The following is a 139,688-nucleotide window of genomic DNA, read 5'->3' on the forward strand; positions in this document are numbered from 1 at the left end:
GTACAGGGCTGCCATTAATACGGTTGCAGTGTTTATTAGGTCTGCAAAGTAAAAGTTTCAAAAAGCCCTGTCTTGCGAGGCCAGTGGTGCTGGTGTAACCAGAGTAATGAAACTACTGAGGAAGTGAACACATAAGGGAAGGGCTGTCATCACTTCAGAAAGCTTTATGATTAAAATGGCTCACACGTCGCTTTGCTTTCCAGATGGATGTTTTGTTTTAATATGCCTCAGACATATAGACTAAATAAATGTAGATCACCTGTGTGAATTGAAATGTATTTATATGAGAAGATGTGTTAGCACCATTAGCAGAGCAGCTCCATGGTGCACTGTATCGCCTACAGCATCCAGGAGCAGTCCCAGCAAAGCTAACATTGGTCTGGGATGTTAGAGCTAAAGACATTCCATGTCTTTAAACTTCCATTTCATTCTTTTTTCTGACATGCAGCTTTGACATACAAATGTTTTCACCAACAACCTCACCATACAAATCATACGACTGCTCTGCATTAAAGCACAAAATTACTTTTGAGGTTCAAATCTAGCAGCTACATTTTTATTCTCAGGGATTAGTGCAGACCAAGTTTCAGCCAGAAGGAGAGGCTGTATATGTGTCCTCATGTAGACACAAACAAGCTGAGAGCAGAAAGGATGCAGAGTGTAGGCTCTCTCTGTATGGGGCCAGGGCCTTGATTCTAACCATTTCATTTGAAAGGAAATAAAATAAATCATATGGCCGTTTGTGTCAATTTACATATGCAGCTGCTGAAAAAAAGTGACGGCTAAGTTAGTCACGTTTTCCCTGTGGGTGCAGGCTGACTGCTCAACCAGTCTGACAGCACTGCTTTTGTTTGTGGAGCATGACCTCAGCGTAGCTGCACTGGATCCTGTGGTTTCTGGCCACAGTTCTCTCACGTTGTTGCAGTCAGTTGCTGCTTTGTTTTGGTCAATTCAAATTTAAAAAACATGTTTTCATTGTTGGCTGCAAAATACTGCATGTTTACTATATTTTCACAGACTTGGCCTAAAGTCACAACCATAATGTAAAACCAGCAAATTAGCTGCTTATTTGCAAAGATTTTTTTAAATGCTGACGCTTCTTTCTTGAGAATTTTTGTATCATGTTCTTTGAAATCACATTTAGCTCTTGCAAAACTTAAAGCTGAACTTTGGAAAGCCCACATTACGTCATCAAGAGGTAAGACTATAAAAACCTTGGCCTGGCTGTTTGTCCCAGACAAGACAACACCTACAGAGGGGTGGGACAACTAGCAAAAACTCCACTGAAAACAGACACCATGGTGGACCAGCTGACTTCTGCTCAGGAAAACCGTGAGCGGATCCAAGCTGTTGAGAGCTCATTTGGACCATCAGGGAAGCCTCTTATCCAGCCAGGACGGGTTCTGATCGGAGAGGGAAGGCTGATGAAGCAGGGCCGCCGGGGACCACAGCCCAAAGCTTTTTTTCTCTTCAATGATTTGTTGGTGTATGGCAGCATCATTCTGAACGGCAAGTGGCACAAAAAGCAGCAGATCATTCCTTTAGGTGAGTCATTGTTTTTTCTTTATACTAAAAAGCAGCATTAACAGACTTTAAAAGTAAACTCTGGAATGTGCATACTTTGCTCATACCTTTGTTTGATGCACTATGTTTTCAAATCATTTTAGAGGACATCCAGGTGGAGGACCTGGAGGATGGTCTTAGAATGAGGAACCAGTGGTTGATCCGCACACCACGCAAGTCCTTCTACGTGGCGGCTGCTTCAAATGAGGAGAAGCGAGCCTGGATTGAGCACTTGGAGGACTGCCAGTCTAAACTGCTGCAGAGTGGCAGCCGCAGACCCAGCTCAACCTTTGCTGTTACCTGGATCCCCGACCAGGCCTCCGCCGTCTGCATGCGCTGCACCAACAGGTTCACTGTAGCACACCGTCGACACCACTGCCGAAAATGTGGCTTTGTAGTCTGTGGTGCATGCTCCAAGAAGAGAGCAGTGATTGGACACATACACCCGACTAAGCGGCTGAGGGTCTGCACCATGTGTCACTCAAGCCTTGTGAGCACAGAGGCAGAGCCCCAGGAGACAAGTCGTACAAGGGGAGACAGCACTGAGAAGATGGGTTCTGATGAAGATGAAGTGGAAGGGTCCAGTGAAGAAGAAGATGACGAGGATACAGAGGATCATAACCCCAGCAGGTGGATGAATTCCCAAATGGACTCTTGGTCCCCATATGTCTACCTCAAGCCAGAGCACATCAGGCCCCAGATATAGAGACCCTTTCCTCAGACACAGCAGAAAGACTCAGTGCAGCTATATGCCCATTCAAAGGCATAATCACTCATCACTTGTTGTGACTGTGACAAGACAATGATGCATGACGTTTTGTAAAAACTGTATTTATTTATTAATTTGTACTTATTGCTCTTTGTATGTTATAAACACTACTGCTCGTTTTCTCTCATGTCCTCTATTTGTCCCTTAGAGGATTTTGAACACTTCAGTCTTTTTTAACTCAGATTTCTATCCAATACAGCATTTACATTCTTTAAGGTTGTATTACTGCCTAATTAGATTCATTTACTGAAGTTTTATTGTGTGTAGCTTTGGTTTGGTCAGTCAATTACCACAGTTGGATTCTCTACCATCTGTAGGTGTTGCTCATTTATAGAGCATCAAAGGACACTTATAAAAACAGACTATGGTGATGAGTTAGTCTTAATAACAAGCAGACCACTGAAGCAGGAAACTAAGTAGTTATATATAATACAATATATGAAAGTATCAACATGGGATCATATGCAGAGATGACTATAGCTATAAGTAACATAAGATGATTCTGCCTCTATATCACAAAGCTGTGTGCTGGCCATGAGCCTGTCTCTTTTGCAGTTTGTAAACAATGTGATGCTTTCAAAGTCAAACTCGGTCATTGTCACCGGCTTGTAGGCCTACTTCCTGTTATCTCTCATCCATGTTAAGACGTAATAAAAAATTCCAGGTGTGTACACATTATAGACCCTTCAGCATTCCTTTCCAGAGCAGATGTCATTGTTCTACATGGGTGCCCGGCTGAAAAAAACCCGTTGTTTAACCAGTTTTTTCTACAAGTGGAAAAAGCCATGATCCATCGCTCTGACTGAGGTGTGAAACCTGTTTGACAACCCATCAAGGCGGCTACACGGAACTGACACATGATAATATGTTTCACAAAGATGACACCTCTTCCTGACTTTTCTTGTTAGGAAAACCCCACAGGAAAAACTCCACCAGGCTGCTTACCTTAAATTTTAGTGTAGGTCAAATGCAGGGTACGGAAGGGTAAAGGAGCCAATGAGCTGAATCCGTTTTATAACAGATTAGACACAGTGACCCTAATTCACCCTGCTAACGACTCTTCTTCAGCTGTCCAGCAACACACGGATGGCCTCACACACACCCTGTCCCCCAGACCCCCCGGCTGACTGCTATTACCTGGGAATTACCTATACCGCTCCCCCACCTGTCACCTGATCACTGACCTTCACCACAGAGCAGGTGAGTAGAAAGCTGCAGGTTTGCCTGCAGGTTTCCATGTTGTCCAAAATAAAGACCATACTGGACTGCCCCTCTCACCCGCTCCACACTGAGCTAACCAGCTACAGGAGTTCATTCAGCAACAGACTCCGTCTCCCACGATGCACCACTGAGAGACACAGGAAATCATAGATATTTATTATTTATTATCATTTAATTCTAAACACTGTTTTTGAGTGTGAAACATAAACATAAAAACTATTGTATGGACACAGTGTACATCTGCCTAAATGTAGCCTTTAATGTCTAGACAGTAAAACAATGCAATAGCAAGGTACATTATAGGCTACTATATATAAATATATAAACATATATATACTTGGAACATCATTTTAGTAAAGGCCTGTAAATTCCCCACTACAGACTGTAACAAAATGATCAACAACTGTCCAATCTGCTGCCTGTGAGAACTCCAGCGCTCTTTAATCAGTTACATTTCAGTGGAAACAAGAAGGAAGTGAAGGTTGTGCTGCTCTCTACAAACAGCAGCTTTTCTCAGCTAAAGCGGCTTCTCCTTTTTTCAGGTTTTCAGAGGAAATTAGGTCAGGCGCGTTCCAGCGAAATAATAGACATTTGTTTATGTTCCTTGCTTCTGCCTTGTGTTTGCTTTGTGTGTACTAAATAGCAGCAGTTTCAGAGGAATTAAACTTTAATGTAAGTGTTAAAATAAATTTGTGCCACTGATGTGTAGCAGATTTCAATAATCCCAAATCCCATAAAGCATTAAAAATAAGTGTAATGTTTTTGAGCCGTGAAAACTTTTCATTGCATTGATGAAGAGGTTTTCTCAAGTTTCTTAACTTTTCTGGGTGCTATATTTAATATTTAATATTCATATTCAACAGATGTAAAGAATTATAAATAGACACACTGTTTCTTTTCACAAACATCAATCACAGCTTAAAGCTTAAACATTCTTTGTTTCATAAACTTAAATCTTCATGGCATAAGAATATACTATCACAAATGCTATAAGCTTTTAAACATGCTTTCCATATACAGTGTGTTCATTTCTCTCTGTGACTCTAAACTACTGTATGCACATGTCACAGCTGCAGCATGTGGAATTGCTCCCCCTCCTGAGCTCGGTATGCAAGAGCACAGACACTTCACATTTAACTTGGTTATGTCAGCACACAAACCTGTCAGCAGGATCTCTGATATTGGCACCAGTCCATCACACAGGATCACAGTTTGTCTGTGGGTGCTTCCAGGAAAGAAGAACTTTTCATTTTATTAATGAGTTGTTGTCATGAAACCTCTCTGAGATGTATATTAACACCACTAAGATTAGAGGTTTTAGGCGCTTCGTTTAAATTAATTATAGTACATAGAACTATGTTTATTTGTAATGTGTGCAGTGAATTCACAACATTTGGTGTGAAGGTTGCCTTTAAAATAGCACCCAGTCCAAACGTGCACTATATGAGCCCTTACTTTATTATGCTGTATATCTCCCTATGCATGACATGGTGTGGGGAGATCTGTCAGTTCAGCTGACAGGGGAGAGAGGAGAAAAGAAAACAGGGTAATACATGCCTTTAGTCACTAGTGCCCGACTTTTTGGATCTGCACACATCACTTTTATGCTCTGTTCTGCATTTGTAATAGAAACTCTCTACTCTTCATACATACAGTAAGTGAACACCACTAAATGACTGAATATAGACACCAGTTCTGTACATGGGCAGTTTTGTCTAATCTCTTAGACATGACAGATGATGTGCCTTGTGGTTTTAGAACTGTGCTTTGTGAATTTTCTCCTCACTCTTTGTGTTACAAAAACAAAGGAATGCCTGTCGATTATTTAGTTTATTTATTATAAGCTGAAGAAAATACAATACAAATGAACAAACCAGTTCAAACACCGTTTGGTGAGTGTGGATGATAAGACACTGATGTAAATGCTCAAGACACAATATACGTACACATTCTGCATACTGCAGATTATACTGTAGAACATCACTCGTACAAATCACAAATGTTACATTCTTTAGCTGGTGTGGGGCCTCTCTAGTCCCCATTGATGAATGTGTGCTTGGCTTCTCATCCATTCATCAGACAGGTACGGCAGCAGAACTGACTGTAAAACGTCCTCTCACAGAGACGATTGGACTTCACCATCTCACAGAACACCTCATCAGCTGACAGAGAGCAGAGAATTAGCATGCATGAATTATAAATTATAAAATATTACTTCTTCTTTTTATTTTTCTAAAAGATAGAGAGCACATACATATATCTGTACATCACCTGAATACATTCATTCTTCTTGCTATGCTATGGTGACTAGTCAGAACCAGTGTTTGGTTTGCATATATTATTGATCAGCACACACAGAAAGTCACAATACATCATACCGGACACCTGAAAGAAGCTGATGTGTTAGAAGTGGTTAGAACTTACCATTATTGCAGGATGCATTCACTATACATGTCCTGCTGATCAGACTGTAACCTGCTTTGCATTTGGTGCATGTTGGTCCAGGACCACTGCAGCAAAGACAGTTGTCTTCACACCTGAAGACACAGCGCAAAAACAGGCATGTTAAAAGTTAGTACCCACTCTTTTAAGTCTTTGTTTTTTGTATAAAAACATAATAAAAATCTTTTGACAGAAAAAAGTTACACTTTTTCAACGTCACTTTTTTCATTGCACCATTATTACCAATTATTTATTTAGCAAAAATGAAGCCTGTGTAACCTGAGCGGAAATCTTTTATTGGCACAAGGAAATGGCAGTAGTCAGGATGTGTTTTTAGATTTTACAGTGCTGAAACACATGTTTTGAAGCAGTCACCTGTGACATATCTTATGAGGGAGTCCTGCAGCCTCCCCTGCGTAATATCCAGAAGCACAGGTCTGCACACACCTCCACTCCTGCTGCAGATATCCCTTAGCACACTGGATGCAGTCCTCCTTACCTAAACCTCCAGACCATTGCACAGAACATGCACAAAAATGGAATGTTCTTTATTGATGGAGGCACTGCATGGCCTGCACATACCTGACAAACAAACTGACCTGTACATGTTCTACAAGAGGAATGGCATGGGCTGCATGTCATCTCCTCCAGATGGAAAAAGGTTCCATTGGTACATTCAGGTACACAGGTCATCCCTGCCAGACTGAAAATCCCCACTACATTACAATGTGTAGCTTTAACCAAAAATCACATTTAAATGGTAATACACACCTGTAGCCTTCACTGCAAGAAGTGCATCTGTCTGCATACCTCAAACACATGGTACAAGTTTCGTGACACTTCAAACACTGCCTCTGATCTGGCATACACAGTATAGACAGGAATTCAAGTGAAAACAATAACTTTAGATTATCCACATGTCTGATTTTATTACAACATTCAGCATCTGACAATGTGCCTCACTTGTGGCACATCATTCAGGCAGTACTGACTCCCTGATCAATTCTATAACTGGATGCTGAGAAAGCATTTGATGGGTTAGAATGAGATTATTGTTGAGCTGTTTAAGAACATTTTGGGTTAGGAACACAATTTTACATAGTTACACAAAGTTACACTCTGTAATGGTCTGCACAGGCATATATGATCGAGACAGTTTTCTTATGTAGGGGAACCTGGACAGGTTTTCAGTTTTACGCTGCCTCACAATAGAATTTCCTTCATCACTCTTTATAACACATCAATGGATAGTATTAAATACTGATAATATACATATCATCTTATGTAGATGAGTTTCCTCTACCTTCAAGTTGTTTGTGAAGAATGTTACTGTGTTATCTGTCTCTACATTTTGTAGTTATTTCATGTTGTTGTCTAAGGATTTAAATCTAAAAACATACATAAAAGACCAAGTGAATCTGGTCTACCCTGTGGATATGTTGACTTACCCTCATCAGCAAAGTGACCTAGGGGGCAGGTGTTGATGCAGCTGGAGTTGAGTGTGTTAAGGTATAAACCTCTTTGACAAGAGAGACAATCACCAGCTGACCGACCAACACATTGGTCACAACCTTTGTAGCAGCGCTTGCAACGATGAGATACTATGTCCCCATAGTGTCCAGGAGGACAGTGGCTGACACAGGTTCTGCAGACATACAGGAAAACACATTTCCAGCAGAATATAGACCTTATTTGTCAGAGATGCATACAACCTCTTCTAAACTTTAGATGCACTGAACCATAATATTTTGAGCTCATGGCTAACAGACTTAAGAGCAGCAAATCTACATCCTACATATGATCAAGGCATTAGTACACAACGTGCAGTTTAAAACATGCAAAACATTCTGCATTCTAATGATGGCTACCTGCCACTTTTTAGGCTGCCCAGGCTGAAGTGGGCACAGTTGAGGCAGTGGTCAGCATCTGGTCCATCACAGCCCTGGTCTCCACACTCACTGTGGCAGAGTCCTGAATAAACACCACAGTGATTTATACCCACCACCACTACCATACTTTTCTATATCTTTCTGAACAACTTTACATATTTTTCATGTAATAATGAAAAAATCCATCTCTACAAAAATACTGTGAATAATGTGATATTGCCTCAGTGGAGTGGTGATTCTCTAACCAGTGTACTCTTCCTCCTCCTTCTCCTCCTCTTCCTCCTCCTGGACCTCTGGTTCCTCCAGGATCAACTCTGGGCTAGGCACTACTAACATTCTTGACTGGGATTGCTGGGCACTGTAATGCTGCTGAGGGTTCTGAGATGTGCCATAAAGGATGATAGTCCATTCTTTTAGGTTAGCTGTACAAAGTATAAATAAAAACAGACATATGTACATAAACAAAGTTATAAAGTGCTGTGCTGTTGGACCTTACCTAGCACCTCCGGGTTGCGTAGCTTTGACGGTGAGTCAATAATCTCCAGAGTCCACATGCCTTCTGGTCTCTCACCCCAAAAATGAACTGTCATGAACTCCCAGTTCCTGAAGCCTTCATTAGAGCTATCATACACTCTGTAAAGTTAACATAAGTTGGACTGATATGTGAAACAGTTCAAGTTAAAATCTTTCATCTTTGATAGACCCATTCTTTGTATACAATATAATCCTTTCTATATTAATGATAGACGCTGCTCTTTTCACTGGGAGCACCTTGTGGTACACTGTGGTCACTGAACAATCAGATCTGTCAGACACAATCACGTATGAAGGCATTTACAGGCAGCAATTTGTAGAAAACACATTCAATGTGGAGGTGGTGTACAGAACGTTTTGGTATGTAGGAACATGACTGTATGAAGTGAAGAGAGGAGCATGTATTTGTTTATGCTACACAATAAATACATTTTCTACTGTTTGGTGAAATAATACAGGTCTTCTAAGAAGCAAGAAAAATGAATAATCTCCACATTAAAATTGCAATGAATACAGTGACAGAACCAAACAGAGGACTGTCCAACCCTCTGCAGCTGAACCAAACCCCTGACACTGGCCGAAGTGGACCCTTTAATAAAAGCCAACTGTACTGCTAGACCTGACCTAACTCTGCTGTGTACCGCACAGCTCTCACCTCTTGGCCAGTAGCTGTGACCTTGTTCCAGATGGAGAGATGAGGTTCATTTCCAGGTCTCCTCTTCGTGGGTGGACAATCAGGACTTTGGCCACCACATGTTCCAGGTAACCTACATGCTGTTCAGTGTCTCCTGAACATCCGGAAGTGGTCAGGCTGCTGTTCAGGCTCTGCCCTGCAAAGATATGCCTGGGTAGCCATAAGCATAAGCATTATGTTTTTTTACTGTAAAAGAAATGTTTGCATAAGCATACACATACACATGCAGCCAAACATCTTTTCACTGACAAAATATTTTCCACCTGTCAGCTGAAGCACAACTTTGCTCCCAGGGAATGCAATGTGAGGCTGTGTGTCTGCAGTCTGCAGTACACAGTCATGTAAGAAAGAACTCTCTCTTCTGCACAAACCATAGAACATTACAGGTTCACCTCACCTGGTGTGTAGCTCAGCGATCTGACTGCAGGTGTGCTGAGGAGGAACAGTTCTCCATTTTGTAGCCTCCAACACCATGGCATCTGCATCCACCAGGCCGAAGCCATAATGGTGGCTAACTAAAAAAAGACATAAAGCAAGGTATGAACATACATTCTGCTTCTAAATTTGGGCCAGCACTTGTTTAGTAAAAACACAGCAGTTGCATGGTTCTTTATATATAAAGCATTAAATATATTTGAATAGTATTAGAAGCAGAATGCCTCTGTGCCCTGCAGCGTTGGTCTTCCAGTCCTCAGCTTTTAGGTGGACTGGTCTTGATGTCTTCACCACAAGGTGTTGCACGTCCCTCCAGGTCAGTAAACGGCTGAAACAGAAAACAGACACACTCAGCCCATCTCGTTTGGACATTCTCACTCATGACCTTCTGCCAAGCTGTGCCCAAAATGTTATTACTAACATACTTAATCTAATGTTGAAGAGGTGCACAACACTCAAAGAGTCATTACTCATTCACACCACATTCACACAGTGGCAGTGGGAAGCTACAGATGGAGACTGACAGAGACGCCTATGGCCTCTCCGACCACTGCCGATTCATTCATACACATTCATGCACCAGTAAGTGCACTGAAGGTAAAGTGCCTGGCCGAAGGACACACAACAATGACTAGGGAGGAGGTCAAACCGCCAACCTTCTGCTCTACCACTGAGCCACTGCTGCGTGTGGCCTAAACTGGGCTAAGGCAGCCCACAGATTAACTTTATAGTGCCCACACTGCAACACAAAAGAGACAGGCAGCATACATTGACTGAGAAACATCATTCATCATTCAGAAAAGAGAAAAAATGCAGGATAGTTAATACCTAACTCTTAAGAATTGAGGAACTTAACAAGATTTGTGCAAGTATGCATGACCTTAAATGTCAGTAAAGTTATGACATTCGTAAGGAAACAGACAGTTACAGAAAAGCAATAGTAATAGTAATAGTAGGATTGCACAATAAACATTGAGTCACAGAAAAGTGGACTGACTTGGCCTCCAGGGCGAGGGCTATGATTCCAGCCACAATGGGAGCAGAGACTGATGTGCCAGTATGAGCATCAGTGCAGCGCTGCCTAGCATCTGTGGTTACCTGCCGGGGAGCAGTTAACATCACAGAACATGGAAGTTACACAGAATATAAATGATCTTCTTTGTATTGATGCTCTAACCCTAATTACGCTTCACATGATATAATAATATTTGTTTATGATTTGTCTTCCATCCATACCCTGGGTCTTAATGAAGATAAGGATGAATTCTCTAAAATAAATCATTACAAGCCAACCACAAGCTATATTAAGCGAACACCCACACGTTTCACTTTTGCACACTTGGTCTTTCTGCTTTTAGGTTTCACCTCATGGTTTACCACCATGTGAGTTGTAAAAGAACAGTTACTGTGTACAAAAATGTTTCTTACAGCCCGGTTTTTGGGAAAGGATAGCTTAACTAACTTGTGGACTGCTTTTTGCATACAATGAAGGAAGGCATGATGTAAGATGTAAAGACCAAACTATAAAAACAATATTTCTTTTACGTACAATCCTCCTCTCGTTATACTCTCCACTGCTGTAGGTCGTGGCCATGATGGAGCTGCAGACCTCCAGATACCAGGGCTTGTTTCCATTTTCTGTGGTGCTGGAGATGGAGATGGTGTAGATACTGCTGGTATAACCATCACATGAACAGTGATCACCCTGCCGACCTCCGTTACCTGATGCCCAGACAAAAATGGACCCCAGGCCTTTGCGGCCCTGTATGACATGATTAAACAATGATGTGCTGCTGTGAAATTACTCAGTGATGTAAGTTTATATAACTGTTTACAACCTTCCTGATGCCTTGCTCAAAAGCCTGTTTGGTTAGCAGCCCAGGGCCATCCACAGTCTTGCCATCATCTTTTGGCCCCCAGCTGGCACTGTAGATGTGGATGTAGTCAGGTCGAATTCCAAGGGACTTGGCCTCGACAATATCAGTCACATCACCATCCAGCATCCGTATCCCTGTTTCCAACAAACAGCAGCCTCAGGACAACAAACTTACTTTATAAGCAATGAAATAAGTGTTAACAGGTAATGCAACAATCAAGACCAAACAACTCCACTGGGGTCTCATCTGTCCATAGGACATTGTTCCACAAGTGTTGTTCTTTGTTCAGATGCAGTTTAGTGAACCTCAGTCCTGCTTCCATGTGCTTTTTAGACAGAAGAGTCTATCCCCATGTAGCAAACAAACAAACTGTACTTGTTCAGTCTTCTTCTAATTTTGCTGTCACATTAACACTGAGCATGCTCAGTGAGGTCTGTAGACTCTGAGATCAGCACCTGCTGCACTCGCCAAATTAAATCATATGGAATCTGTAAGGGGGGAGAATTGGGGAGGTTTTCTGGCTTTGTTTTTCAGTTTTTGCTAAATAAATAATGGCACATGTTACACCAAAAACATGGACTAAAAAGAGAGGGTACTGACTTGAGCAAGCCTGTACAATATCAGAAAACCTTAGCTGTGATGTTGCACAAGAAAATGTCCTCTTTTGGGGAGGATAAATGCTGACAGTATGAGAAAATATCTATGTAAAACAATATATGGACAAAAACACAGGACAGAAGTGACAGAAGTGTACCTCCGATGTGAGCGTTGTAGGCAATGCCAACAATGCAATGGGAGTTGTTGGCTGCTGCTGCAACTTCACCTGCACACCGAGTTCCATGTCTGCATGTCAGTAGAACAGTAGAACAGACACAGGAATGACATTTTAATCATCAGCAGGGATCAAAAATAAAGTTCACATCACTTACAGAGCTGTCATCATTAGCATCCTGCTCTTTTCTGGATCAGCACATCATTCAGAAACGTACTTTTTCAGAACGTATCATCCCACTCTTTTCATCACAGCTTATGTTGTGAAGCATCAAGTAAACAAAGTAGGGACTGAATCTATGTTCATATGCCCCCCATAATTCAAGAGAATTGTGTTACCTTTACTCAGCTGTGCTGGAAACACCTCTGCATTTCAAATGTGCAGATCTACAGCGGGAATAGTAAAATGTCTATGAGAAAGGCTGGCACAGGTGTGCACAGAACATTTGGTGCTTGTGTTAAAGGAGCATTACATAATCAATCTGGTTTAATAAGGTTTAAAATGAACTTAGAAGTAACAGCTAACCATTATGCCTTAGATACCTATGTATTGTCGTACAGAGTTTTTTTAATAAAAGTTAGAATGCTAACCAGCTAGCTGCGGTAATACCCTCATGTAATACCACTCTGTATCATAAGATGGTCTAGTGAGCCAACGCAGCATAGCTTGTCTTCAGGCAACGAGATGTAGGGATGTTTTACAGTTACCAGTGTTCAGTATATGTGCAGTATAGAAATCAATTAACAAGCTGTATAACGATCTGGATGGATCTGAGATGGGCAGAAGGAAGGAGAAACTCAGTTTCATTGGTGCAGCAGTGATTCTGTTCCTGTCTATACAGCACTTACTTTAACTGTATTTAATATAATAGCACAGCATTTCATGACGAAAGCATCTGCAGTATCTCAAAACTTTACAGAACTGTGATACCATCTTAAAGACACATGACTACACGTTGTAGCAATGTGTGTTTGGGGAAAGCACAACAAAGGTTGTTGGCAGCTTGGTGGTGCCTGCCACGCTGTACAGCTGGACTGGACTTCAGAATACCAAACATGATATGTTTGATGTTCAGGGGCAAAGTAGGAGGAGAGGTGGACCTTGAATATTAACAGACTGTTAATCCTAACTAAATCCTAACTAAAATCAGGTATAAACCTGGTGACAAACTGAGTTACAGTATTTGTTTATTAATCCTCATGAAGATGGCAACAGCACAAACATCTTCCTCATATGAAAAATCTGACAGGACTGAAAGCTTTGGTGGTTGCTTGCTAAGGTTAAAGTGACACCCACAGCTCAACACTATCTTTATCCAGTATGAACCCTGAACACACAAAGATCTTCCTACTGTATCAATATAGGTGCTCTCATTTGCTTACATGTTGCTTGAAGTGACTTTAGACAACTGTGAACTGTAAACTGGTAACCGAAGAACTCATTCAATGAAGGATGGAATTTATATTTAATTTATATAAAATTAATTTTAGAAAGAAATGGAAGGTTGGATGTAGCTCTATAATTCACTAGGAAGCCTGGTCAAGGAAGGTTTTTAGGAAAAGGTCTGACAGCAATCTTAAGACTTCTGGTACATATCCTGTTACACACGTTACACGTTAATCTGATCTAACACAGTGTTATCAGAGGAGGATGTCCTTGAGCAGCTTGAGATGCAACCAGGGGTAGATCAGGAATAGGAAAAAGGTTCTAAAGCTGGCAATGAACCTGAAATAGTCACTGGTAGAGGCTGTCCCATCACTGTCTACACAGAACCACTTAGTGGATGCTGTTTCTCTTGTTTTTGGCCGAGCCAACTGCATGCAGAATACAAGTGCAGGGAGATGAAGAGCATACTAATATAATATACTGATGATTACTCACTATGACCACAATAACAATTATTGAATAATGTATTTTTATTGTATTGACAACAATATTGTTACCAGAATGCCATAAACATGTCATATATAATAATATTTCAGTATTTTTATATTGGTGCTCTAATATGATTGAAGTACTTTGATTGAAGGATTTGAATAATCTGTCCTCATTGTTATAGAGTACACCAGTTTCTTAGCTGCTTAGTGCTCTTACTGAATGCTAATACAGCCATGACCCGGCTGCACAGGGAGGTGCAGATTTAAGGTGAACGTGTCAGGATCAAAAACCGCACATACAGATGGACAGGACTGTTCTGATTCTGCCATTGTAAAGAAGTGAGGCCAAAATATTTGCTTATGGACACCACAATACTGGAAAAGACATCCCATTTGGAACCAGAGTCTGTACCCAACAGCCCTAATGTTATTTCCTAATTTTTCAGGCAGAATATGTAAATATTTAAACGTTAAATACACTTAAATACAAATATTTGAGAAGTAGGCTACTTCTAGTGTTTTTCCACAAACGTGGTAGTTTATGACCGCTACCGAAGACAGCGACCAGGGGGTATTCCAGATTTTTTGGCCTCACCTTTGGGGAGTTGTCATGGTGTCCATCTCTATGTACAGTCAATGGTCAGGACTGAGACAATGATAGTGTTCTGTCTTACATGTTTTCACTCCGGGTGTCATAACGTGGCGTCGGATCATGATCATTCCCATTAACGTCATAACTTGCAACAGGGTCCTACAGGAACAACAGTGCCAGAAAGGAGATCAGCTAGTACAGTGCCACTCTGTACCTGTGTTGTCTCTAGGTTAGCTTATTGAACTGTATTATTTGGAGATGCATGGATCATACATAGTTCTGAGCCAGATCAGGGTGGTTCCTCTCGATGCCATCATCCAGTATGGTGACCACTACGTTCTTACCGGTATAGCCCCTCTGCCAGGCTGCTAGAATATTCATCTCTGAGCGACAGCGACTGTTTTTATTATTGCAGTGCTGGAGAGAAACAGACCATCTTGTTTCTTATGTCACAAATGCAGCATGAATGATCTTATGATCTATACTTACAATATACCACATGTTGGACCATTTGGGGTCATTGAAGTGAATGGCGTTTGGGTCACTGAATGAAGCATGCCTTTTCACTCTTGTTTTTACTACCTGTTGCTGTGCCCAGTCCACCTGAGGATGGTAACATATCACTTTATTATGCAAGGCTACAACACAATATTTTGTCACTGATTACAAAACCAGCTAGTCTAAACTTATCTATCTATCTATCCATTTTCTCAACCCGCTTTGTCATGTCCTACAGGGTCACCAGGGAGCTGGAGACTATTCTAGCTGTCAAACCCTAGACAGGTCACTAGTTTATAGCAGGGCTCTAACATATCTAATTACTTTTTTTCTATTTTCTATATCTCTACAGAAATATGAGCCAAAACATCTACTTTCACATTCTTCTTCAGTTCTAACAGTGATAAAGAGAACCCAGTTAATCTAAGGAAACACTATTTGTTAAAGATTACAAATGTGTGAGTTGCAATAGTATGTGAACCTTTACTGTCAGTATCATCTGTGACTCCTTGTACAACAGCAACAGCAACCAAATAGGTTTCTGTAGGCTGCTGATCAGTCGTCCAGAAAGGTTTGGGGGAATTTTGGCCCATTCTTCAGGATGGAACAGCTTCAGTTCTGACACATTTTAGTTAGAATAAGGTAAGAACTTTGACTTTGATCATTTTATTTTGGAACATTGACTTTGTTCTTCTTTAAACCATTTAAACATTCTTTGTGGTTGTTACTGTTTTGCTGCATGACCCCATCTTGAGCTTGTTTTGGGTCATATTTATGTAGATATAGAAAATTCTAAACTGTTCAAAAACTTTTAAGCAGCACTGTATGTTTGGGTGAAGAACATACAGATTCAAAGATTGTGGTATATCACAGTGAAGGTGATCTTATTATGTGGAGTTTAGTCATAACGTTTGTGAGATTTCTTGAACTTTAGCCAGAAATCTGTTTTGTGAGGGTGCAGTGAAGAAATTCCCTCGAGGCTTTCCAGACTTCAACTGATCGTCTCCACAAGGACAGGAGAGAGCTGGACTCACAGAGACTGTGACCTTTAACCTTTCACCACCAAAACAGTTCATTTCAGTTCATCCTTGAGTTTAAGTGAATCCACTTCAGTCAGAGCCACTGAACTATCAAAAACTCTCCCAAGTTTTAATATACAGAAAACCACCAAAGTTAAAATTCACTGAAATGAAAATCATGATATGCTGCGTACAATGCCAAACAGAAGATGCAAAAGAAAAAAGGTCAGGGGCAGTATACAGTGCACTATTCTCACCACTGTTAAGTGAAGTCGTAAAAAGTACAGCTATGACAGTGATATATGTGGTATGTGTAGAGGCCACTGACGGGGTCTCACCTTGGGGTCCATATGGATGAAACTGTGAAGGCCCTTTAGAGAAAATGCAGTTCTGCGCACCACTCTGCTATGGTGGAAGTGGTACTGATCTTCCAGACTTCCTATCTAATAAAAACACAGTTAATAAGATGATTACATTAATTAATAAAATATGAAAGCATATGCTTTGATCGGACATTTCCTACAGTATTTACAGATTTTACAAACTAAAACCTGGTTCTGCAGAGTCTGCTACATTCAAAGCACATCTGGCTTACTTATCCAGGGAATATTATGTCACCTAATAAATATGTACATTCTCTTTGGACTGTGAAAGTGTGAGCAGCACATGTGCACAGCTGACACAGTGCACTCCTGTTCTTCAGACCACAGTCTGACTTCATCTGCTTCGTGGCTCCATCATTCCACACAGCTTTGTTATTTTTTTTACAGACTGCAGACATATTTAGCAATTAACAATGACACACATCAACTTTTTTGGGTAACACAGCTTTTATTAACACTTTATAAAGGTTAGGAAGTTGAAGGCTAAATAATAATGTAAGTGTCAGACAATCATCCATAAAGACATGACAGACAGAAATTACACTCTTTGCCATATTTGTCTGGTGATTTCTGATACTGAGAATAAACTAATCTGCAGCAAACTCAACTGGAATTAAAAGATTAGAGAAGTAAGTCATATTGTGCCAACCAACCTCATGATAGGTTGGTTGGCACAAAGCGGTAACCTCAGGGGCTGAAAAATAAAGCTCAGTGTCTTTTTAAGTAATATTTAATTGAGGACATATCTGCTTTGAGTGACAAGTTAGTGTCAGCTTAGATAAGAGGCTCCCAGATCATGTAAAGGCAATGATGGCTGGGACTTTAGGAAATCCATCATGGTCCACATTGTTCATCTTTAAACAACGTGGACCTCTCTGATGACTCCAGCAGATGGCCATGTCAGGTGCAGGCATACATAGTGTTCCATTAATTGGTCTAAGGTTAGGGAAACAGGGGCCAGTCAGTGGTGTCAATGCCCTCATCTTCCAGGAACTGCCTATCAGAGGTGCAAGTTTCTCGACCAAAAAAATGAAAGAATATAAAATATCAAAGTACAATCTACACGCTGGTTGCATGAGGGCCAGGCTTTGCCCTGCTGGTCCACAACACTATAGTGTTAGGTCTGACAATCATTCCCAAGGCCAGTCAGGGTGCCGCTGGCTATGGTTGCAGTCTATGTGAAGCCAAGGACCACCTCTGACCCACACTCATGATGGACAATGTTACAAGTAGCATAACCACCACTACCATGGTGTCTCTGTGTTTCTGGATGTTTGGTCTGAACCATGCATACCACTAGCCTCTTCATTCACACTTTCATTCACCAAAACAGGTGAGAGTGATTCATAGTCAGCTAATGTGTTTTATAGAGCGACCATCCCAGGTCTTTTTTGGCCCATTTCAACTTTAAAAATATCATAAAATCTCCAAATGTAGCTGAATTATAACAAGTAGCACACTTCAAACACGGGCTACTGCCCACAAATCACATCTTTACTTTGATACACTGACTGAAAGCAAACATGTTTTGAACATTTCGGCCTTCATCAGATGAGCGCATGACAGAGAAGACGCTTCACATTTACAAGACATCAGAGAGAAACTCTTACCTGTCCCAGGTTTCTGAATCCATACTTTGCCGCAATTCGGTCTGCCTGTTGCGCACCACCTGCGATCCGCACAGCCCAGTGGTTTGTATAGAGGTCCCCACGTCCTGAGAGCGCAGACTGGCCGCTAACGCCGAGGACAATGCAAAGCAAAAGGAAAATCATTCTAACTTTAAAACCAGGAGGCCCAGAGTAACATACCAAACATCAGCAGCTGAGTCATAAGTTCGTATCGCGGTCGACTTCTGCTCAGTTTCACTGTTGAGAACGAGTCCCCGTTCCGCGGTAGAGCTGAGGGACGAGCGCAGGGAGGCATGGGGCGGCTGCTGCCGCTGCTGCTGCTCTCACCTGGGTTCATTCAGGCCACTGCACATATGTAAACCACGTAATAGACTTTCACATTTTGTTGTAAACTTTGTGTTCTTCTGGTCTGAATCTCCACATTTATCCATTCTGGGGGACGTTGCAGACCTTTCAGGCCACGTATCCACATTAACATGACTTGTTAATGTTAAAGACGTGCGTCTTTATCAAACCAAAATAAGAAGCCGTGCATCATACAGCTGACAAAGGGAGCTCAGTGATGTCTAAACATTTACATCCAAGAATACTTTCCATCACGGCTATGTCCTCTCACCACACCTCCACCTGAAATACATGATGAACGACCAAACACTGACAGTGTCAGTGTTGTCCCATCCCACCCTCTAGTGGCCAAAAACCTAACACAGCTTCAATTTATACGACAAAACAAGTTATATTTTCGGATCTTTAAATATAAACTATTTTAAGTATAGCTCATCTGGCACACTCATCGGGCTCCTCAAGTGTTGACTATTTAGTCATAATTTCTGATCTTGCAAGAGGGGACGCAGTATAAACACGTGGTTTTTGTTTTTGCCTCAGTTTTGCAAAATAAATAATGACATAGTGAAAAGGGTAAATGTTGTCTATGATCAGATGGTTTTTCGTATGTTTTTACACACACACAGACTCAGAGACAGACTCAAAATAGAATTAAAAGAAACTGTAGGCCTACTTGCTTTGGCTGAAAATAAAAAAAAAGTCCAGACTTCAACCCAATAAAAATGCAGTGGTGGGACCTTAGAAAAATCTTTAATGAACTGACATGTGTTGTGAAAACTGTAGGGCTTCTATGCAATGGTGAATAAAGTGAAATGTCATGGGACATCTTTATTATTCCATGACTTGAAGAGAACCCTTTAAAGATTGTGAGCCTTGTGTAACCTATACTCCGGAGCAGAAGGTGGCGGTAATGGGCCGCTCAACTGGATGCCAACCACCGGAAGAAGAGGGCGGAAACAAACTTGTAGCAACATGTAAACACAGCCGTGTGGATGTGTTTGTTATCTGCTGCTGCTGCTAATTATCGATAGTCTCAAACATTAATGGAGCCATAAGGAGGGAATGAATGAATATAAGTGATGTCCGAAGCAGTATTGGAGGAAGTTTCTGTTTTGTCGTCTATTTACTGTGGAGAAGGAGAGTTCCAGCTTATCCAGCCGTCTAGTAAGTTCACTTTGAACGGTCGCTGCTACAACCTCCGTAAACACCGTACCGTTACCAGATAAGCCATGTGAAAATGTGTAAATTATCCTTTATTTTGTCTCATAAATTCTAGCATAAGTTAACCTTCTGAGGTTTTATTCACAGCTACTCATTTGAAGCAGTTTCAACTGATACAACTGGGGATATAAATAAGATAATAATAATGAATACAAGATTTAAAATGATGCAAACCCAACCATACTGTGCATTCAAATACATTTAATTCAGCACCTTTTGCAATCGAAATGGTCTCGGATACCCAGAGCCTGAACCCCCTTAAGAGCAACAGTGGCAAGGAACCTTGAACAGGACCCGACCCATAAGGAGAACCTTCCTGCTGCTGTAGAGGAGGAGAAGAAGAGGTAGACAGGAAAGAGAGGATGAAAGAGAGACACACGGGGAGGAACAAACATCATACATAACAGAGCACAAACATGACGGTTGTTATAATGCTGAGAAACTATTGTGTATGTACACTGCTCAAGAAAATAACACCTCCTAGATCTCATTGAAACAGGTCATGCTGGAGGATGTTGCATGAAGCAGAACGCTCTCCACAGCCTCTCCAGACTCTGTCACGTCTGTCACATGTGAACCTGCTCTCATCCATGAAGAGCACAGAGCGCCAATGGCAAATCTGCTAATCTTGGTGTTCTCTGGCAAATGCCAATCACCCTGTGTTGGGCTGTAAGCACAAGCCCCACTTGTGGACATCGGGACCTCATACCACTCTCATGGAGTCTGTTTCTGACAGTCTGAGCAGAAACATGCATATTAGTGGTGGTGCTGGAGGTCATGTTGCAGGGCTCTGGCAGTGCTCCTCCTGTTCCTCCTTGCACTAAGGAGGAGGTAGCGGTCCTGCTGCTGGGTTGTTGCCCTCCTACGGCCCCCTCCACGTCTCCTGGTGTTCCGGCCTGTCTCCTGGTGTCTCCTCCATGCTCTGGACACTGTGCTGACAGACACAGCAAACCTTCTTGCCACAGCTCACATGGCTCTTTTTTCCTCCACCATTCTGGGTGAACTATAGAGACTGCTGCCATGAGATAAGCTGAGGGAATAACTCCAGGGTGCGCAAGCATTTCTTATGAGGTAATCAGCTGTGTTAAACAGAAGCTGTAGTTTTCACAGTCAGCTGCCCTGATGGTTAGGTAAATTGCACTTTCTTACTCTGGGCTAACATCACTAAACAGATACACACATACAGTAGTGTTAAAGCCTTTGGATTCAGGAATTTCTAAAAACCTCAGTGAACAGGAGCCAAAAGTGTTGCCTAACGTCACATTTTCTCTGCATTGTAGGTCAGGATGGACTTGTGGTCCAAATCAACTGCACTGTTGGAGGAGACAGAGGGCTGGATGTTAGTCTGGTGTTCCATCTGCACCCCCGCTACCCTTCCCGTCCCCCCAACATCTCTGTCTCTTCTAAAGTTCTGTCTAGGACTCAGTGTCACAGCATCAGGCAAAAGCTACTAGATCAAGCTGCAGCCTTACCCCAGGAACCCATGGTTCACCAGTTGGTGGAGAGCTTACAGGTAAAAGGCACACTCCAGTTACCAACTTGCTGATGAGCTCTAATTTGAAAAGAGCAAATCAGCAGTGGCAGCATATTATTGCGATGCGTTACTTTAATGTTCCACTGAAAGAATCGCCTTTGTAGGTGAAATGTGGTTCTGCTGTGTTTGTAGCTAAACTAAAAACGGGTATCTGATTACTAGGGGTGGAACGGTTCACTAAATCCACGGTTCGGTTTGTATCACGTATCACGATGTGTGTACAGACACATGCACAGACACACACACAGAGACACACAGACACACAAACACAGACACGTGTGCGCACATACTCCCACCGCACTGACTGGCTGTGAGTGCGTTGAGGAGAGTAGCTGACTGCAGAATGCTACGTGCTTTCACGTCAGTCTTCAAACGTCACCAGAGTCACTAGTTGCATTAGATTAAAAAAAGTTTGGAAAGCAAAATGTAGCGAGAGAGACGCCAAGTTGCCAACACTCGTCTCTATGTTGTGGTAAAAACGCCTCCCTGTATTACTTGATGCGCATGTCCAGAACCGAACAGAACACGCGTCCCGAACCAAAACACGTGTACCGAACGGTTCAGATTTTTTTCCTGAACCATCCCACCCCTGCTGATTACCATTACAGATGATGTACCTGATATGTGCTTTTTACTACAGCAGTGTGTGGATGTGACACAGTACCAGAGAGGGAATTATGAGGCAGTGAAACAGGAAGTGAAGGAGGAGTGGACCGCTGTCCTGCTGCTGGACCACATCCGATCTCAGAATCGATACATTGGCCTACTGGAACAGTGGAGCCACCAGCTACTGCTTTCTGGGAGATTATTACTGGGACGCAGAATCCTGGTTATTCTGCATGGAGACAGACATGACATCAAGGTACTGCCCTGTGTTTAATGGTGCAAATACCTACACACTAGGTATTTTTCATGTACCAGAGTAAACCAGAGACAAACAAGTTTGTTCTACAGATGCAGCACTGCTAAACGTTCTTTAAAGAATAACAGAAATGAAGAGTCTTTTGACAGTTAAAGCAGATGAAGCTATGGTAATTACTTAAAACTACAGCCTAAACAGAAAGATCAAAGTATAATCTGTCAGAGGCCTGTTTGGGCTTTAGATAAGCTATAATCTATTCAGTGTCTGCTGAGAACAGTTCCTGTGACCTGTCAGTAAAGGGCGTGTTCTTTTAGCCTGATCCAGAGTAACTACCCAGACTGTGTTTCTGTTCTGCCTTCTGTTTGAACAGGAGTTCTGTCGCCGTTTGAAGACGGTAAAGGTGGACGTGGATTCTTCAGGCAAAAAATGCAAAGAGAGGATGATGAAAGTTCTGATTGAAAGCCCTTCATCTACTTCAGGCCAACATGGGTATGGATAACAGACATGCCTAAATTAGTGGCAGGACAGAAATCCAGAGCCTTACCCTAGGACGGGGTCGGCAACCTTTAGCATTAAAGGGCCATGTGGGCCGGTTTCCCACTGAATAGAGCACACACGGAGCCACAAACTTCTAATAATCTACACCTGTTTGACCACTAAATTGAAGGTAATATTAATCTGTATATAATATAGATAGATATATATAGATAATATTTATCTGAACAAAAAATGTCAGTTTATTTTGATTTCAGTGTGCCGTCATTAATTTCAATTCTAAAAATATGTATTTTCAAAATAATTATTGTTCAAATTATTATTGTTTATTATAATTATTTCTTTCACCTGGTTAATGTGAGTTCTGCTCCTGAACTTCACTGCACAGCGTATCGTATCCATTTCAGGGCTGAAAGACAACACTTTGATTTTCACGAAGGATTGCAAGCTCTCATTGCAGGCTCGAGCGATGTTTACTTTTAATGTAGTTCATGATGGAAAACACCAGCTCGCATGAGTACCTGAGTACATAAGTATGAGGATCCAAAGATCAACAGGACTCCAAATGCATTCTTTTCCATGTTCACATAAGTGTCGGGAATGTCATTCCATGCAGGCTATCAAACACGAGTTTGTCCGGTGTCACAGGTGCTGCGTACAGGAAGTGACACATATTTTGACAAAATATTAAAAGTTTGATTTTAATATCACAAGATCTCAATCTCCAAAGAAATAACTATTACTATGAAAAAACTAAATGAATAAAATTTATTCACGTTATTATTATTTTTTTCCAAAAATGAGCCTAGGAGGGATGAAAGAGCCTCGTGCAGCTCGGGAGCCGCAGGTTGCCGACCACTGCCCTAGGATAAAAATTGTTTGTCAATATGTCATTGTAATAATTAGACCTTTAATCTTTTTAATTTGATAACTATTGCCAGCACATGAGCTGAAGATGAATTCAAAACGATGCATGTTATTTCATTCACTGGAAATGAATTACATTTCTCTGTTCTGCTCTTATAAGCATGCAGGTAGCAATGCAATAAACAAAGTTGATCATCCATCCATGTTACCTGATATAACCCACCAGTTCACCTACACTGCAAGCTTGGATTAAAGCAACACATTGGAATTGTTCAAATTCTCTTATCAGATGTAGTAGGAAAATGGACTGAGTTCAGGAGCATAGGACCATTGGAACATGTTTGTGTTGAGCTCAACCCTCTCACACCGCCTCTCTCCATATCTCTGTTTCAGTCTGCAGGGTTTTGTGGTGAAGAACTACCAGTCACATGCAGAGCTGCCAGCAGCCTTCCAGGAACTTAACATGACTGAGCTTTACCAGCTGATACAGCCATCATTAAGTGACTGACAGCCTCCTCTTTACACACAAGCTCTATTGTAAGAGCCAATTAATAACTTTTGATTTGAGTATAGGAATTTGATTGATTTATTTATTTTAACTGTATGTATTTTAACTGTTTTATTGGAGCATTGATGTGACATATTCTGCAGGCAGTAGCCAGAGTGGTGTGAAGTGTGACTGCGTAACAAAAAGGGTAGTGTGGAGCATTATATGTTTTTGACCATGTATTTATTTACTTTGTGAAGCCCTGTTTGGAGGCCAATATGGGGAATAATGTTTATGAACATTAAGATGGATAAGCCATTTTGTGCTCGGTAGTGGATGGAGTTAATGCTCTGGACTGTTGGATCACAGATTAAAACGTTCTTCTCGGACCTGCAGGGCTTTGTTGTCACTTCAGTAGGACATGCGTCAAAGATTCCCACCTACACTAAGTGTCCAGTGTGGTAAAACGGCCACTACATCCATTAGGTCCTGAACAAATACACAGGAACTGTTATCATCACCTCACTTGGACTGTTGGTCTTAGATAATGGATTCCTTTCCCTCTCTTATTTATATATTGTATGCATTGTGCCAGTAAAGCTTATTGGCTCATTCCATCTGAAATCAAACAGGGCTGTTATTCTTTGGGTAAATGCATAGAATCAGTGCCCTCGCACTCCTGGTATGGTTTTGACGTGGCAGATGTAAAAAAAAAATAAGAAAATGTTACCACCACAAAATATGGCTCTGAAGAGAGCACATTTTTGTAAAAACTGTAAAAGACAACATGGGAAAATATTATCCTCTGGCATTTCTTTGCAAGATATAAATATACTGGTGGTATTTCCTGGTAGAGACATTTTACCACTATAATTGTACCAACTATCAACTCTCCATCTTGCATATTTACAGACCAGTGATGCATAATAGTTTTTGCTAGTTTTCTGCCATTTCTAGGCATTTATCATGCCCAAACTATTCAAGAGGAAGGAGAAAGGAAAAAAATTACATTTTCTGATTCTAGGGACATTTTGCCCTATGTAGCAAAAATGCAAATGGTTACACTTACTGACCTAAAACTCTAGATTTCTGCATAATATTAATAGATTTACATCAGAGAAATTTTGGAAAAATATCGGAGGGGGTCATCTGGCTGATGTGACTGGCACTTGATGAGTTCACATGGAATGAGCCTATTTGATTTGTTTCAAACTTGAATTAGTGTAAAGCACGTTGGTAGGCCCTGGCTTAATAAATTGACATTGAATTGTTTCTTCTTCTTTAGTAGCTGGAACCAGAGTGAGATGAACAGCAGTCATCTTTGTAAAACAAGTAAATTCTTTATGATGGCAGTATCACAAATGAAAATAAACTATTTTATAACTAAATTATTTAATCTTACTTTTCAAATGTGATTGCTGACACTGAACATTGTTACCTGATGGCTTTGTTGTCTTTTTGCTTTAAGCTTACCACGACTGAAGATGCATCCCCATGGCCTGTCTTTTCTCCACCCCCTATATTACAACCAACACTGCTATCTTCTCCACTCGCTTTTTTACTTACAACACCACTCCACTAACATACCTACAGCTTCTTGCTCCATCATCTGCAAACGGTGTCCTACCGGTGTCAGCTGGTATCATTTATTATATATATTATGAAAAGTAGTGGACTTAACACTGTTTATTATTTAATAACTCTGATCCAATCCATGTTTTTTTTTAATTTGGAGTTATCCAATTCAAAATTGTTCATACAACCCCCACCTTGTGCTTATTATCCCTCTTTCCACATCATGTCATATTGCTGTTTTTTCTCCTACTGGAGACAAATTTCTGGATGAAACCCACTGTACCAGTCTTATTTGTGCTGTTGCTACTCCTGGGTATGGATGCCACTGCTCCTACTCTGCTTCCCAAAGATGCATTTTCTCTGTGTGCATGATACTGGGTAGTGATCGCCCTGTGCGTTTGCTGACCTGACCTTCCACCTACTAACCCCAGCCAAAGAATGTAATAGTATCATGTATTTGCCGACTCTGTCACTGTTTTGTTAATTCTTATTCAACTAGCATCAAATCCCCCTCATTCTATTACCGGTAAGTCTTCTGTGGCATTCCTATTTGTGTGTATGCATGACCCTTTCTATACTCAGTGGTGGAGGAAGTACTGAAGCTAGGTACTTAAGTAAAAGTACAGTTACCCAGAAAAATATATACTTATGTAACAGCCGAAGTGCTACTTCAACAATCATACTTAAGTGAAAGTTATAGTTACTTTTAAATGAAGGCTACTTAATGTGTTAAAAGTACTCATGCAATATATCTAGGTGGTGCTATTGTGATAAAGAATGCAGATATAGCTCCTGGTAATACTTCTGCCTCTACACATGTCACTACTAGTAAATCCCTTCCCTCCCTTTGTGTTGATCTAGGCAACATTTGGCAAAACTATATTCATAAAATGTAATGAGTAACGACAAACTATGGACTATTACTTTTACTTAAGTAAAGTATAAATATGTAACATTTACAGTAAAGAAGTACAAAGCATACAGCATATGACTTCATGTCTGCTCTGTCCTTGTACCTTTCAGTAAGCTACTTACCGTAGTTCTACTCTTTTATGGGTTATAGTAGTTGATTTGGTTATAGCCTTCCTTCTCTCCCACAATTCCACCACAGTGAACTCTTGACCATCTCCCTTATCAAGGCTTTCATACTCCCTGTGCTCCCTGTTCAGTTAGTATAGCACACCCTCCACACCACAGTCATCTCTTTAATAGTGTTTGAATTACTGGCCAATAAACCTCCATCATTCCATTGTAATAATATGGCTATTACTGATATTAACCAATGGCTGACGTTGATTGATTGGTAAGGTTTTCCCTCACTTCTTCCCATGTTAGTCCTACTAGTCTTAAACAACATACTGCTGCTACCAGCTGATTTATTTTATTAACTTCAGCTCCACTATTATTCACTCCTGCTCATGTAGCCACGTCTTTAGACACGCTCATATCCCCATTGCTTGACCCTTTGTGGCATTGGTCTGCAGCATCTTGGTTAGGCTCCTGCTCCACATGTTCCACACTGTGCTTACCCCTACATCTTGGACATCATCTTTGCATTGTGAGCTGTGTGACAAAACTTTTCCTTTAGCTTTTTACCCAGTTGTCTCTCCTCTTGCATAGCATGTTTCACCAATAGCGTGCCATTATTAAGGTCTTTTGCTCACTGTACCCCTGCTACCTTAGTTGCCAGATCAGACATTATCATACACGTTTAATTCCTTCATATGTCCTGGGCCCTCCTACTGTACTGAATGACACATGTCCATGTTTGTATTTGTTCACAGTGCAGCTGGTTGTTTTGTGGCATTACAGTCATGGTTGACTGAACTGATGCTCGGTAGTTACTAGTGATTGAAATATGTTACAAACATTTGTATGTTCCTAATATGTGCTACTTGATCTCTTTAAAACAGACATCAATCAGTTGATTTTCAGTTATATAATTTATATAATATAGAAAGTGTTTACATTACTTTGACTCTCCAGGACAGGATTCTGTTTGTGGTAACGAGTCAGTCAGACTCAGGAGCAGCCACACCTACAGGAAGCGCAGAGTGCGGCAGTGAGAGGACGCACATCAGTCATGTCCCTCATAAAGTAAAAGCTGAGAGGTAAAAGTCGAACGTGGTCCTGAGAATGCCTCCCTGCTCCTCCTCCTGCTCCCTGTGTCTGCTTCCTGTGCTCTGATGAGACCCTCAGAGACCCTCAGAGATGCAGCAGCTGCTCTCACTGCTTTCTCTTTCTGCTTAAAGGTAGAACGACGACAAACCCCCCCACACACACACACACGGGACAAAAGTGCCACAAAGCCCGTGTGTGTGGGGGTTTTGGGCCGGGATGCCTGGACAGGCGCGCACACAGTCGCGGGGAGTTGTTGTAGTTGCTCCTCCTCGACAGACTCTTCGATTGAAGGGTGTAAAGGACTTCAACCGGAAACCAAACTTTTTTCTTCGAACTTTTTTTCTCTGAGGCAAAAGAGGAAAACGAAGCGACCCTCGCTGTCATACGCTGCACAGTTCCTTATTCCGTTCATTTGCGTGTGCTGCAGGACATGTGTCCGCTCCCGGCCCGTAGGAGACAACTGAAGCGTTTCTGCAGCGAATAAGGGCGACGTCGAGTGATTCTGGGCTAGTCTAGCGCCACATAACGGACCAGGATCCATGATCATGGAAGATGTGAGTAGTCGCTTCATCGGTCTGTTTTCCTGACAGTTGCAGCAGATTTGTGAACAGTGGTCCTTTAGTTTGGGCAGATTTGAAGGGATGCGCTCTGTCATGTTTGAAACATCGAGAGTAAAATGTTAGAAGGACGCGACCAAAGTTTGGGCCCACAGAAGAAGTGACATTGTCAAGTCGAAGCGAGGTTCATGTAGACGTAGGGCGTAGATGAGACGCTCAGGTTCTGGTCTCGTACCGATCCTGGGCTGTGGTCCGCAGTGTGAACACCGTGGAGCTGGAAGCACCTGCCCACCTTTCAATCTGTGGCATCAGCTTTGGGCTCAGATGACACGGGACACTTGAGAGGACTCCATCCAAACAACGTCCATTTTAGTGCAGCGCGGTGTGTGGATGCAAACATTAACACACTCAGATGATGATCTCAGATGATGATCAGTCCCTAATGACCTCAGATCTGATTACATCCCCCATTTAGCACGTGAATTGGATTTCAGCCCTGTGTGTACACACGCTGCTTCATGTTGGCAGGAGAACTGTGTGGGGCAGAGTTACGGAGACGATCTGTTTTTCTTTAGAGTTCATGGTGATAAGCCCAGAGCACACCTAAAAAAGTTCTTAATAACTTTAATCTGTAACATAAACTGCTGTGGTGGTAGGCCACTGATCCAACACGCCTCCAAGAGTGGAGAAAAAAATAACACTTGTGATCCTAAAATCATTACATCGCCTAAATTCAACTGTTACTTCATAGGGAATGCAATACTGAACTGCATGTCTGGTGACTATTTGGCATTTTGAGGAAGCCAATTTACTAAAAGGAAGTGAACAGAGACATGTTATCACATGGCACCCCACCCAAAGACTCATTCACTGATCATAGTCTAATAGCTTTCTATAACATACACCTCTAATTAAATGCAGCGCCATCAGCAACATTTCCCAGAGATCACTGAGAGGCATCAAGCCATGAAGCATCATGCCATAAACAAGTGTGCTGTCAAGGACCAAACGCTGAGATATACATCTGAAACTGAGCTTAGCTGTTGAACGTATCTAATTTAGCATATGAGCAGATCAGGTTTATGCTTACAGCCAGAAGGTTTTTTTCAAAAAGGAACAACAAAAACATCAGCTTGCTGTTGTGTGTGGTGTGTGGTGAAAGAGTCTATGGTTGCACCTCTAATCATTTTTAGCATTCAGCAGTAGTGGGTGAATCATTTGAATTTGAGTTGATGTTGCAGCAGGCTTTGGAAAACTGGTTTGCATTTTTTTTACATTTCTAAAATGTCAGCCCTCAGATCTAATGGCATTTATTATAAAATGTGAACATCATCATAGCACTAAACACCGTAAAACACAATACATGACAAGCACACTGCACACAGAGAAATCCACCCAAAGCGTGGGTATTTGTGACGAAGGTGTTAGATTTAAACTCTGTAATCTGTAATTGGAGGTGGGGATTACCAGAGTGCTTGCTGATGGGTTGGGATCTGAAACTGTAGGACAAGAGGAAGACACAGGATTCAAAAAGAGACAGATGAGTTTGAGATGATGAAGAGATGATGAGTTTGGGTTTGGATGTTGTGTGTAAGGAGATCAATCATTGTGGATGAAGCAGTGTGAGGCTTTTTCATACTTATCACTTAGTGTCATTTTGTCAGGTCTTCTCTTCCTCACTCCTTTACTGCCTTATCTTCTTTATCTTCCCACACAAAGCAACTCGGCTCTTTTCTGATGATCATTTGCCTCAGCTCTGAGTGAGTCTTTTATTTCCATTCCTCTGACCTAGAGTGCATGGTATGACGTGCCTCTGACCCATTCAGCAAAGAGGAAACAGACTTCCACATTATGTATCAGGCAGAAAACAATTAACCCTCTCTCATGATCGCCCAGTTATCAAGGCTTCTGTCACACAATAGGTGTGTGTGTGTGTGTGTGTGTGTGCTTCATTTAACTGGGCCACTATTGGCAGTTTCTGTGAAAGTGCCTTTATGAAAAAGAAAGGGTCCTCATGATAAATGCCTGTGTGTTCCCGCAACAGTGGAAAGACAATCAACATGTTCCTTTAGAAGAAAGCTTTTGTGTGTAAGTGGTCGGAAAGTATAAATAGTATAGCATCGTGTAATAGACTATATTATACTTTATACTATACTAAAGTATAATAAAGTATGTACAACCACTAAGTTATCCTATAATGTATATTTAACTTTACTTTAATCCACTGTATGCTTCATTGGCTCGGCAGATATGATCATTAAAGACAGACAAGTTCGAAAAGCAGGACATCTGAGGGGTCACTCAACAAGCTGGATTACACAAATATAACTTTAAAAAAACATTCCATAAGGGTGTGAGTGAACAACTTGGGGATCAGCATAATACTTTTTACAGTTGTTGTCCTCTTATGTTTTGTACGTTGTGTTTGTTGTACCATGAGTAAGAAACCACCTTTCCATTATATGTCCTCTTTAGCAAAATCCTGGGTGGATAACAGCATATCTCCTCCCCCTCCTCTCCCTCCAAACTCAAAGTGGCGTTTCTGTACAGCCCTTTTACACACACACACACACACACACACACACACACACACACACACACACACACACAGTACTTAAAATTCTGAATCTAATCAATCCAGAGTGTACAAGTTATTGTCATGTAACCCTGAGTTTACAAGACAAATAATCAAACCTGTGTGTTTGTAGACAACGTCTGTGTGTCTGGTGTTGGGGTGTAGCGTGCTTTCGATGTACTGATTGCATGCGTGAGGACATAGGTGGTGAGAAGGCACACTGGTATAGGGTAGTCACAGGAATATATCTGTGGGTACATTTTGGATCCAGGAGGCCACACAGTTTTTCACCTGTGTACATCTGGGCAAGAACTGTCTGTGAACTGTTTAGTTTTGGCTTAATGTTTTATGGTTGTGAGCTGAGCTGCTTTTTTGTTTATTATTGTGATACCACAAACAGAAGAACTCAGAGCACAGTCCTGTTAAAGGAACTATTTATTCAGAGGAAGTGTTGCTGAAGAAGTACAACCATGACCTTAACAAAGGATTAGGGGGAAAGCCATAATAATGAACACTACTGAGGGTACCTTTTGAGTAAGACAATGTTATTTTGTCCAATTTCAGCATGTTGCTAAGCAAAGACATTCTACTGAGAAGGAAATTACTTAACAATGCAACATTTAAGCAGGAGTACATGCAGGTTGCGGTGACCACCCTTAAAAGGGTCCCTTCAGAATGTTATTGGTAAGTTTTTGCTTAGTATTCACAAGTCATAAGCAATGATGGCTGACACGCAGGCAATGTATCACCAAGTCAGTGGCAGAGATATAATTACTGTTCAGAAAGCACTGCAGTGATGTGCACAAACCTACACCTTCAGAGTCAGGATGGTCAACCATGGCAGGTAATCTTGTCTGTTATATGTTCAATGTAGGACCCTGTTGGATTTCTAGCGCCCTGTCTTGTCAAGTTAATGCTACAAATGGTGTATGTTGAGCTATAAATGGGACGATCTTATTTCTTGCCATACTAGCTACAGTAGTTTGAGAAGCCCACATTTGATTCAGTGGGTTTAGATATATTAAGCCCAGAGATTTTAGATGCCCCAACTTAATTATTGTTCAGATGTGAGAGAGGATGTCTCTGGTACAGTATATGAGACTGAAGAATAATAAAGGGATGATTCATTTTGCCTTCATCCTAGGAATCATATCACATGTCAATCATCATCACTGTAATTGATAATTATAATACCAACCAAACAACATGTTGGTCTAACTTCAGTCTTCTATACCACGACTTGTAAAGGGTGAGTGGGGCTTGTGGTGAGTTTAAGCCTGATAGGTCAGAGGGAGAATCCCTGAATGCTGGCCCCTGATAAAAATCAATCAGAAACATCTGTCTGCTAAAGTGTTTCTCTTCTAATACTCCTCTTTTAGTCTGCATGAGATGCTGTGGCTTAGCAATGTCACTGTATAGCTGCCTTATCATTTTCCCTTGCACATCATTTTCTCTGCAGTGGGACAGCTTTACAGCTTATCGCAGCACCACAGATAGAAGTCTAAAAATGACACACATCTGTGGGCAGTTTTAGGTAAAAGGATTGGTTAGACCTGTGTATGAGTGTAGCACAAACTTCCTGTGTGAGTCCGAAATTGGAGGCCCATAACCTACCATGTGATATCATAGTAGTCAGCTGAGGCTTGAGTAATGGAAACCTCTCACTGCAGCTACAGCATGTTGCAAGGGTTTGGTCAGCAGTGCAGTAAAGTGTTCCACCTAGCACCATTAAATCCAATGTTCAGCCATGTGGGGGTCATACTAAGGTTTTTCTGGACTGCATATAAGGCAGATTTGTCTTTCTGTGGAGGAATTAGTTACACTCTCATTCTATTTAGACAGGGCTTGTCATACTCTCTTTCCCTTCTGTCTGGCACGCCTTTCCTCACTGCTTGGTGTCCTCTCTTTGCAGCTGCACAGTGAAAGTGGAAAAACAGTTAGATGACCTCCCACCTAATCCCAAAACAGAAAAAAGATATCCTGCAGAAGTTCCTCCTGTAGAAACAAAGCCTGGGTTTTTTGTAGACACCTGCACTTGGTGGTGTTTTAGTCACGATGAAAAAGATTAATCTAAAAGTTAGTGTATTGCATGGAGGCCAGAAGCTGTGGGCAGTTTGGATGCACAGCTGTTACATTAGAGCACAGTAGTAGTCTCATACTTTGTCTTTAAATTAAATTAAATTACATTCTATTTATATAGTGCATTTTACAGTAAAACTGTCTCAAAGCTCTTCACAGAGACCCAGAGCCTGAACCCCCTTAAGAGCAACAGTGTCAAAGAAAAACCTTTAACAGGAAGAAACCTTGAACAGGACCCGACTCATAAGGAGAACCTTCCTGCTGACAGTCGGCCGGGGAGAGGAGGAGAAGAAGAGGGAGACAGAACAGAGAGGATGAAGGAGAGAGAGAGAGAGAGAGAGAGAGAGAGAGGACAGAGAGGATGATGGAGAGAGAGAGAGAGAGAGAGGACAGAGAGAATGATGGAGAGAGAGAGAGAGAGGACAGAGAGGATGATGGAGAGAGAGAGAGGAACAAACATGCACAAACATACATTACAGAGAACAAACATGACATATGTTGATGTTGTCAAGCAAGCTGAAACAGTGATTATATTATAGTGAATATTTATATATCGTCAGTCAATAAATAATAATAGTAGTTTAATAGTAATTAAAACAAAGATGAGCAGCAGAGGCTGGTGTAGGCATAAGCATTGGAATATTCAGGGGCCGGACTGCAGCATGCAGGTCTGGAGGCAAAGAGACCTGCAGAGAGAGAGAGAAAGAGAAAGAGAGGAAGACAGCAAACAGTTAATGACATGAACCACTAGTATTTAAAATGTAACGGGTATTAAATGAGTAAATTCAGTATTTATTTATATATATATATATATATATATATATATATATATATATATATATATATATATATATATATATATATATATATATATATATATATATATATATATATATATATATTTATAGACCATCTTTGATTGGCTGGTTTGTAGTCATACTCTTGTTGCTGCTCTTACCTTCTCTAACACCACGCCTTCTTTGCAGTAACACCACAGTAGAAGCAGAGCTTTGATTCTGACGCTCAGAGTTAGAAGCAGCAACAACTTCTGCTTGGGGAATTGGGGAACTGGTTGTTTGCACTTCCCTCTGCCAGATTCTCGATACTGTGTCGCTGACACTGTACTCAATCATTCACTGTAACTCTAGTTGTTTACTGCATACACTCCATAAACTCAACTTCCCCGTGTATATTGTACTCTGTGCTCTGATCATGCTATATTCTAGATATATTCTAGATATAAAGGTATATTCCTCTTTGTGGTGTTGATTTGTTTAGTATGCTGGAACCTACTAAATGAATTTTTTGAGTCTTTTTCTCGAACGGATTAAGGTAAGGGTGATTCATATGTGTTGTGCAATGATGAAGTGAAAGTGACCTATCTGCACTCTGCTACTCTATGTACTGGTGTATGTATTGAAGTGCGACTTCCTTCCTTTATGTCATTTTAGGGTGTGAAAGAGGAGCTGGCCCAGCATAAAGAACCAAAGTTCCTGGCTAAAGCTGGCTGGGTGAAGAAGGGCCAAGGGAAACTGTTGGCAAGCTATAAAGACCGCTACATCCATGTAGAGAAGACAGAGTTGGTGGTGTATGAGAATGAGGTACACTTGATACACACACTTCAGTCATGTCAATGTAATAGTTTTTATGTAATTCTTTATTGTAATAAAACCGTGAAAAATATTGTTACATAATCTTCTGCAGGATGATAAAAAGCTACATACATGTCTTTGTATTGAAATAACAGATAGTTTCTATGTACTTTCTATTGCAGGACTTGCAAAACTGCTTGGAGAGAATTGACCTCGAAAACTATGATAAATGTCATGAACTGAAGAGCCCCTTCAAGAAGAAACACAGACTGGTTTTGATCCGATCACCAAAGTCAGTAAATAAGGTGAGCTTGGTGAAAGTGTTAACTGCATCATCACATGTTAAAAGGATCTGATCTGATCCACTAAGCAGGAGATTGGACTGTGACCAAAGCTTTTATTTAGCATTTTAGAGTACTGCTGCAGTAGCATACCTGAAGCATGTGTTTGCAAAATAGTTTGACAGATCTGTGTCAAATGATGGAGTTTTTGGCTAAAAATAGAGATAAGGAGCGTTCTAAGAATGAATTGGTCCCATACTGTGTGTATCATTTCCATCAGCCGCCCTTTGCAGTCATTTCCATACGAGCAAAGGGCCTCCCCCAAGTTAAATACTAAGCAAACTTCCTGTCCAAATTCTAGTAATAATAATGCATACTGCACAGTGAAAGGGGAAGATTTTGTACACTGATCAGTGTTTTCTATAACCATAAAAATGATCTTTTGACAAAGAGTGGTTTGAATTCTTACTGTAGATTCCACCTGTTTTTATTGAAAACCTCTGCTAAACCGTCTGAGTGGTTCACATGCAAAGACTGAATGACTGAAACACCCACGATGGAAACCCATAGTGTGTTTGTCCATTTACTAAACAAAATAATGAAACAGTGTGTGATGACGAGCCTTTCTTTCTGAAGGTGCTCTGTCAGATCCTCTTCAGTTATTTGGTTCCAGCATAACTTGGTGAGGTTTAGTGACAAGTTTGAGCAGTTTTCTATTTTATGTCTGTTTCTGATGGTTTTTGTTACTGCTCCATTGCCTCCTTCCTGGTTTTTTGGCAGCACTGAAGAAGTGAGAGAAAGCCACAGATCAGATCAGCTGACACTGTGTCACACACACACAATGAACCAAGTTAACGATGACTTATTTCCTATTTGCTGTCAGGATGATTAGTTGTATTTTGTGTTGGTGGTGTACTAAACCCGTTGGTATGGGGAAGTGCAGCACAAAGTAATGGTAACTGCATTGCATTCTGGGTGTATCAGCTCTCCTATTAAACTTTAAGAAACATTTCCAGTTGATGGCATCATTGCATTGCAGAGCACATCGAGCATCAACATCTGGCTAACTGATGACATCATTTCCAGTGGGCCAAGTTTCATGTTCCACTTTATGGATTTGTAGGTCATGTCCCACTGTGGCTCTTGGCTGTTCTGAACCCTAAAAAACTTTTGCAGACAACCTGCACCTCTGTCATCACAGAGGTGCAGTGTGAACTATTATTAAGTGTGTGTGGGCTGGGCAGAGACAGGATGAAGCCACTCCGGGGGAGGAGTGAAATGTCTTCAGAAATGGTTATGTTATTTAAAACCTCTTACTGCCCACTCCATGGCTTGCAGAGTGTGCAGATATTCTGTCTGGGTGCACTCGTGTTTTTATTGACATCAGGAGCTGTCAGTTAAGCCTACACATTATGTGTTTTGTATTGTAGCAATGGTACCCTCTAGCAGATGATGTACGTTACCAAGGCAAAGACAGGATTTACATATGTAGACAGTTTAATAAGTGTTCTGGATTCTATGAGCTTCTTTGTTGGTATATAAAGGAAGTAAAAAGATGTATGTATCTGTAAATGATTATTTAATGATAACTCCTCTGTTTGTTAAACTTCGAGACATGAATCTGCGTATGTGTCTGTATGTGGTTGTGTAGTGTAAATGAGGTGAGGGGGGATCTGCCCAGGATATAGGCAGCTACTTGGCTGCCGTCTGCCTTCTCCCGGGTAACCCTGTTCCGGTCTGGCTCAGCATGGCAGAATTGAACCAACAAGACTTTGTGAAAGTCCATCAGCACTGTGCCCTACAACTGTCTGTGTCAGCTCTGCCACCTTCAAACAAAAAAACGTCTTTTGATCATGAAATGTTTTTTCGACAGGCCCATGATGTCAAGTTCCAGGCTCAGAATTCTGAGGAGAAGGAGGCGTGGATTAAAGCCCTCAGTGATGGCATCAGCCGGGCAAAGAACAAAGTCTTTGATGAGGTAAATTTCTTCCTTACTTTAGATTCAGGCTGACAATGTTAGGGCTTCAGTCCAGTTGTGTGCATTCATACTATTGTTTGTGGCAATAGCATATCTGCCACTCCAACATGATTATTTTTCTGCTCTTTAATTATGCTGATGCTGACTGTAAACATCCTGTGTGTGATTGTTTCCTACTCATGCTACACAATACTGATGTTTTCTTAAAGGGTTGATCATATTACAAGCACACAGACAGTTGCTGTATTATCTCCAAAAGTTTTGTCTTCAAACCATTCAAATAGTAACGCTGAATCTACAGTGTTCCTGTTCAGCAGACTAATACACTGATGCTAGATCCTTTGCACAACAACCATTGTTCACCGACAGAGAACAACAACTTTATGTTAGTGTTTTCCAGCCATGTCTCAAAAGCTGTTTCAGGAAAGTATTCAACAGGAAGATGCACTATAATAAATTTACATACATACATTTTTTAATTTTACTGGGATTTCCTATACATGCATCTTTTGAAAGCTGAAATGGCTTCATGTTTTCACAGGTTAAGGTTGAGGACAGCAGTAATTTGGAGCATGTTACTCGAACAAGGCCAAAAGGGAACCGAAACCGACGGCCGCCGACCAGGATACACATGAAAGAGGTTTGTCTGTTTGGCTTTGCATGATGCAGTTCTCACCATTTTCTCAAAGGATACACTAAAGTAAAGAATTCTTGTTATGTTCTGGTATTTTATATCTCACATACAGTTTTATGTATTCAGGTGTTGATATTGTTGTGGATATTGCCCTTACGTGGTCAATGTCTTGATATTAGGAGTAAAGATTATTGTTCAGGAGGCAGGAGAAATATTCTTTTAACACTGAATGATCCCAACCCCTACCCTTATATTGGATAACTAACTGGATTTTTACATTATTATATTTGTATATGTTTTACTAGTTTCTAATAATTAATTTCTAATTATTTTTTAGAACCATTAGAATTTAAAAATAATTAGTTAAAATGAGTAATTTCAGTATTTAGTGTTTTAAGTGTATTTTTGTTTTTATTTTACTATGGAGGCAGCACAGTGGTGCCGGGGTTAGCCTCTCACCCATAGATAGCTGGGATAGGCTCCAGCCCCCGTGACCCTGCACTGCAGGATGAAGCGGGTTTGGATGATGGATGGATTTTAGTATGGGGTTGTTTGTCAGATTTGAGAAGTTCAGAAGTTTTAAACACAACAAACACTCTTTGTGGAGACAGCTCATCAGTCAAATACACACTGTAGCTTCAATACATCTGTCCACTAATAAAAGTGAGATTACAAGAGTTGTTTTGTTATTTTTTCTAAATATTCAGTCTGTACATTCTATAGTTGCCCTAATAATTTGCTTTATTCACTTTTCAACTCAGACTACTAGAATATTTAGGCTAAGATAAAAGCTCTTTTAGAAGATGTTTCACCACTCGGGGGCGTCAGTTCACCATGCTATGAGCTCAGTTTCCCTCGATTTTCGATCTTGGATATAACATGATCTGGATCACTGAGAGTCACATGTGAGCAGTACCTTTGTGAAACAGTGTGTATACCCTGCTCTCTCTGTCTTAATCACACATTTAATCCATCCATCCATTCATAGACCAGAATCGAACCAGGGACTTTCTTGCTGTGAGGCGACGGTGCTATTTCCTGGCTATTTCCTGGCTATTTCCTGTAGCTCTGTGATGACAGAAACCTGCTCATGTAATAAGAAGTACTTTGGTTTCAAAATCGCAAAGAGCCTCAGCTCACAGTTCTATCAAGTGGAACATGGAACTTTGGCCCAATGACTGGAAATAATGTTATCAGTTAGGCAGATGGTGATGCTCCATGTACTCTACAATGCAATAAAAACTATTTTGTAGATTTAAAAAGCATCTACACCAAAATGCAGAACTGATGAAGCCACTCAGGGAAATCTTTACTAAACAATGCGTTTGTTGCCTCAGTCCTAAAACTGTTTTTGCCCTATAGGTAGCCGGTGTGTCATCTGATGGTATCCTACGTTTGGATCTTGATCTCGAGGATGCTGTAATGCCTAATGGGACCTATAATTCGAATGTTGATAGCACTGAGACGCCACAAAAGTCTGTCGCAGTCTCAATGCCTGCATCTAATACCAGCCAAGCAGAAGAGGAGACTCACACTAAGCCAGCAGATAGCCCCCAGAAAAAGATTATCAAACCTCCCATGCCACCTATCAAAGAGGCCAAACCGAGTTCATCACCTGAGGACGAGCCAGACAAGAATAATGGTTCAGAGAAAAAGGTCTGTTTAATGACCACATGTTTTGTGTATGCTTCTTTGTTTAATAACATGGCTTACTGATCTGAATTTCATGTTTTTTAAGATCCTGCAGCCACCCATGCCTCCTGCTAAAGATAGTAAGCCCCATGCTTCACCTGTTGAAGAAGCCACAGAAGAGACAACACCTCAAATGAGTCCTGATTCCAGGAAGAAGACAGGTCCACCACCACCCACTCCTCCCAACAAGCCTAGCTCCAGCAGGGCAGAGGTTTCCCAGTCTAGGCCAAACACCCAGCCTCCTGTTCCTCCATCTAAAGACAAGAAGTCGTCCCATTCTCTTATGGAGACAGACCAACAGGCTGAAGGCACTGATGAGGGTAAGGAGAAGGAAGAAGACGGTAGCAAGGGGAAAAACACAACAGCTGAGGAACCAGATGAGGTGGACCAGTCTGTTTGTGACAATGAAGCCAAGAGTCTCAATGTAGAAGAAGAATCCAAAAATAAGCCACAAATACCCACAGAGCCACTGACAAATAGTCCTTTCCTGACCTCCAAGAATATTCCTGAGGAACCTCTTAACCCTGACACAAACACAGAAAACTCTTCAACTATTAGTGAACCTAACGAGGAGCCAGACTCTACTGTATCAGATACCTCAGCCAGTTCACTTGTAGGTGAAGAGGCAACCTCCAACAGTGAAGTCCTCTCAGTAGATGTCTCCCTGAATGACCCATCTACTGACACCCTCAGCCTTAGCCCACAGCTCTGCCAGAAAAAAAAGAAGGCAGAGGAGAAATCTGTTGACAGCGGTCAGCACTCAGATGATGAGAGTGAAGGCTCTGGGAGTGAAGATGCACTGGCAGCTTCCACTGCTGCACTTAGGGGAAGCCATGCTGGACTGGATGTCCTGGACACCAGTGAGAATGACAGTCAGATCTCTGTTAACCTAAGACCAGCACAGGCAGCTCCCAAGCCTAAGGTGAAACCCAAGATCCTTCCCAGCCACTGTTCACAGCGCACCAGTCCTCTTAAGCCCTCAACCAAGGCCAGGTCTGCCTCTATTGGAGATCTGCTCTCTGCCCCTGAAGTTTCTATTCAAGTGAAAGAGCCTAGCAGAGCTAGGGCCGAGTCTTCTAATGATGATGTCATGAAGCTTGAGACTCAAGTGGCCCTGGAGATTGAAAACACAAGTGAACTTCTAAGCAGAGTGTCCCAGGCCCACGGGAGAGATGCTGGAGAAGGCCTTCCGGAGGATCTGCTTGCTAAAGCCATGGAGAAGCTGAAAAAGGCTGACCATGTCCTCAGGGAAGTCAAAAAACTGAAACTTGCAGACAAGTCAAGGAACAGGAAGAGCTGGTGAATGTCACTTTAAACTGAACATCGATTGAAACAGGCCAGGATGTGGACTGGCTTGAGTACAGTTTAGAATTGATGTCATTTGGTATACAAGGGCTAATGCTCACATTCATATCCACTGTGTACTGGATGCTCTTTTTTTAGCTCAATATGATTCTTTTCAGCTTAGACTGAAAAAAACCTATAAGGGTCGGAGTTTAGCAGTCAATGTTGATGGTTATGCATGTGCAACTGTTTGCTCATTATTAACTATGTGCAATTATTTCTAATTTCTCTGCATCAATTTTAATGCTTATGGTTGTATTGTTTTTAGTTAATTTAAAGCTCATTTGAGAATTAATAATAAACTGTTAATGAATTAGTACTTTTGATATACTGAGAACAAACATAAAAGTGTTAATACAAAATAATAGTTATTATACTTTCTGAACTTGAGAGCCAGACCTTTGTTCTGTGAGGTAAACTGAACTGTTGCTGAAGCTGCTGATGAAGATGCTGTTTATCATTGCCTCTGCACAGTGCAGGCCTTTTATTCCTCCATTTCTCCTAAGAATAAAGGAAAGAGTATTCTGTTTCATGTAGAAGGATTTTTACTGGTGGTATATTTTTGTACATAGCTCAGAACAAAGTGCTTGGAGCAGCCCGCACTTACAATTCCCTTTCTGTCCAGTGTCCAGTGTTTGTTACCTGTAAAGTGTGTACAAACATTTTCTAATGATAGACAGTTTTGTACTAAAACCTTTGAAAAAAATGCTACTGCAAAAATAAACAAAGGGAAACTAGTTTCTGTCTCTTGTGTGTCCCATACATCTGTATCCATAATCCAACCCAAGCTTTGTACAATTCATGAACTTCAGCTATTGTTATGGCTCATTGCTGTCACACACACACATATAAAATATTATATACGTAATATTACATATTAGTAATAATAACAATCCCAATAAAAATAGATGTTTATTTTATCTCTATAACGTTAAAAGGGTAGGGCTTGAGTTTGTTTTTAAAAATGTCCACATTAGTTGCTGCCCTCAGCTCCTCAGGCTTTTTCTTTGACTCTGGGAATATTTAAAAGACCAGTGCCAGGGGACCTGAAGGGTCTAGAGCAGGGGTCACCAAATGGCGGGCCGCGGTCCGGGTCCGAACCCAGAAGCCGTCCGAGCTTCATAACAGATCATAACAGAAGCCATTTAAGAAAACCTTTCCTATAGAACAGGTCTCTTGTCCTTTATTAAACAAACTGAACAGCTCATGTTATTTATCTTATTTGCAGCATGTCATTTCTGTCTGCATGGTTGTGCGTTTACAATTCATCGTGCCTCTGTGCCTCTGTGCGCAGACGGCACGATGCGTGTACACACAGACACATGCACAGACACACACACAGAGACACATGCACAGACACACACAGAGACACATGCACAGACACACACACAGAGACACGTGCGCACATACTCCCACCGTCGGACAGGGAACTTGTGTTGTTTGCCACCGTTGCTGATGACATGCTAGTTGGATAGACTAACTCTATGACTATGCTAAGCTATGTAATGCTAACGGTACTGATGTCTGTGGTTTTTTATTTTATTTTTGCCATTGAAATATATTATTTACATCCCGCTCTGTAACCAGAGCAGAGTGCTGTGGGTCTCTCTGCTCCGCCTGCAGCTGAACCTGCTGCGTGAAGCTACAGAGAGACTGACCGGCTGTGAGTGTTTTGAGGCGGGGGAGGAGCTCACGGCCGCTGCTTGTCGGGCTCCAAACGGCTCCAAACGTCACCAGAGAGTCACTAGTAGCTTTTGATAAAAAAAAGTTTTGAAAAGCCGCCAAATGTAGTGAGAGAGACGCCAAGTTGCCAACACTCGTCATGCTTCCTCTTTGAGCGCTGTTGGTTTTATTTTGAAGGTATTTTAAAGCAGCCTGCAGGAAGTGGTTTCTGGTTATATTGTGTGGCTTAGATCAGACTGTTCATCGCAGCGTCCAGCCTCCGTTCACTTGCAGGAGATAATCAGAGCCGGGGTCCTGTGGGCAGCGCGCTGGGCCTTTGATGCACCGAACATGGAGAGCGAGCCGCTGTCGGAGGATGATGTCTGTGAGTATCCACAGCGTGTTGTCAGCGTGGAGCTCCTGTCCTCCCAGCAGCAGGATGTCCGGGCACAGAGGGAATATCCTCCCTCATAAACTTGCTTTCAGCATGTAGCTGTTTTTTACACAGCTTCCGAGGACGAAGTGAAACTGTTTATATGAATAGGTTGCTGTTTAATTGTTGATTTTGATTCATAAAGAGTGAAGGAGAAAAAAAGCCACACTGTCCCGTGACAAGCAGCCACAGCCTGCAGAGGAAACACTTCAATTAGCTGGCTCTGTCTGTGAGCTCAGCGGGGAGTTTCGCTAGTTTTCAATATCATGAGCATTCATCAGTGGTCTACAGTCTGCCTCTACAGTCACGAACATTACGTTCATGACGTCATCGATTCTTTGTTTCCTGGCAGTGCTGTGGTCTGAAAAGGATCTCCATGATGCTGCAAAGAGGAATGACACGGAAAAAATACAGGAACTAATCAAGAAGGGTGTGGACGTCAAAGCCAAAAGCAAAGTAAGCCTCCTGATAAACAGACAGAGCTCCTGCAGGTAGGGACAGTACAGCAGACAGTCCTCCCACTGTCCAGGAACTGCTCCAGTGTCCCCACAAGCATGCACAAAATGTTTTCATTTTTTGATTTGACACAGTAACAGAGGAAACAGGGCTGACTTGACCTGTGAAAGAGGAGCCAGCTGGGCAGCTGCAGGGTCTCTGATTGCTGAGGTGTCATTAAACAAATGCTGGTATGTGGTAGGCTAATTATGACTCCTGTCTGCACAGATAGACCGTAAAGCCCTGCACTGGGCAGCAGGAGCTGGGAATGAGCAGGCTCTGCGTCTCCTACTGGATCATGACACTGACGTTGACGAGAGTGATAGCGTGAGTACAAGTTTGTAGTTAACTTACACAACAGCACACCTTCTTACACAGGTACAGATGTTATTTCATCTTATGTCTGTCTAATTTTGAAGAGTACCATGTGAGGCATTCAGAGGTACAGTGTGAAACTGATGAGAACCACACTCTCAGGCCTAAACATTTTCTAACATCAGCAAAATATCCTGCAGGTTCATGCTCAACCAGCTCACAGCATTCAAACACTGAGGTCCTAGTGTTTTCTCATAGGATGTTGATTGGTCCATGTAGCTGTTGTTCATCTTCAAGCACACAGCTTAAAACATGGCAACATAGATATTTACCTGCTCAAACCAGAATTGAGCTGTCCTATAAACTGAATTCATCTACAGGAGCAGAGATCTGTCAAAACAGGGACATTCATCCATCTAGTTTCTGAACCTGCTTGTCCTGTACATGGCCATGGGCGGAGGTCCTGTATAGGAGGGAGCCTATCCCAGCTTTCAGTGGGTGAGAGGCCACTTCAGGGTATATTTATTTATTTCATTACTTATTTGGGTGGTTGACGAATAACACAATTCTGATTGTCCGTGTGTCACATACTGATAAAAAATAATATTTTTAAGAATATATTTTTAAATGTTGGTCCTCTGACAAGAAATAGTAAAATACTATCCAGTGTGTTATGGGCGTACTAAGATTTAGACTTAGAGTTTTGATCCAAACATCAAAAATGTCATATGGTGTGACACTATTGTGTATAATTTTGAATGGAATTTGGACATTTTAACGATGAGGAGGACCTCATCCAACCAGGAAGTTACAGTAACATCTTTGGAGTGACTTGCAGTCACAAAGTAAGTTGTGCTTTTTTTATTTTTATTTAAAAAGCTATGAATCTGACATCACCAGTAGTGGTCAAAACTTTTAAGGCCTGATTACAGCTAACTAGTTAGCTACTGTTTGCTATCACAAATCCATCCATTAATGTCTGGTTAACATTAATCATAACCATCTACAGTAGGAACACAGTAAACTGAATGCCTGTTTGTTATCAGCAGCCTCTCTGTTCACTTGATGCCCACAGCCTGCCTCATGACACACAGACCTGTCCATAGCTGCTTCTGGACTGAAAATGTAAATGAACTACACATTTTAATTAAGGATTATTTCTTTAATTATTTTAACCTATTCAGATATCCTTTGCAATGGAAATCAATAATATATATTTGGTGCATGAGTACTTTTACTTTCAATACTTTAAGTACATTTAAAAGTAAGTACTTAAGACTTTTACTTAAGTAGGATTGTTGATGTAGCACTTCTACTTTTACTTGAGTATTTTGCTGGGTATTTGTACTTTTAAGTACCAAGCTTCAGTACTTCCTCCACCACTGAAAATCTATAACTATGGATCATACACCCAATATCGCTGGCTTCTCCTTTTAGTTTAAAATAACGTTATTCCTTGTGTCAGGCAGGTTATACAATATGCCTGTGGTTTTAGGCAGTGTATGCTCCAAACTGGGATAACGACACCTTTTTTCTTCAGTCCCATCACCTCATTTTAGGTGGTGATTTTAATTGAAAATCAGCTCATGTGATCAGATCTTTGATGGAGGAATATGGTGTTAGTGATCCATGGCGGTTTCTATATCCTCAAAACCAAAAAATGTTCGTTCTTCTCCCCAGTACATCACTCTTTGTCACGTATTGATTTCTTTCTGTGGATAAATGATTTCTTTCCAATATACGCTCGGTCTCATATAATCCTGAAGTTATCTCTGACCATGCTCCTGTGTCCCTTGTGCTTTCTTTCCCAGAGAAGCCTCATTTGCGTTCTCCCTGGCGTTTTAACTCGCTCTTGCTTTCAGACTGCTTCCTGCAGTCTTCCTCAGAAGTCACGTGATGTTACCGGTGACATGTCTGCCAGCTGATTTTATGCAGGTTGTGGCACCATTCTCCCACTACTCCAGGTAGCAGGGGAACAGCCTTCTGAGGAAGACTGCAGGAAGCAGTCGAAACATGTAAAGGTAAAAACACAAAAACACTGGTCTGATTGAAAGGAACACTCTTATAGTTAAAAAGGTGAAAAAAATCACAAATCATCAAAAATTGTGCCTCTGCTGTTAGATATGTTCGGTGAATCTTTACCATCTGGTATTCTTCCCCCTTCTTTACGGCAACTCCTATCTCATTGATACTTAAGAAAAACAAAGATCCAAATCTTTGCTCCTCATACGGCCCCATATCATTACTCAAAGCTCAAAGCTCTTTCTCTCAGATTGGACTCTGTCCTCCCTTTCATCATACACCCAGACCAAACAGGTTTTATTAAAAACAGGCACTCTTTTTTTTAATATACGGCATCTTTTCAATGTTATTTATGATAACAGCTCATCTGAATGTCATGAGGTGGTTGTGTCCATGGATGCTGAGAAGGGTTTTGATGAAGTTGAATGGACCTATCTTTTTCATTGCCTTTCTGAATTTAGTATAGGTGAGGGCTTTAAAGCCTGGATACGGCTCCTTTACTCCTTTCCGCTGTCCACAGTACGCACTAATGGCAATCTCTCTGACTACTTCTCTCTCCATAGGGGCACCAGACAGGGCTGTCCCCTGTCCCCTCTTCTTTTTGCAGTGGCAATAGAACTGCTGGCCATCGCGCTCCGTGCTTTGCTGACTTTCGAGGGAATCTCACGCAACGGTATACAACAAAAAGTGTCTCTGTATGCCGACGATCTTCTTCTATTTGTTTCTAAGCCACTTGAGTCTATGCCAAACATCCTTAAGACATTAGATTGTTTTGGTGCAATATCAGGATATAAACTCAATCTTGAAAAGAGCGAAATCTTCCCTGTTAACAATCTGCCAGTATGAATCTACTTTCACATCTTCCATTCAGAATGGCAAATGATGGTTTTAGGTACCTTGGCATTGCAGTTACTCCAAAGTATAAAGATCTTTTTGACTTAAACTTTAATACACTACTTGCTCAGACTAAAGGTGATCTTAATCGTTGGTCGGTCCTCCCTCTATCGTTGGCAGGTAGAATAAATTCAGTCAAAATGAATGTTCTCCCCGAATTCCTCTATTTTTTCCAGTGTATTTCAGTCTTTATTCTAAAATCTTTTCATAGCTTAGATTCGGTAATTTTACAGTTTATCTGGAACAAAAAGGTCCCACAACTACGGAAGACAGTCTTGCAGAAGCCTAAGGGGGATGGGGGGATGGCCTTGCCTAATTTTACTTACTATTTACTTGGCAGCCAACTTGCAGATAGTTATGCACTGGATGCAAGCAAATCCGGATACGTCACCTGCCTGGTGTCGGATGGAGGCCCTGTCATGTGCACCCACCACATTATATGATTCAGTTACATGCTCCCCTATTCTAACTAACTTTAAATTTGGGAAAACATACTTGTAACATCCACTTTACGTATCTGGAAGCAACTCTGCAAGCATTTAGGGGTCAAGACGCCGTCGCTTTGTATGCCAGATAGCTATAAGCCTTTGTTTCCTCCTTCATTGCAAGATGGCACTTTTATGCTGTGGCGCCAGAGGGGCATATGTACTGTCAGGGACTTATTTGTAGAGGGTGTCTTTGCTACCTTTGAACAGCTATCTGACAAGTTTGACCTCCCCCAATCTCACTTTTTCGAGTATTTGCAAGTCAGACATTTTTATAGAAAGACATAGATTTTCCACATATCCCAGCAGATATTCCTGCTGATAGAATTTTTAAGTTACTCCTGATGATGAGGGGTGTTGTTTATAATGTTGTACTATCTCTTTGCTTCCCCTCTGATGAGACTCTTTTAGCTCTCTGGTGCCAGGATTTAGGTAGAGACCTGACGCCTGTCTGGGGGACTAATTCTCTGTCGGGTCCATTCATCGTCAATATGTGCACATTCAGACACACAGTCATTCAGTGTAAGCTACTACATCGTGTATATTGGACGAAATCTAAACTATCCCGTGTGTACCCCAACACTGTCCCACTTTGTGACAGGTGTCGCCGTTATCGTGGTACACTCTTACATATGTTCTGGACATGTCCCTCCTTACATACCTACTGGAATTCTATATTTTCTTCTATTTCAGACGTGCTACAGATAGACCTAGACCCATGCCCTGTTGCCGCCTTATTTGGGGTCCTACCTGACACTATATATTCCTAACTCTAAGTCAGACTTTGCTGCATTTCTTTTTCTTATTGCCCGGCGTTTAATCTTAAAACACTGGAAATCTCAGTACCCACCTTCTTATACTGTCTGCATTAGGGATGATCTAATGTTCTTGAAGCTTGAAAGGTTAAGACACCTGAAGCGAGGTGTGGTGTCCAAATTTGATGCACTTTGGCAGCCCTTCCTTTGCACGTTGACTCACTAATCCTACAACCACCAGAGACTCCCTAAACTAACCTAAAATATTACACATTCCTCCTCACACTGATTGTGTATGGGATTTGAGAGGGACATCCCCCCCTTTTTTTTGTTTTGTTTTGTTTTGTTATTTGTATTTATTTATTTATTTATCCTTTTTTGTTTGGAAACATAAATCTCTGTTAATTAACACAGCTTGGGCTGGGTAAGGTGTGAGAATGTAAGAATCACTTATTGAGATTCTATGTTTGACTGTGCAATAATTCTGAAAGGGTTCTATGTTTTGTACTTCTCAAAAATTCCAATAAAAAAACTATGGGAAAAAAAAACATTATTCCATCCATCCATCTTTTATTAACCCGCTTGTCCTGCAGTGCAGGGTCACGGGGGGCTGGAGCCTATCCCAGCTAGCTTTGAGAGGCGGGGTACACCCTGGACGGGTCAATAACGTTATTCAGACAACAAAAATAATTAATGTCATTTCGGAGCTTAAAGAGAATGCAGTAAATGAGAGCACTTGGGTCAGTCAATTTTTTGAGTGCATCCAGGTCCACGGCAATGTTTTATGTTGCACATGTTCAAATTCTCCCACAGAAAATGATTCAGTGGTGTCACTGAGCTTCAAATGGTGAGACATTGTTTAGCAAAGACTTACATGGGGTGACATCACATCATGACCCGTCGACTACTAAATTTTATTTTATTAATAATTAAACTAATTTTAATTAGTTGACTAATCATTGCAGCCCTATTTGTGTATATAAAACACTTTTTATTGGCATATTGTCCGTCATATGTCTTACAGTTGTTACAAAGTTTTAGAGAATTTATTAAAATATCTTGAAAGATTGAGGAGCGATGTCCTCCCTTTGCATGATGATTTAGAAAAATAACCCAAAATATACCAAATTTTCACAAGGAAATGTTAAATGTCAAATCAGTCATGATTAAAATGTTTGATGAAGTGAGTTAGAAAAAAAACATGTTCTCCATTTTCACTTTATATGAAATAGCTTTACATCACACCATATGACAATTTAAGGCAGTGGTACAGGAAATTGATGAAAAATGCATATTTTCAACATAAAATCGAAAAGAACATATATATTTGGTAAATTAAGAGTCATAACAACACAAAAAAATAATTTCAGGGATGATATATTAAGTTTATAAAAATAATTTCTGGCTTATACTGTATGTCAACCACCCATTTAATCATTTAATTATGTATGGCCCCTGCCCCTCTAACATCTCTATGTTCCTGAGAAAAAGTTATATAAAATGTATAGATAAAAAGAAGATGTGAAGGTGAGACACACAAGTATATCATGGGTAAAACTGAACATATGGACAGAAAAAATCTGATATCACAAATTATATTCTGTTTACTTTTGTAAACTGTGCCCTCACCTCTGCTGTCTTTAATTAAATTGGAACTATTTTCCCACAGTTTGGCATGAACGCTCTGCTTCTGACGTCCTGGTTTGGACACCTAAAACTGCTGCAGACCCTGGTCTCCTGTGGGGCCAAACTGAACTCTGAAAACAAAGTAAGAGCTGCCCCATTTAGCAAACAAGGTCACTGTCTGACTGATACCTCACAGTCTGTGTTGGTGTGTTAGGATGGTCTAAGTATACTGCACTGTGCTGCTCAGCGAGGCCACATCGAAGTACTGAAGTTCATCATGGAGGAACTTGAAGACTTCTGTCTGGACAAAGCAGACAAGGTGACTTTATATAAAGCACAAAAGAACTGATCCTCATGCTTTTTCCTCATTGTGTAATGTAATGTAGCTCTTGTAACCTGCTGATGTCTCTGACCAGTCAGGGAAGACGGCTCTCCACCTAGCAGCTGAACACGGACAGCTAGAAGTGATTGAGTATCTCATTGGAATGGGTTGCACACATGGTTTGAAGGACAAGGTGAGACACACACAGAATAACAAAAACAAAATAAGAATTCAAACATCTAAATAGTACAGTTCAATTTCATATTTGTGTGGCTGTACACATGCCATCATACATGATAGCATAACACATGCATACGCTGTTCATGGGGGGCACTCCTACTATATACAAGTATTTATTATTTACAGCAGTGGTATTGTGCTTCTGTCATAGAGGGAGCCAGAATCTTTACTACTGCTTAGTATCAATTGGACCTTGTGTTTCACATCTTTAGCATATTGAAAAGGAGTTGTCTTAGAATTGGTTTCTTCCTTACAGGAGGAGAACACAGCCATGCATCTTGCAGCAAAGCAAGGGCACACAGACGTCCTGCAGAAGATTGCGGAGACTGGAGTAGATATAGATGAAAGGAATATTGTAAGTATCTGGACTGGCCTGCACGCAAACAGAGGCAGAGGTAGTGTATGTGTCTATTTTTACAGTGTTACCTTTACTTTTAAAAAAATATTGCACCATTCTATATCAGATACTATGTACGTCTGTTTTGACAGATTTACTAACCTCTAACCACTCCCTGTAACTGCTTATATCGTCTGCATAGCATGTTGCTTCACCATAGGGATAGTAGTGTCTGCAGTTCAATAGACAAAGCTTTTTGTATTTTGGCCAAATACCTATGACTCCTCAGCTCCTGCCTCATAAAACTCTTATCCTCTTATCCTTCAAGTCGACTGGCATGTGTCTTCAACTTATCTATCTGTCCAATACAATAAAAAGCTGATTGCTCAGATGTTATGCTTCAAGCAGGTTCCTTGTAGAGGATGCCTAAATCAGGGTCACCTCTGTAACCATGTCCTCTCTTTATCAGCTACTCTAGCTGCATGAACAGCGTCTGTGCTCCTGAGTACACCTTTAGATTTTTTTATACAGTTGCATGATCTCTGCTAACATTTTATCTACAGACAGTTTTGTTTTATCTACACAGTTGCTTGGACTTTTTGCCCTGCAATTGTGGAAACCTACAATAAAGGATTACCCATGCAGGGTGCTGCATACAACATTTTTAGCAACACTATAGAGTTTATGGGCTTGAAAAACATGGAAATGTTTGAAGAACTGAAATTATGAACTTAATTGTGAACTTAAATAAGTGAAATTACTTGTGTTGTAGGATGGGCTCACAGCGTTGCACCTGGCAGCTAATGGAGGTCGTTACGAATGTGTCAAACTCCTGCTGGCATCTGGCTGTAATGTTGATGCACACACTAATGTAAGCTTGTCCTTTTGTAATTAGGACAGGTGTTTGCAGAGCATTATTGTAATACACTGACCCTTTCATCTGCAGAATAATATGACGGCTCTCCATTACGTGGCTCAGCATGGCTTCAACAGAGAGGCCAACTTGCTGCTGGAGGCAGGAGTCAACGTAGACACAGTAAACAATGTTAGTAATATCAGCTCCCATGAACAGTTGGGAAAATGGCTTTTTTTAAAAATATGATCCCTGCAGAAGATGGGATGACAGGTGACTGACAAAAAGTAAAGTCAGAATTCTTTCAAATTAAATTGCTTCTTTGTGACCTGGAAGGCCTGGAAGCATGTCTAATTAGGTCTACATGTATGTGGGTCTTTACTGTCCCTTGTGCAGCAACATAGTGCTGTTGCCTAGCGCAAGGGGCAACTCCAGCTCAGGGGACAGTCAGTAGTGTCTCATCTCACCCAGTAACACCAGTGCCAAGCTCACCTTCACTATTAGCAGCACAATTACCATTTCCATTGCATTAACCATGTGAGACTATGGCCACAGGCAAATCATATCAGAAAAGGTAAAGATAGGTAGGTCTATTTCTGAATTCACACATCACTAAACATAGAGCAAATGAATAAAACTTGACACTCTCACAGCTATCTACAACACCGAAGACTCTATATAGTGGGTGCTTTTATTAGCTGATAATGTTCCTGATGTCGTCTTCTTTGGTGCAGCAACACATCACCCCGCTCCACCTAGCAGTGATCAATCATCATAAAGGGGTAATTAATCTGCTTATAGATGCTGACTGTGATCTGGACATCACTGACAGTGTGAGTACCAGCTTATACTGAACATAAATGCAAAAAAATCGACAAAATTTCCGTTTTAATAAACACACATTTCATGGTGAGTTCTCATTGGTGCACTAACAAGTGTGTGTCATATCGGTCACAGAGGCAGCAGACTGCGATGCACATAGCAGCAGAACATGGCTTGCAGGATCTAGCTGAGATGATGCTGATATCTGGTGTCAACCTCAATCTGGCTGACAAGGTGCAGCACAACTCCACTTTTAAACAGGACATCACTTTCTCTATCTCAATGTATGCAGTTAAATGCAGTTTGTGGTGACTCTATGGTGTATACAGCAGGGGAAAACTTGTCTGGAAGTGGCAGCAAGGGGGAATCATGTGATCCTGGTGGATATGATCATCAAAGCTGACCGTTTCTATAAATGGGAGAAGGTGGGTTTTTTCTCTGTCTGTGAGGATTTTGTTGTCATTGTACATTTTTACATATCCATACTTTTACTGAAACCTGCTATTGCAGGGGTACAGAGAAGCTGTTATGCATGCTCACACTGCATACTGATATGATTGAGAGAGTGTTTTTCCCTCTTCTGGACTTTGTACAGAAAACAGCATACATACATTTTATTTATACCTGCTCCCCTGATGTATTTAGGATCACATATGTGAGGAGGGCTTGTGGGTGGGGAAGACCCTCAGCTTCAAGCAGGACCACCAGCTGGAGACACAGCATCTTCGCTCTGTTCTGTGGAACCTGGCCACCAAGCACCTCTGCCGCGGAGAGTGGAAGATTCTGGCTCAACACTGGGAATTCAGCGATGCTCATATAAGGGCTATAGAACACCAGTGGACAGGTGAGCAGTGGTGACACTCAAACAGTGTTTCAGAGCAGTCAAGTAATTGTATTACTATCAATTCAGAAATGAATGAGATTACAATACTTTTGGTCCATTAATAGAATGAAAATTCAATCAGGCAAAATGTAGTCTGCTCCTCAATAGTAAGAAAAATCATTTCCAGACAGTATAGATTTTCATCTGTATTCAGAAGGTTGAAGCAAGGCGTCTGGACTTGTGGGGTTTTCTTGAAGACGTTTCTCATCCAAGCAGCTTCATCAGTTCTAACTATGGTGAGAAAAAAAATGGTTCATATGTGGTGGAGGACCTCAGTGGGCGGTCTGTGTAAAAGTCACGAACAATAGATCTAACTGTCTCCATACTTACCTGTGTTGGTCTGACACTCTTTTGAGGAGAACAATGTTCACATCTTAGACGGAGAGGACAGGTTTGAAAGAGGAGTCAAGGACCCACCCACTGAGGTCCCACCCACTGAGGTCCCACCCGCTGAGGTCCTCCACCACATATAAACCATGTTTTCCCACCAAACAGTTAGAACTGATGAAGCTGCTTGGATGAGTCCAGACGCCTTGCTTCAGTCATCTCAACGAATATGACCTGGATGACTGAGAATGTTCAAACAAGAAGCAATGCATTTTTAGAAACAAGAAACTGTGAGCAAGGGGTGTGTAGGCAGTAGAACTACAGATCAGCAGCTTCCTAAGAGGTAGAGAAATGAACAGGCTCAGAAGGAGAGAGAAAGTGCACACTAAAAAAATTGGACTTGTAGGTATGAAAAGCTTCAAGGAGCATGGTCATCGCATGTTGTTAATCTGGCTTCATGGAATGTTATTGGCGGGGGAGAACCCCATCAAAGGCCTGTACGAGGGGCTTGTGGAAATCTCACGCACTGACTTGGCAGGTGAGCCCGTCAAAGAGTGAGTACATCACTGTTTGTTCCGCTAGCTGGTTTGCTACCTGTGTGCTTCTGCCTGACTTCTTGTTTCCTTGTTGTTATCCAGAGTGCATCCGGCAGAAGGCAAATGCAGAGACCAGTTCTCCCAAAGTGTGCTCTGCAATGTGATACACTGAGTCAGTGACTGTAACGACCTAACAACTTCAAGTTATCACTTCACAAACTCCATGTGGCTCCAGTAGAAAACACTGTAAATATACAATATACAATGCAGAGTTTATAATATGAATTTTGTTCTCTGCAAATTGTACTGTTAGGGAAAGTAATTCTTTCACACATGCAGTGTTGCTGATATATCTCACACTGTATAGTACACAAAGGGCAACATTTGAACAAATCCCTGCAAATCTTTCATCAGCCACTGTAATATAACACAAAAGATACAAAGACAAGTCAAGACAAAGCACCTGTAATGAGGCAGTGCATCATTTTAAGCCTGTGGACTTTCTTTTAGACAAAGCTTGAAAAAAGGTGGACACCCCAAAGTTCACTTGCTTACTTGCTTACTTTCTGAAGGACAGATTGAAGAGCTGTGGGAGGTTACAACCATTGTCATGTTGGCAGCGCCACAGTCTGCAAACTGTGAGGAGGAGCGAGTGGGCAGGCAGGGCAGGAGCCAACCACCTGTCACTCAAACAGACACAGCCATGAATTTGCAAAATTTCTTCATACAATTAGCACAAATAAGTTATGCACAGTAGTCACAAAAAGGAACTTATTAATAGAGACCAGGCTGTAAACATGGTTATTTCTGCTGTAAAGTCAGGCATATCACCATACGGGTCTACGGGACTCACTTTTTCAAGCTAGCCTGTAGAGGCTGCAGAGGGGAACTGCAATTTTGAACACTTCATCATTACAGCAGCAACATTCTACATGCTGTCCCTTTGATAAAGTTTCTTTATTTCTGTTCTTTGATCTTTTCTGTATGGAGCCCCAGGGGAAGCTCACCTTCCACTTTGAAAAGGTAGAAAGTAGGTGCTGCTGAAAGTCACAGATGAAATAAGCACATTGATATGGTGATAAGGTCTATCTCATTAAAAAACTAAGCTGTATATTAAGTGTGTGTCAGTTGTGCCAGTTGAACAGAGAAGTTTGTTTCTAATCCGTTTGTTGTGATGTTGATGCTCTCACTGTGGCCGACACACTGAGCCATGTTTGGGTTTCCTTTCCTTGCTTTTTTATTTGTTTTATATATTGCGACTGGTGCAAACAGGGTTCATAGTTATAAGATGATTGTGAAACATGAAGTAAATATAATATAGTAAAGATGCCATTTTATAATGATTTGTATGACAGTGATTTTATACACTGAGGAATCTAATGCACTGCTGAATTCGAACATGGATGCTCTTTGAACTGATTTGCATGAGAATTAAAAATATGTGAAGTCACATGGTGTCACTTCATGTGATGATACGATTGTCTAAAGATTTGTTTTTCACAATCAATGTAATAATGTCTGAACTAATGTAAATTCAGTTTGTAAAATGACCTCTAAATAAACCGTTGGTGTATGGCATGTTCTTAGGATCAATAAAACCCATGTTACTGTACACTGATTGAAACAGTGAATCACTATTACACACCAACATGGTCTAAAGCAGGTTCACAGTTTTCGGGGAGGGCCAGATTTGATAAAGTCTCAGAGGGCCAACGGTCACCGATGACATTATTTTGAATTACAGATGTGTATGCTGTTATATAATTTATTTCATTTTACACAGCAAACAAAATAACATCTTAGCATTCAGATGAACACATCAAAACAAGTGATCTGAATTTACAGCATACATTTAAAACATTCAGTTTGTCTTAGGTGTCACCGTTCTTTCTGTTTTTCTGTGCTTACTTTTTAATATATGTTATCTGCTGTTAAAGGTTGTGTTATTATTATGAGACCATAGAGGGGAGTTGTTTGGGGTTGTTTTGAGTCCATCTGTCTGACAGTTGGATGGACAGAGGAATGGATGATGGCTTGTTGGCCTAGGGGTATGATTCTCACTTTGGGTGTGAGAGGTCCTGGGTTCAAATCCTGGACAAACCCTACCTAATATTTCACTTGATTTCCCCAAAGGGATTCATAAAGTAATTCTTAATGTATGAGACAGACAGACAGAGCACAGCATCAGAAAGAATCATGGTTTTACAATGGTCAAAGTCCAGACCTCAAGAACTTAAGAGGTCTGTGCATAAGTGATGAAGTCACTGGAAACCATTACTTTAAATTATTGCTGTTGTTAATAATGGGGGCACTTGGTATTGTCCACATGTTTTTTTTCTATTTTGTATTTTTCTTGGATTCAATGTTGCTAAATCAAAGTGTCAGAGTGTTATTGTTTAGCTGAAGCTGTATTTGCCTACGACCCACAGCAATCAGAAAATAAACGGAATAATAATACTGGTATGTTAGACTGTGGTTACAGTGCACAGGAAGGAAGAGTGATAAGAGTTTGTTTTTTTAATCCACTTGACTGGATAGATACAGTTAACCAACAACAGGTGGCAGTAATGTTACATGCTACGAATGGCAGCTGCCGTAAAACACCAGAGAAGAAGAAGAAGAAGAACAAACAGGAAAGAAGAAGAAGAAGAAGCGGAGGAAGAGGCGTGTTACTGTCCAGTCCGTGTCGATACTCTGCGGCCATCATGTCTTCGGGCAGCAGCATTCTGCAGATGTCCGAAAATGAACCCGGAGGTTTGTATTTAGCCTTAATGTTACACAGCGTGTTGCACATGTCGCTGTTCTTATCTGAAGGTCAGCTCAAGCTCAAGCTGTTTTCTTACGTGATTATATACACACAGTGTTTGCATCACATCAACACTTTTTTCACACCGCCCACTTTTCATTTTCATTTCAGGAAACAAGAGGATTCCGTGTCCCGTGCACTGCTGTAAGCGCGCGTACGCGGACACGGTCGGCCTGGAGAGACACATAAAAGACCATGAGATCCCAGCGCAGTCTCTTCCTGGTGAGTCGGTTTATATCAGACCCATGGCCGGGGTAATGATGGCGGCAGGTCACTTGGTGGAGCTCCTGCTTAAAGCTGCATGCAGAGACAGGCTGCAGGCAGGCGGGACACACATCCTGTTTGATCCTGACGTCATAAAATGTTTTTATTTATAAAAACTAGAGATTTATTATCATCAAGGTAGCGTGCTGTGTATCTTTGTGAGTACTGAGTGGACTTTAATATTCATCTGTGCTTGTGTTTCAAACAATAGTCTAGTGCAGACCCGGCTCCTGGCATAGCAAAACACAGTTGCCTAGGGCGCCACCTGCTGGAGGTGGCGCTGCTGTAGGTAGAGAATCCGCGAGAATTGCGGGTCCCGACGCAATAGGGACCTTGTGGGATAGATTTTGCCTCGAGCGGAAGCGGGTGTGTTTAGCTGTAAATACCGGGCCCCGCGATTAAGCTTGAGCCAGAGCGGCGGAGCAGAGCGCGCAGAAAGTGAGGAGTCGATAAGATGGTCAATGCAAAGTCCAAGCTACTGACATGTCACCGCAGAGGGCTGGATTTTACTTGTTGCAAGAGTTTTAACAGAGTTCTGGTCTATGCTGGTAAACTGGCACATCAGGTGACTATTTTTAAATAAAAAATCTATTAATAAAAGCTTTGTATTCTACTGTCATCTTTTTTATTCTCATAACTCTTTAGAAGAAAGTACCGGTATGTTTATCTTTTATATGATTGTATATAGCTAATGACTCAAGCCTTCTGTTAAACTAGTAATAAGTAATAAAAAAAAATACAATATAAATATATAACATGTGTATATGTAACACTGTTATATCAGTGACCATCTGCCAATATTCACACTGTTGTTACAACAGTCACAACTTCTAGACAACTCCAAGCAGGAGAAACAATAAAGGCACCAAAAGAAGGCTCGACTAAAGAAGACTGGGGTTAATAATGCTTACAATATCTTTATAGACATGTTTGAATCACCATATGATTAAAAAACTGTCCCGTTATAACAAGTACAGCACATGCCCATGGTGAACTATAGGATTACAAGATGCATGTGAAAAAGAAAAGTTACCTTTATCAAAATGTGAGCGAGGGGGAGTAACGTTCTTTGTTCTCTCAGGTAAGATTCTGCGATGCTCCACCCTCGGCTGCAGCAGCTCCTTCCCCAACATGCAGAAGCTGATGGAACACATCAGGCACCATCACAAACCCAACATATTCTTCCAGTGAGTTGGCCTCTTGTTATGTTGACTCTTAGCTGGCGTGTTGTGAATGTATTGGCTCAGATGTTTTGATGTTGCTTTTGTTGCTGAAGGTGTGAGAGCTGTCGCACTAAGTTGCGGTCCTACCGTGGCCTCCTGACTCACTTGCACACCTGTTCCAAAGTACCACGGGGTAAAATGAAGTCTACTGAACCAGCACCTCCCCAGCCTGCTGTTGCAACTAACCCCAACATGCCCCCCCAAGCCATGGACCAGCCACCACAACTGGAATCGGCAAATGCACCCCAGCAACTGCTGTCTAAAATCCCAAATTCAAATGGATCCTTTGCTGGTGGCGTTCCTCAGCCAGACCCTGCTGCCCCACCTTTGCTCAGTCTCTCTGTCTCAGATACTTCCCCTCCCCAGCTCGTTCCTGAAGCAGCTCCCCAGCCTCTGCCTTCCTCTCTAAACTTGGATGCTCCAAAAGCAGCTCCGGATCCTCCTGTACCTCAGGACCATCACCAGACCCAACCCAGTTTTCCTGAGCCCATCCACACCGCTTCAGGATTCGCTCCACACTCTCCTCCTGGGTTGTCAGCAGTGTGGAAGAAGAGTCAAGGTGAACCTCGTCTTATCTACACAAAGATATACCCTAGCTGTGTTTATGGTTTGGAAGTGCCACATTCTGCATGCCTTTTTTCAGATTGATCCGTTGTTATGTAGCCTCATCAGTGCATAGTGTTTGCACTCTGAATACACTGATGAAGACCGTAACACTGTCAGTTTACCTATGGTTGACAAATTAGATTTAAGTCAGTGATGCAACCTGAGTAGGAATACAGAACATGGGTGCTGGTGATTCAATCCGTCAGAATGTATGTCTGCATACAAAGAACAGAAGAGGGCCTAATTCATTCTGCACAACATGAAATGAAATCACTTAAAATATTATTATGAAAAAATAAATCTGATAGTCGCATATATAGTAAATCAGAACAGAATAGCCTTTTTTTGAGGCGCTCTACTGCAGGATCTGACTGAACACATCAGACAGCGAGTGCGCGCTGCTGGATCATGTCTCGTGCGCGTTGCTTTATTCCCACATCAAAAAAAAAAAAATGTTTCGGCCAAAAACCGAAATTGCACTTTTGGGCTATTTTCGGCCGAAAATTCGGTGCATCCCTAATTTATATGTATTCTAGCACTAGCATCAGTACTACATGGAAAACTGGAAAACTGAACATACAGTTAGTACCATGAAATAATGGCTCATACGTCAGCCTGATGAGGGGAGAAGAAGAAAAGGCTCTGAGGCTTTTTAATACTCATGTTTAGTTAAACAGCCTTACCAATACATTGGTCTACAAATATTAAGTCTAGACCTACCTCAGATATCTTTATATGTTTATCATTGTATGTGTGGTATTTTTACAGAACAATTAATAATAAAAAAACCACTGTGAAGCTCCTTAAGCGTTGATGGTATCATCACTTACGTTCACCTGCATTGTTTTATAGTGTAGGCAGCACAGTAGTGTATGCTTCACAACTGAGTGATGTCAAATGGGAAATACGGTGCTGGAAAGAAATGACTCATGGTTTTCCTTTTACAACTGAATTTTAACAATGCCTTAGTTTCCCAAATGAGCAATCCAACTGTAGTTTATTTGTATGTGTTACTCTCAGAAAATGAGAAAATTAGGATTGGTTCAAATATTCTATATCTTACCCCTCTTCTTTTATCAGGGGATGTGCTCTGCCCTGTGGAAGTGGTTCCTCTTGTCAGATTCTGGTTTGTCTTTTCCTGTAGGAATAACCTGCAACAGACGCATCCTTTGGGAGCACACCAGAGGGCGCTACACATGTGTCCAGTGTTACCACACTGTAACCAACCGCAAGGAAATGACTCAACACATCAGCAGTCATCACAGCACTATCAAAGCTTCAGAAGACACAGACGGCTTGACTCCTAACTCCTAAAGCTCCTAAATGTGGAAGCTCTCATCCTGAGAACATGTTATCATTATTGTACAGATGGGTTGGAAACACAAACCTGACTCGACTGCAGATTTTTTCTCTTCTCCGTCTTCTCTTTAAAGTCCATTAATTTTCACTGTGAATGTTAATCACTTTAAAAACTTGATTTAAAAGTTGTTTGGTCGTTATTTCGTTTCAAATATTCTGCCATCTTCAGAAACCTCTTTTAGTCCTAATCAAACTCTGAACAGCTTCCTGCCCCTAGACCTTCCTGAGCTGACCTCCAGCATTAATAAATCTAACCTGACTACATGTCTCTTAGACCCCATCCCAACTAAACTCCTCAGGGGTCTTTCCTCTGATTAGTGCTTCCTTATTAGATCAGATCAACTTGTCTTTAATGGCAGGATATGTACCACAGGCTTTTAAAACTGCTGTGATCATTCCTATACTTAAACAACCTTCACTGGACCCAGACATCTTAGGAAACTACAGACCGATCTCCAGCCTCACCTTTATTTCTAAGATAGGCTACTTGATTGGTTGTAAATCAGCTAAATAAAGTCCAACATTATTCATACCCTGGCCAAATTCTGAGTTAAAATGAATTTCTGCTTAGTTAATTGACCAGTTCTGGCCTAAAATGACACAACAAAGTGGCTGTAAGACATTGTGGTAAAGAAGCTGTTGAAAATGTTTTTCTTCTTTCACAGAAAGAAGACTGGCGTCTTTCACCTCTGTAATACTGCTAAAATAGAGATTAGAGATTACTTCAAGACTGGACTACTGCAACTCTTTATTGTCAGGATGTCCACATTACTCCATCAACAGTCTGCAGCTGATCCAGAACGCAGCAGCTAGAGTTCTGACAGGAAGCAGCCAAAGGGATCACATCTCTCCTGTTCTAGAGTCTCTTCACTGGCTCCCAGTGGACTCAAGAGTACATTTCAAGGCTCTTCGTGGACTAGCTCCATTATATCTGCAGGACCTGATTGTACCATATGTTCCTAATAGGACACTCAGATCTCTGAGTGCAGGTTTACTTGTAGTTCCTAGGATTCATAGAAGTAGAATGGGAGGACGAGCTTTTAGCTATCAGGCACCGCTACTATGGAACCAGTTACCAATCTGGGTCCGAGAGGCAGACACTGCCTCCACCTTTAAGACTAGACTTAAAACCTTTCTGTTTAGTAAGTAGTGTTTAGCCTCAAACAAAGTGTGTAACAACATTACCCTGTTTGCAGTCTTCCTCATTGATTTGTTCAAGGTTTCTTGAACCTCCTCTGAGTCTCTGCAAAGCACCTTGAGAAATTTCCGATTTTAAAAGACACTATATAAATTATTTGAGCTGAACTTGTGCTTTCTGTATCTGCTGTTGCAAAAACACAATTTCCCCATTGTGGGGCAAATAAAGGTTTTCTTAATCTTAAGACAACAATCACTTTTGCAAGGACCAGGTCAAAGTGTTTTTATTTGGGTCAATCAGCATGAGTTGATACAAGCACTGAACTGTTCATTAGCTCCTCTCCAAGCCTCTGCACATGCTCCAAGACAACCACCTCCTCTTTATTAGCATTTCAAACCTGCCCGCAGTGAGCTTTAGCAACAACACATCAATACAATATCACATGACAGGAGGTCCCACTTGAGCATTACATGTGAATTATCAGACATTACCACATGCAGACTGCGGTGCTGTCAACAAATACATCCTATCATGTCCACAAAGAAGTCAGTATCAACAGATCATTCATATAAAAACACGGCTGAAGGGTGCAATTGAGATTATTAATATTAACATTATGCAGGAGCCGTCCTCCCTTCAGGTAGTTTTGTACATGTGAGTTTTTAAAAAAAAGAACTGCTGCTTTACTTCATCTATTATCTCACAGTCCTGCGCTTTGTATCCGTTACTTTCTGTTTATTTAATTAAACCAGTTGGATTCTGGAAACAAATGTTTGTATATTTCAAATGATGACTGGCTGTTAAGAAAAAAAAATTAATAGTAAATAAGTGCATACAAAAAAGATTAGTGCCATCTGTCAATCCCCCTGATCAGGCAAAGTTGATTTGTTTTATTATCATAGCTAGCTTCAGCTCAGTTCTCTCCATGTTTTAAAAAAATCTCTTCTGGTCGACTGCGTAAATCTTTCCTGCTGGAAGCTTCCGGAAAAATAAACTGTTGCCTCTGCTCATGTTGCCCTGGAAAAAAAGACGGGAAAGAAGTGTTAGCAATGACTGATGGCCAACAACTAATCTATAGATCAAGTAAAACAGCTGCTTTATGGTTAACGCTAACACTACAGGAACATTAAGCTTATATCACGTACTTCTCTGCTTAGATCCTTCCAGCAGTCCACCCAGGTGGGATATACTGATGCATAGGGAGGCAGGCCTCCAGCCAGCCTGGTAAGAAAGTGGAAGTCTGTGCATGTTTCATTTAACAGAAAGTTTCACAGCACCAGATCAAAAGCCAACTCACCCGCAGTTATTGACAGCCATGAGGTTTGACACCAACACAAAAGGGTATGTGAGCATACTGGCAAAGAACTGTTACAGCAAAGGGGACAAAAGGAAAGGGATCAGACTAGAGTCCAAAAACAGACTGGTGCATGTCTGATGTCTGTCACTTACCCCCGTCACAGCCTGAGAGCAGTTCTTGATTTCTCCTGTGTGACTCATCTGCACAGAAGAACAGTAAATGCAGTACTTCTGTGAATAAAGGCTGCGACTAATATGTTGTGTAGAAAGAATTATGACGTTGACCTTTGACTTAATGGATCTAAACTCATCTTGTCATAATTTTCATTTGACATATTGGTGGACTTTTGATGTCAGACTGACCTTTGGCCACTAAGCAAAACCATCTAAGCTGTACAAACTCAAGGCATTCCTGAGACAATTTTTGTGACAATGGGATTTTTGGACAGTCCAATCTTCATTCAAAGTTTCTCAAAATAGCACTGATTAATGCTACCAACAACCTTTTCATGGCAACCTTCTAAGTGCTGTCTAACGGCACTAATCGAAGACCTCAGATTGGAACGTGTCTAGATTAAAATGGTATTTATCAGATTCCAAACTGTTGATGGAAATGTCTCATAATGTTCGACAGGATGTCTGTGCTTAGACCAGTTCTGTTCACTTTGTATATGCTTCCCTAGGGAAATGTTATTCAGAACCAAGGCTTTAGATTTCATTGCTACGGCACTGATCTTATTAGTAGTTTTCAACTTTTAACTGTTTTATGTAACTTAAGTTTCTATCAGCTGTAACATATTCTCCTTCTATGTTTCTTAGCTGGCCGTGACCAGGAGGGTGTTGAAATCTAAGTTTTTGTATGCCGGGGTCAGGTCCTGGGGTCTCTGTAAAGCCCCTAGCATAAATTGTAAGAGGCTTTATACAAATGAGATTTAACTGAAATAATCATTCTGACATTAAGATAAAAATGTTTGTGGCAAGAAAAATCTAGCATCTCTACAGAAGGCAGGAGAACCTCGTGTGCTTTTATAAACTATGTGGAGGTAACACTGATACTCCATTGCATTGTACTCAAAAAAATCATTTTCAGAGTGTAATTGTGTCTGTTGCCAAATGAAAGAAAGACACAGTGTGTCACAGTATGACAATCCAAGTCTTGCCTCTTCTTGATTTTGATTGACTGATGAGACTGAAGTGACATAGATCAGTAAAGTTGTGCAAAGAAACTTTGACTAATTTCAAATGGACACACAGAGCACCATGGGTAAAAAAAATGTTGAGCACTGGAAATGCTGATCTTGTAAGATTTGTATTAAAACCAGGAGCTGCCAGCATAAAAGGACATGGTGAGTGTACAAGCGGCATACCGTGTCATCAATGGCATATGTATTGATGAGATGTGCCAGCATGTTACAAATCCACAGAGACAGGACGTCACCCAACAAGCGAGGAATCAAACCACTGTGAGAGGAAAAAACAGTACAGGAACAAAAAAATGAAAAACAGTTCCATTAGTGTGTCATTACTGCTGTATAAGCAGTCAAAACAATGAAGATGTATTTGTTATCCCCAGAACTCATTCTATTCAGAGAGGTAATACACCACAAACCGTGTGTCCTAAAACTACAATAGACAAGGACAGGCAAACTTACGCAAAGAAGCCCAGTATGCCCTCTTCTTTGTAGACTGTGACGATGGAATCAAACACTCCACTGAGAACAGAAGGAAACATTAGATGTCTACTACGTTTTGTAGCTTTCATTAGGTTTAATATCTAAAACATTAAAAACCATACCTGTATTTTGTTTCCCTCCCAATAAACTGGACCATACACCTCAAAGTAATCACTGAAAAACAAGTGGAAGGAAACACAGAATTTAGCATGCAGACACAGGTGCTACAACACAATAGCATGGCTTCCATCTAAATGTGGGGCACATCGTTTTACAGTTCACACAAATGAAAAAATGTGAATAAGTTGCATTTCCATCTTGTAGTTGGCGTGGAAACTAGATTTCCACCTGACATTCCAATGCGATTCTAAATGTCTTCAAAATGTGCATGAAAATCGGATGATGGAAACCCAGCTAACGTTTCACAGTGCTGCAGTGAGTCTGTAAAAGCTGATAGATCTGAGCAGACGTACCATGAAAGGGATGTGTGACGATGGTGGCACAGGAACGAGCAATCATCTCTTTGGTTGTCTGTGGAACATGTAAATCAGCATGATTGAATACAGACTGCTTTGTTAATAAAATGACCCTGGTTTCCTTGATTAATCATTGACCTGTGTACACAGCTATGCTCAGATACGCTGAGAAAATTCAATTGATCAGACATGGTTTAAATCAACATTATAGCAAAGATGAGGGAAAGGCTTTTAAATGGTTTGTAAACTGGAACAGACTGACTGGTTGAAATGGAAGAGGTTTGAATGATAAGGATTCCTCCAAGGGTTGGTAGAGCAAAGACAGCAGACAGCCAAAAGCACAGTGTCCTTAAAGAAAACCTGCTCCACAAAGCTAAACAACAGCTGAAGACAAATACTTTTTCATGCTAAAATATGTCGATACATAGTTGACAATACATATGATATATAAGTAACAGTGTTCATTTCGGTGATAAGGATATGCACATGCACATATACCTTAAATCTTTCATGACATTCAGTGGGAACAGCAAAGTAAGAATTTTATTGTACAGGGAAACATGTTTCCCAACTGTGCACATGACTTTGCACAGCGAATCTCACAGCAACAGGCCAATGGGTCTGAATATTCTGTGCACATAAAATTCCCGACTATAAGTGTTGCTAAGAAAAATGTTGACTATACATAACTGACTGTTCAGAGAAATCTACCTATGCACCCTACTGTCCTCTGTATGCGTCTTACCTCATTAACAACATACTGTAAGGAGCCCTCCACAGGTTTTTGCTTTCCGCCCAGTACCTGGACAGAAACAAGCCTCAGCATAATTTGTTTTCACTGTTATTGCATCTTTATGCCTTTTCACCATAACACATAGGTATATATGCAAATACATAAAATGAAGGAAACTTGCAAAGTCATAGGCATCCTACAGGTTTGCTTTCAGCCACAGGAAGTACAACTGAAGTAATTTGCTACTGTCAGTAGTAGCATCAGTCAACCCCTGGACAGTCTGTGGTGAATGGAACATGATGTCCAGATTGGATTCAGGTCTGGGGAACAGGCAGGCCAGTCCATAGCATCAATGCCTTCATCATGCAGGAACTGCTGACACACTTCAGCCACATGAGGCCTAGCATTGTCATCATCAGAAGGGACCCAGGGCCCACTGCACCAGCATATGGTCTCACAATGGGTCTGAGGATCTCATCCTGGTACCTAATGGCAGTCAAGGTAATGAGCTGCACTACCTGAGCTTGTGTGGGTTGTAGACAATGCCTCATGCTACCTCTAGGGGTGAGAGCACTGACAAAATAAAATGATCAAACATCATCAAAGGATGAGAGCAGAGACATGGTCTGTGGTCAGAACCTGCAGAACCTCTCCTTTATAGGGCTGTCTTGATAACTGCCTCTCATTTCCACTTGTTGTCTGTTCCATCTGCACAACAGCAGCTGAAACTGATTCACAAGCAGTGTTGATCCTAACTGGACAGGCTGGTTTCACAGAAGTGTAGTTAGATACTTATAGCATGAGCAGGATGTATATATTAATAATATATAGACACAAGAAACTCTTACCTGAGGGGTGCCTTGTTCCTGGCATTTCTGTGGGTAAAAAAATGCTTATATTTATAGCCTGACTAACAAACGACTTCATTTCCTAGTTTCCATTGATTTAGTAACTTACAGCTGGCACCACTACATCACAACATCCAATATATATACACATACACACATGTGTTTAATTAGGCCTACCTGCACAACTTTGCTGTGCACCACTGTGCCAACAGTTCCAGCACAGAGCCTTGGACCAAGCCCTTTGAAGAGGCCCACCTTTCCATCAATTTTAACGATGTGTTTTGCTGAAACATACACAAAACATGCAGCAGTTTAAGTTAAGGAAGACATTCTAAACAGGAAAGGTTCCTGAGAAAAACAACAAGCAAGGACTGCTCTAAGTGACCTGACAAAGTGGAAGCCAGGACAGGCGGCAGTCTGTTTAATCAGACTGATTAATAATAATAAAACAATCCAGGCAAATGAATTTCAAAAAAGTTATAAAGTAATTTGCATTTTCATGAATTAATTGTTTGATCCCTTCACAGAACATGCTTTAGTACTTGGTGGCAAAACCATTGTTGGCAATCACAGAGGTCGGAAGTTTCATGTACCGTAGTTGGCCGCAAGGTTTGCACACATCTCAGGGGATTTGTCCCACTCCTCTTTACAGATCCTCTCCAAGTCATTGCCCTGGCTGAGGGAATGAAGTTTCACCCAAAATTTGACGGTACATGGCCCCATCCATCCTCCCTTTGATGCGGTGCAGGTGTCCTGGCAGAAAAACACACCCTCCATGCTTGACAGTGGGACGGTGTTCTTGTTCTTCAGATGTTCAGTGGCAAACTTCAAATGGGCCTGTACATATGCTTTTTTGAACAGGGGGACCTTGCAGGCACTGCAGGATTTCAGTCCTTCATGGCAGGTGTCCTTGGTGACTGTGGTCCCAGTTGAGATTGACAAATTCCTCCCAAGTTGTTCTGAGCTGATACCTCCACCGTTCTCTTTATCATTGAAACTCCACGAGGAGCTTGCATGGAGCTCCAGACCGAGGGATTAGGTCCTTGTGTAGGTCCACAGTCTTGTCCCTGACATCCTTGGACAGCTCTTTGGTCTTGGCCATAGTGAAGAGTTTGGAATCTGGACTGATTGATTGCTTCTGTGGACAGGTGTCTTTTATACAGATAATGAGCTGAGAGGGCTCCTTACCTGTATAACATACAACTAGGAGCCAGAAATCGTGCTGACTGATAGGAAATCAAATACTTATGTCATTCATGAAAATGCAAATTAATTTAGAACTTTTTGAAACGCATTCTCTGGATTGTTGTGTTGGTGTTATGTGTCACTGTTTAAATGAACCTCCTATTGAAATTACAGACTGATCAGAATCTGCAGGGGTTCAAATAATACTTTCCCTAACTGTACATAGAATATCCAATGCTCAAATTCGAATTATCATGATCGGAGATCACTTAAAATGTTTGGTAAACTCGATATGTACAAATAAAAATAAACGGACTAAATTAGATTGAAAGCTTTTCCACAAATAATCAGAAGGAAAGAGGAGGCTTGGAGCTAATCTAAAGACATTTTAACAACAGTTGTGCTTCTCTCGAGAAAGCTTTAATTATCTTACTTTGCACAGAGAAAGATTTTTTATATAAACCGAAAACTAGCAGGATCAATAATATTTACTCCTCTTAAGAACTGTACTCTTTGTTAAGCCATAGGACATATCATGTTATATAGTCCATGCTTTAACTGAGTGACCTACAGGGTCAAGAACAACTGCCGAGACCTGTCCTGTCATTGTGTATTTATCTTTCAAAGCATCCGATTCCATACCACAGTCCATCTTGCCCTTCCCTAATCACTTTAGTAAATACAATTTATCTTTTTTTTAACCTACAAAATTCAAACATATGATTTGACAAACAAGCTATTTCTTTATAGTTGATCCAATTCTATTCTTTTAAATTTCTATTCACTTTTGTCCCATTAATAACAAAAAACAGTTTTTACAGTGTTTTTTCGAGGAATCCTCTCCAAGTGGCACTAATATTCCCTATTTCCTTGCATATTCATACTGAATGAGTCTTATATATAACCCTGGACTATATTTATGTGACTGTATCCACAGTAAGCTTTTATTAATTGCTTCATTGTTGACAACCACTGTTTGTTGGTATCATAAGTTGTCATAGTAAGTTGACTTTGACAGATCACACGACTGACCTGGTTTCTAACTACTGCAGGTGCTTCCAATTCAAAAGACGGGAACCTGGAGGGTTAGACTCACCATAAGCAAACAGCCCAGGAAGCTGGTAGACCTGTCGCCCAAACAGGTTCCTGCCCAGGGTGGGAGGGAGCGGCTCATGTCCTACCTGATAACACACACAGTTAAAAAAGAAGTGCCTTCACTGGTTTCATTTACACACTACTTAACCTCATTTTGTCATGGGCAGTCATTAATATTCACAAACTTACGCATTTAAATACTAGTCTGTCAAGTCAAAACAAACTGGTTAACGTCGATTCTCGCTAGTTAGCAACTGCTGTCGTTAGCTCACAAACCAGCTGAGTGGGCCAAAGGGCACAGGTCTGCTTGAGATGTAATCATAATGTTACTGTTATTTTAAGACAGGCGGCAGTGAGCCATCACCAAATGATCAAAACCAGCTACAAAGGTACTCCCTTACGTTTTAACGACACCGATACACAAGTCAACACAGCCACTACGAACACCTGTTCAGGCGGCGGACGCCACGCATCCCTGCACGTCTTAAAATGCAGAAGCGCCGATGTTGTAGCGTTAGCTAGGAAGCAGACACGGCTAGTGGCTGGCTGCTAACTAGCTGCTATCTCTAGCACCCAAATGACCGGGCTTAATTAGGCACATAGGAGGCACCTCTCAGAATAAAAACATATTCCTGTACATTACACCGTTACATCTGAATACAGCCTGAACAGACACGGCTCACAGCGGGCTCCTGCCCCACTACAGAGTCTTGTGGAAACAGAAGGTCACAGGGACAGCAGGCGGAGCAAGTCCTGTAAATACTGAGAGTGCTATGAAATGAACCGATATGGATGAATTGATCAAATGTTACACGGACTGACGAAAGACTTACTAATAAGTGAGACCACTGTTGTTATTTTCAATGAAGCTTGACAGGTTTGTCTTCAGGCTACAAGTCATATTAGCTAAGGAGTGACCGAAGCCGGTCTCCACCCAGGATCAGAACTGCGTCTGCACACATTCTACCCCTCTTACCTGAATTAGAACTTTAATGTACATCAGAGGGTGGGAGAGGACGGTGAGTCCTGATCCCAACAACACTTGGCCACACGTGTCCGCCATTTTTAGAGAGACGGGGAAGACAGGAAGTTGTCCTTGCACCTAGGAGCCGACAGCGTACATGTTTTATCTCTTTACTACGGTACCGCCATCTAACGTTGACAAAGTGAATTACTTGACTAGAAACACAGGCAGTTGATCTGTCACATTCTTCTATCATCAGATCATTGAAGCCAGCTACATTATGATGTTTCGCTGCTTCTCAAAGATGTCATGATTTGGTATTTGTTGCTTTGGTTATTTTTATGTTTAGTAATTTAGATCCTGGTTGCTTTGTTATTTTGTAGTTCCTGTGTTTCCTGTGTTGTCTTGTTTGTCCTGTCTGTGTGATGTTGCTTTGGTTCTGTCCTGTTTACTGTTTTATTTTGAAAGTCCTGTCTCCCGTGTGTTTGTCTATGTGTTTTTACCCTGTGTTCCTGCCTTTTGTAATAGTTTGCCCCGCTTTAGTGTGTTTCACCTGTGTCTTACCTAGTCTAAGTCCTGTGTTCCTCTTTGTTTGTGCCGGATTGTCTTGTTACCTTTCATCTCCTGGTTTGCTTCTGGTTTCCTTGGTTTGTTTTCTGGTTGGTTTTTCATGATTTTGTTTTGGGTATTATTTTGTTGTTTATTTACAATAAAACTCACTTGGATGGATGTATCCTCTACCAACTCTGGCAAAAGAAGCTCTATCAGTTTGTTTAGAACCTCAGTGCGTGGATCTCTGTGAAACTCACATCAGTATATTGGCCCAAAACCAGCCTGAGTTTGTTATTCTGTGTGACTCTGAGGCTCCAGGACTGCTGGTAGCCATGGTGGTGATCCCATGGCACAGTCATGTTATACCTGTTGAATTTCCCTTTTGTAGGCTGCTTTCTTTGCCATTGACATGACAGATTCTTATGTGTATATTCTGGATATGTGAACAATTAGATACTAGGTGTTGTTATATTATGACCTATCAACAACAAATGTAATCAGAGGCAACATGGAAGTTGAAAGAGTTTTTCTGTGCATAACCTTAGTGCCATCATTTTTTTTGTCTACAAAGAAAAAATAAAGTTTTTATTATTCATTGCCAGAATAAATCTATCCATGATATATTACTATACTACACTATACTGTATCTGTAAATCAAGCCCCAAAACAGTTTATTATAAATGGCAAAACAATTGAAAGAAAGATCAATGAGAACATATTTTCATGATGTTTTAGCACTTTAATTATAGGTGATGAGTAATTATTATGCTGATGAATTCAGGTAGGCAGATGTTTCCTCTCTGACTGGTCTGACAGCACATCTGGTTTTCTCTGTATAAGTGAAGAGCACAAAGATAGATCAGTTCAGAGCTGAGTAACAATGTGTGTATACTCTATTCATAATGCCCCCATGTGGACTTACAGCACTTGTAGAGAGTGTTGAGCCTGGCGATGTCATTGCGGCTCATCTCCTTAGCGTTACCAAAGGAGACATTAGGATTGGGGATGGGGACCATGGTGGGCTGGTTGTTCTTGGAGAAGGCATACCTACAGGAGGACTCACAGCAGTTAGACTGACCTTCACCCACAACACAAAGAGAGGAAGCAGGGTTGAAGCAGGTCTCACCTGTGGTACTGCATCACAGAGTTGTAATCATAGGGAGAGCCCTGGTTGAGGGTGGCAATCTTCCTAAAGTTGTGCTCCATTCCTAAAAACAACACAGAATTGTTATGTTGGACTGAAACAATGGCACAAACATCAAAAGCTGTGTAGTTTTGGGGGTACCAGTGTGAGTAACAATCAGCTCCCTTACCAGACACAACATTCTGCAGCAGGACTTTAATGTGGTTGTCTCTGTCAGAGCGGGTCTGCTCATGGTTGAATCCCAGAGCGTGGAGCAGCTCATGCTGGACGGTGCCATGGTAAAGACATCCACTGCGGGCCAGAGACACCACCTGCTTACCACCACGACGGCCGACGAAGGAGTAGCAGCTGGAGTGAATCAGATTGTTAGAACAGCACTGGACGATAGTTTTCAGGTCAAGTGGTTTATACTTCAGGCTCTCACCCATTCTGGGACTCAATGCTCAGCCAGTCACGGTCACTGCTTTGGGTGGGTCTGAAGCGGATGCAGGAGAAAGAAGAGAAAGACTCCAGTCCACGGGTGATGATGGCTGCCTCACGGGAGGCTGGCAAAAAGTCATCACACAACATTTAACTTTTTACCATCCCACACCATCAGAATCAGACAACCCCTAAACCCCACAAACCCTAAAGATTGTTGGAGCAGATATAAAAAGATGTGTGGCAGACAAACCTGCAAGTTATGTTTTATAACTTATTAAAAAAATATTTGACTGGTAAGATTGACAGTTCTTCAGCTAGCATGCATCTGCTTTCTATGAACAGCTCCATCTCTGGCACAGCTTTATCTCCACTCATCAAATCCTGATCTATGAGGACATATTTGTGCTTCCCAGACCAAGCTGAAACTCACAGAAGTGATTGGTGATGTAATAAGGGACGTAGACCTTCCCATCGGACGCCTTGCCCCACTTGCAGCCACTGCTGGTACAGGGATCAGCGTTTCTCTCAGCCTCACTGTCAATGGCAATGTCTCCTTCGATCAGGATGGGATCATTGTCAGAACGGACTGAAACATGTGGTACAACAGCTTAGATTAGACTTGTGCTAACAGGAGAGGAAAATGAGTTGAAGCCTAAACAGTGGTGATGAGGAAAGAAGTCTGCAGCAGCTCACACTCACTCAGATGACTGTTGGCTCTCTCCAGAAGCTCTGAGACAGAAAGCTCTGAGACAGAAAGCTCTGAGACAGAAAGCTCCTCTGCAGTATCCTCTGTTTACATGGACAACAGCACAATTTCACTTCACTGTATAAGTCACACAGTCATCACAGCACTGTGCATGGAAATGTGATATACATATACATACGATCACTGGACTAGATCACATACCTTCCTGCAGCTTCATTGTGCGGTGGAAGGAGAGAAACACATTAGAAACTCATAGAAACACATGGCATGGACACTCAGCTAAGAACAAAGTCAAACACCCAACTACTGTGACATATCTATGGTGTGTTGTTCAGCATAAGGCTTTCAATAAATGATATCAAAACATGTGAAAAATGTTGAAATGACCAAAGCAATGGCAGAACATAAATGATGAAAAACTGAAGACCTAAATGAATCTGAGGATGTCCTTCATGTGCAGCACAGTCCAATATTAACATAACAGAGGAGCAGAGAGCGCTCTGTGAGCCTACCTCACTGTCAGCCCAACAGCAGGCAGACAGCAGCAGCACAGCCAGAGCTGAGAGTCTTAAAATGTGAGCCATCGCAGCAGACCTGAAGGACAAAGACAAGAATTCGAGCACAGGTCTAAACCAGAAGTCTCCACACACTGAAAGGAAGTTCATCCTGCACTACAGTCAGCTCACCTTGGATCCTTTGTGGACTTATGCCGTGTAGCTTTGACTCCAGAACGTTATATATGTTCAGCTGTATCAGTAAGCCCAAATATGGGTTATCTAAGTACCAGGAAAAATAAAGAATCAGCTAAATGTACATGTCTCTGCGTGTGACTGTTATCAGTCATGTGCAGACAGAAAACCTCTATTGATAATGTGTGGGAATAAGTGCGCTAATGACACCTGAAACCACACAAGCTGGGTTTTACAAAATAAAAGCAATACATTTGCAGATTTTAAACATGGACTGCGGTTGAATCAACGTTATTACCAATGACCAATGCAGTTTTATAGGCTGATATAGTATGTTGCTGGTGCTTGTCATTTTTTGTTTTTCCTGTTCTGTTATGTCTGGGTTAACTAGGACAAACATGCGGACATAGAGTGGGAGCTGGTTTAAAAGTATTTATTTTAAGTGAGGATTTTCAGGGGTGATGAACAGTAAAGGTGAGTATCCATGGTAGTATCCATATCGGCATAACAAGAAAGCCCAGGAAGAACTGAAGCTATACATTTTGCAAGTCGAATTTAAAGTTGAACTGAACTGAACTGAATTGAAGTGGGCATCAGTTCTTCCTGTGTGTGGTTTTTCCCTATGTGCTCCAGCTTCTTCTGTGGTACCATGTCTTTGGTACTGTGACAATGAGGTCCTTAGACAACCGCTGTTCCCACTGTTCATAAGGCAAAAATAGACATTTTTATCAAACTTTTACAACAGCCTTTTAGATACTCTATAATCGGTCTAGACATGACAGTATAACAGCTTCCAATTCTGGGAAGATTATAGTTTTGTTTTACTCATATTGCAGTCTCTCATTTCACCACTTGGTTGTGCTGTTGCATATTTTTTTCTTTCAGAAGGTTGGAGCAAGGCATCTGGACTTGTAGAGTTTCTCTGCTCATCCAAGCAGTTTTATCAGTTCTAACTGTTTGTTGGGGAACCATGGTTTATATGTTATATCTTATTTTATCTTAATGAGAATAGATCAATGTGTCAGTATTGTTGCACATGTATGACGTCGTCAAGATGCATTTTGTTGTGGCTAATGAACACGGCCTCACATTTATGACATGGTGTCAGAAGTGACAGACTGAGTGGCTGCTGTAGTTTGACTGCTTTTGAGTAGCGACAAAGCTGGACAATAGTGGGAAAGTTTAAATCAACACGCTCTTGTGTGCAATGGGAAAGTTCAAAAAGTGAAGTTTCCCAAAGACTCCAACTTGAACCAGACCTTTCCTTGGAAAACGCTATTTAAATGGCATGCCAAAGTGAACACATAAAGCAACAGAATGCGAGCTTACGTGCAGAGCCATTGATGCAGAATAATACAATATAATACAAGAGCTTAGTGAGGCTACATGTTAGTGTGCCCCTATGGTCCTAGAAAAACAAAAATCAAGTAAGAGTGTAAACCTCAAACTGCTGAACAAGGCTGTGAAATGAGTAAGATTCTGTTGTCCCACACAGTAGGAGATTGCCCCAAAGCTGACTGGAGCAAAATTATTCTCTAACCTTGACAGGAACAGGCTTTAGCTGAGGTAAAAGCAATGCTTGTGTTGGCACCAGTACTCACAAACTCTGACAAACAAGAGCTACTACTTACTACTCAAGGGATATCAAGATACACTGCTCAAAAAATAAAGGGAACACTTAAAGAACACAATTTAACTCCAAGTTAACCACACTTCTGTGAAATCAACCTGTCCAGGTAGGATCAACACTGATTGTGAATCAGTTCCAGTTGCTGTTGTGCAAATGGAACAGACAACAGGTGGAAACGAGGCAGTTATCAAGACAGCCCCTATAAAGGAGAGGTTCTGCAGGTGCTGACCACAGACCATTTCTCTGTTCTCATCCTTTCTGCCTGATGTTTTGCTTACTTTTGCATTTTGTCAGTGCTCTCACCTAGAGGTAGCATGAGGCTGTGTCTACAACCCACACAAGTTGCTCAGGTCCAGCTCATCCAGGATGGCACATCAATGAGAGCTGTAGCAAGAAGGTTTGCTGTGTCTTTTAGCACAGTGTCATCAGACGGTTTGCGAGAATTTCTTTGAGGCTGACCGATAGTCCTCCTCCATGGCCTCCCCGAACTCCTCCCAGGCCTGAGTTTTTGCCTCTACAACTGCCCTCGCTGCACCATGCCAGTACCTATCAGCTGCTTCAGGGGTCCCACAAGCCAACCAGGCCTGATAGGACTCCTTCTTCAGCTTGACGGCATCCCTAACCTCCGGTGTCCACCACCGGGTCCGGGGATTGCCGCCACGACAGGCACCGGAGGCTTTGCGGCCACAGCTTCGGACAGGTGTACTGATGGACAACCTTGTGCTCGAACATGGTGTTCGAGGCTCCTTCTCCCCAGCGAGGTGACATTCCATGTCCCCAGAACCGGTTTCTGTGTCCAGTGGTCACAGTGGCCAGTGGTCACAGTGTCCAGTGGCCTTCGACTGCCACCCAATCCACTGTGCACCGGCCCCTTACGGTTCCTCCCAGTGGTGGGCCCATGGGAGGTCGGCCCCACGTCGCTCATTTGGGCTGAGCCCGGCCGGGCCCCGTGGGGAAAGGCCCAGCCACCAGGCGCTTGCATTCGAGCCCCAACCCCGGGCCTGGCTCCAGGGTGGGTTTTGGACCGCTCTTAGTCTGGCCCATCACCCAGGACCTGTTTGCCTTGGGAGACCCTGCTGGGGGCATTAAGCCCCCGACAACAAACCACCCTTATCTTCCTAATGAGTAGTTATTCGCTGAATGTGCATTGTTGTTTAAATTAAATGTTACCTCTGGTTGAAATATGTTTGAAGTTGTATTTAATAATTAATGTACATCAGTTACATGTTTTAACTCAGATTATTGAAACAACCAATTTTTGAGTTTCTCAAGTTGATTTCTCTTGCATTCTTTTAGTGAAACACAAAATGTCAAACCTATGATGTCCCAAATACTGTATGTGGTACTAAACCCAGGTTGCACCAGATGTCTGTCTTCCACACATATCTGACATATTCCCTACAGAAAAAAATCGTGTTAAACCACAGAAGGAAAGAGAGTAGGCCAAGGAGTGCTCAGCATGTGAAAACTGGTGGGAAAGCTGCAGGTGAAAGAGTGTGCAAAACTGTTGTCAAAATGGTGTGGATATTGTATGTACTGAGTCTATCACTCTGAGCAAGGGCATACAGACGCCTATAAGGGACAGGCTGTGCTGTGTGTGTGCCATCACATTTGCCTCTTCAGCTGCACTGGGTCTGCACATAAGAGTCACTGATATGAGACAGCAATGCGAACACAGTTAACACATGTTTAGACACTGTGTGCTGCTTCTTTTGGAATATGTATCTGTAAGTGTGTGATATAAAGGAATTTTATATTCTGTTAAAGCTCTGGGTAACGTATTGCTTCACTTCCTGTTTCTGTTCCGTGCTGCTCCGTCCTGCTCTCCCCCTCTCTCCCTCTCTCTCTCCTGTCTTCTGGAAGTATAATATAGCCAACCCAACTTGGTTACAGGATGAAGAATATGTTGCTTTAAACTCCGTCTATAACTATCATGTTCCTCAAGGCACAGGCCGAGGAAGAGGAGTGGCAGCAATCTACCACTCCAGTCTTCAGATTAATCCTAAACCTAACGTACTCATAGAGTCTCACTCTCAGCCTGTCTCACCAAAGCTGGAAGTCAGAAAAACCCGTTTTACTACTGAAGTTGTATGCCTTTAACTCACTCTTAGATTTAGTAGGGACCCACACATCTTAGAAAACTACAGACCGATCTCCAGCCTCACCATTATTCCTGAGATACTTGAAAGAGTGGTTGTAAGTCACCACCTGCATAGGAACAGTCTGTTTGATGTGTTCCAGTCTGGATTCAGAGCCCATCACAGCACAGAAACAGCACTGGCTAAAGTTACTAATGATCTCCTCATGGCATCGGCCTGTGGACTTGTCTGTGTACTCGTTCTACCGTAGATCACTCTTACCTCTCCTCTATTCTCATTAGCCTGGCTCATATTAGTGATTCATGTCATAAACTGTGTTTTCTGTCTTCCTTGTAGTTTTCTGCCTCTCTCTCTCTCTTTGCAGGTCTCTCTGCCTCCAGTCCTGCATGCTTGCTGTCTGGCTTCTAGTCATTTCGATGCTTATTGCCTACACCAGTCTCTTTGTTTAAACTATTATTATTTATTAACTGATGATATGTACATCTAATGTAATAAGTAATATAATGATAAAACACAATAGATTCAGCTTGCTCGACAACATCATGTTTGTTCGCTATAATGTATGATGTTTGTGCATGTTTCTTCCCCTCTCTCTCTCTCTCTCTCTCCTTCATCCTCTCTGTCCTGTCTACCTCTTCTTCTCCTCCTCTACCCGGCTGACTGTCAGCAGGAAGGTTCTCCTTATGAGTCGAGTCCTGTTCAAGGTTTCTTCCTGTTAAAAGGGAATTTTTACTTGACACTGTTGCTCTTAAGGGAGTTCAGGCTCTGGGCTTCTATAGAGAGCCTTGAGACAATTCTGTGCATTCTAAAATGCACAAAATAAATTGAATTGTATTTTATGTGGTTGCTGCAAGACAGCAAGACACTACAAGATAAACTGACTGAGGAATCAATTTTATTCATTTGTAATATTACATTAAGCCAGCAAGCAGTTATTCAATGAACAGTTGAGTTTAGTTCAATTGACCTAAGCTGTACACATAGAGCAGAGTTAATTAAAATGCATTCAGAGAGCAGAAGAGGAAGTTCTTGTTTTTTTCATGCTGCACCCATTCGCCTCTTGTTGTCTTGATTCCTGTAGGATGCAGATGAAAGAGTTAACAATAATAAATTAACATGCCTACAGATGTAGGCATATTCACACACACAGTAGAAAAAGTGCACGGGTTTGTATTTTAGAAACTACAGTGATTTCGAGGAAGTGAAGGATAACACAAGATGAGGAGCAGGAAATTCTCCCACAGTAATGGATACCTCATGTGATGCTTAGATTTGCTTGCTAGCTAATTAAAATGTGTGATGACCACATCACAGTAAACCATCAGTAAGTTTTGCTGATGGCACTTCCTGCAACATGGGTTTTTTAGAGGATGATGCACTGAAGATTGCTAGGGTTACCCACCTTAGATAATTTAGAATGGTAAACAAGCATTTGTTTAAGTACATAGAAGGCTATGTGTCTTTTATTAGGAGTTAAATATTCAGCAGCAGCCAATCAGAATTAATTAAGACCATGGTAAAAACAGTGAAATCAAGTGAAGTTAGTGAGGGTAAAAATCATGTACCTACAAAGTGTTTTCTTATTCCATATATATATATATATTAGTGTGCAGTGTCATTAAGAGAACCAACTTTATAATGCCCTAATCGCACATTAGCTACACACTGTTGATTTTATGTTAAGCAAACATCCAAACTCACTTTCCCTAGAGAACGTCTAATTGTTGAGGTTTCATTCCAGATGTGGATGCAGTAGAATCTGCAACAAATGTAAAAGTACAGTTAATCAACAGAGCTGCTATAAATAGATATAGATATAAATGTAGGTGAGTGTGTGTATCTCCAATAAATGTACACTATATAAACATATGCATCTACATCTCTTGCTCCTTAAAAAGTTTGTCAGCATCAACATCGTAAAAAATCGAGTTCATACTGCAGCGATAAAGACGATTCACTCTGAGGATGTCAGTGGGACTCATCTCAGTGGCTCTACCAATGGCTACGTTTGGATCAGGGATAGGAATAATGGTTGGCTCTCTGTTTCTTGAGAAAGCAAATCTGTGGTGTAAACAAACAGTTTCATGAGTTAAAAGGTTTTTTACGAGAAACGTTATGCTCACTTTAATAGGGATCACAATGCAGGAATCAGGATGAAAGAAAGAAAGAAATAAAGGCAAAATACATGACAAATATGATCATAAACACACAAATACTTAAATGGAGTAAATAATAATTTCTGTAAATTATTAAATAATTAAAATTAGCACCTTAAATGTAATATTATTGTTGGTTAAAGTTATGAAATATTTATTTAGGGAGATATTAAAAATGATCATGAGATCAACATCACTACAGAATTATTTGTCTGCTCAGTCAATGACATTACCTTCCATAGTGCATGACAGAGTTGTAGTCATAGGGTGTACCAAGGTTAATTGTGTCAATTCTTCTGAAGTTGTGCTCCATTCCTGCAGAAGTGTTACACAAATTATTCACATCTGGTTCTGTTAGCAGTTTGCCATTACTGGGGCCAAAACGTTGAGTAAGTCAGAAGAGCTATTAGTTCTGCCAGTCATAAATACTATGGACTCATTAGTAGTGTACTGCTGTGTGACTGATGTTACATGTTTCATTTTCTATACTGAAAACCTTCAGTATCCTAGGTATTCTACCATTACTAGCCCTATAAATGTGCGATAAATAAACTTGACATTGACAGTGACAAAGTCTAAACAGTAATGTAACGCACCTGGAATGACATTCTGCAACAGGATGCGAACATGCTCGTCCCTGTCGGACCGGGTCTGTTCATGGTTGAATCCCAGGGCGTGGAGTAGCTCATGCTGGACGATTTGTTGGAAAACACAACCCTGACGACTCAGTGACACTACCTGACCTCCACCACGTCGCCCAATGAAAGAGAAACACCTGAAAGAAATAAAAGAACACACTTCCAGAGCCACACTGCTTCTCTTGACTTTTGACAGACTGTATTTGATGAGAAATCTGCCAAAGGCCAGTAAACGTTTGAGCATTAATGCATGTCAGCTGTTCATACCCTGAGCGAGACTGAATGTCCACAAAATCTCTCTGTCTGTTCAGGGGCGTGAAGCGGATGCAGGTGGACTGTGCAAATGATCGCAGACCTTGGATGATGGTAGAGCGCTCTCTTTGGGCTTGTTAGGAAAGAGTTGTTTTTGTTATCAACTATCAACTATTACTATTAAAAATTTGCTTCAACACAGAAAACACAGAGACTTACAAAACTCATTGGAAATGCGGTAAGGTACATAAACGTTGCCATCTCCGGCTTTTTGCCACAGGCAGCCTCGAGCTGTACAGGGATCAGCATTCTGTAGACCTGTTGGCATTGCTATGTCTCCAAACATCACAAGAGGGTCATCCAAGTTCTTTCCTTCAAAATATAACAAAGAAGATGAAGATTATGTGTCATGAATATGTCAGCTGTCTTTTATAGGTTAGATTATGTTTCTGTCGATCACTCCACACTCTGTATTGCTAAAATGGATTCAGCAGCTGCAGCAGAGATAGACATACCAACATTAGCATTGGCCTTTTCTAACAGCGTGGAGATACTGAAGTCATCATCCTCAATGGTGTTGCCTGTGGAGTTAAAACAGTTTCAGGTACATGATGTAGGACTGTATAATATTAAAAAGAGATGAGTTTAAAACAAAGGTGCCATGCCTTACCAGAGCTTTCAACTGTCATTTCAAATGAATCCTGTAACAAAAAAGCCAGGTAATGACATTTTAAACACCTGTGGACATGACGTTTGGAGAGCTGAAGTCTGGTCTGCTTACCTGTAAACGAAAACTCTGGATGGAGCAGAAGAGCAGACTGAGCACTGCTGTCTGGAGGATCATGGCTGGTTTTTGGACAACAGCAGCAGCAGCAGACTAAAATTCACTTGGAGTAAAAACCCAAATGTTCCAACTTATATATGTGGAAAAGCTGACTGGTCTTCTTCCTTATATGGCATACGGGGCAACAAAGACCGTCTGGAAGAAGCTTATGTTGCTTAAAACTGTGGTTTCAGCACACCGCAACACATTTTGTTGTGAAATTAAACTGTTATTTCTGCAACAGCAATGTGTTTCTCACCATTAATTCATTTTACATCAGATAGCCATTCAATTCAATCAATATGCATACCAATAGTATATATCTGTGGCTCAGGCAGAGAGGGAGCTTTCAAATTAGCTTGATTTAGGTCTAGGATTAATTAATAAACTAGAGTGGCAGATTGCTGCCACTCCTCCTCAGCCTGTACTTTGAGGAATATGCCAATTTATGCATAGCAGGGGATGATTCATTTAAGCTGACATATTCTTCCTCCTGCAGTCTAAATAAGTCTAAATAAATCGATCTAGTTATCAATTGCCAAATTTTTACAAACAGATTTGTTGAGATTTGGACAATGGAGATAACAGCACAGTGTTATCATCTTGTTGTTTATGATTTGGGAGGACAATGAACAGACAGTGTCTCTATGGTGGACAGATTATCAGTTCATCGTAGGTCTGACAGAATGACAAGTTATTCATGCTCACACTCACACTTTATAATTAACCTTAACTGCTGAAAAAAAAAACATGCAAGCACAAGGACAGCATGCAAAAAAGATAGAAAATAGTTACAACAGACTGTGTTTGCATTACTTCTCTAAATTGTGGGCAGTTGCAGTATGTTTCTGTAAAAACAACTAAAAAGGAAGAAAAGCAAAGAACTAAAGATTGCACAATTTGCACAGATTACATGAACTGGGTTGGTTAAGATTTGGTTTTTGACTATTAACTTAACATCTTATTTAATAGCATGACAGAAATGTTACCAATAAGATTAGATCTTATTGACCTCACACATTTCACAAATAATTCCATGGAAATGAATGGGACCTTTCTATACTACATTCTTTCCTACAGAAAAATTAAGCACACCAGTGTAGCTTCCCCTCTCTCTGTATCTGTCTGCAGGTCTCTCTCCGGCATCGGCCCTCTGACAAATCCAGTGTCCATTGTCAACACCTGCCTATGTCATTCTCCATGTAGTACTAGTAGTACTGTCATGTTTGTCCTTGTAATGTATGATGTTTATTGTATGTCTCTCTCTCTGTCCTGTCTACCTCTTCTGCTCCTCCTCTACTCGGCTGACTGTCAGCAGCAAGGTTCTTACTTATGAGCCGGGTCCTGCTCAAGGCTTCTTCCTGTTAAAAGGTAGTTGTTCTTGACACTGTCACTTCACAATGTCACTTTAGTATAGTCACTGTACCATGCTTCAGTCATGATCTACCTGATGACTATTTGCACTGCTTACTTTCCACCTTGCACTACTTTGCACAATAGTACCACCCCACTGATCCATGTGGTACCTAGTACACTGTTACATTTTGTTGTGCTAGTACAACCATTAGCCTACAACCATTACTCATGCTCTGTTCTGTTCATTGTATGTCTGTAATGTCATGTCAATGTATAGGCTTATTATTAGATTGTTTACTTTGTTTTACTTTTACCTTATTTTACCTTATTTTTATCTTATTTTATTTTTAACCCATGTATGCTTCATGTTAATTGTTACACGTTTTATGTACCGTAAGCACTAATCACTAAGGCCCCGTTCACACTGGAGAAAGTCAGTCCAGCTAGAGTAGGATTGTATCTGGATAGTCTTTAAACTGGATACGGTCAGACCTATTTTCAAATCTGGCTATCACACAAGCATGTCCGCACTCGATTCGGCTTAATCCGGCTTGTTTGCGGTCCTCCAAACCACTAGGTGGCGCCTTGTAATATACATAGTCCGTTCAGGCCGCGGTAGGCCGCTGATTCTGATTCTGCTTGCTAGAGGGTTCAGGCCCTGGGTCTTTGTAAAGTACCTAGAGACAATGTTGATTGTAAAAGGTGCTATATAAATACAATTGAATTAAACTGAATTAATGTACCTCAGTATAACAAGAGAAGAAAAGGTAGTAACAATTCTCCAACCTGTAAACCTGTACAGATGATTTTATGAATAAACTACAAGATTTGTGTTTGCTGCAGGGACCAGGGCTTCTGGGACCACAACAGGGTATCATGTATCTTCACCATCTTCTATTGAATATAAAGGTCTTCCTCATAGAGTAAATGGGGCTACACTCCATGAAATGAAAAAGAGGAAAACTCTAGTGTCCACCAGTTTCTTCTTCTTTCTTCAAAACCCTGACATATGATGTATGTATAGACAAATGTTTGGTCAAGCCATCCAATCTACCCACCCAAACTCCTTCTTGTACCACTTCAGTACAGAAGCACATTTAGTGCTGGTACCCCTGTAGAAAGGCAGGGCAGAGTTGCATAACCTGTTGTTGTGCTTATATCTCTTCCCCAAACTGTTGTAGCAGTTGCATCAGGTGCATGGTTTGTCTTGCAAAAGAGCAACAATGACGGGAAAACAAAACTAGTTTCTGAAATGTTAATCAATCTTACATTCAATAAAAAAGATGACATAGCATTAATTGTTATTTTTGTTACCATTACTGTTAGTATTTATTTATATTATAATAATTACTGTCTTTCATTTTAATTCTGTATTTCTTTTAAGTACTAGTAGTAGTAGTATCAGTATTTTAGTTGTACTCCCCCAGTAAAGGTATTAGTCTTGCTGATCAAAACAAAACAAATGATCTATGCCTAATATCAAAATAAAGGAAATTACAACTTCATAATTGACCTAAGCGTTTTGAGGGCCCTCCTCATAGCTTTTTCAAAGGGTATGAATCATACAGTATGTATCAAAATTGAATTGTCCCAAAAGACAGAATCATAAATTATTGAAAAGTCATTAAAAATGAATGATAAATAACAAATTTCATGTTTACAGAATGAGATTATAAACTACATGTTAAACCTGCAGACAATGCATGACATCAACAGCATTGCCAAGTGCAACAACCTTTTCATTATAGTGCAAGAATGATTGTTGTGCACTGTTGAAATCTGGTTTGCAGTCTTGTGGTGTGTCTATTCTTGTAAGAGTTTATTTCTGAATTCTGTTGCATATTTTGTTATGCAACACAAGTTTAGTTTCAACTGTGGAGTTTAAACTCTAATGGTGGCTATATTTAAAATGAAATAAATACTGATATCAGAATATACAGCATCACATTAAAAAAGAGGCCTTCCATCACCTAAGTTCATTTAGATTCTTCAGATTCAATCCGATTCAATTTTACAATCAGAATTGTCTCAAGGTGCTTTATAGAGACCCAGAGCTTGTAATAAAAGCTCACTTTTGGTTACCCCTGCCTGGCTTCATATCTGCATTTGGGTCCTGTTAAAACTGTTCCACATAACAGGTGCAGGCAGTAAGCATTGGAATGATCAGGGGCTGGACTGCACTCAGCACCCAGAAAGAGAAAACTACGAGGAAGACAGCAAACATAGTTAATGACATAAATCAGTAGTATGAACCAGACTAATGAGAATGGAGGAGAGGTAAAAGGGTGAGAGGGGGATTTGAGGGGACAGGGAACTGCTCAGTGGATCATGTTTGTGTCCCCCGACAACGTCTATAGCAGCATAGCTATGCTAAAAGTAAGAATTCATTGGCCCTATGTGACTGAAGCCATGCCAACAAGTGACAGTACAACTGAAGAAATTTGCTACTGTCAGCAAGGTCTGGATTCAGAACCATACTAAAAATGAAAGTGGAAAATCACATTACAGGCTGATCCAACTTGAGTGGAAATTCCTCAAGACAAGTCAAAATGAGGCTCAGCAGTGTGTGTGGCCTCCATGTGCCTGTATGACCTCCTACAATGCCTGGGCATGTTCCTGATGAGGCGGTGGATGTTGTCCTGAGGGATCTCTGTTCCATTTATTTTTATTTGACCAGTGTAGTTTGTACCCCCTTTAGTATTTATACATGTAGGATTGCTGTGATGTGCTATACTGTGATACGGCGTCTTCAGACAGACATCTGGTAAAGTAGACCTTTTTTCTCAGATCAGAATCAGAATCAGAATCAGAAATACTTTATTGATCCCAGGGGGAAATTGCTTTCATTCCAGGTGCTCCATGTATACTCAAAAAAGACAGGTTAGAAATATAAAATAAGGTAAAGTAGTAAGGGTAAAATAAAAATAAAACCTAAAAATAAGATGCTGATAGATCTAGAAGAGTGATTTTGAGACCACACTAGCAGGTTCTCAGTTTCTAGGCCATAGGTGAGAACCAGATGAGGGTGTGATTATGACAGCGTGTGGGCTAATTTACTAACTGAGAGAACCCTACTCAATCTAAGAGTGAGTTAAAGGCAGTCTTAAGACTGAGTCGATGACCTGTGCCTCAAGGAACATGATAATCAATATAACTAAACGGAGTTGATTTATTTAAAGCAAAATTTTTCATCCTGTAACCAAGTCTTAGTGAGACAAAATATATCAGACTGATGATCTATGATCAAATCATTAACTAAGAGCTTAGAGTGGAGAGATCTAACAATCCACATCTGAGTGTTCTATTACCTTGTTCTAATTATTTACTAGTGTGAATTTTTATAAGGATATTTTGATTTGAACTTCTGCGCATGATGGACTGTGGGAGGACGTGAGACACACTTTTTCTATGAGATTATTAAGCTAAGTGTTGCTGTGTGTATTTACAGTTTTATTTTTGTGTTTTTAGCAGCAGAGAGGTGTGTAGGACAGCGACTCTGCCTCCTGGCCTCGACCCTGGGTTGTCAAGCAGTTGGTTGTGTAATAAACTTGACTATGTTGCTAGTGTGGCGAGACGAGGTGGAAAGTTATGACTATAATTCACAAGCTCAACAACACCTCACCCGAGGTATTATTTTGTACAGACACTTGAACACATGCAGGTACGAGACGTAGTTCCTGATTCAGTTAGGAATAGCACTTTTTATTAACAATACCTTCAGTCGCTTAAAACAATGCTAGCAACACTCATTCAGGGGAAAACCTGATCAGGAGCTGGGGTCTATGGACAAGAACTAGTGCAAGGGAAGGATCCACAACAGAAAAAAACTTAAATCAGCCCAAGCAAACGTGACAGGCACACTCTCTCTAAATAACCAATCCCAGAGGAACGCCATGGACAAGACACTGGATGCCAACACCAATCACCAGCAGCACCACCAGCCACTCAAAAGGAAAAAAAGTATATAACAAATCAAATCAACCCCCAACAGGAGAAAGGCTGCTGGTAATAATATTAGACTATTATAAATGTAAGTATGTCTTATATGCCTTAAACATATCTATTTATGTCATGTAAGGCATGTACACTAGAATGTTACAATTTTACTATATATATATTTGTTAGCAATAATAGTGCTTTCAGATTTTAATAACAAACATAAAAGGTTGTAATGTGTACACACAACCAGTTATGGGCAGCTAGTCATTTTGATAAATGTGTGTGATGGTGCTGGCTGTGGGCATCAGGTGAAGAGAGAAGCTGCTAAATGGATGATAATAAAAGGCAATAAAAATTAATTATTCCTCACTTTTTCCCTGTATTTACCTCATAAAACTAAATAAAGACAGCAAGCAACATGTTCTTACTTTAGTTTAACATTAATCAGCCCATAATTGATAGATGGACTTATGTTAGCAGACAGTAGCTAACTAGTTAGCTAACTAACGAGTCAGAGCACCGCATCATGACTGAAGGACATTTTAAAAACACAGCATGCAGCATCCAGTCTAATCCAGTCCAGCATCAGACTACAGTCCTCTGTCTGTCAGCCGCAGCACTTTAATTATCTTGTATTAACTGTAAGAGCTCTCACTCCTTCGATCATTCATGCTACTATACACAAACACGCAGTGACACACACTATCAGGAGAGACTGAGACATCCCCCGTTCCCTGTCTGTTCCATTTGGGATACCCAGAGGTGAACTGTCCCCTACGCCCCCCTCCCGTTCTCACACAGCTTCTGTGTATGCCACCTTCTCAGCAAGCAGGAGTGCCTGCAGCTGCAGGGGGCACCAATTTGCCAATTCTACACACAGTGATATGATAAGATAATATAGAAAACCGCCAAGCCGTGCAGATGATTTTTTTTTCCCCAGCTGCGTGTCCCACCTGCCCCATGTGTGATGCCGCCCTGTGCCTAAAACCACCACTGCAGGTAATGACATGCAGTTTGCACTACACTCGTTTGATTGTTAATTAAAACTCGTGCCCACGCTGCAATGGAGGCCTGGTTAGAGATCCCATGGCAAGGCAGCAGAATAATGAGCCATTGAGACAAAGCAGCAGCAGCCCTGTTCACAATAACACCTTAACTTTTAGCAGCCACAGACACACACACACTCAAGAGGAGGGTGGGAGACAGAACTCCAGGTAGCCGCCAGCATTTATCGCAGCCAAGCTGATGCCGCAGCACATACAAGAGCACGGAACAGCGTGCAGGCCTTCTCTGTTAGAGCCAAGCAACCTCTGACCTGGAAAAGTGCAAGCAGGAAGCAATAGGAGGACTGCCACTTTTGTGCTAGCCCACCTCAATCAGTTTATGCTGCCTCATAAATAAGACCTGCACCACCCCAGGTGGGATGAATACTGTCTCTCCTAAAAAGACCAGGTTTCCCCTAGAAAGTTTCTGTCAGGGCCGATACAAAATGGAGGACACAGATGCAGCAGAGCCGGAAGTATAAGGCAAATCTCAGTGTTTTAATGCAGATAATGGTCGGTACCTGGCTCGAAACCCTGACAGTACCCATTCCTCAATGTGCGCCTCTTGGCGCACTACCTGGTTTATCCGGATGGAGGCGGTAGAAATCCTGGATGAGAGTGGGGTTCAACATCTTTGAAGCCGGTTCCCATGATCTCTCCTCAGGGCCATAACCTTGCCAGTCCACCAGATATTGCAGGCCCCTGCCCCGTCGTCTGATGTCCAGAAGTCTGCGGACAGTGTAGGCTGGCTGACCGTCGATGATTCTGGGTGGTGGTGGAGGTGTAGCAGGTGGTTGCAGTGGGCTAGAGGTGTATAGTTTCAATTGAGAGACGTGAAACACAGGGTGAATCTGGAGAGTTCTGGGAAGGCGGAGCTTGACAGCCACAGGATTGATGATCTTGATGATTTCAAATGGTCCGATGAATCTGGGGGAGAGTTTTCTTGATTCAGTACGGAGTTTTATGTTGGCTGTGGATAGGTAGACCTGCTGTCCGACGGAGTAGTCTGGAGCTCTGGAGCGGTGTCGGTCAGCCAGCCTCTTGTTGGTAGCAGACGAACGGAGCAGGGCAGCACGGGCCTCCCTCCAGACGCACCTGCACCGGCGGTACTGGTGTTGCACGGATGGTACCGCCACCTCGGTCTCTTCTTCGGGGAATAACGGTGGCTGGAAACCCATAGAACACTCAAAGGGAGAGAGACCAGAGGCAGAGGAGGTGAGTGAATTATGTGCATACTCAACCCAGGGGAGGTCCGTGCTCCAGGTGGACTGGCATCGGATACAGACCGCCAGATCTGTGAGATGAACTGGGGACCACGATCTGAGACGATGTCCTGCAGGAGCCCATGCAAACGGAAGACATGTTTAATCATTAATTGTGCGGTCTCGGCAGCAGAAGGCAACTTAGAGAGAGCCACAAAGTGAGCAGTCTTAGAAAAACGGTCCACGATAGTGAGAATCGTGGTTTTCCCCTTAGAGGGGGGTAACCCAGTCACAAAGTCCACTGCAATGTGAGACCATGGTCGGCTGGGCACAGAAGCGGTTGCAGCTCCCCGGTGGGCGGCTGGTTGCTGGTCTTCCCTTGGGCACAGACGGCACAGGCTCCCACAAACTCCTTGATGTCCCTTGCCATGCTGGGCCACCAGAAACGACATCGGAGGAAGGATTCAGTTCGGCGGGCCCTGGAGCGGACACTCTGAGGGACAAACAAACGGTTAGCAGGCCCACCGCCGGGGTCCTGTTCTTGAGCCTGTGCTCTTTTGATCTCTTCAGTGAGATCCCAGGTAAGTGCGCCAAGCACACAGGAGGGGCGTACAATGCTCTCTGGCTCTCTGTTTTCCTCCTCGGGTTCGAACTGTCTCGAGAGAGCATCAGGTGTCACATTTTTTGAGCCAAGGCGGTAGGAAATGGTGAATTGGAAGCGATCAAAAAATAATGCCCACCACGCCTGCCTGGAGTTCAGCCGCTTTGCGGTTCGGATATAGGACAGGTTCTTATGATCCGTCCAAACCACAAAGGGGAGCAGCCCTTGGTCGCCTCCAACCAATGACGCCATTCTTCCAAGGCTAGCTTAACCACTAGTAGTTCTTGGTTCCCCACATCATAGCTGGAGACAAATGAAGGGAAAGGACAGGCGCAGAGAAAAACAAAGTCTTGAGACGGGTGAAGGCTGCATCAGCTGCCGCAGACCAATCAAAAGGGGCCGAGGGAGAAGTGAGTCCTCTTAAGGGAGCGGCCACAGTGCTAAATCCCTGAATGAACCATCTGAAAAAGTTGGCGAAGCCCAGAAATTTCTGTAGGTGTTTACGGTTGGTTGGAGTAGGCCACTCCAGTACAGCCTTGACTTTGTCTGGATCAGGTCTCATCTCCCCCCTGGCCACGACAAAACCAAGGAAGGACACTGTGGAAGAATGAAACTCATATTTAGGTGCTTTTACAAATAACCTGTTTTCCAACAGGCGCTGGAGCACTTGTCGAACATGCCGCCGATGTTCAGTAATGTTCTTAGAAAAGATCAGGATATCATCAAGATACACAAAAACAAAATGATGCAGAAAATCCCTCAGAACATCATTAATTAAGTGTTGGAAAACAGCAGGAGCATTAGTTAAACCAAAGGGCATTACCAGATACTCAAAATGTCCCAAAAGTCTGTTTCCACTCTCCCGAACGAATACGCACCAGGTGGTAGGCGCTTCGCAGGTCCAGCTTGGTAAATACTCGAGCTTCCTGTAGAGTCTCGAAAGCAGAGTTCATTAACGGTAGAGAGGAGCGGTTCTTTATGGTTATAGCATTCAGTTTTTTGTAGTCTATGCAGGGTCGGACAGTTCCATCTTTATTTCCCACAAAGAAGAATGGGGCTCACACAGGTGAAGTGGATGGCCGAATTATACCGGAAGCCAAGGACTCAGAGATATAATTTTCCATTGCCTCCCGCTCAGGTTTAGCTAAGCTATACAGCTGTGTTTTGGGTAAGGTAGCACCAGGCAGGAGGTCGATGGCACAATCATAAGGACGATGGGGAGGAAGAGAGAGAGCTCTGTCCTTGCTAAAAACTTCAGCTAGGTCGTGATACTCGGGCAGGACTAAGGATAGATCTGGTGAGGGCGGCGCCTTAGCAGGGCCAGAGGGGTCACTAGAAGGGGGTATAGCTGAGCGCAGGCAGGTAGCATGGCAGTGATCCCCCCAGCTGATGAGCCGGCTGGTGGGCCAATCAATCACAGGGTTATGAAGGACAAACCATGGGTGGCCAAGTACAACTGGGTTATTGGGTGAGTTGAATACAAAGAATCTAGTGTGTTCGTGGTGATTGCCAGAGATTACGAGGTGAACGGGAGCTGTACGATACTTAACAGAGGAGACCACACGGCCATTGAGAGAAGTAACTGGAACAGAATAATTGAGTGGTTCGATGGTGACGCCTACCTGCCTGGCTAGCTCATGATTAATGAGGTTCTGCTCTGAACCTGAATCTACTAGAACTTAACTTTCGCTGGAATAGCCACTGGACTTACGCGAAGGCGCTGCTGTTGTAATTGGTGAGCGAGCCTGCCGATCTGATCACTCAGGGAAGCGAATTGTCGCTCGTTCGTTCCCGATAATTCCACGTAAGCCTGGTGGAGACGCTCGAGTTGTTCTTCCTGCTGTCTCAATCGGCGGCCTTGCCCAGAAAGCGCCGTTCGGACTGGCTCGACGTCTGCTGTGTCCATTTCTGGCCAGTTCGTAATGTCAGGGCCGATACAAAATGGAGGACACAGATGCAGCAGAGCCGGAAGTATAAGGCAAATCTCAGTGTTTTAATGCAGATAATGGTCGGTACACAGAAGTTCAGTCCACGGGGCAAAGGTATCAAAAGGGCAAAGGCAAAAACAGTAGTCAGATCCAGAAACAGGTCACTCACAAGGAAATACAAAACTCACTGAAAAACTCGCAGGGAAAATCACAAGCGCGGAAAGGCAACTTGGACGGCTGTGTCACTAGGAATACTCACAAAACAAACTGGCAACGAGAGGGAGGAAACACACAGACTTTAAACACAAGAGGGCGGGAAGACACAGGACACAGGTGGAGCACATTAGGGCGGAGCAGGTAACCACAGAAGGGGGGAAGGGAGCACACATGAGAAAGGGGAAGTCAACAGACCTGAAACACAACGGGAAGATCAAGTTTCAAAATAAAACAGGAAGTGACTAGTAAAACTAAAATTAATGCAAACGAAAACAGACTAACAAAATAAAAGCCCTGGCTCGAAACCCTGACAGTTTCCCAGTTATCTATAAAGGCCACATTGTTTTCTGGACACTACTGTGACAGCCAGCGACGGAGCGAGGACATGCAGCTAAACATGTCATGTCACTGGTCAGATTCGGGAGGGGACCAGAGAATGCTGAGTCCGACATGGTTGTAGCCAAATTACACACTGACTCAATATTAACTTAAGTGACCTCTGACTGGCGTAGCCAGGTGTTATTAACACGGACGTGAATTAGTCGGATGGGCATAAGTCTGGCTCAGGACGCAAATGCGGCTAGCAAATCCTGCTAGCAACGTCTTCTGGGTTCACTGGGACAGTGAAAGCCGTGCATAAACATCTGCCGAACTACAACAGCTTTGCCCAGAGTTTATTTACGACATAGGAATAAACTGCGCTTTGAACCAAAAAAAAAAAAATGGACAGAACAGACAATCCAGATTTGAAATTAGGTCTGGACGTATCAAGTTTAAAAGCTATCCTACTCTAGCTGGACTGACTTTCTCCAGTGTGAACGGGGCTTATGTTGCCCACTCTGGCCCCCAGGATGCACTTAACTATAGCTGCTGGTGTTGACTTTACATGCTGCATTGTTGCTACTTCGGGAAAAAATGCACAAGTCAAGACCTACTCTATTCCCTGTGGGAACTGCATGTGTTGGCACCACATGTGACTGATAAGTCTATACATTTAGCTGATTCTTTAGTTTTTCTGGTTCTTAGATAACCCATATGTGGGCTCACTGCCTACAGCTGAACATATATAACGTTCTGGAGTCAAAGCTACACGGCATAAGTCCACAAAGGATCCAAGGTGAGCTGACTTCAGTGCAGGATGAACTTCCTTTCAGTGTGTGGAGACTTCTGGTTTAGACCTGTGCTCGAATTCTTGTCTTTGTCCTTCAGGTCTGCTGCGATGGCTCACATTTTAAGACTCTCAGCTCTGGCTGTGCTGCTGCTGTCTGCCTGCTGTTGGGCTGACAGTGAGGTAGGCTCACAGAGCGCTCTCTGCTCCTCTGTTATGTTAATATTGGACTGTGCTGCACATGAAGGACATCCTCAGATTCATTTAGGTCTTCAGTTTTTCATCATTTATGTTCTGCCATTGCTTTGGTCATTTCAACATTTTTCACATGTTTTGATATCATTTATTGAAAGCCTTATGCTGAACAACACACCATAGATATGTCACAGTAGTTGGGTGTTTGACTTTGTTCTTAGCTGAGTGTCCATGCCATGTGTTTCTATGAGTTTCTAATGTGTTTCTCTCCTTCCACCACACAATGAAGCTGCAGGAAGGTATGTGATCTGGTCCAGTGATCGTATGTATATGTATATCACATTTCCATGCACAGTGCTGTGATGACTGTGTGACTTATACAGTGAAGTGAAATTGTGCTGTTGTCCATGTAAACAGAGGATACTGCAGAGGAGCTTTCTGTCTCAGAGCTTTCTGTCTCAGAGCTTCTGGAGAGAGCCAACAGTCATCTGAGTGAGTGTGAGCTGCTGCAGACTTTCCTCTTCACCACTGTTTAGGCTTCAACTCATTTTCCTCTCCTGTTAGCACAAGTCTAATCTAAGCTGTTGTACCACATGTTTCAGTCCGTTCTGACAATGATCCCATCCTGATCGAAGGAGACATTGCCATTGACAGTGAGACTGAAAGAAACGCTGATCCCTGTACCAGCAGTGGCTGCAAGTGGGGCAAGGCGTCCGATGGGAAGGTCTACGTCCCTTATTACATCGCCAATCACTTCTGTGAGTTTCAGCTTGGTCTGGGAAGCACAAATATGTCCTCATAGATAGATTATGCAATTTCCCCATTGTGAGACTAATAAAGGTTTCTTAATCTAATTTGATGAGTGGAGATAAAGTGGAGATGCATGTAGCTGAAGAACTGTCAATCTTACCAGTCAAATATTTTATAAAACATAACTTAGCCAAACACCTTCAGGTTTGTCTGCCACACAGTGGCATCTGCTCCAACAACCTTTTGGGTTGACTCAACAGTCTGATTCTGATGTTGTGTGATGACTTTTTGCCAGCCTCCCGTGAGAAGGCCATCATCACCCGTGGACTGGAGTCTTTCTCTTCTTTCTCCTGCATCCGCTTCAGACCCAGCAAAAGCAGTGACCGTGACTGGCTGAGCATTGAGTCCAAGAATGGGTGAGAGCCTGAAGTATAAACCGTTTGACCTGAAAACTATCGTCCAGTGCTGTTCTAACAATCTGATTCACTCCAGCTGCTACTCCTTCGTCGGCCGTCGTGGTGGTAAGCAGGTGGTGTCTCTGGCCCGCAGTGGATGTCTTTACCATGGCACCGTCCAGCATGAGCTGCTCCACGCTCTGGGATTCAACCATGAGCAGACCCGCTCTGACAGAGACAACCACATTAAAGTCCTGCTGCAGAATGTTGTGTCTGGTAAGGGAGCTGATTGTTACTCACACTGGTACCCCCAAAACTACACAGCTTTTGATGTTTGTGCCATTGTTTCAGTCCAACATAACAATTCTGTGTTGTTTTTAGGAATGCAGCACAACTTTAGGAAGATTGCCACCCTCAACCAGGGCTCTCCCTATGATTACAACTCTGTGATGCAGTACCACAGGTGAGACCTGCTTCAACCCTGCTTCCTCTCTTTGTGTTGTGGGTGAAGGTCAGTCTAACTGCTGTGAGTCCTCTTGTAGGTATGCCTTCTCCAAGAACAAACAGCCCACCATGGTCCCCATCCCCAATGCTAATGTCTCCTTTGGTAACGCTAAGGAGATGAGTCGCAATGACATCGCCAGGCTCAACACTCTCTACAAGTGCTGTAAGTCCACATGGGGGCATTATGAATAAAGTATACACACACACATTAGTTGTAACACTCAGCTCTGACCTGATCTATCTTTGTGCTCTTCACTTTTACAGAGGAAAGCTGTCTCGATTGTACCAGCAGACAGATCAACCAGAAAATCATGTTACTCTTTTTAAAGAGAACTCCTTCCTTTCTATCTACCATCTTGAGTGACTACGAGTCTATAAGTCAACTTAATAAGAACACTATGTTAATGTTTGACTTTCTACCGTGGTTTTGAATACAGTCTCCTTCAATCTTTGAGAGAATACATTTAAACCACATGGCTTTTGAATGGTAAACCATGAGTTGACTCTGTACTTAATAAAAGCAGTGACAAGCACAAGAGAAGGTGCTGTCTGTATCTGTGTTTCTATCTGCATGATGTGTGATCATACGTACATTACCCAAAAAGGGTAATTGTGAAACCATTGCTGACTCCTGTCAAAAATTATCCCAGCAATAATAGTATTTTTGCAAATGTGTACTTGCAAGAATGTGTGAAATACATACCGGTACTTGCAAGATACAACAATTGTAGCACTGATATGATGGAAGGAGTGCATTGAAGGGGTGCGTTTATCCCTCATATTAAACAGGTCTCTAAGACCGCCTTTTTTCACCTCTGTAATATTATTAGTTAAAAGGGGACAGTGCAATTTCAAAAAACGCATGATTACATATTGTTAAAAAAGCCAGAATTAGCCAGAAGGCTAGTTTTCATCTGTAGTCCCCTGGCCATGATTTAAAAAGGCAAAAAACAGACATACATATACAACACTTACTATATATACAAAACAAAACAATTTGATCAAAACATAATAATAAGTTTAAATTTTTAGTGTTGGCAGCTGTAAGTGTTGATAAGCCACATTCTCAATTATTTGTGAAAGCCTTGTATGTTGTAAGAAGTTTGATTTCCTCAGGTAGTGAGTTCCATGCTCTCGCACCCCTTACTGACCAGGCCGACTTACTGAAAGTGCTCCTGCGCAGGGGAATGTAACAGTCACCTCTAACAGAGCCTCGAGTGACACGCTGGCTGTTTCTTTGGCTAACGAACTCTGCCAGAGGATCTGGAGCCAGTTTATGTAGTACTTTGTAAACCAATTTAAGTCAGCAAATGTATAAAGACTGTCCCAGTTTAAAATGCTATATTTGTTTAAAAGGGACACGAACACATTCCAAAGACAAACTAGCAGCGAGTGCAGGGAGGACAAAGACTAAATACAAAGGGATCAGGGTGGACAATTGGACACAGGTGGGACACATGAGGGAGGAGCAGGTAATCACCGGGAGGAGGAGGGAGAACACATGGAGGGGGAAGTCAAGACACCTGAAACAAGAGGAGAGTCAGTGAAGCAACTTTTGTTTTATATGTTGAATCCCATTAATTTAGAGTTTTTAACAGTTTGAAACACCCTAAATTTACGGTGTTTTAATATTGATTTGGCAGCCTCATATTTCTTTTATTGGCAATGTTTACATCTGGCTTTATACTGCCAGCTTCCATATCAGCCAAAAGACCTCCACCTACCATTGGTCTAGTAAGCAGAGGTGTTGGGGTGGTGTTGGCCCAGGTAGAAAAGGTGATGGCCCAGGAGGCAGAGGTGGAGGCCAATCGAGCAGTGGTGGGGGCCCAGGTAGCAGTGGTGGTGGCCCGGATAGCAGCGGTGGAGGCCCAGGTAGCAGCAGTGGAGGCCCGGGTGGCAGTGGTGGAGGCCCAGCTAGCAGAGGTGGAAGCCTAGCTAGCAGTGGTGGAGACCCTGGTAGCAGTGATGGAGGCCCAGCTGGCAGTAGTGAGGGCCCAGCTAGCAGAGGTGGAGGCCCAGCTGGCAGAGGTGGAAGCCCAACTAGCAGTGGTGGAGGCCCATCTAGCAGAGGTGTTGGCCCAGCTGGCAGTGGTGGAGGCCCAACTAGCAGTGGTGGAGGCCCAGCTAGCAGAGGTGGAAACCCAGCTAGCAGAGGAGGAAGCCTAGCTAGCAGTGGTGGAGGCCCAGGTAGCAAAGGTGGAGGTCCATCTAGCAGAGGTGTTGGTCCAGCTGGAAGTGGTGGAGGCTGTTGGGTGAAAGAATTTATTCTGCATGGTGTTAACATGCAGTGTGTTCAGATATATAAGTATTCATGTTTATATGTGTTTATCGCTTAATAATGTGATTTTCATAAGTGTTTATGTGTTAGGAAATTTTATAGAAAATCAAAGTAATTCGAGGATACTGAATGTATTAATAAGTAATTTCATAGTATGTCATATAACTTTGTTTTCTGCAGTTCAGGCTGTGGCAGATGAGATCAGTTGTTTTTCTGCTCTCTGGAGAGAGCTCCGGTTGGTACGAGATGGTCATAAATTCAGACTAAGGACAGCAGCACCTTTGACCTGATAAAAGCCAGATTCTAAAGGAATGTGTTTTTCTCCTGAGTACCCAGTTTTATGGTCACCCCCAGATCGGACTCACAACCTATGAGATTTAAGGAATTGGAGTTTTACCTTATTTGGCAGTAAACACTAATGGTCTAGTTGCTGTATGAACCAGGGTCTGCAGGGGGGCGGTAGATGCCCCTGTGGGCCGGCAGGCAGGAACGCCCATGTGGTATATCAATGTGTGAATTCCATGTCCAGTTGTGGTTGCATTGTTCGTTGTTGCTGTGTGGTTGTTTGTTCTTGTTGGTTGTCCTGTTCTTGTGTTGTTCTTGTTTGGTTCTTTGTGTGCAACAACCCAGAGCTCTGCGACTCAGAATTTGCCTCATTGTTTAATAAATTATAATTTTGAGACCAGAATTTATCCGCTCCTTCCTTACAAACTAATTCAGGGGGTGATCAGAAGGAAACAAGGGGATTTTCACCCCGACAAGGCCCAGCTAGAAAAAATAGGGGCCTAGCTAGCAGTGATATAGGTTGAGCTAGCAGTGTTGTTGATCCAGCTACCCGGGGTGAGGGTTCAGTTATCAATGATGTTGACCCAGCTAGCAAAAGGTACAGGCCCAGCTGGCACTGGCCCGGGGTTTAGTTCAACATCACTGACCAAAAGAAGTTTCAGCAAGAGATTAAGAACACCCAGGAGTGATTTGCCTGTAACAGCCTTTCCCCGTTCACCTGGGGGTGGCCTGACATGGCCATAGTCCAGTACCCTTGTGAATAACGTGTTGACTCCATCTGGCTGGATACAAAGTTAAAGTGTCCCCTTTTCTTGGACAGGTTGAACTTAACAGAAGATAGAGAATTATCCAAGCAATAGAGGAATATGTTGATAGCACAATCCAAGGTCCAATTTGCTTTTCAGATGCCTTTTTCAGCAAACACTGAGGACTCGCCCAACTGTGTGTCTGGACCCCGGCAGCCATCTTGCTAAGATCGGGAGCATCCTCTCTCAGAGTGATGCTGAAAAACTAGTCTATGCTTTTGTTACTGTACTTCTGCCTCCAACGTTAAGACCAGACTTAAAACCATTCTGTTTAGTAAAGTGTATAACTAATCTAAACTATAGTGTGTAAAGAAATTGGGTATAGATACAGGCACTCGTTGACATGGCCTCAGCCACAGGTATAACAGGTATCATAGTGCTGATAAATTCTTAACTTTTAGCATAGCTATGCTGCTATAGGCCTACGCTGTCAGGGGACACAAACTGGTGATGAACACTCAGAAAAGGCTTTTTGTACATCACCCTTCTAATGAACTTTTCCTGGTGCCAGGTAGGCTGGATTGTGGAATGATGAACAACTACAGCAAAGTGCTAGTGGTTACCCATCCTGAGTATATATTCAATATACTTGGGTATACACAATACACTACTTGATAAAAGGTACACAAGTACTAGCAATATAAAAAATAATAATGTCAGTGTGTACAGCTCCGGTTTTCTAAAAACCACGATTTTACTTCTCTAGAAGTACCTAGAATATACCTTGGGATATTGCACTGCCCTCTTGAGCTACTCCGTGTTATTCTAATTAATGTCTCTGCGGTTTGGTGTACATATTCTTTGAGCGGCCATATTTTAAACGATCTTAAAGACCAGTCTATGAGAAAATTTCACTACTGAAATGTTTGTTTCCATAAGGTATAAAATGAATTAAAATTAAGTTGCTGCTTATAAAGCTCAGCAAGTGACAAACTGATAACTTTGTTGTCTTCAATTAAAATGAACTTGACTAGATGGTTTCACATAATTTAGATATTTTCTCTGTATTCATAGTACTAATTAAACACAACAAAGTTATGTGGAACTTGTTGACAAACTATATAAGTAAATGGTCCATTACTATGTTTCTCCTGATTACAATATTTCTAACTTATTGTTGTTAAAAGTAAGTATTTGAGTTAATGATGACCAACTGCTCAATTTTGCCAAAATGATAATGCTAATTTTCTCTGGACTCCTGCATAATATGACCAGCAATGGCATGTACAGCAGCGTGCCATCATCAGTGTTGTTGATGTTGATCAGTGCTTCACATCACAATGAACTGCTTCTCATAAACACAAGGAAAATGGTGATGTAAGCTCCCACACACACACACCCATGACAGATGCAAGTTTCACACCGTTTTCAAGGACTCGCAAAGCGATGAAGTTGTGCAGTTGTGTTTACCTTCTGATATATCTTGTTGATTTTTCTGTGAGCACCTGGCATATAAAACTCTCACAGAGGAAAAACACACACTCGGTCATCCAGTCTCAGGTAAGAACCCTGTCCATTTTTTAACCTCTGCCCTGTCCCTATGTATTTTCTCTATATTTATGTTTTTATGTCTCAGATCTGTTGCAGTCATGTTGGTTTTCTCTTGGTCTCTTGTGGCTCTACTGTTGGTGTCGTCTTCATGGGCAGAGGTAGAAAATTCCAGAAAGAACATTGCTCACTGCCATCAAATAAAAGCCAACATGCAGGGCCAAAACAAACGACCATTCAAAAATGTGTTCAAACGATTATTAGAAATACTTTGAAATAATGCTACATTCAGGATGTGAGGGTGAACATTTTAATAAATACAGGAAAAACATGAATATGTTATTATAAGAATATTACAAATGTGAAATTGTTGGGAACACTGTGTTTTAACATTTTTCTTTTTTCATCCTGCTGTGGCTGAGTACAGGAAGGTAAGTAGAAATCATATCAAGCTATATTATTTACATACATGTCAATAATATTCTTCTATTTTTTAATTCATATACATCCACACTTGCCACAAACAGACATTTCAAAAATAATGTAGTGCTTACCAAGGCCATAATATGTACATACATACATTTGTGCTGTGCAGAGGTTACCACATCCAGTGAGCCTTCTGTTGGGGAGCTGCTGGAGAGAGCCAACAGAGACCGCAGTAAGTCATTATTACTGACAAGAGTGTCAGGAACATTACCATTACCACTTTCCATAGAATGTGATGATGTTCTCTCTGTGTTACTTTGAGGAAAAGCTCCTATTTGGCAGTTTCAGATCCAGAAATAACTAGCCTATCTCTTATTCATTCTGTACAGTCCCTGACTTTGATGAGCCCATCCTTATTGGTGGTGACATCGCTATCAAGTCTGATGCTGATAGAAATGCTGACCCATGCACCACCAAAGACTGCATGTGGGGAAAGTGGAGTGATGGGAAGGTCTACATCCCCTACTACATTGAAAACCACTTCTGTAAGCTTCAACAAGTTTAGATTCTTTACACGTCTTCAGTCAACTACTTTCTCACACTGTAAGTTTAGGTCCTTTACTTAAGAGTAGTCACAAATACAGTATTTTTCGTGCAAAGCCTTATTTTAACAGTAGGGTAGGAGATTTTGAAAACTCAGTGAGAGTCAGCCAGATTTCGAAAGTAAACACACGCCCCTTTCGCTCGGAGCTCACCCCAAAGCCACGCCTCCCAACCACATGGACGCGCATTACCTGAAGATGAGCTGTGGTCTGTGACTTCGGCCATCATGCACGTACCTCTCTGGTGCGCAGAGCAGGAAGAGAGTGACAACCAGCCAATACTCCATGCAGGGTCGTCCCGGAGGATTGGCTGATGTTTTTAGTGTTTTATAGCTTCCACAGATGATTCATATTCTTTGTTTTAATGAAAAACTGCCGAACTAATTGGTTGCTATGGGATTGTGAAGAGAAGTTACACTTATTTAACACAAAGTGCCTCAGAATGAAATCTCCTACCCTACGAAACTATATGATTATTATCACAAAATGTTTCCTGTCAGTGCTCACCTTTGGCCTACATCTGCATTCAAAACCTAAACAGTTTTTGAGTGTTTTTGTATTCGCTGTGACCTCATGGAAACAGCGAAATCCTTTCATTTTTTAATTTAGACAAAAGACATATTTTTCTTTGATGACCCATTATGATTTCTTTTAAATGTGTGTTTTTTCTGCATTTCTGTGCCAATTGTATAAAATCATAATTGTTTGCAGTGTTTCTTTTACAAAAGAAGCTGGAATATGTGAAGGGTCCTTTTACTGTTTACTGACAGAATACAATTAAGTAAGTTATTGTTACAATGTTGGTTGAAAAAGCTCAACATGCCATATTTATCGTGTCAGCCTCCCGCGAGCAGGCCATTATCATTCGTGGATTGGAGTCTTTCTCTGCAGTGTCTTGCATCCGTTTCAGACCCTACCAGAATGGGGATCAGGACTGGTTGAGCATTGAGTCCAGGAATGGGTAAGGCTACATTTGTTGCGTTTTTAGGTTCTTACCACAAAAAACTACACCAGATTTCACTTCATGCATAAAAACACCTCTCTCATTCATTTATAATGCTGATGAGATCACAATTCATCGTTATATCTTATCAGTGGCTAGTAGGAATGAGACAATACAGAAATAAGAAAGTGATTAATAATTTATGCAAAGGAATTTTTTTTATTATTTTTAATTTTGAAATACTTTAATAATCCCATCTGGGAAATGCTTAAGGCTGCCCAGCAAGGAGCGCCACACACCAGTAAGTGCACTGGAGGCAATGCGGGTGAAGTGCCTTGCCCAAGGACACACAACAATGACTTCATATTTGATGTGATTTCTAATCCTTGCTGTTACAGATGTTACTCCAATGTGGGTCGTCAGGGTGGTGGTCAGACCGTGTCTCTGAGCCGCCAGGGCTGTCTGTATCACAGCACTGTCCAGCATGAGCTGCTCCACGCCCTTGGCTTCAACCATGAACAGACCCGCTCTGACAGGGACAACCACATCAAAGTGATGTGGGACAATATTATCGATGGTTTGTTTCACAAATTATTAACTAACTGGAAGTATTTGAGTTAAAAACACAACTGAGGTAGATGATTCACAGACAAAAGTGACTTTAACTATTACATTAAATTGAGCAAAACTCCTTGAAAATGAAAAAGAAAGTTTAAAAAAATGTACAATGTTCTCAGACAACAGAATGAGTGACTTCACTTTCATACTGTAAAACATAGTCTGCTGCAGTATACTGTCAGGAGGTCTGACAGCTGTGTAGTGCACCAGTTGTACAGATTTTGGGGGGTCACATATTTATGCACATTGTCTCTGTACAGACATGGTGTACAACTTCTATAAGATTGACACACTGAACCAGGGAACACCGTATGACTACAACTCTGTCATGCAATATGAGAGGTAAGGTTCCCTTCATGATGGTTGGACTGTTTATTTCATAGTATGACTGCTAATATTTGCAGTGCAGACCTATATAGCTGAACAGTCAGAGAACTTTCTGGCTGAACATGAACCTTGCTCTCTGTGGTTCTCCAGGTATGCCTTCTCCAAGAACAACCTTCCCACCATGGTGCCCATTCCCAACAGCAATGTGTCCTTCGGCCAAGCCACCCAAATGAGCAAGAATGACATTGATAGGCTAAACAGACTCTACAAGTGCTGTGAGTAAACAGAACAAACTCACAGCATGCAATCGGAGTCATTTACTGATGGCTAGGTACTTTACACACTAACTCTGCTCTGAAAAACCAAACTATTGAAGTGGGCTTAAAATCCAGTCCCCATTCTGTGTCAAACTTCAGAGCTAAGTAATGAGGAACAAACAGTATCAATGATTTCTGCATCAAACCCTGCAACCACAACATATTTCTCCTTACAATAATAAAGTATTTAGTATTAGATTTATTAATCCAAACCGCAATGTCACACTTTAAGTCACAACTAGTTTTGCATGTGTATAATGTGAAGTCCAGCCCTTTTCCCCCACATCCACTCAGTGAACGTTTACTATTCCCACATTTATTTACACACTCTACTTGCAAAATGCCTAATAACAATCATTTCCTCTACAGAAGCTACAACTGTGACCCTCAACCTGCTGCCACAATGAAGATGTGCCAGGAAAGGTGCCATGTTAGTTTGAAGACTTGAAAAGCATGATCTGCTTGACAAAATGACAAAAATAAATCCCCTTAAACACAAATTAGTTTTATTTAGTGTTCATTTAACATAAAATGATCAGTGAAGGCACTTTTTTACAAACCATTCTCACATATTATTTGCTTGTCCGTTCAGTATGAAGACACAGCCTGTCCTAAATAATGACTGGATATTAATAGAATTCTCTCTCTCAGAGCATTTAGGAGAGTATGGGCTGTCAGTTGGTATCACTACCAACTTAAATGTCTAACATAATGACCTTGATAAAGAAGGAAACTGATAAGCCCTGTAACCTTCTAATACAGAGACTAAAAACAAGCAAAATCTGCAGATAACAAAGTAACATCTGTCTGCAAATTACCTGATGAGAAGCTAATGGCCATAATGGCCACAGACAGAAGTGTTTCTCTTTCTGTAGCATGATCTTTATTTGATGAATCACAAGTTGACTTTCACTTTGATCTTCAGATTAAGAATGACTGACTGCTTTATTACATTCTGGAGGTTACATGCATATATCAATGGTGTATTTTCTTTAAGTTGAAGCTTTTCATTTCCAGCTCTATTTTCAGTAGATGAGTCTGTCAGTCCTCACCTATACCCAGCGGCTACAAGTCTGTCCTCCAACTTATCAGCAGTCATGTTGTTCTGGCAGGCTCTCAAACCAGCTATCAGGTCTTCTGTTCGGGCCTGAGCTCCCTTACTCTTCCTCCACTCCTTCAGCAGTTCCCTTGTTGTCTCCTCTAGGTCTGTGGGGTGTCTCTTAGAGATGGATTCTAGTTTGACATCAGTCAGACCTAGTCTGCGGCCCAGCTTACGCCAAGTCTTCCCCAGATTCTCTGCAATCACCTCTGTGGCAAGCTCCAGTTTGTCTGGGGGGGAAGAGACATTTGCCTAAGAGATCTGGTATCTAACAAGACAGATCATGATGCACTGAGAAGTCAACTTTATAGTGTGTGAAAAGTGTCAGGGGCATTAGTCTTACGACCAATAAGTCTCAATATGTCAGAGTTTGCTGAAAACTAAATAGCATCATACAGCAGGGCATTTGCTGTGGGCAGCCAAGGGTCATTGAAGCATGTCAGGAGCAAACACTGGGCCGTGGGGTCAGAACCACCAGAGGAGCTGCTGCAGCTCTAGCTGCTTCTGACAGAAAGGTGTAAGGATAGAGTGCATCACAGTTTGTTGTGTATAGGGCTGCATGGCCACAGAGAAATCAGGCTCAGCAAATCGTCATGTTCTAACCTTAGTGTATCATTAAGCGACAGGCTCAGGTGACTCAGGTCACAAACCTCAGCTCCACTGGTCCTCCACCTCTCTGCCATATTAGGATAAATTGGAAGTTTAGGTGGACTAACTGAAACCTGCTTCTGCTCAGATAAACAGAGATTTTATAATAGTTCATTCGAATACAGCACAAGTATACATCCGAGAATAATATGACTCCAACACTGAGAGCATGTGGACCTTCCTGATGCGGCAGGTGTTTTTTGCAGGAGCACTCTGCTATTCCATGCTCTCTAGTCAGGTCAGGATTAATCGATGGCGCCTGAAATCAGATATATGGAGCTCTGCTGCCCTCTGCTGGATGTAACTAATTAAAACGTCAAACATATCGAGAAATGGAGAAACCACACTTGAACTATTGCTCTGAATTACTCTTAATCCCACGAACTTCATAGGACCCATTAATTATGGATTGTCACGAGAGCACTAAACACAACGTTGGCAGAGTGGAGGTCTTATTTTATATTAGCACAGTCCTTTTTATTCTAAGGTAGACAGACGCTTTAATCCCCGTGGGGACATTCAAAAAGTAAAACTATTTTTGGAAATGTATTGAATTAAGTTAAGTCCTCCAGTCACCATTAGGGTCGATGCGTGGTTTCAGTTAAGACTGTCCATTCGGCTGTGTGAAAGTGAAAGAAAGATGATGGGAGTTCCCTCAGCCCCTTAAAGTTTAACCATTCTTTGATAATATGATGTTCTTCCTCGTACAAACACCTCGTCATAGCCTACTTTACCTCGCTCCTCCTCGCTCAGAACACTGTCAGGAGATTCGCCCTCAAACTGGTTTAATTTGTCCGACAGATCCTGTCGATGAATTTGTCTGAGCAGCTCGGAAAGATAGTCCGTGTTCTGGGCTGACACTTTGCCTCTTTCCGTCAGGACCTGAAACAGTTTAAGTCCGGTGCTGATCTGTTCCTGGTCCCTTTTCCCGATCACGTCTCGAACCAGCCACTTGATGTTGTCCAGCTGACTTTGGGACAGGTTGTTTGAAATCTCAAGCAGAACGGCGTTAAACTTTAAAGAGCTCATGTTTCTAAAACAGGGTGACCCAGCACAGAAGCACCGCGGCTGCTTTATAAACTGTTACAGTTTGAAGAGGAAGCGCTTGACTTTCACTTCCGCCTGTAAATTTAGGGCGTGTCTTCCTCACAGCTTCCAGCTTAACTATGCGTCCTTATCCTGACAGTCTGTCTACAGTGTCAGACGGATCCCACTGCGCCGTCTGTAACATTTGGTTCACTTTATTGGGAACTAAAGTATCTAAAATGTCCTTATGCGCTAACAATCACAAGAGAACAGACTACTTTAAATAATGTTTTAATAAGTACCCAGTCAGGATTACTTTTACATCTCCAATTCAGCACTGCGTTATTTGTTGACACATAACAACAGATATTAGCATCTTACAACTTGCAGATTTTTACTGATGCATACACAACAGACAACAGGAGGACATCAGGAAGGACACACAGGAGGTTTACAACTCTTTGAAAACTTAGAGACTGAAATGAGTCTACCACTTAATGTCAACACCTACACAATGTGCGCTTTTTAGCATTGCCAAAAGACTTAGTTAAATACATACAACATCCCTCTGGATACAGTGGAAAAGGGCCGTTTTATGTGCGTCTCTGGATCACTAAAACCATGCCAAACATGTGCATCATCCTAAAAATGCACTGTTAAAGATTAATACATATTTGACCTAAAAGTCCAAACATCACTAAGACAAGAATCAACGAATGATACATTCTGTCAGTCTGAGTGCTGACATTTGTGGCGATGAATGTATTTGACGATTCGTTTCAGTCTACATGACACACATTCTGCAGTGCATATCCAGTCACTCCCACAGATTTTTGCAATTTCATAAATACAAAAGAAAATATTATTCAGTCTTTGTGCTTAAATAGCTGAAGAGCTGCAGGTTTAGAAAATGCCACATAAATGTATTAGGATAACTAATATAAGGCAAAGAGCGGAAAGCTGAAACGATGCTGACTGTATGTGTTTGTATTCATGAAGACTACTAATGGACATTTGAAATGATCAGCTCATGGTTTGAACCTCTGCAGCTGAGACTATAAGGCAGAGAGTCAGTGATGCTGTAACCTCAGTTGTCACTGAGTTGACCTTGTGCAAGACACTGCTGCTGATCTTAAAGACATAAAGAATTTCCTGTTAAGTAATTGTAAAATACAGAGCCCCTTATAACAATTCATTATATCCTATTGCTAAAAATGCATTTAAAAAAATACATGAACATACTGCACAAACTGTATACCACCACCATTTTCAGTACGCACCCTTAAGTCTGCCCTATACCTGATAAGCAGGTATGTTCTATATTATAGACATGTACACTGTATATACAGTTGTTAATCCTTTTGCTAATTAGCTGACTTACAATACCAAATATTGTAGAGGGAACATTTTTAACCTTACCTTTATAAAACTCTCACTGTTAGGATTTATTCCACATTCTTGTGCTCTATAAAGCTGAAACCTTAAAGCTCCAGATGAGTGATAGCATTGTTTATATAAGATATACTATGTTCTCTTCAGTTTTCCCCCTGCAAGTGGAAAAAAGACCCGGTTTCTGTCTGTACCCACAAAAGAGTCAAGCAAAGTTACACATTCAGTATCTACAGCATATTAGCAGGGTAAGATGGAGTGCAACATTACCTAATGGTTACAACTTAAAGGTAGGGTAGGAGATTTCATTCTGATGCACTGTTTGTTAAATTAGTGTAACTTCTCTTTACAATCCGACAGCAACCAATTAGTTCGGCAGTTTCACTTTAAAACGAAGAATATGAATCATCTGTGGAAGCTATAAAACACTAAAAACATCAGCCAATCCTCTGGGTGGACCCTGCGCGGAGTATTGGCTGGTTGTCACTCTCTTCCTGCTCTGCACGCACCAGAGAGGTACGTGCATGATGGCCGAAGTCACAGGCCGCAGCTCGTCTTTAGGTGATGCGTGTCCACGTGATTGGAGGCGTGGCTTCAGGGTGAGCTCTGAGAGAAAGGGGCGTGTGTTTACTGTCGAAATCTGGCTGACTCTCACTGAGTTTTCAAAATCCCCTACCCTACCTTTAAATCCAATTGTAGCTTTATGAATATTCCAGTTAATTGGAACCACTAAAAATGGCTTGTGCTTTCAGGATATATAACAAGAGTATAGACTGTGTGATCATATTTATGTAACGCATGTAAACCAGCATGTAGAATAGTTTAAATCAACAGGCTGGTCAAAAACCCGCTGTTTATCCCAGGAACCAGAACACTGTCTGACCAGGCCGAATATTCCAAAAGTTTTTTTTTTTTTTAGTAAAAAATAAAGAAACTTCTGCATTTTTACATAAAAAAAATAATAAAATAAAAAAGGCCTAGTGAATACTTGTTAAGAGACCATGTTAAGTGTCCATTGATGTTCCTCAACAGAGATTCGGAGGATCTTACTGACACTTACAGGGGAATTAATTTAAATTGTTTTAGTTTAGACTGCAACATGACAAATAAGTGAAGGGGTGAAGACTTTGTGAATGCAACATATGTGAGGAGTTTGTCTAAAAGGTGAATTCACCTGAAGCTAATGGCTTGTTCCTTTATACATTTGATTAATAAGGTTTGGTGATTGTAAAGTATTGTGTGCTGTACACTGGTTGATGGCTGAACATGTAAAATGTGGAAAACAACCAGTTCCTGCAATGAATTATTTCTAATTTCATTCAATGCTTTGCTGATAAGCGTAACTGTTTTACTATTTATCAGCAGAAAAATGTGTTTGTTATCTCAGTTCAATAGCAGTTAGCATGTGAAACAGGCCGAGAGCGTGGCTGTGGAGGGCTCTGATTTGCTGGTGAGGGGGTGGTGTAGTTGTCCTGGCTGGGGTTGTCCCTTACTGCAAACCTTTTGCCCTGTTCCTCCTTCATGAAGAGCTCTACCATGAGGATCTTCTCCTTGTGGATCTGGAGGCTGATGTCTTTGGGGATGTCTGGGATGAGCCAGTCCACAAAGTCACTCATTAGCATTACCACGTTCTACACAGAGAAATCAACCCTTAATAAACAGAATTTTACATGTTCATATACATTTACATTATTTTTAACTGTGGTTATACCCAGCATGAGCAGGGGTGATAAACCTTTGTAACATTGCAGGAAAGCTTTGGGCTATTGATGTCTTAGCATAGAGTAAGAGTGCTCTAAGTGCTCTTTGTTGTGTTACTAAAAGCAATGGCATACACATACAGTGTGAAAACCTACAATTCTGTATATACCTTGTTAACACATTCAGTGCCTTAGTTATTCACTGTTGTTACACTAAGTAATAAATCTGAATCAAATGAAATCTCATCAAATTAGTTATAACTCATGTTGCCCTTTGAAGTGATAAACCTATGAAATGTAAATGGCTTACTTGCTTTGCCTACATTTTTCTATGGGTGAGTGCATAGTGCATAGTGCATAGTGAGAACATGCATGTTTTTAGAAGCATACTGCATATATGCATTGAGATGACATGTTGTGTGTTGTTCAGAACCTGAAAGACAATAACAAAGGCGAGGCGGGCTGCTAGAATGACCCAAAACTCCTTGGAAAGTTCATATGGCGTGCTGGACCAGGGAGGCTCTCTGTAGTCCTTGTATCTGGAGACAGAAATAACAGTGTAGGATTTATTCACACATACATACTTCAACTGGACTTGAAAGTGTTCTGTGCTGATGTAATGGGTACAGTGTACAGTACAGTGAGTCCTTACCTGCATATTTCTACCTTGTAGCCGAGGTGCATCGGCTGTAGGGGATCTGTGCCTGGCTGGAAGTCACTGACATTGAAGTATGACAGAGTGTGATTGACGAAGCCATGCATGGTGCCATCAGGACTGTATGTGTACTGATAGACCAGCCGCGGGATGAAGTCAGATGTGAAGGAGATGACGAAAGCCTGCACAACAGACAACTCCTCATGTGTTTACTGTCTTCATAAAGCCAATGATTAGGATAAACTAAAATGGCTAAAGAATATAATACTGATAACTTAACAGATATATGTGTAAGGCCCTAGTTTGTATCCTTCCACAAAATGATTTCCATCTTTACAAACAAGCATTATTTCTATTAAAATAACAATAACACCTGCCTCTGCTTACATTGAACTTTACAGTCTCAGTAAATGTGGAAAGAAGTGCAGAATAGGATAGAGCTCTTTGAGGTTCAGTGTCCTCACCAGCAAGAAGTTGTAGAAGAAAAGTTAATTTTTTCCTGTGACATCGGCTGGAGCAGAATGTGAAAGTAAAACCAGACAATAAATATGAAATGGACTTACATTAACGATGACTGCTACCTTGCTGAGGCCCCTCAAGAGATTGTACCAGATGCCTGAAGAAAGACAGAAAAACATTTTCCACTCTCCATATGAGGTGGAAAGACTTTTGCGCCTTGTTTTGTTGGAATGTTGCAGATGGGTACAAGTTAGTAATGTTGGGAGTTACTTTAAACTATACACTGATCTTTGGTATCAGTGCAGACTGTTTTCAGTATCTACAGTGTATTTGCATTTGTTTCACTTGCCAGAGATTGAGCCCTGTGACAGGTTTGATTGTTGTGTCTATCTTAGATTTGGTGTATTTGACACATACCAATGTCTTTGGCTTTGGCTGCAATCGGTCTGCGCAGCTCCGTAACAAACTTCTTGGCGTCCAAGCGAATTTCGATGATGTTATTCAGAAGAGCAAAGAGTGGAGCCAGAGGAAAGGAGGCCACAAAAAGGGTCACCATCCCAAACTGGATTACTGAAGACACAGATGACATTATATGTGCACAGACGACTACACTGTCTACAACATATCTGAATGCCTGATGGACTCAAACAAATGATACATAAAAAACTGTTTTCATATTTTAAACAGCAAGAAAATCAGTCAAATGGATAAAATACACAATTTGTAAAGGTAGGGTAGGAGATTTTGAAAAAGTTGAAAGTAAACCCTTTCTCTCAGAGCTCACCCTGAAGCCACGCCTCCCAATCACATGGACGTGCATCACCTAAAGACGAGCTGCGGTCTGTGACTTCGGCCATCATGCACGTACCTCTCTGGTGCGCGCAAATCAGGAAGAGAGTGACAACCAGCCAATACTCCGTGCAGGGTCCACCCGTAGGATTGGCTGATGTTTTTAGTGTTTTATACCTTCCACAGATGATTCATATTCTTCGTTTTAATGAGAAACTGTCTAACTAATCGGTTGCTATCGAATTGTAAAGAGAAGTTACACTAATTTAACAAAAAGTGCATCAGAATGAAATCTCCTACCCTACCCTTAAATCAGCCATTATTTCTATTTTGTTCGTACTAGAGATTAAAAACTCCATTGGTCATTGTTTAACTCTGTGTGTATGCAACACATCTTGTTTCTTGTAATCACTGACTGAAACTAATAATGCAGAAGGCTTTTTATCAATTCTTATTCCTTTAAGAGGTTGAATTAAACAATAATCTTATATGTTCAGCACGGGCACCGGAGTGTTACCCACATAAATTCTTTGTAACTCTTGTAACAATACTTCCTGACTATCAGTCAAAATAAAAAAAAACAGCAACATTAGGTGTCTGCTCAGGTTGTATTTTAACACATTTCGGGAAAATGACTAATAAGTGAAAGAGTAGTTTGTAAGAGGTCAAGGATTTGAGTTCTGTCCTCAACATTCACACACAAGTCATTTCTGAAAAAAGAGTGAAAGATGACAGTCTTTTACGAGAACAAGAACCAGGACTTTTGCTCCGGCAAGCTAGAAAATGTATGAGGAGGAAAAGCAGTATAAAAAAGCATGTGTCCTCTGACTCACTCATCTCCATGTACTCAGGGCTGAGGCCAACAAATGGACCCAGAAAATGGTCTTTCTCATGGCGATGCATAGTTTTATTCATCTCCTCCTCTTGCTTTGAGTCAATGTCTGATTTCCTCTTCCGGAGCAATTTCTTCACCTTCCTGTGCACAGGGAAGCAAATGACCATTCAGCTTATACTCAGGCTTTAACAAACAAAACAGCATCTAGTACATGCACACAAATCTTTGGACTTTCTATTTCTGAGCTATTAGCCACTACGATAATGTAACTGTGATTGCCAGTTTAATAATCAGATATGTTTTGTTAATCCTGTTAAATGAGGTATTCATTAATGGATGATGATCTCCTTTTCCAGCACTATTGGTACATTGTTGGGACAAGTGGGTCCTTGGAAAGTAACAATGCCATGACATAATACAGATGGCTCCAGACTGCAGTGTGCATTAAAGCACATGTCTAGCAACATTTTAGGATCAGCTGGAGACTTATTAGAGAGCTACCTGGACATCCGGATAATAGCAAATTACAGTAGTCCAGCATAAAAGCAACAATTGCCTGGGCTACATTTTCAGCATCTCTCCTGATCCTACATACTGCAAGTGAAGAAAGGCATTATGGTCTTAGGTTTATGTTGAGGACAGAAATTACTGAAAGGCTCTGGTGCAGGTTGAATGACTTTATGCTTATTGTGAAATTGTATTTATGTTTAACATGTTCAGGTAGACTTTCTGCATATGCTACTGTATATTAAAACACTGGTTGGAGCTCAGTCAGACCTGGCTGTTTTTGGTTGGTGAAGCTTTGGTTCTATTTGGCTTATTCCTTTTCTTCTTGTAAATAATCCCAATTTTAAAGGATTCAAAATGCTCTGAAACTAATAAAGTGATGCACATGCATCAGACATGATCAGAACGAAGTGGCATTTTGTGTCTTGGGCAATAACACTAAAAGCCCACAGCATAATTGTAGTCACGACATTAGTTGAGCTACCAGTGCATCATCTAGCAATAGGCACCTGTGCCTACATTTATGTAACCAGGTTACAACATCTGACTTGATGATGTTGTCTTGTGAAGCTTCTGACGTTTCACCCTAGCTGTTACCAGAGATATTGTAGTGTTTACTTCCCTAAATCCTGTTTTGAACATGTTTACATGTCATGCTGAATTGTGTTGTAACTTTCTTAACCCACATGTGGTAATCTATTGTCTGCTGATGTGTTGTTCAGCCTATGCCCTGTGTATCACTCTGTATGTGTGAGTTTGAGCATCGTGCACTCACGGTATGCCAATCTCAAACAGGTTGTTCTGGATAAGCTGCTTGCCTAGCATGGTGATGCACAACTGGATGCAAAGCTCCATGAGGCAGCCTGCATGGGCACACTGGAAGAGAAACAATGAACAAATGTCAGGATGTGACAGTAAATAAACCTGAGGCAGAGGAGCATGAAGTGAGGTGGGACTGATCGAATCTTCGGAAAAGTCAGCACTGCCACCTGTAGGCAAGTTCCTATGTGGCTTAGTGGCACTTTTTATTTCCACACGGGAAGAGCAACATGAAGAGCCCATGAATCACAACAAAATTAAAGGCTTGACAAAATTTCACACCATCATAGGAGGAAACACACAAAATGACAGAGGAGACCCTAAGGGTAGTGTCATGTAGTGTCTCAGGGCAATAAAAGATGATGAAATCTGTTATATTTACAAAGCCCATGTGCAGATCAAAGTTACCAACATGCTACCTCGTTCTAATGTGCAGCATGTGTCTCTTGGTGATGAAGATTCTCAGTTATCCAGATCATATTCGTAGAGACGATTCAAGCAGGGCATTTGAACTTGTAGTGGTTCAAGAAAACTCTAGTTCAAGAAAAGTCCAGATGCCTTCCTTCAATCGTCTCTACGTGTGTCTCTTCTTCCTCTGTGCACACTGTTGATGTGGTGGCATTATCTGTTCTTACTAATGTAAAGAACATAAAAAGCCTTTAAATGTGAATTACCTCTTCCATTCTGTAGGATCCCATGACATACAAGTAGTTCCCAGGCCTTCCAACAAGTCTGTGAAAAAACACACACATTACATACATTCACAGCAGACCACTCTGGATCAACAGATGCTGTAAATGCTGTAATTTAAAAGATGTTTTTTACCTGCCCCTAAAAAAGGCCAAATAAACAATGGGTGTGAAGGCATTGACGAACTTCAAAATAAAAGTTTTAAAGATGAGGCGTTCTTCAAAACTTTTGTCTGTCTTTGGAACCTCTGAAAAAAGGGGAGGTCACTTTATTATCAAAAATATCATAGAAGATAAATGTTAACAATGGCTGGATGTAATAATGCTTGTATTTTTTTAATACAAATTGTTGTTCTGCTTTCTTGGAAGACAGTGTTGTTTATATGTCAGTCTGTGGTAGAAAAATAACCATCAATCCTGCCTTTGTGTTAACAGTGAAATGAGCCTCACCCAGTGTGGTGAGCCAGCGGGCAAGGGCAGCGTAGACTTCATCTAGGATGATAATGATGATAAGATTGATGATGGCAGCAGTGGTTTTGACAGTAGCTCGAATGTTGGACCGTGCTGCAGGGTAGGTGCTTATATGTAATGCCGCTTTAATGCTAATCCGGTACAGGATGACCCCAAACACTATGACAAATGTCACAGCTATCTGAAAGGATGGAAAACAGCCAGTCTGACAATTTGTTCAACATCTCACAAAACAATCAAGTTTACATATTAACTTTTTGTTGTTTAGTGGCAGTTGTTGGCAACTGTATTGTAATTATAAAGACTAGATTGACAAAATTAAAGTCTGCACGACATAGCAGTCTCTTCCATAGCATCTTTCATCGACAACCCCTCAATCCTGAGGGATTGTTGGCTATTGTTTGCCTACAAGCTCCAAATAAGAATTGAGAACACAATCATCGACATGTTAAATTTAGATGTGCTGTTCCAGAAGAACAGTGATGCAGAGGGATGACCCCTCAGAGCAAAAAGAGCTGAGGAAGACCACCATAAGAGGTCAGCAGAACCATATGTGGGAAATGCAAAAGAGCTTCTAGGGGGTTTGAGGTACCAAGGGTATTTCTTAGCAGTGAAAAATTCATGTTAATTTACCAATCAACTGGATCAAGCATAAACTATGTACATGACGATTTGCATATGAATCTTTTTTTTCAATCATTATGTTTATGCAAACTTCTTCACATCATTTTTACATGAAAACATAAAAAGAAATGGGTGGGGGGTGGGAGTTCTCACCATGAAGCCCATCATGGCCAAAGTAGTCAGATAAGCTGGCAGTCTGTCTGTGCATGTCAGCTTCACCTTCTCTTCCTAAAATAAACACACACAAATACACACATGCACACAACAGATTAAGGACAGAACATAGGAACTGCATCTTTACAGCTGTTTGTTGGAAGTGGGAGTATACTGGATGTGTGTTTATGGTCCCAGCCTCATGTGTTTCTGTCGGTAGTAGCTCTTCATACCCTGTGCACACAGCCACAAACAACACATGCCATGAATATACACGCTCTGTGGCTGCAGTGGAGCACAGCTAATGCTGCCTTGAGCTATTATGTCACATCCAAGCCTACTGAGAATTGGGTCAGATAGCTCAGGCGACTGTGTGTGTTTGATAAAAAGAAAGACATGACCTTCAAACATGACAAAAGGCAGAAGGCCAGTAATCAAAATGAACATGCCCTGATGTGTGACAGGAGGATGTTATGTAGAATGTGACTTTCCTTTGTAGCTGCATGTAAACATGTTTCAGTGTATTATCAGCACTTTCTTTCCAAGATGCTGATGCAGCTGCCTTTTAGATTTGTTCCTACACGAGTCGGAGCTCCCAGAGCTGCTGATAGACAGTCTTTGTTTCCTGGCTCTTGGCGTGTTTGTGCTTGTATGTGTGAGCCTAAGAGGGCATTACATTGGAATGGTATCTTAAGTCTTTAAGTATCTTAACCTGCAATAATTAGTGATAAATGGCACAGAAAGGTTCAATGGTTTCAATTACACACCTGCATGAATGAACATGTTATGTTACAGGATCACATTTTCACTGGAGCCTGTCGATATTTTGGTGACCAGCGTGAAAAGAATTTTTCATAATAGAATATTATGAATATTAATATTATTCAGTATTGATAATGATATAGTCACACGCTGTAGCTGGCGAACTACTTTGCTCACATGACACAGACGTTGCATTGAAAACGGAAATAACTTTTATTGCTTAAGTTGCTAGCATCGTATTTGACAAAGTAAATATTAGGTTAAAAAATGTACACTCATGATATGCTCTCTACCAAGGACAGAGTCTATCGGGGAGATAACCGAATCAGGTAGTGCCTAAGGCAGTCTTTTAACTTTTAACTATAACTATGAAACTAATTAAGGTGGACATAAATAACTAATAATGTCTAACAAATTTAATCAACTTAAACCTGCTGCATAGTCAGTTTCTTGCATAATATTATTGTAAACATAAACAAAAAAAGCCTTTAATCAAACAGCGCAATTGAATCAGAGTGAATACAGCTCAATCGTTTTGTGATTGGGAAGGCATGGATTAAATACAGCTTAGAAAAAGGACATTGATCAGTTTTACCTTTGGGATGGACTGTTCTTGTTTCATTGTCTTTTGCATAACCCGGAACTCGTACTCTGCTCGGTTGTGGTCCTGAAAGAGAAAAGAGTTAACTTTTATTTACTGACAATTTGTCCTGAAGGAGTGAGTGTGCAGGGCTTTAAGTGAGTGACAAACCCATTTATTATTTTGTACTGATGTCAACTAATCTTTTGATGCTGAGAAAGACACAGTTATGTACATGTAATATGGATTGATATGTAGCCATTTATTATAATCTGCAGTAACCCAGAACATGGAAAAGGTGCTGTGTTAAAAACAAAGCAGAGGGTTAGACAGTCAGTTTTGGGTTAAAGGTCTAATGTGTCAGACAGAGTGAAAATAGACAGACACAGACCCAATCACAGTCAAGAGCCTCCTGGGTTGAAGTTTGTCAGTTTGTCAGCTGACCCGGTCCAGCAGGTGAACACACAAGCTGCTTTTGTATAAACTGATCATTCGAGTTTAATTCAGAGCTGCCACTCTCTCCTATGGTTTGGTTCGTCAGTGTTATAACGTGTATAAAGTGTTTCAATGAGAACGGTGATATCAAACCAAAACTAAAGCCAAGGGCAATAAACCACTTTGATCTCTTTTGCTTCTGACTTTTTGGACTGAAAATTCATAATAAGGTGTTTTGAGTCTCCGTCTTCCCACTCTATGCTGTTCTGTCACACAAACAGGACTTTGTGTGCTCTTTTTCTTATGGGTATGGATGGTGCCCCTGTGTCTGTTTGAATAGAAAATGTGAAAAGTCAAGGTAAATAGAAGAGAAGAGAGCTATGAGTCAAAGTGTCCAGTCATCTCTGCTCCCAAAACTGAAGCAACAACTTGGTGATCAACAACCACACCAACCAGAGGCTGTAGCATCAGGACGAGGCTCAAAGCAAGACAGAGGAGCTACATTATACAGGGAAAAAGTACAAGTATGTGTAGTGAAAACACCTGAGGCAGGAACCTTGAAGGAGAAAGGTTAGTGTTAAGAAACAGCAGCCAAATATCAGAGAGAAGTTAAATATAAAAAAGAGCAAGAAAGTCAGATGCAAACCTTATGTTCCTCCTGTGAAATACAGCACACACACAAACAAGAAGGAATTTTCAGTCAGTGTGTCTCAATAAACAAACAAACATTTCTGTCACTTTCAAAGCAACACAGGAACACCATTAACATAAAGGAGTGAACTGTTCCATTATGATGAAAAACAACATCCAGCCCTGATGTCTAAAGCTGGGATGTTTGTGCCAGACCCTTTTTGTTGAGGGCTGACTCACTGCAGAGAACAGATACTGCAAAGAGTCAGAGGGCTTGCATTCATATTCATATCCTAAGTGCAGTAAAAAATGTCTTTCAATTGTAAGAAAACTGTTAGATAGTATATATTATTCAACACATAGATGTATCTACTCATTCTAACATGTTGATGAAGATTCTCAGTCATCCAGGTCATCCATACTCATTCTAAGCCTTTTTTTTGTCTTCAATATTTTCATTTTAAATATTTATTTTATAACATAGACACACGTGAGGAAAAAATCTGTTTGTTATGACAATGTGGCAACATTTTCCAAAATAATCCTCAGCTGCTGGTGCCACAGAGAAGGAGCCAGTAGCACCAAGCAGTTTAAACAGTTTAATATCTGAGATGAGATTAGATGTTTTTTTACCAATTTACTCAGGAAAGCTGGATTGTGATGCATGTCCATACAATGCATCCATAACATGCTTCCTGTTTTTTGTAGCAGTAAGCAGTTGTGCAATCCATTGTGGTAGTGTCACATTGAGAGAGTGTTGGGCTGACTGCTCCTCTTTTAAGGCTTTAAGAAATTACATCATGTTGGAATGCTGTGAAGAAATTCAGCTCCATGGTTTGGGTTTTTATCACAAACCAATTTCTATCAGGCTGGTATTGATATAAACAGGAGACTATAAGGGCTGTTGCAGGAGTAGCAAAGAATGCTCCTTGCAATATGATTGCCACACTGCACAAGGGGGTGTGTATACTAACCATTGCACATTGCATACTGTATATTACCTTATGTACTGTTCATGCATGGCGTTTTTATCTCACCTCCTCTTCCTCTCCAAAACCTGTCAGATCCCAGAGATAGTTCAGTCGCATCTGCCGCCTCTTCCAGTGTTCCATGAAGAGAACAGCTACAAACACAGAGACAAATTGAAGACAGACTGCTCTGCCAAATATTTAACTGTTACGTTTTCTTCTGCACAAAAACAGAAAAGGTCAACAGTATTGTTGCCACTAATTTTTGTCTCGTGTCAGCGAGTCAGTGCTGTGAGACACATGCATATACATGTTAATGCATTAGTGTAGGTTCTCTATTGGTATGGAGTATCATGGCACATGGTCTTGCTGTTCTGCCTGCTAGTCTACAGCAGGTGAACCCATATGGCTGTCACTGTCAGACACTAGCTTCATCCAAACACATAACACCTCTCTGTTCTGAAATCCTGCTGCTGCTAACAGATGGACCTGTGTTTTGGCAGGACACCAGATGAGACCTGGCTATGAGTTTACCCAGGAGTTACTTTTCTAGATTTGTACTGAATATTTCTCTACAGCAGCATTTATTATTAGGCAAAGCTGTTCTGAGAGGGTTCATTTGTATAGTCTACTATCTGTAAAGGGTTCAGGTAGTACTGCTGTTTGCTAAAGAGACACTTTGGTTGCTGTAGTCATTCCTGGATATGAATGGATCCCTACCCCAGAGGGCCATGAAGATGGAGAAGAAAACAGTGGCTGGGTTGTCGAACAGGTGGCTGGCTCGGGCCGTGCCACATGCTTCAACCAACTTCCAGTAGCTGCAGGCATGGTCACACAGTGGACACACTGTGATGTTGTTCCTGGGATCACAAATCTCCATACTAACAATTATGAAAACCAATAAAAAAACAGAAATAGAGTTATAATTCAGTTTTATGAAAAATGTGTCAAAATGTAAAATGGAGAAGCAGATGCTGTCTTTCATATCAAGCAAGATGTGTGAAAAATAAAGTCTGTGATAACTCGCAAAAAAGCTTTGAATGCTTAAATGTGTTTATAAGGTGTTCTCATTATATTTTTTTTCAGATGAGTATGAAAAGCAACTAAAACCTCACCTATTAGGACTAACCAGCAGGTCACTCCTGACCCATTTCCATGCATATGCACTAAACTACTAAAACAATATTATCGTACACTGTACATTGAGAAAAAGTCAGTAGTAATAGTAGTAAAGTAATAATTTCCTCTGAAATGGAGGAAACAGGAGTGTGTGTGCAATAAAAGGACACCAGCTGTACTTAGAGACTATTACTATTATTTTTTGGCATTCATTTCCTGATTTAAAAATGTCCCAGGCAACTGTCAGCATTAGGCTTGCAAGGTTGATGAGCACCAGCATTGTTTTGTCATAGAAGAATCAAAATGTTTCTGGTCGCTAAGCTTGGAGTTGAAGTGCAAGACTGATTAGATGACCACGTTGACTAAATCTCACCACCACTCAGTGTAAAGCTTCAGTAGAAAGAACCAAAAGAATTTAAGTCTGAGACAGAGTTAGGGGAAAGTCATGTATGCATGGTGCACCTCGGGATGTTATCATCAACAGTGGCACAGCCATAGAGGAAAACAATCACTCCAACAATGGCAGCAGGGATTAGCATCTGTGTGTAGACTCCTAACCAGGCGAAATACAGTCCAATCTTCTCCCCAAAATACTTCCTGTAGGAGGAGATACAGACATAACACTGTGATCCCATACCTTTCACCACTGAAGAGCATCCTGTGTTAAAGTCATAATCATTCTTAAAGTTTAAAAAAGCTTTACATCACCTTGGATATTCACCTGTACAAGTAATTACTGAGTAATTATTTGTACAGGTTATAAAGATGAGTGATCGAGTAATTGAGTAAGTAAGTATTACTTAATCACTGACTGCAGAGTTGTTAGTCACACTAATCATTTCCATTCTCAGTTCAACACTGATCTTGAGTGATAATGCTGCATGAGCACCAGCTGCAGCGGCTGCAAGCTTCCCGAGTGTCTGTAATTCCCCCTATAGATGTGACACCATGTCAATGTTATGGATCTGACCTGATGAGTCCAATCGGCTGGTACTTGTAGAAGACACTGTAGCTGGCCCACTCCTCGCACAGCAGCTGTGGAGGTAAGGAGCAGCCAGTAAATCTGTTATGTTAAGGATTATCAGATTTCGTGTTGTTGTGTTATTGTCAAATGATCAGTGCTGGTTGATTGAAACATAATATTTCTATTTGTATTTATTTTAGCAAAAAAAACATTTTCACAGTCTTGTTTTTGGTGAAGTGTCTTAGTCATCCAAGCCACTTTCATTGAAGAGCTTAAAGCGAGACCGATGACATCTTCAAGAAAGCTCCTAAACACAATATTGTTGTCTATTCTGTCCTCACAACTAAAGTGGCTAGTTTTACAATGTATTAGAGTATGTTTTGAAATCTGAGTGTGATGTTGGTTCAATAAAGTGCATGTTGATATGTGCTTTTGGGAACATTAGTACTACTTGTGGTGAGGATCATTATAGCCCTGCACTGTTTTTAATTTTCATTAAACAGCTGACTGCAATTATCACTGCTTCATGTAGGTGTTGTTCCTACAGTAGCCAAATCAGTAGCATATCAATCATTGAGAAACGGCAGGAGACTTTCACATACAATTACACACTCAATTCACACTTGCTTGGCAAGCTGAAAAGCAGCAAAAATGTCTTCCCATGCCAATGGAACAATCCAATCCCAGCCGAATGAGTCAACACTTAACTCTTATTTTCACATTCTTATGTATATATAGGATTGTGATGTATACAAGTGTGTTGCTTTAAAGCTCGAAGCTACAGCTTTCTGCTGCTTGACAAGAACAGAGGAAGAATTAAGAGGCTGTTGCCTTAGTGACACACAGCCTACACTATAATTATGGAGTGTTAGCAGGGGAGGAGATAACTTCAGACTCAGATAATTTTATTCTTAACGAGCAGGCAGCAAAGGTTTAAAGAGCTGGCCAATTGTTTGCTGTGTAAAACAGCCCAATCCAGTTACATGTTACCCACACTACAGATATTTAATTCATGTGTTGCATTCAGGGTGAAGAGAAGGACAAGCCATATTTTTAAAAACACAACAGCTACTATATTAAGCTAATATTAGATGAATGTGTTTTTTCTTGAAACTATAACTGGCTCAACAATACATGAGATGGAGACAACAACAGATCAATTTAAATTAAGTTTGGAAGAAGAGGGGCAGCGAAACTCAAAAAATAATTGTAAATAATTACAAATGTTGTCACCCTGGTTTAACTGCAGTGGAAGAACAGCGGGTCTACAGCGTGGATATCCGGAGTGGTCTATGCTTCCCTTCTAACGGCTTCTTTGTGATCCGACCTTAATGACACCCTAGCAACATGTGCTGCATAGGAGGTAGGAGGCTGGAATATTCACAGCCGACTAATGGACCTGTTCTTACCTTTCTGTCATTAGGTTCTGCATTCTCTCCTTCGACGTCTCCCTGGAACACACACGCACACAGTGTCATTCAATGGCCCTGTTCATGCATTACACAGTTCATTTAACAAAAAACAAAAACGATACAAGATAATCAGTACATAAATTAGATTATATTCAGTATTCAGTAGGGGTGTCCCGCAATTAATCAATTCATATATTAACAATGCCACGTGACGATTCAGCATTGATTCATAAATGTTAAAAAATCAATTATTTTAAAGGTAGGGTAGGAGATTTTGAAAACTCAGTGAGAGTCAGCCAGATTTTGAAAGTAAACACACTGCCCTTTCTCTCGGAGCTCACCCCGAAGTCACAGACTGGTTGGGAGGCGTGGCTTCGGGGTGAGCTCCGAGAGAAAGGGCCATCGTGCAAGTACCTCTCTGGTGCGCACAGAGCAGGAAGAGAGTGACAACCAGCCAATACTCCTCGCAGGGGCGCCTCATAGGATTGGCTGATGTTTTTAGTGTTTTATAGCTTCCACAGATGATTCATATTCTTTGTTTTAAAGTGAAACTGCCGAACTAATCGGTTGCTATCGGATTGTAAAGAGAAGTTACACTAATTTAACAAAAAGTGCATCAGAATGAAATCTCCTACCCTACCTTTAATAGTGAAATGAAATAAAAGTCGCACATGCTGTCCGGACATATTAGGGAGCGGACCTTAGACCAAAAGATGGTAGCCGTTCATGTTCACAGTCACATTATAGTACTGCCGTGCTAAACCCCCCCATGTCACAGAGTTAGAGATCAACAGTTGTGACGTGGAAAATTGTCCAATTTCACTTAATTGTTCCCAAAAAGATCATTTACTGTGAATAATTTGACTTTGTTTGCCTATGCCAGCGATGTATACCACCTAGACTTAGATTAGTGGGCAAACAAATGTTTTGACCGCTTAACGTAGTCAACGTGTGTGTGCACTGTTGTTTGTGGCTGTGTGTGCGTACGCACTTCAGGGTGAACTTCGCTGCGCGTGATACAGAGAGCAAATTGTAAATGCGCGACCATGTAGAGACAGAAATGACAAGCTACTGCAAATAGGATCAATAACAATTTAAATTATGTTTGTTTACTGAAAGAACAAGATGTCAACCTGCTCTATAGGAAAGCTAACATTCAGTTACTTTTGTTGTAGTCTGGCTCTATATAGAAAGGAACACTATTGCTTATTTATTTATTTTTGTATTAAACATGCTGTTACAGAAATGTGTGACAACTGTTAAAGACTTTGGTTAAAAGAAGTCTTATATTTTCTGAAGGCTAGGAAAGCCACATGTCACCTGTGAAAAGATAGAGGTTAATGTGCTTTATTGTAATTAATGTATGTTTAAAATATGCATTGTTTTCAAAGTTATTAAGAAAATAAAATTAAGCGGCATGCAGCAATAATCGTTACAATCGGAGCACCCAGAATCATAATCACATCGAACTGTGAGGCGCCTTAGATGGCACACCCCTAGTATTCAGTATTTCAGCACACAAAGCCGAAATTCACTAAACTGTAAAAATTATCTCTGTTGCAAAAGAGCAGGAGAGAGATGGCCATGAAGTGTGGCATATTACTTACATCATGCAGAGGATAAGCAGACGAGTAGACACCATTAGCTAGCAGGCTGGTGATCCCTGCAGCAGGATGTATTCAATTTTATTGAATGCAGGAGACATACAAGACACACACACAATAGGCACAACAGTACACAAAAATTGGTCTAAAATATTTGGCTGAATATTAAATCTCATATATTTATTTACACAATCTTACTAAATAAAATATAATAATGGATGTTACACACGTGCATTAATGGACTGTCTAATGGACTGAATCTAAGGATTCTTGCAATGATGCATGGTCTAATTTTGATAATTACAAAACATACATGTCAAACCCCCTTTTAAACTCAACAATTTACTTACTGAAAGCAATGTCATTTGTGTTCCAGGATTTTAAAAAATGACAGGATTTATTGATTTTAAAATTTGCCTTATTTGACAACTTCTTTCTCTCAGAGCCATGGATCTGCACAGCAAATGTTAAGATCCGAGGCTCTTTTGGAGCAATTCATTTACAGAACAATAGAACATTCATCTACTAGTTTATGAAATGTACTGGTTAGAGAAGAGCAAATACATAGACAACACAGGCTGTACTAGCCTTCTATGATAGAAATTACACATGCTCCTAAGTAGAGAGGGAATTGGACTGCCTGTATTTTGATTTAGTTCTCATATTAGCAAAACACCTACCCATGGAGTATTTGGCTCTGGTGCATCTGGTCCTCTTCAGTATCTCATAAACCTGCAAATAAACATAAATTCTATAACTAATCTGTTGCAACATTAAGAAATGATGCAACTACACACTTCTATGTATATAGTCTGTATAGCTTCATATGTGTGTCCTCAGAGATGCTGGAGAACTTTGCTTGTAAAACACAAAGACGTTGCATTCAACAACTGCTATGATTGACAAGATCCATCAAATACTGAGAAGTCAATCACATTATGTAGCTATTAGTCAAGCCCTGCAAAGTTCATTGTAAGTTTATGTCTATTGAGTGCCACTGCCATTGATGCAGACTCACTGTGTGTGCTTGGCAGGCACCCCTTCCTTTGTGAGGAAGGAAGGTCTGACTGGAAAGGGCTGAGAGAGTGCACCACAGGGAGCACATGGTACAACAGATTGGTCAGACAGTGGACCTTGTGCTAAATCAAAAATAGGTACTGGTACTTTTGTCTCGGGAGCTGTTATTGGATTCACCTTCCAGCCACCCATCTACTATAAGAAATACTTACTATTGAACTCCTGTTTTTGCTGTCAAAGAACTTGTCCCTGTCAGACAGGTCAAATCTGGCAACAAAGAACAAAACAGACATCACAAACAAGTTTCAGACGCAGAGGCAGGCTAATAGGAGCAAGTTTTAACATGTAGGCTACTTAAACTAGTCATTGCAGAAAAGAGCTCCTGCACTTACACAATATTTTGTTTGCAGTTCTATATGACACAATGAACTGAAATGCTCCTCATAGATTTGATTTCAAAAAATCAATTATGACTTTACAGTACAGTTCCAAATTCTAAACCAAAAGAGTTTGTATGCTGTGGTTAGTTCATCAGTTTTTCACTTTATTTGTTCTGTGTTTTTTGTAAGAAAGAATTATCTCAAAGAAATATTGTTTTCAGTGCTGTATTGTGGAAACAGTTCAAACAGCCTTATTTACTGGCAGCTAGAACTAATCTGGAGTTAAACCTGCACTGTGGGGGTTTATGGAAGCGTTTTAAAATCACAATAATTGCATTTATTGCAAGACTATAACAATAACAGAGTGTTTTCAAGTTGATCAAGATGTAGAAGATGAGGACATTTCCTCCTAGCTGTTAGTCAGAGCTATAAATATAGATGCTCCCTGCCCACTCTCTCCTCCATACATCCCAGCAAACTGACAATCTTTATTTTCTAAACAATGTCTGCAAAAGGCTTTTTCTGGCTGGGAAACAAAAATGAAAAGCGTCCATGAAGTCATGAATTCTGACTATATTTAATCCAATTAATCTCAAACTCTTTTTGGTTTTAAGAGAATTAATCCTCTTCTCCAGAATGTGCTGACAAATGTGAGTCCTCTGTGATTCTTCTCGGGGGCACAGAAAGTTGAGGGATGGGGTGCTTTTGCAGGACAGCATCACACATTACATGAGACACCTTCTGCTTGCTGGGTGATTTTTAGTCCAATGTACTCTGCTGTGTGGTCTCTGTATCAAATGTCTACATGGGGTTAAGCTGCTTTTCCAACTGTCACTTTGGCACAGAGAAAATGTAAAGAAAAGCGAATACTTGTTTGGGACATAGGTAAGAACTTGAAAAATCCCTTTTCTTAGATTATTATGGTTTGCTGGTTGGAAGCAGGAGCAGCATTCATCCCAAGCTGTGTTTCTGACACTGAACAGTAAGTGCACAGTAGGCTTATCATTTCCCCTGCCTGCTCTGTCTATCTGATGATTTACTTCTTTTCATTCTTCTATGTGTTGTATTGAGGTTTTACTCACAGATGCTGCTTCTCTCTGGAGAAAGGATGAGAAAGGGATTTGACAGTTTGTGGTTTGTAAGCATCAACTTTTGGGTGGAGAGGAGCTGTAACTTTGTGGATGAACAGTCGAATTTTCTCTACCAGATTGCTGCCTTGTTTCACGTCATATACCTGAGGAGGAGAAAAAAAGTCTCATTGTGCTGTTACTCTGAGATATTTTGTCAATTTATTAAAAAATAACACATCTGTGAGGTTCTAATCACTGAGAGGTAAGTATACAGAACACAGTTTAATTTGTAAGAATTTGCTCTAAATTCCTGGAAATAGGTATAAATAGGTATACCTGTTTCTTTTTGATGAGAGTGATTAAATTGCGGAATTGAGGAAGTACTGAAGCTTGGTACTTAAGTAAAATTACAAATACCCAGCAACATATATACTTAAGTAAAAAAAAGTAAAAGTACTTTTAAATGTACTTAAAGTATTAAAAGTAAAAGTACTCATGCACCAAATATATATGATTGATTTCCAATGCAGGTTAAAATAATCAAAGAAATCATTTTAAAGGTAAGGGAGGAGATTTTGAAAACATAGTGAGAGTCAGCCAGATTTCGAAAGTAAACACACGCCCCCTTTCTCTCAGAGCTCACCCCGAAGCCATGATGCCCAATCACATGGATGCGCATTACTTGAAGCTGCGGTCTGTGACTTCAGCCATCATGCACGTACCTCTCTGGTGCGCAGAGCAGGAAGAGAGTGACAACCAGCCAATACTCCATGCAGGGTCCACCCGGAGGATTGGCTGATGTTTTTAGTGTTTTATAGTAGGGATGTCCCGATCCGATCACGTGATCGGAAATCGGGCCCGATTACGTGATTTCAGACTCGATCGGAATCGGATGTTGCCTCCCGATCAGGACTCGGATATATATTTATTAGGGCTCTCAAAGTTAACGCCTTCTGTGCAGGGTGGCTCTGTTTCCTGTAGTGTAGGGGTTTGACTAGGCCTGTCGCGATAAACAATAAATCAATTAATTGCACGATAAATTAAGTTTTTCGGCCGCGATAAATTACATTTGCATGCTGGTTTGTTTTCCTCTCTTTATCTCTCTCTCCTCTCGCTGCCAAAGAGACTGGATGACAAAAGGCGTCACTCCGGTGCGTCGTAGCGTATAAAGGCCGTCGGACTTTATATGGCCCGCGGCTTCTGTCTTAAAATGTGTCAAATCAACAGGTAGTTCTTATTTTTTTAACTCATTGTGTAACGTTTACGGGATGTTCTGTGCAGACCACGGTCAGCTCGCTGTCTGCGTCGCCACGGTGCGTCACAGCGCTGCAGGGCTTGGACGTTACAGCAACACAGAGAGCTCTGAAGCTGCACAACACCGTTTCAACACTTTGCCACAATTCACCACGACACTAAACATGCTCATGTATAGAACCTGCTCTCAGAGAGAGTCCGCGTTGTACGAGTGAAGTTCTCTGCCTTCTCACTGGCGGCAGTCGCTGCAGCGCCACCCATTCTAGTTCTCTTGCCCAGTCCTCTTGTGCCATCTCTGCTATCAGTTTCTATGTGTTTCTGTCTACATGGTGGCGTTTGTAAAATTCACTGCAGCTGTCTGCAGCGGCCTGATGCGCATACACACATGCAAACGCGTGCGCACACAAGCACATGTGCGCACAGGTGAGCCCACTCCCAGAGAGTGCGTGTTGTTTGGCTCTCTGTTGCTCATGACGTGCTAGTTGGTTTGACTTAACTCCATTGACTATGCTCAGATAAGCTATGGTAATAGGCCTACCACTACTCATAATAATAATATCAACATTAATATTAATATCATTAATAATAACAATAATAATAATAATGTTGATGATTGGGGCCTTTCCAGTGTTAAATGTTCTTTAGAAATGAAAGTTTATTGATCTTATAGAGAATCTTGAAAGTATCGGATCGGGACTCGGTATCGGCAGATACTCAAAATCAAATGACTCGGACTCGGACTCAAAGGCAAAAAAAACCTGATCGGGACATCCCTATTTTATAGCTTCCACAGATGACTCATATTCTTCGTTTTAATGTGAAACTGCCGAACTAATCAGTTGCTATCGGATTCTAAAGAGAAGTTACACTAATTTTAGTGCTTCAGAATGAAATCTCCTACCCGACCTTTAAAATTAAAATTGACAATGTGTAGTTAATTTACATTTTCAGTACAGAATCTTTAAAATGTACCCAGAAGCAGCTATGGACAGGTCTGTGTGTCATGAGGCAGGCTGTGGGCATCAAGTGGACAGAGAGGCTGCTAATAAAAAAATTCAGCATTTTTACTGTGCTGTTTTCCTGCTTTCGATTAATGTTATGATTAATGGATAGACTTGTGTTAGCAGACAGTAGCTAACTAGTTAGCTGCTGTCTGCTTACCGGCATCATGATTAAGGCACAATATAGAAACACAGCTTGCAGCGTGACACCATCTTCATGTCTGACCTCACATCAGTCCAGCAGTACAGTCCAGCACAGCTGTATGAACACAGCTGTATTCATAAATGTACTTGTAACTACAGACATTTTAAAATTTGTAGTGGAGTAGAAAGTACAGATAATAGCTGCAAAATGTAATAGAGTAAAAGTATAAAGTATGCACTGTTATTTTTACTAAGTAAAGTAGAAATACATAAAAATTTACTTAGGTACAGTAATGAAGTACAAATACTTAGTTACATTCTACCACTGTTAAATTGTTTAAAAGCAGACTGTATTTAACCAGACTAAGAGAAGGTCTGTGGTAAAGAAAGGGGCACCATCTGCATTAACATCTACATTACATTACACTGTGGGGTAGTAGAGTCTTTGTGGGATACTTTTATCTTTCAGGAAAACCAAGACAGTCTTTATTGTCTTGTTGATCTGAGTGTACAGTGGCAGTCCAGTACTTAAATGTTTGATGACTTTGATCATTTTTGAAAGATCTGATTCTGCTTACAATGCTTTTAAGGGATGTCATTCCAAAAAGGCCACCGAGCTTTTGAGTCTAGGAATGTAGTACAGAGAAACAGGACGCATCCATCAATCTCTTCTCACCACTAACAGCTGTCAAAGCCTCAGCTCCCTCAACTCCAGAAGAAAAAGGCTACACTATATAACTTTGACAAATAGGCAATGCGTGGATTACCTTCTTTGTTGGCATCTTGAGCTTCATGAACTCAGCCTCTCGGCACAAGACATTCCAGGGAGCATGAATCTTCAAGAAACCAATTCCAGGGATCTTACTCTGAAACAAAACAGGAATCACCTATGAGCAGAACCATGGAGTACTTTATAGGTATGAGTATTTATAAGTCCTCCATGTCAGCACATCTTTGTTTGTGTTGGGAAGCACAGGGAGCTTCTTGGCAGCATGATCTCTGTGTGAAATGTATCATCAATAGGCCAATGAACACCATTCCCTCTCCCTCTCACCCCTTCATCCTTCTCCAGCTCCAGCCCCATCTCTAGGAGGTTTTCTTCAAACTCCTCCCGCCTGAAGCGTTTATCATCCTCATGATAGTCAGTCCGCTGCTCCTGAGCGGCAATCTCTGGGTCCTCCTTTGGCTGCAGTGGGGCACGACTGCTTCTCATACTAAGACTGCGCCGAAGCCTCCGTATAAAATTACTGTTGCTGAATCTGGACGACTGCCGGCGAAGGCTGCTGGGTTTTTCTATGTGGTATGCCAGCACATAGTCCACACGACGCCGCCCATCAGAGAAGTATGGTAGCTCTGGATGTAAAGCTGAGCCATTATCTGCATAAAGGTTTTTCATTGGCTAGAAACGAGAGAGAAAGAGAGGGAGACAGTACCTGTGATTATTTTCTACTTCATGAACATAAAGACAACATTACCTCAGTGTAACATTAGCTTACAGTGTTAAAACAGAAAGTTATTCTGTGGAGGCAGACACAGACAACTGTTGAAGATTGTCTAGCACTTTAGCCACCACTACAATATAATACAGGCAGGTCACCCCAAGTAATGAGCATCTGAAGATGCCCATATCAATCCCCTGCCAATCTACATATAAGGAAGAATGGAAGCTGTGCCATAGTCTGTGTATGAAGAAAGAAAGTGTTTTGTTTAGCATGAAGCCCTAAAAGAAATGAGGAAATAGAGAAGAATGGATTAATAAATATGTTTGCGTTGAAGTAATACCAGCCACATTGTATACTGCACCTTGCATTTCGTAACAGATCAATTATAGCCTGCTGAATTACTCAAACTTTGTGGTTGTTCCAGCTGCAGTGAGTGTCTGCACACAAGGATCTCGGTCATTGTAAGGCGCCAAGAGATATGTTCTGATGTCTCTATTTTGATCTAATAGATGCTGTACAAATAAAACTGAACTCATTGATATGTCACAGAATTCTTACATGGCTCAGTGGTAGAGCAGGGTTGTCCAATAACCGGAAGGTCGGCGGTTCGACCCCAGCTCCTCCCTAGTCATTGTTGTGTGTCCTTGGGCAAGGCACTTAACCCGCATTGCCTCCAGTGCACTCACTGGTGTATGAATGCGTATGAATGAATCGGCGGTGGTCGGAGAAGCCGTAGGCGCACCTTGGCAGCCACGTCTCCGTCAGTCTCCCCCTGGGGAGCTGTGGCTACCACTGGTAGCTTACCACTGCCACTGTGTGAATGTGGTGTGAAAGAATAATGCATCTCAATGTAAGCGCTTTGAGTGCCTGCCCAACAGAGCAGAAACGCGCAATATAAGACCAATGCATTATTATTATTATTACATGACCTGCTCAATAATATAGCAAAATTACATTACAAGCCTCAACAGCAATGTTACAGCAGACTCTAAATGTCAGCCTCTACGTTTTCCACATGACTTTCATTTGTACTTGAATTATAAAAAATAACTACAAAATATGTTTTGTGTCATTTGTTGTTATGAATACACACTATTTCAAGATCAAGTTGTTCCTTGGCCAGTGTCTGAAAATGCATATAAATTCCATGCGTGTACTTTTTTACTTGAAGTAAAGACCTGTTTGATTCAATCTTTATAAAGAAGCAGAAGAGGCTTTTGGAAGAAAGGGAAGTGACAAAGAGATAACACGGACTGACAAGGTTTAGGTTTGAACTTTCAAATTGCACACTGTTGTTTTTGTTCTTATATCTCCATAACAAATTGCACATCTTGTTTAGACATATATTTATACCTGCATTCCAAAATGCACACTTTTGCTTCTGCACCTATGTTTATTTTTATTATGCTGTTAATAATGTTTATACTGTTTAATTTCTACTGTTAGAGGTATATTTTTAGTATGCTTGAGTGCCTGTCTATTGCTGCTGCAATAGCGAAATTTCCCAGCTTAGGATAAATAAAGTATTTTTATTCTATTCTATTCTATTCTATTCCATAGTGGTCCAACATGGAGAGAGGTCCCGAGGACCAAGTGCTATACTTTAAAAAGTACACAATAGAATAGAATATAATAGAAAATACTTTATTCATCCCAAGCTGGAAAATTTCACTATACAGGCACAGGTGGGGATTGAGGGAGGACCCACTGTGCAGGTTATGTGGAGGGAGAAGAACAATGGCACACATACTGGCAGGATGCAAGACTACTCTTAGCCATACAGGTGGCACAATGACAAGATCCTCAGTGCACTGGAGCAGGAGAGATAGAAAAAAACGCCACACCAACGTGACTACCCAGTTGGGGATAGCGGGAAGGGAGAGGAAGACAGCTAGGTTGGGGGAGGCAGCCCTTTTGTTGGCTCTGGAACAGGCGGGGGTAGTTGAGCTGGGGGCCAGGGGAAGATGGCCAGTGACTGGCCACCACTGCTGACCCACCAACTGAAGGGCATTGTGGTTTAGGGTCTAAACACCCTGTTAAAGTTGGATGCTACCTGATGACATCCTCCCCTGGCCCAAAGCTACAGTCATTACCAGAAATGTAAAGTAATGATGTAGGACATGCAGCATTGTTACTCGGCACACAGATACACAGACTTTTAAAGCCGTGCACAGTCTGTGCATCACAGAGGCTTAACATACCTGTCCATGAGGGACCGAGAGAGAGACCGAGGTTTCTCAGTAGAGTATGTTGCTGACCCACGAGTAAAGCTTGTTCCATACTCCACAAGAACAGAGAACTCGCTCCTCGCTCCCCGGGTGGTAAGAGTAAAAAAAAAGTAGGTAACATACTCCACGAGAAGTGTGTGTGCATACGGCCCACGCAGCGCACGTCACACAAAAGGCTGACAATGCAGTTGTATTGCAAATTGTGTGGACAGTTGTGGTTACCTGGCCTAAGAAGCTGATAATGCTCAGGGACAGACGCTCTCCTCTGTGCGCCGTGTTTCTCCTTCCAGGAGCTGTTTGCCAGCTGCTCATCTCAACTGTCCATCGTTGTTGTACTTCCTCCTTCTGTCTGTGCCGGAACGTCGGCAGCGAGGAGCGAGTTCTCTGTTCTCATGGAGTATGTATCCAGCTTAAGGGGCAGTGTTTCTGTTTTTATTAAATGAGACAGATGCCTCAGTTACATTGTTCCTCTTCGTCCTCTGTGCTCTTATATGCTCTCAATGCTAGTGATATTGTTTATGCTATATTTTAGATTTTATAGTGATAAATATGAGAATGGATGGATAATTTAGTAATAAGAAAGACTGCTCCGCTCTATGTGCTGTATGATATGGTGAATTTGAGGTTGTATTACACATTTCCAGTATAGCCTGGAGACAGTTTGTTACTGATATGTTTGTTGTATACATAGAGCCTGGTGGCTGTAATAATGATTATTATTACCATTGAACTATATGGGCAGAAGTCTGGGCTGCTTTCTTTATTAACTACATAAGTAAAGAGACTGACCAGTACCTTTACTTGTCAAACTCCATACTTGTACTTTTTACTTTTAATAATTGACTATATTTTAAAGATGCCAGACTACTTTTAACTTCTATTTCTACCTGAGTATGATGCTCAGGGAAGACTTCTACTTCTAGTCAAGTAATAATAATAGACAGGGAAAGTACTGAAATAAGGACGTTTTGGAAGTTGTAATACTGCAGCACTGGAATTCAGGAAAAAAGCTGTATTTTTGGCAAACATCATATAACACGGACGGTCGGTTCTGACTGGGTCCTTTCTGTGGAGTTAGCACTTACTTCCTGTACCTGTGTGGGTTTTCTCCAAGTACTCCAAGTACCAAGTTTCCTCCCAAATTCTAAAACACGTGCTTGTTAGAGTGTGAATGGTTGTTTGTCTGCATGTTGCCCTGCAATGACTATTGACCTGTCCAGGGTGTACCCCGCCTCTCACCCATAGTTAGTTGGGATAGGCTGTTTAAAGCCAAATAGTGGACACAGGAGCCATTCTGGAACCTCATTTGACTCCTATTTGCATCATCTGATTAAATTTCACAGCTGAAACCATCTACTGTATATGGCCACACTAAAACCCCTGTGCTAAACAAAACTTAAAACCACTCTTATCCTTCTGATTACAACTCGGCGTAGGCACTAAACTCCAGGCTATTTGGAGGTTTATGTGCCCCTGTGTGTTTGTGTGTGTCCATGTGTGATATAGCAACATTTCTGCAGGCCATCTAGAAAAAACAGTCAGCTAATTACACTGACCGCCACAAGTTGACATGCCACACAGAAGGTTAGCTGTTTTTCTAACAGATGGGTCTTTGTTTTGATAACACTAAAAGAGAAATATATAGCTTGCTATGTAGCTTGCTGTTAATTGCTTTGGGGTTTCAAAACGAGCAAAAAATAGAACATAGACATGATAAATATGGCTTCTGTAAACACACATGCAGAAATGATGTGCTACATTCAGTAAACCAAAAGTGAAAGATGGATAAAAGTTTGTTTTGGATTATATGTAGTTCATTGCATGCTGCTCAACCTGCTGCTGGTGCTCAGAGGGTACTCATTATTGGTTGCTATCATTACATTCCACCATTGGATTGTGTTGTTTTATTTTACTGCTATTTATCTTATTGATAGCGTCATTTTATGGATGTGGTTGGATAGTTTGAATGCCTGATTATTTTGTTGTATGTCATCATACAATGACAACAAAGCATTGACAAATTCAATGTGCACTGTTGATTCTAGTCCTGTAACTACCCAAGTGTGTAACTGAGATTGCAGTATTTGAAATAAGTGTTATAAACAGCATATAATTTATGGCAGTTTGTGACTGCAACAGAAGTAGCTGATGTTTACATACTGATATAAAGTAAATTATACAGCAATATACACATCATACAGTCCCTGTCAGTATGAGATATAGACTATGATGAAAGTGAACTGCCTCTATGGCTGTAGATCAACAATAAGTCATAAAATCAATATTGATACAGCAGCAGCATAATGAGACGTTACACCGCCCAACCAAACAGTGTCACCTTCATGAGCTGATGGTGTGTGTATACACATTAATGTGTTTGTTTATCATTTACTCACAAATTCACATGCAATTATGTCACAGCTTGTTCATAGCAGGAAATAGTCATACTGCAAAGGTCAGAGGTCACTTCTCAGAGGGAGTTTGAGGATGTGGCGGCTGATGAATGCGTCATCCACCAAAAGAAACTCACCAAGACACACAGAAATGAGGTTCTTCTCTCCTTTGGGCTCTGGGCTTACAAATGGAAAGATGGGTCCAGATTTCCAGATCAGTCTGATCTAACACACATTGCCTTATTATTTTAATATTCTAGTTGTATTATATATGACTACTATTTGTAACTTGGATTTTTGACTTGAATTTTTTATTTTATTTTATTTACTTGCTAATTTACCTTATCCTTGTTTTATATTTCTAACCTGTTTCTGAGCATGCATGGAGCACCTGGAATGTAAGCAATTTCCCCCTGGGATTAATAAACTATTTCTGATTCTGATTTAAATAAGGTATAAGTCCACAGTCCAAAATACAGCAGACACCTTATAAGTCATAATGCAAAAAACATGTAAAGTGAGAAGTCACTGTCTCTGAGGAGGGGTATATATTCTAGTTTTTAATGTTACCATGTTGATGAGGAGAACACTAACAACTCTTAGTTGGAATGCCAGCTTGCCTCTGTCCCTTTTATCTGAGACAGTAGCCTATCTTTAGCTTTACTGTGCCTCTTTGGAAAGAATCAATCATCTCTGTTCAATCTCTCACATTATTAACCAGAAGCACAGGAAGCACAACATGGATGTGAAATCTTACAATGGACTCGTTGTCCCTGTCCATGGTTTTGAAGTCCACATCCACATTCTTCTCCTCACCAGGGACTGGCAGGTAGTTGTCGCTCTTCTTCAACATTGTGCACTCCTCCTGCTGTGGGCTATCTGACTCCTCACATGAGACAAATAGAGGAGAACCTGAGGAGGAAAGAAACAGACATTTAGGCCCCGTCCACACAGAGATTAAGTCGTTTTCGTTTCCAAAACATTTTCTGTAAAGATGTCGTTGTTTCAGGAAATGCCTGCATCTGTAGTTTGTTGTTGTCGGAGTGAGCGTATTCGGGGTGAGGGTGGAGGTGGAGCTGTGTCTTCATCATTACAGAAAAGTAGCATATTGGGGGCGTCCACACTGAGACATGGAAACGACGTTATCAAACTTATCCACCCTGGAAACCCTGGTTTTCAAAAGTTGTCATTTTCGCACCTCGCCTAAACATTACAAAACTTTAGCGGATACGGCCGTTTTCGTCTCCGTTAATAATACAATCACTGTCAAAACAGCTGTAGTTTTGTACAGGAGGCATAAGATTCAAGATTCAAGAAGTTTATTGTCAAATGCACAGCAGAGGTTACACTGAGCAATGAAATTTTTACTTTGCGAGTTCCCTTCAAATGACTTTGTACACAACTAAACTAAGATAAAAATAAAGTAAGCAAAATATGCTAATGTGCAGTTCTAAAGTGTTATCAGTGTTTAAGGAGAATTGTTTATGCATTATTGTCAGAGGTAGGACATTTATGCAATTATGTGCAAATATGTTTACAGATTGTACATGCAAAAACAAATATGTGCAATTTTAGCATCATGGCAATGATGTTACATGATAAATGTAAGCCCACAGATTTTAAATATTCCAGATCTTGCTAGATGGGCTGCTATCTGTGGACAGTGTTATTAAGTGATCATATAACCTGACAGTACATTTACACAGCTATCAGCTTCCATGTAGATAAGTCAACTACTAATAGAATGACATGTGGCACCTCTTTGTTTGTGTTTTACACTCTTGCTATCAGTGTCTCGGAGTTAGTCTGAAATCATCTGAATGACATACAAACAAAAAGAAGCTGCGAGTCCAGATAGCACAACTGCACAGAGGGCTTTGGACATTAACCATAAAAGCCTTTATTACACACAGATCCACAAGTCTATAAAGTAATATTCTCAGCATTTTGAACATTTTGGTTCACTCCCAGCTGGAGTGCCAAAGCAGGCAGATTCACTATTCTTCAGTCCATTCATCAAGTGGCTGAATGACGCTGTCCCTAACAACTTGACAAGGTGATCACAACGATGCCAATCTTCTGTGTACATCATGTTCTGTTTCCCACATGTAGTCAATTTGCAGCTTTATTAAACAATCAAATCTTTGTTAAGGCTAGGCATTTGAGAGTAGCCAACATGATACTTGTTTTGGCTTGATACATGTTAACTTTGTCTGTGATGTGCCTGCTACTGAACATTATTAGTAACCAGTGGTGGAGGAAGTACTGAAGCTTGGTACTAAAGTAAAAGTACAATTACCCAGCTGCTATGGTGCTACATCAACAATCCTACTTAAGTGAAGGTCTCAAGTACTAACTTTTAAATGTATGCAACGAATATGTATATATTATTGATTTCCACTGCAAAGGATATCTGAACAGGTTAAAATAATCAATGAAATCATGTTAGAATTAAAATTGACAATGTGCAGTTAATTTACATTTTCTGTACAGAAATCTTTGAAATGTACCCAGAAGCAGCTATGGACAGGTCTGTGTGTCATGAGGCAGGCTGTGGGCATCAACTGAACAGAGAGGCTGGTAATAAATAGGCATTTACCATTTTTACTGTGTCAGTATTTCTGCTTTAGATTAATGTTAATCAGACATTAATCGGTGGATTTGTGTTAGCAGACAGTTAACTAGTTAGCTAACTGAGCCAGTGCTGATGATGCTGGTCATCACGATTGAGGCTCATTATAGAAACACAGCTGGCAGCGTGACACCACCTCCATGCAGAGTCTGACCTCACATCAGTCCAGCACTGTGTTCATAAAATGTAACATGTAACTACAAACACTGTAGAAATGTAGTGGAGTAGAAAGTACAGGTAATAGCTGCAAAATGTAATGGAGTAAAAGTATATAGTATGCACTATTATTTTTACTTAAATAAAGTATAAATACATACAAATTTACTTAAGTACAGTAACGAAATACAAATACTTAGTTACTTTCCACCACTGTTAGTAACAGTATAACAGTATTTTCTGTTACTGCCTTTAAGGCACAGATAGTTGCAGCGAGCTGGATTCTGGGCGGCATACAATATATTAGATATGGCCATGTTAGGGTTACAGCCATGTAACCAATACATTAAAATATGCCACGAGAGCGGGCTGAGCTGGAAGCTGGAATGCGTCTAATCTTTTATGGTTTAAAACCTGAACTATCCCTTAAAGGTCAAAATATGGCTAAGCAACAAGACCAAATTTGTAACAGCGCGCTAATACTCTCCAGGCACTATGCATGTCTGTGGCATTTAAACAGCTAATTAAATGAAGACAAGGTTCTCTCTACAGACAGGTGCTCATATTAGTGCGCACAAACCACAATCCACCTAAAGCCAGAGGGACTTTAAGGATATCTCTGACTGACTATAGTTAATCTTCTTTTCATGGTTCAGTGCGTGCGCGCATAAATCACTATCGCCGTGCTCATCATCGCCATATTCCTGTATTTCATGCAAAAGTCGTGCATTAATCTCTTACCGAGTTCCTCTGCGCTTCTGACCGGCTCATGCTGTCGCTCCATTATGAGGGCACTCAGTTTTCCTACAGAGACCCAGCCGATCTACAGATCCTTCGCTCTCTGCAGCAGCATCCAACCCTCAGAGCCGCCCGCGCTGTTGCATGGAAACGCTGAACAGAGCTACCACGTATTCATCTTTTGGACAGCTGACTGTTCGCAAACTGTTCCTGTCAAATGTGTCGATTACAACTATTTGTCTAAAGGCGACAGCACCTGCAGAGTGTAATCTAATGTGTCCTAATGAGATGCTTTGTGGAGAAATTCGTGTCTCAGTAAATCCTGTCAAAACTGCATCAAGCCTCTTTGTACTGAGACTTCTCAGTAGTAAGACACCTCTTTCGAGTGGGAGGATGATTTCTATGTAAACGAGAGTCCACAATCGCACACCATTGGTGACGCCCAAATCGTGCCAAAACGCTCCAAAAACATGTTGCGTTCAATTCCCACAGGAAAACACGAGAAAGCATCTGCTTCAGCCCACGTCTCATCGCAGTTTGTCGCTTCGGAATAAATCGTGATAATTATTTTTTAACAACACCTTTTCTTACAAATCCCAGAAACTTTCTAAACTGTGCTTCTAATTTCAAATAACAGCAGATCTACCACGATAGGGAAAATACAAAAAAGATACGTTCTTTATCAGCAGTGTGTTTTGACAGCAAAGATACGTCCAATACATCCATCCATTTTAAACAGATACTTATTTTGTGACTCCAGTGCGATATGAGTCTGTAGACTACAGTTTTATGTAGCCTATTGTATCTGTACCCGACAGCAGCCGTCCTTTTTACTTCTTCAAGTAAACCTATTAAGCAGTAAGTGCGCGACGAACATTAAAAAGGAGACATCAGGGAGGCATTAGGAGGATCTGCGCTTTGCAACCGATGTTATTTCCCACGGGACTTGCATGCATCATTGTTCTCCGGCTCGAGCATCAGTGCGCCAGCTGGTGCCGCCCACTCGCGTTTGGAACATCGCTCGAATGTTGTGGTGGTCTCAGGGACAGGGCGCATCACAGTAAGGACGTAAGTGTCAACATTCACCTGAACATGGTCAATGCGCGCTGCTCTAGTGCTGCGTTAGTGAGCAATTTAAATGGAGGACATTCCCATGCTTCGGTGTTAACTGGTTCTCCCTCTTCATCTCCTCTGCAGCCAGCCTGGGGTCAGCGCCGAGGACTACTCGAATATTCAAGTCGGCTAAGAACCAGCCTTCCAGTGTGGCTGAATAATGAGGATTGGACTCATTCAAATCTCACAAGGCACATATAAACAATAGTTTACAGCCATGGTATTATTCTGAATCAGCCGATACTCCCTTCTCTCGGCGTAATCCCACACGCAGGGAAATCACCACGCTCAAAAATGCGCCGCGGGACATTTACGCACGAAGGAAAATCCCAAATATAAATCCCCTCCTCATTTTAGACGGCGCGTTCAACAGTCAGATGTGGCACGTTTATTATATGATCATACTAACACAATGGAAAACGAAAGTACCCAAAAGAAAAAAATAAACAGGTAAAACTGATGCAATAAAATGCGGTTTACCTTTTATCCAGAGTGGATCTGTATTGAAGTATGTGAAGGGTTAGGCCAGGTATCCGTTCTCACTCACCTGAGCCTGGACAGGGCGGAGGAGGAAGTGCGTGTGGTGTCCACAGGTAAGACACATACAGCCACTGCAGAACATCAAATCAGTGGTGGCTTATGCAATGTCTGTGTGTATGTGACTGTGTAAAGGCATGGAGCTGATAAATATCCAGTATCATTCCATCCTATACGTCCTCTAAGGTTCAGACTCACCTGTCTTAAGCTGTGCCTGGTTTACAGCTATGTTTTCGTTATAAAACCTGAGAGACAGCCAGGGAGTTTCCTTTAGTGAGACAGGCATTCCCAAACAGGCATGTGTGGACTTGCACGACCCAGAAGGTGGTTTTCCAGGTCTGAAACACATCCCCCCACTGAAAGTTGTGTGTTATTTTATTGCCTGCAACTTGGCAGGAAAAATCGAGAAATCAGAAAGTAGCACTGACATTTTTATATCCAGTGTGGCTGAGAACAGTACCTGTTCCATGTTAGTGTCCCAGTCTGGAAACATGGAAGAACAAAACAGGAGGTAAGAAAGAACAGCTATCATATTATTTAGGAGCAGTGCTGTATATTCAAATCACACCAGCGGAGCAGAGAAGGTCCTATATGGTACAACTAGGGATGTTCTGTGTGTCTCTGTGTTCTGTGTGTGCATGGTGAACGATAGAACATTTTGTCCCTTAAGGTAAAAAGGTGAATGCAGTCCATTTACCATTTTTAGTAGCACTGTAGAAAAAGAAGTGTGGAGATGTCAAAAAAATGTGGAATCTTACATGCACTTACTGTCCAAAGTGTGGGGGAGGGGGTTGCTCTGTAAATTTGTGTTTCCTGTGGCTTGTCTGCTTAGTACATTAGGAGCAAATGCATACAGTTTTCTATGTGGTGTTGATCAATCTACAGTTCATTACAGAAAGGGTGCATTTTCTGCAAGGAACCAAATCTAATCTATGCATTCTGCAGGGCATACCTCACAAGCAGAAATCTCAATCTACCATTATAGCCAGGTCTGCAGCTTGCTCGCTCTGCTTTCAGCATTACACTCTAGAAAATGCTAACCAGACTGCTGTTATCCACAGTATTTCCCCAAATAAGCAGGGACCAGTTGACTAAAGTGTACTGCAGGTATAGGATTCAGGGAAGGGTTTAGTGCAAGGAAAGGCAAACATGCATTTGCATGGGCTTGGTCAGCCTTTTATGTTTCTCACTGATGCCAAGACTTTCCTAGCCCGAGTGTTGCTTACACAGCCCACACCCAAACCTTCCTGAGGACTCAACAGGCAGTAATCCCTTTAATTCCCACTATGCTTTGTTCATAGTCTTCCTGTCTCAGTCCTTGTCATTCTCACCCTATCATTAATGAAATATAAATTCCACTCAAGCATTTATTTTTTTAATATTTGGAATTTAATTTTATGAAAAGACAATATGCCATTTAAAAGCAGAAGTAAAAATATTGTGTGTAACGACAGTGCACTATAGTTTTTCCTGTTGACATTGTTTAGTGATGAGTTGAAGAAGTTTGGATACTGTCATTTAAGGCTGCAGTCAGGTTACAAGGAAAGGCCAATTTCTGATATGAGCTTAATTAGTGACTTGATTTGATGAGTTGGACTTCAAGCCACATATGGATATCATTCAGTGTGACTTGCAACTTCAGAGGACATCATTAGCTTTTGGACTGCAATTAAGGGGCTGTACTCACCTAATGAAATGTTTT

The 139,688-nt window shown here is 41.3% G+C and overlaps 13 protein-coding genes across 33 annotated transcripts in view; 7 read left to right on the plus strand and 6 right to left on the minus strand.

Moving 5' to 3' along the window:
- The first annotated feature begins 1,249 nt into the window (after window positions 1-1,249).
- On the plus strand, window positions 1,250-2,991 carry plekhf1 (pleckstrin homology domain containing, family F (with FYVE domain) member 1). The gene is made up of 2 exons (XM_028402715.1): window positions 1,250-1,545; window positions 1,668-2,991. Exons 1-2 carry the CDS (start codon window positions 1,299-1,301, stop codon window positions 2,267-2,269), a joined length of 849 nt encoding a protein of 282 aa, XP_028258516.1. The 5' UTR covers window positions 1,250-1,298; the 3' UTR covers window positions 2,270-2,991.
- A 2,381-nt stretch (window positions 2,992-5,372) lies between these two features.
- On the minus strand, window positions 5,373-18,795 carry pcsk6 (proprotein convertase subtilisin/kexin type 6). 11 transcript variants are annotated; one of them, XM_028402708.1, is made up of 22 exons: window positions 18,644-18,759; window positions 18,176-18,538; window positions 16,521-16,625; window positions 15,155-15,268; window positions 14,939-15,082; window positions 14,748-14,824; window positions 12,179-12,267; window positions 11,386-11,558; window positions 11,097-11,309; window positions 10,545-10,645; window positions 9,772-9,875; window positions 9,510-9,627; window positions 9,074-9,262; window positions 8,381-8,517; window positions 8,130-8,306; window positions 7,864-7,966; window positions 7,444-7,640; window positions 6,767-6,854; window positions 6,595-6,698; window positions 6,371-6,500; window positions 5,978-6,090; window positions 5,373-5,715 (listed from the first exon to the last, which is right to left on the minus strand). In XM_028402708.1, the coding sequence occupies exons 2-22, from the start codon at window positions 18,335-18,337 to the stop codon at window positions 5,618-5,620; spliced, it is 2,736 nt and encodes a 911-aa protein (XP_028258509.1). In that variant the 5' UTR covers window positions 18,338-18,538; window positions 18,644-18,759; the 3' UTR covers window positions 5,373-5,617. The 11 variants fall into 11 exon arrangements, 6 of the variants coding, with proteins under 6 accessions (XP_028258509.1, XP_028258510.1, XP_028258508.1 ...); XM_028402709.1 differs by having other exon boundaries at window positions 6,371-6,494; window positions 18,176-18,795; XM_028402707.1 differs by having other exon boundaries at window positions 18,176-18,795.
- Window positions 18,796-19,493: 698 nt separating this feature from the next.
- Window positions 19,494-24,723, plus strand: rwdd3 (RWD domain containing 3). Its single transcript, XM_028401836.1, has 5 exons — window positions 19,494-19,702; window positions 21,040-21,272; window positions 21,934-22,155; window positions 22,526-22,644; window positions 23,911-24,723. Exons 1-5 carry the CDS (start codon window positions 19,618-19,620, stop codon window positions 24,023-24,025), a joined length of 774 nt encoding a protein of 257 aa, XP_028257637.1. The 5' UTR covers window positions 19,494-19,617; the 3' UTR covers window positions 24,026-24,723.
- A 2,944-nt stretch (window positions 24,724-27,667) lies between these two features.
- Window positions 27,668-41,170, plus strand: plekho2 (pleckstrin homology domain containing, family O member 2). Its single transcript, XM_028401835.1, has 7 exons — window positions 27,668-28,254; window positions 34,363-34,512; window positions 34,686-34,808; window positions 36,658-36,762; window positions 37,304-37,402; window positions 38,759-39,052; window positions 39,135-41,170. The coding sequence occupies exons 1-7, from the start codon at window positions 28,240-28,242 to the stop codon at window positions 40,389-40,391; spliced, it is 2,043 nt and encodes a 680-aa protein (XP_028257636.1). The 5' UTR covers window positions 27,668-28,239; the 3' UTR covers window positions 40,392-41,170.
- A 1,079-nt stretch (window positions 41,171-42,249) lies between these two features.
- ankdd1a (ankyrin repeat and death domain containing 1A) lies at window positions 42,250-55,017 on the plus strand. Of its 3 annotated transcripts, none has more exons than XM_028402286.1 (15): window positions 42,252-42,479; window positions 42,880-42,983; window positions 43,251-43,349; window positions 49,163-49,261; window positions 49,334-49,438; window positions 49,536-49,634; window positions 49,938-50,036; window positions 50,791-50,889; window positions 50,965-51,063; window positions 51,606-51,704; window positions 51,829-51,927; window positions 52,023-52,118; window positions 52,339-52,537; window positions 53,310-53,457; window positions 53,542-55,017. In XM_028402286.1, exons 1-15 carry the CDS (start codon window positions 42,446-42,448, stop codon window positions 53,609-53,611), a joined length of 1,548 nt encoding a protein of 515 aa, XP_028258087.1. In that variant the 5' UTR covers window positions 42,252-42,445; the 3' UTR covers window positions 53,612-55,017. The 3 variants fall into 3 exon arrangements, with proteins under 3 accessions (XP_028258089.1, XP_028258087.1, XP_028258088.1); XM_028402287.1 differs by having other exon boundaries at window positions 42,253-42,479; window positions 53,310-53,441; XM_028402288.1 differs by lacking the exon at window positions 42,880-42,983 and having other exon boundaries at window positions 42,250-42,479.
- Window positions 55,018-56,064: 1,047 nt separating this feature from the next.
- znf414 (zinc finger protein 414) lies at window positions 56,065-61,079 on the plus strand. The gene is made up of 5 exons (XM_028402081.1): window positions 56,065-56,193; window positions 56,357-56,467; window positions 57,591-57,696; window positions 57,786-58,291; window positions 59,483-61,079. The coding sequence occupies exons 1-5, from the start codon at window positions 56,145-56,147 to the stop codon at window positions 59,650-59,652; spliced, it is 942 nt and encodes a 313-aa protein (XP_028257882.1). The 5' UTR covers window positions 56,065-56,144; the 3' UTR covers window positions 59,653-61,079.
- Window positions 61,080-61,091: 12 nt separating this feature from the next.
- mtch2 (mitochondrial carrier homolog 2) lies at window positions 61,092-69,228 on the minus strand. Its single transcript, XM_028402083.1, has 13 exons — window positions 69,118-69,228; window positions 68,143-68,227; window positions 66,039-66,145; window positions 65,862-65,888; window positions 65,026-65,082; window positions 64,278-64,335; window positions 63,927-63,978; window positions 63,784-63,843; window positions 63,499-63,592; window positions 62,285-62,332; window positions 62,133-62,200; window positions 61,981-62,056; window positions 61,092-61,852 (listed from the first exon to the last, which is right to left on the minus strand). The coding sequence occupies exons 1-13, from the start codon at window positions 69,202-69,204 to the stop codon at window positions 61,766-61,768; spliced, it is 906 nt and encodes a 301-aa protein (XP_028257884.1). The 5' UTR covers window positions 69,205-69,228; the 3' UTR covers window positions 61,092-61,765.
- A 1,147-nt stretch (window positions 69,229-70,375) lies between these two features.
- LOC114433187 (low choriolytic enzyme-like) lies at window positions 70,376-72,679 on the minus strand. Of its 2 annotated transcripts, none has more exons than XM_028401605.1 (10): window positions 72,617-72,679; window positions 72,443-72,524; window positions 72,132-72,141; window positions 71,924-72,013; window positions 71,655-71,810; window positions 71,226-71,346; window positions 70,971-71,149; window positions 70,784-70,865; window positions 70,580-70,704; window positions 70,376-70,488 (listed from the first exon to the last, which is right to left on the minus strand). In XM_028401605.1, coding segments are annotated over exons 2-10 (837 nt in total). In that variant the 5' UTR covers window positions 72,515-72,524; window positions 72,617-72,679; the 3' UTR covers window positions 70,376-70,486. The 2 variants fall into 2 exon arrangements, with proteins under 2 accessions (XP_028257406.1, XP_028257405.1); XM_028401604.1 differs by having other exon boundaries at window positions 71,918-72,013.
- Window positions 72,680-78,050: 5,371 nt separating this feature from the next.
- Window positions 78,051-80,331, minus strand: LOC114433186 (low choriolytic enzyme-like). Its single transcript, XM_028401603.1, has 9 exons — window positions 80,176-80,331; window positions 80,065-80,095; window positions 79,910-79,975; window positions 79,614-79,766; window positions 79,410-79,527; window positions 79,101-79,279; window positions 78,738-78,819; window positions 78,285-78,409; window positions 78,051-78,107 (listed from the first exon to the last, which is right to left on the minus strand). The coding sequence occupies exons 1-9, from the start codon at window positions 80,236-80,238 to the stop codon at window positions 78,055-78,057; spliced, it is 870 nt and encodes a 289-aa protein (XP_028257404.1). The 5' UTR covers window positions 80,239-80,331; the 3' UTR covers window positions 78,051-78,054.
- Window positions 80,332-91,563: 11,232 nt separating this feature from the next.
- On the plus strand, window positions 91,564-95,389 carry LOC114433673 (low choriolytic enzyme-like). Its single transcript, XM_028402317.1, has 10 exons — window positions 91,564-91,619; window positions 91,712-91,793; window positions 92,095-92,104; window positions 92,223-92,303; window positions 92,408-92,563; window positions 92,851-92,971; window positions 93,048-93,226; window positions 93,332-93,413; window positions 93,493-93,617; window positions 95,148-95,389. Exons 2-10 carry the CDS (start codon window positions 91,722-91,724, stop codon window positions 95,387-95,389), a joined length of 1,068 nt encoding a protein of 355 aa, XP_028258118.1. The 5' UTR covers window positions 91,564-91,619; window positions 91,712-91,721.
- A 2,872-nt stretch (window positions 95,390-98,261) lies between these two features.
- On the plus strand, window positions 98,262-102,044 carry LOC114433163 (low choriolytic enzyme-like). Of its 3 annotated transcripts, none has more exons than XM_028401541.1 (9): window positions 98,262-98,323; window positions 98,400-98,472; window positions 98,739-98,742; window positions 98,907-98,969; window positions 99,127-99,282; window positions 100,180-100,300; window positions 100,681-100,859; window positions 101,161-101,242; window positions 101,378-101,510. In XM_028401541.1, exons 2-9 carry the CDS (start codon window positions 98,413-98,415, stop codon window positions 101,508-101,510), a joined length of 798 nt encoding a protein of 265 aa, XP_028257342.1. In that variant the 5' UTR covers window positions 98,262-98,323; window positions 98,400-98,412. The 3 variants fall into 3 exon arrangements, with proteins under 3 accessions (XP_028257342.1, XP_028257341.1, XP_028257340.1); XM_028401540.1 differs by lacking the exon at window positions 98,262-98,323 and adding an exon at window positions 101,914-102,044 and having other exon boundaries at window positions 98,330-98,472; window positions 101,378-101,502; XM_028401539.1 differs by lacking the exon at window positions 98,262-98,323 and having other exon boundaries at window positions 98,330-98,472.
- On the minus strand, window positions 102,034-104,401 carry fadd (Fas (tnfrsf6)-associated via death domain). The gene is made up of 2 exons (XM_028401543.1): window positions 104,026-104,401; window positions 102,034-102,873 (listed from the first exon to the last, which is right to left on the minus strand). Exons 1-2 carry the CDS (start codon window positions 104,318-104,320, stop codon window positions 102,593-102,595), a joined length of 576 nt encoding a protein of 191 aa, XP_028257344.1. The 5' UTR covers window positions 104,321-104,401; the 3' UTR covers window positions 102,034-102,592.
- A 1,748-nt stretch (window positions 104,402-106,149) lies between these two features.
- The window catches only part of ano1a (anoctamin 1, calcium activated chloride channel a), a 38,643-nt gene continuing 5,104 nt past the window's right edge, over window positions 106,150-139,688 (minus strand). Inside the window, exons 2-29 of one of the 6 annotated variants that reach the window (XM_028401452.1) lie at window positions 138,447-138,469; window positions 138,185-138,231; window positions 137,930-138,060; window positions 133,568-133,722; window positions 127,802-128,146; window positions 127,515-127,613; window positions 124,361-124,512; window positions 123,111-123,165; window positions 122,562-122,613; window positions 121,885-121,940; window positions 120,275-120,316; window positions 118,872-118,936; window positions 118,364-118,498; window positions 117,503-117,663; window positions 116,852-116,937; window positions 115,831-115,842; window positions 114,765-114,836; window positions 113,408-113,482; window positions 112,610-112,811; window positions 112,296-112,407; window positions 112,145-112,202; window positions 111,427-111,527; window positions 110,143-110,285; window positions 108,938-109,090; window positions 108,625-108,677; window positions 108,059-108,243; window positions 107,840-107,945; window positions 106,150-107,337 (exon numbers count right to left, since the gene is read on the minus strand). In XM_028401452.1, the coding sequence (XP_028257253.1) occupies window positions 107,095-107,337; window positions 107,840-107,945; window positions 108,059-108,243; window positions 108,625-108,677; window positions 108,938-109,090; window positions 110,143-110,285; window positions 111,427-111,527; window positions 112,145-112,202; window positions 112,296-112,407; window positions 112,610-112,811; window positions 113,408-113,482; window positions 114,765-114,836; window positions 115,831-115,842; window positions 116,852-116,937; window positions 117,503-117,663; window positions 118,364-118,498; window positions 118,872-118,936; window positions 120,275-120,316; window positions 121,885-121,940; window positions 122,562-122,613; window positions 123,111-123,165; window positions 124,361-124,512; window positions 127,515-127,613; window positions 127,802-128,146; window positions 133,568-133,663 (2,859 nt within the window). In that variant the 5' untranslated portion in view covers window positions 133,664-133,722; window positions 137,930-138,060; window positions 138,185-138,231; window positions 138,447-138,469 and the 3' untranslated portion in view covers window positions 106,150-107,094. Of the gene's footprint in view, window positions 107,338-107,839; window positions 107,946-108,058; window positions 108,244-108,624; window positions 108,678-108,937; window positions 109,091-110,142; window positions 110,286-111,426; window positions 111,528-112,144; window positions 112,203-112,295; window positions 112,408-112,609; window positions 112,812-113,407; window positions 113,483-114,764; window positions 114,837-115,830; window positions 115,843-116,851; window positions 116,938-117,502; window positions 117,664-118,363; window positions 118,499-118,871; window positions 118,937-120,274; window positions 120,317-121,884; window positions 121,941-122,561; window positions 122,614-123,110; window positions 123,166-124,360; window positions 124,513-127,514; window positions 127,614-127,801; window positions 128,147-133,567; window positions 133,723-136,339; window positions 137,099-137,929; window positions 138,291-138,446; window positions 138,470-139,688 lie in introns of those variants that run through there. The other 5 variants (XM_028401454.1, XM_028401451.1, XM_028401453.1 and 2 more) reach the window with 5 other exon arrangements.

This window comes from Parambassis ranga, chromosome 3 (genome assembly GCF_900634625.1).
Source record: "Parambassis ranga chromosome 3, fParRan2.1, whole genome shotgun sequence".
NCBI classification, from domain to species: Eukaryota; Metazoa; Chordata; class Actinopteri; family Ambassidae; genus Parambassis; species Parambassis ranga.

Coding starts and splice junctions, on each gene's coding strand:
- LOC114433187 (XM_028401604.1), bottom strand. CDS start 72,514: ATGGCTCACATTTTAAGACTCTCAGCTCTGGCTGTGCTGCTGCTGTCT. Junction 70,866..70,970: donor GCTGCAGAATGTTGTGTCTG/GTAAGGGAGCTG, acceptor TGTTGTTTTTAG/GAATGGAGCACAACTTTAGG. Junction 70,705..70,783: donor TCTGTGATGCAGTACCACAG/GTGAGACCTGCT, acceptor GTCCTCCTGTAG/GTATGCCTTCTCCAAGAACA.
- LOC114433186 (XM_028401603.1), bottom strand. CDS start 80,238: ATGATCCTCCAGACAGCAGTGCTCAGTCTGCTCTTCTGCTCCATCCAG. Junction 79,767..79,909: donor AAAGGCCAATGCTAATGTTG/GTATGTCTATCT, acceptor TATATTTTGAAG/GAAAGAACTTGGATGACCCT. Junction 78,410..78,737: donor TCTGTCATGCACTATGGAAG/GTAATGTCATTG, acceptor TTTACACCACAG/ATTTGCTTTCTCAAGAAACA.
- plekho2 (XM_028401835.1), top strand. Junction 37,403..38,758: donor CCAGGATACACATGAAAGAG/GTTTGTCTGTTT, acceptor TTTGCCCTATAG/GTAGCCGGTGTGTCATCTGA. Junction 39,053..39,134: donor ATAATGGTTCAGAGAAAAAG/GTCTGTTTAATG, acceptor ATGTTTTTTAAG/ATCCTGCAGCCACCCATGCC.
- mtch2 (XM_028402083.1), bottom strand. CDS start 69,204: ATGGCGGACACGTGTGGCCAAGTGTTGTTGGGATCAGGACTCACCGTC. Junction 64,336..65,025: donor TACAGTATGTTGTTAATGAG/GTAAGACGCATA, acceptor CATGTTCCACAG/ACAACCAAAGAGATGATTGC. Junction 63,593..63,783: donor GGCATACTGGGCTTCTTTGC/GTAAGTTTGCCT, acceptor TTCCTCTCACAG/TGGTTTGATTCCTCGCTTGT.
- znf414 (XM_028402081.1), top strand. CDS start 56,145: ATGTCTTCGGGCAGCAGCATTCTGCAGATGTCCGAAAATGAACCCGGA. Junction 56,194..56,356: donor GTCCGAAAATGAACCCGGAG/GTTTGTATTTAG, acceptor TTTTCATTTCAG/GAAACAAGAGGATTCCGTGT. Junction 56,468..57,590: donor CCCAGCGCAGTCTCTTCCTG/GTGAGTCGGTTT, acceptor TTGTTCTCTCAG/GTAAGATTCTGCGATGCTCC.
- plekhf1 (XM_028402715.1), top strand. CDS start 1,299: ATGGTGGACCAGCTGACTTCTGCTCAGGAAAACCGTGAGCGGATCCAA. Junction 1,546..1,667: donor GCAGCAGATCATTCCTTTAG/GTGAGTCATTGT, acceptor AAATCATTTTAG/AGGACATCCAGGTGGAGGAC.
- LOC114433163 (XM_028401539.1), top strand. CDS start 98,383: ATGTTTTTATGTCTCAGATCTGTTGCAGTCATGTTGGTTTTCTCTTGG. Junction 98,970..99,126: donor GAGAGCCAACAGAGACCGCA/GTAAGTCATTAT, acceptor CATTCTGTACAG/TCCCTGACTTTGATGAGCCC. Junction 99,283..100,179: donor CTACATTGAAAACCACTTCT/GTAAGCTTCAAC, acceptor TTATCGTGTCAG/CCTCCCGCGAGCAGGCCATT.
- LOC114433673 (XM_028402317.1), top strand. CDS start 91,722: ATGGCTCACATTTTAAGACTCTCAGCTCTGGCTGTGCTGCTGCTGTCT. Junction 93,227..93,331: donor GCTGCAGAATGTTGTGTCTG/GTAAGGGAGCTG, acceptor TGTTGTTTTTAG/GAATGCAGCACAACTTTAGG. Junction 93,618..95,147: donor CAACACTCTCTACAAGTGCT/GTAAGTCCACAT, acceptor TTATACTGCCAG/CTTCCATATCAGCCAAAAGA.
- rwdd3 (XM_028401836.1), top strand. CDS start 19,618: ATGTCCGAAGCAGTATTGGAGGAAGTTTCTGTTTTGTCGTCTATTTAC. Junction 21,273..21,933: donor AGTTGGTGGAGAGCTTACAG/GTAAAAGGCACA, acceptor TTTTTACTACAG/CAGTGTGTGGATGTGACACA. Junction 22,156..22,525: donor GAGACAGACATGACATCAAG/GTACTGCCCTGT, acceptor CTGTTTGAACAG/GAGTTCTGTCGCCGTTTGAA.
- ankdd1a (XM_028402286.1), top strand. CDS start 42,446: ATGGAGAGCGAGCCGCTGTCGGAGGATGATGTCT. Junction 50,890..50,964: donor ATGTTGATGCACACACTAAT/GTAAGCTTGTCC, acceptor TTTCATCTGCAG/AATAATATGACGGCTCTCCA. Junction 51,928..52,022: donor ACCTCAATCTGGCTGACAAG/GTGCAGCACAAC, acceptor TGGTGTATACAG/CAGGGGAAAACTTGTCTGGA.
- pcsk6 (XM_028402707.1), bottom strand. CDS start 18,337: ATGATTTTCCTTTTGCTTTGCATTGTCCTCGGCGTTAGCGGCCAGTCT. Junction 8,307..8,380: donor ACGCAACCCGGAGGTGCTAG/GTAAGGTCCAAC, acceptor TACTTTGTACAG/CTAACCTAAAAGAATGGACT. Junction 7,967..8,129: donor GGAGGAGGAAGAGTACACTG/GTTAGAGAATCA, acceptor GTGTTTATTCAG/GACTCTGCCACAGTGAGTGT.
- fadd (XM_028401543.1), bottom strand. CDS start 104,320: ATGAGCTCTTTAAAGTTTAACGCCGTTCTGCTTGAGATTTCAAACAAC. Junction 102,874..104,025: donor TCTGAGCGAGGAGGAGCGAG/GTAAAGTAGGCT, acceptor CTTCCCCCCCAG/ACAAACTGGAGCTTGCCACA.